This window comes from Mus musculus, chromosome 14 (assembly GCF_000001635.26).
Source record: "Mus musculus strain C57BL/6J chromosome 14, GRCm38.p6 C57BL/6J".
In the NCBI taxonomy this organism is placed as follows: Eukaryota; Metazoa; Chordata; class Mammalia; order Rodentia; family Muridae; genus Mus; species Mus musculus.
Window position 1 is genome coordinate 26,869,972 of NC_000080.6, and position 144,179 is coordinate 27,014,150.

General features: G+C 41.0%; 4 protein-coding genes, 1 long non-coding RNA gene and 1 pseudogene across 16 annotated transcripts in view; 4 read left to right on the top strand and 2 right to left on the bottom strand.

Moving 5' to 3' along the window:
• The window catches only part of Dnah12 (dynein, axonemal, heavy chain 12), a 201,166-nt gene extending 178,418 nt beyond the window's left edge, over nucleotides 1–22,748 (top strand). Inside the window, exons 64-75 of one of the 2 annotated variants that reach the window (NM_001370884.1) lie at nucleotides 1,748–1,898; nucleotides 2,251–2,504; nucleotides 2,687–2,827; nucleotides 5,239–5,376; nucleotides 6,798–7,031; nucleotides 7,930–8,118; nucleotides 9,701–9,804; nucleotides 14,082–14,286; nucleotides 15,935–16,072; nucleotides 16,817–16,908; nucleotides 19,054–19,121; nucleotides 21,473–21,734. In NM_001370884.1, the coding sequence (NP_001357813.1) occupies nucleotides 1,748–1,898; nucleotides 2,251–2,504; nucleotides 2,687–2,827; nucleotides 5,239–5,376; nucleotides 6,798–7,031; nucleotides 7,930–8,118; nucleotides 9,701–9,804; nucleotides 14,082–14,286; nucleotides 15,935–16,072; nucleotides 16,817–16,908; nucleotides 19,054–19,121; nucleotides 21,473–21,663 (1,905 nt within the window). In that variant the 3' untranslated portion in view covers nucleotides 21,664–21,734. Of the gene's footprint in view, nucleotides 1–1,747; nucleotides 1,899–2,250; nucleotides 2,505–2,686; nucleotides 2,828–5,238; nucleotides 5,377–6,797; nucleotides 7,032–7,929; nucleotides 8,119–9,700; nucleotides 9,805–14,081; nucleotides 14,287–15,934; nucleotides 16,073–16,816; nucleotides 16,909–19,053; nucleotides 19,122–21,472 lie in introns of both variants that reach the window. The other variant, XM_017316243.2, reaches the window with a different exon arrangement.
• A 1,870-nt stretch (nucleotides 22,749–24,618) lies between these two features.
• Asb14 (ankyrin repeat and SOCS box-containing 14) lies at nucleotides 24,619–45,286 on the top strand. Of its 4 annotated transcripts, none has more exons than XM_006518555.4 (10): nucleotides 24,621–24,701; nucleotides 27,634–27,833; nucleotides 30,452–30,507; nucleotides 30,876–31,007; nucleotides 31,096–31,254; nucleotides 33,272–33,517; nucleotides 41,326–41,497; nucleotides 41,840–42,383; nucleotides 44,206–44,359; nucleotides 45,001–45,286. In XM_006518555.4, exons 1-10 carry the CDS (start codon nucleotides 24,693–24,695, stop codon nucleotides 45,177–45,179), a joined length of 1,851 nt encoding a protein of 616 aa, XP_006518618.1. In that variant the 5' UTR covers nucleotides 24,621–24,692; the 3' UTR covers nucleotides 45,180–45,286. The 4 variants fall into 4 exon arrangements, with proteins under 4 accessions (XP_011243257.1, XP_006518618.1, NP_001164219.2 ...); NM_001170748.2 differs by having other exon boundaries at nucleotides 24,643–24,701; nucleotides 27,637–27,833; nucleotides 45,001–45,216; XM_011244955.2 differs by lacking the exon at nucleotides 27,634–27,833 and having other exon boundaries at nucleotides 24,619–24,701; nucleotides 30,452–30,506.
• Nucleotides 45,287–49,014: 3,728 nt separating this feature from the next.
• Nucleotides 49,015–100,640, bottom strand: Appl1 (adaptor protein, phosphotyrosine interaction, PH domain and leucine zipper containing 1). 7 transcript variants are annotated; one of them, XM_017316214.2, is made up of 23 exons: nucleotides 100,430–100,615; nucleotides 94,888–94,986; nucleotides 93,676–93,735; nucleotides 92,835–92,906; nucleotides 92,139–92,194; nucleotides 90,980–91,067; nucleotides 89,454–89,495; nucleotides 88,482–88,540; nucleotides 83,007–83,153; nucleotides 81,464–81,546; nucleotides 80,581–80,739; nucleotides 79,471–79,659; nucleotides 77,150–77,192; nucleotides 75,574–75,630; nucleotides 73,941–74,032; nucleotides 72,677–72,859; nucleotides 70,273–70,325; nucleotides 58,588–58,762; nucleotides 58,469–58,505; nucleotides 57,758–57,904; nucleotides 55,988–56,038; nucleotides 55,446–55,535; nucleotides 49,015–53,900 (listed from the first exon to the last, which is right to left on the bottom strand). In XM_017316214.2, the coding sequence occupies exons 6-23, from the start codon at nucleotides 91,020–91,022 to the stop codon at nucleotides 53,757–53,759; spliced, it is 1,794 nt and encodes a 597-aa protein (XP_017171703.1). In that variant the 5' UTR covers nucleotides 91,023–91,067; nucleotides 92,139–92,194; nucleotides 92,835–92,906; nucleotides 93,676–93,735; nucleotides 94,888–94,986; nucleotides 100,430–100,615; the 3' UTR covers nucleotides 49,015–53,756. The 7 variants fall into 7 exon arrangements, 4 of the variants coding, with proteins under 4 accessions (XP_017171703.1, XP_006519671.1, XP_030103910.1 ...); NM_145221.2 differs by lacking the exon at nucleotides 92,139–92,194 and having other exon boundaries at nucleotides 49,017–53,900; nucleotides 100,430–100,580; XR_001781159.2 differs by lacking the exons at nucleotides 73,941–74,032; nucleotides 92,139–92,194 and having other exon boundaries at nucleotides 100,430–100,640.
• Gm41115 lies at nucleotides 55,666–56,882 on the top strand (annotated as a pseudogene).
• Gm41114 lies at nucleotides 96,263–98,837 on the bottom strand. The gene is made up of 2 exons (XR_874477.1): nucleotides 98,390–98,837; nucleotides 96,263–97,567 (listed from the first exon to the last, which is right to left on the bottom strand). It is a non-coding gene; the product is annotated as a predicted gene, 41114 (long non-coding RNA).
• A 23,807-nt stretch (nucleotides 100,641–124,447) lies between the features above and the next one.
• Hesx1 (homeobox gene expressed in ES cells) lies at nucleotides 124,448–132,358 on the top strand. 2 transcript variants are annotated; one of them, XM_006518570.4, is made up of 5 exons: nucleotides 124,448–124,551; nucleotides 130,623–130,905; nucleotides 131,401–131,600; nucleotides 131,848–131,949; nucleotides 132,035–132,358. In XM_006518570.4, exons 2-5 carry the CDS (start codon nucleotides 130,749–130,751, stop codon nucleotides 132,131–132,133), a joined length of 558 nt encoding a protein of 185 aa, XP_006518633.1. In that variant the 5' UTR covers nucleotides 124,448–124,551; nucleotides 130,623–130,748; the 3' UTR covers nucleotides 132,134–132,358. The 2 variants fall into 2 exon arrangements, with proteins under 2 accessions (XP_006518633.1, NP_034550.2); NM_010420.2 differs by lacking the exon at nucleotides 124,448–124,551 and having other exon boundaries at nucleotides 130,391–130,905; nucleotides 132,035–132,355.
• Nucleotides 132,359–144,179: the final 11,821 nt, after the last annotated feature.

A 144,179-nucleotide genomic window follows, 5' to 3' on the forward strand; every position in this document is an offset into this window, starting at 1 on the left:
CGCCTTGTTGTCCTATAAACTGTCCCACTGATTGAATGAGACCTACCCATGTTACATTATAGAGGGAACCGGCTTTTATTTAATCTGTGGATTTAAATATTAATCTTGCTAAAAAGTCTTAGCAACAAAGAGTAGACTACTATCTGACCAAATACTTGGGTATTATGGCCTTAAAAAAACCTTTTGCTTATTTGTGTAGCAGCATGAGAAGCAAAATAATAGATCTAAATATAGTTATACTTAGATCTAAGTATGGTTATAATTTATATTTTTCTTATAATAAATATTAGTATAAAATAACCCACTATAACAAAGACACCAAAAATATAACTGCTTAGAAATTAGCTTTTCTCTCTCCAGCTCAAAGACACGTGGTAAGGCACCTTAATATATTTGCTTATAAATTAGCTTCCTTTTTATTTCTTCCTTCCTTCTTTCCTTCGTTCCTTCCAAGATTTATTTATTTTATGCATGTAAGCGTGCTGCCTGCATGTATTGTTATGTACATTACACTATGTGCATGCCTGGTGCCCATGGAGGTCACAAAAGGGCATTGGATCCCTTGGAACTGGAGTTACAGGGAGTAGTGAGCTACCACATGGGTGCTGGAAACCAAATCCAGGTGCTCAGCAAGAGTTAGCCTCTTAACTGCTGGGCCAGCTCTCCAGCTCTTTGTGTTCTTATTTGAGACTGTTTTGCTTTGAAACCCAGCAGGTGTCAACTTCTGTCCCTGATCAGGGGCTACCCTGCGAGGCTCACTTTGTTTTTGAGATCACCTAGAAATTCAGGTTCTTTTGCTCATCTAGAAAAGTCCCTTAGCAAGATTGAAGCTTCCTCATGAGCACTACATCTGTTGAAAAGAAGGTATTGAAGAAAACATCCTTATAAAACTATGTTCTGGCAATGATATATGTAATTTTTACCTATGGGCTAGTGAGATGACTCAGTAATGTAAAGGCATTTGCTGCCAAATGCCAATGCTCTTGAAGTTGATTTCTAGGACTCACATGGTGGGAGAAAGGCAGTTCCCACAAGTTATCCTCTGACCTACACAACACATATACAAAAATAAGTAAATACATATAATAAAATAAATTAAACAATAATAATAATTTATACTTGTGTCTTTCTACCTAAAACAGTCACATGTGACATCAGCCAGAAAAAAATGCTGAGAAATCCATGGGGTACTATTACCTAAAGGACACAAAATTAGCTGAGAGTTTTCAGTTTTTGCCATATTAAGTGAAAAGATCTTATTTTCTAAGGATTTTTTTAAAAAATATTTTATGTATGTGTGTGAGAGAAAATGTGCTCTGTGTGTGTGCGCGCGTGTGCATAGAGACCAGAAGAGGCTGTTGGCTCCTTGGGAGCTAGAGTTACAGATAGCTGTGAATGTAAGATGTGGGTATTGGAAACAGAACTCTGGTCCTCTGGAAGAGAAGTGAGCACTCTTGACTGTGGGCTGTCTCTCCAGTCCTGAGACGTGTCTTCCTGTGTTTAAGATTTACTAGTGTCTCTTTCTCTGTAAACAGATACTCTCCCTTGTCCACTTTCCTTCCGACAGTCTTCCTTATCCTATCAGTCTTCAGATTATTTTTTTTTTAACATTAGGGAAATTACTGGTCTTATGGTGCATTGTATGCCTTTGGGAAATCATGCTCGAATTTTAACATTTTGTGTTTTTCAATAAATCTGTGCTATGCAGCAAAACATGCTCAAAAGACTGTGTCTTCTCTATTCCTAGATAACCCCAGCTATAACAAATTATGTAACTGACAAGCTAGGGAAAAAATTTGTAGAGCCTCCACCATTTGACTTGACAAAGAGTTACCTGGATTCAAATTGCACCATCCCTTTAGTTTTTGTGCTATCTCCTGGAGCAGATCCTATGGCCAGTAAGTATATCTACTGTAACACACACACACACACACACACACACACACACACACACATGCACACACACACACACACACACACACACACACACACAGGCAGAGTGCATTTTCTGTGTATGCTTTGCATATGTGTATATGAATGCACCATGTGTATGCAGCATATATTGTAAGCTTTTAACTTATAACTAAAACATTTTGTTCACTATACATTTGTTATGTGACTATAAATTCATTAACAAATCTGGCGTTTAGGCAAAGGTAGCCAGAACGTTTCAGGATAAAACACATATGCACAGGAACTGTAAGCTAGAATAGAGAAAGAAGTGGTGTCATCTATTTTTGCCCTTCGTAGGCCTGCTGAAATTTGCAAATGATAAATCTATGTCTGGAAATAAATTTCAAGCTATTTCACTGGGACAAGGGCAAGGACCAGTTGCATCAAAAATGATTACAGCAGCAATAGAAGAAGGAACTTGGGTTTGTCTACAAAATTGTCATCTTGCTGTCTCCTGGATGCCCACATTAGAAAAAATATGTGAAGATTTTTCGCCTGAAACCTGCAATCCAACGTTTAGGCTTTGGCTTACAAGCTATCCATCTCCAAAAGTATGTTTAATTCCTGTAATAGAACCCAGTACCTATATTTAGCTGTCTGCTATTCTGTGCTTCTTAATTGAGTTTTAAACTCTTAACCTTAGAGACTTTCCTATTTTTAATGTACTGGTGTTTGCAATTTTAGGGCTCAAGATTGTTGTCTTGCATAATACTTTACATTTGTTTCGTCTTAGTTCCCAGTAACAATTCTGCAGAATGGAGTAAAAATGACTAATGAGCCTCCCACTGGTCTCCGGCTAAATCTCCTTCAATCATATCTCTCTGATCCAATTTCTGATACTCAGTTTTTCAAGGGATGCCCCGGCAAAGAACTGGTAATGTTCAGCCTTCAGCACTCTCCAGTTTTGTTCTTACAGTAGTTAAATATGTTAGTATAAGGTTTTTATTTAGTATGTTTTCTAAACTGGGTGTATTTCCTAATGCGATAGAAATTGTTTCTACCTGATTCATCATTTTATCCCCCATGGTCTATATTCTGCTTATAACATAGTAAATACTGAAATAAATAGCTTTTTTGAATGAATGTAGTTTAGTTTGTATACTAAAGGCCAAAAGAGTTTTAGATTATACCAATCACTCTTTCAACCAATATGTGTGTGGCGCATTTCCAAAGTACTAGATATAAAGCAAGGAAAACTTAGATGCTGAGGAATGTGCCTTTGAAAACCTCACATACTGTGTTTTCCACCGTGTAACTAAAATCATTTCACAGCTAGACATCATGGTTCGTGGTTTGTCACACCAGCACTCAGGAGTCTGATGCAGGAGGATTGCTATGAGCCTGGCTTATGTAAGCAGCTCTAGGTTAGCCTGTGCTACAGAACGAGACTCTGTCCAGCAAGTGGTACTGAGAATATCATATTACGATGACAATAGAGTCCACCTCTCACACTGCATGAAAATCCACTCCAAGTAAGTCAAAGAGGAAAGGGAACAGTTAACTGAAGAGACAGCCTGGAGAGTTGGAGAAAATCTTTGCTAGCTATATGGCTGACAGAATGAATATCTAGAACATACAGACAACTTAAAAACCTCAACAAAAAATTAAACAACCCAGTCAATCAATGGACTAATGAATAGTGTCAAAGGATGAAATACAAACATTCAGTAAACATGAAAACAGGCACAGCCTCACTCGTTATCAGAGACACACAAATTAAAACTACATTAAGGCCATCTCTGACCCAAGGAAGAATGGCCGCCATTTAGGCTGGGGAACAGTGAGTTACCCCCCTGGCGTGTCTCACAACCATCTGTAACACCAGCTGCAGGGGATCCAATGTCCTCTTCTGATCGTCATGGGTACTACACATTCATGGAAGCAGACACACATATTATACATGAAATAAAAGTCTTTTTAAACATCACTTTTTAAAGAACTAAAAGTAAATCTACCATACAATACTTGTGGATCCTTCTTCAAAGGCCTCCAAGTCTGCACATTACAGAGACACCTGCACACAGATGTTTATTGCAGTACTACTCAGTATACTGCTAAGCTTGGAGCTATGGTACATAGACACAGTGGGCTTTTTCAGCCATAAAGAAGAGTGGGGTTATGTCATTTGCAGAAAAATTAATATACAATATATAGATATACTAAGTGAATTAAGCCAAGTCGAAATATTTTCTCCAATTTGTTTTTCTCTATTTTATATAATAAATCATGTATATGTATGACATCAAAGTAGAAGCAAAGATATCTAGGGAAATAAAGAGGAATAGAACAAGCTGGGGAGAGGCATGAGAAAGAAAATGTGGGGTCTGAAGGAAATATGCTCAATGTACAATATACTGTCCATTTGAATCCTATTTATACCCTCCAAACACCACGTGCCCTCCACGGGTCTTGCCTCAGTATGGATCTTTTCTCAGCATGTGGGTCTGTCTCAGCTGACATCACTCTGCCAATCAGCCCAAGTCCTCGAAAGCAGCAAGAAACTGCAGCACACCATCAGAAAGATTTTTGATGCATTTCTCTCTGTGGAGTCCCAACAAATGCAACTCAACTATGCAATGTAAGGTGGACCAATACATGCATGTTGTTAGCATTTCACAGCTGTGTTCACCTTAACAAAATGTCCTTCATGTGTTTCCTCCAGCAAAACACCATCCAAAGGCCCCTTTCCAAACCCTTAAGTTTAAAGTTTCCACTTCAAAGACTTGCAATCTACTATGAAAGATCTAAAGAGATGGGTGACCATGCCCCAGAGCACCGATACAGGAGGCATCCATGGCATCCATATTAAATACTGGAAGACCTCATGAATAGATCAACTAAAAATGCTTTTACCAATGCTCTCGGAAAGAAAAGCAACAACACTGGGAATTATATATTGGAGTTTATTCATATTCTCTTTCTTAGTCATTCTTTTGTGCTTATAGTCTGAAGCACATGCCCACAAGTCTACAGGATAATACTGAGTGCTGAGATTAGAGATAATCTATGAACGACAAGTATCATTAACCAACACATTTATAAAATAGTAATAATCTGTATTTTAGTAGAGTTTAGTATTATGCTTTACTTAGTATTGGGCATTTGAATTAATCATAAGATGAATGTTTTTATATAAAGTATATCTTTAGATACATGCCGTTTTAAAATAGAAGTTTGAAATGACATCTGAAAATAGACCCTGGTAATGAAAAGATCATCAATTTTTCTAGTTTTACTGATGGAAATCTAATCAGATTTTCCTCTTGTACAATTTCTGCATTAAAGGCGTGGGAGAAGTTGCTTTTTGGAGTTTGCTTTTTTCATGCCCTTGTTCAAGAGAGAAAGAAATTTGGTCCCCTGGGTTGGAATATTCCGTATGGATTTAATGAGTCTGACCTACGCATCAGTGTCCGGCAGCTACAGGTAAGATAAAACAGAACCAGCATTTATGAAGATCACTGCCTAACAGCCGCTAGGCTACAATTAATGGTATTTATGTCAACCTTTATAACAAAGATAACAGATTATTTTTATAGAAATTATTGATATTTAGCTAGAGATGTAGCTCAGTAGTGGAGCACTTGCCTAATATACATGAGGCCCTAAGTTTGGTCCCCAGCACTGAAGGGGGAAAAAGGGTTGAAAATAAATTATTAGTATTTTATCAAATCTTGTAAAAATAATGAATGAGAAACCTTCCCTGAAATAAGTCCTGCATTCTGAGAATCCATATAGTTGCTGAAATCCATACTTAAAAATTGTAATGTGTGCTGAATGGCTTTGATTTGAACACTGATTTTGCAACTAGTAGTCAATACGGAAAATATTTCACTTAAAATATTTGCCACACAACTGTAAGCAACTAACTAAGAACTTGATGTCTGCCAGACCCCAGATGGTATTTTCTGAGGTCAACCTTCCCAGCACCAACACTGAAATCCACAGACATCAGCTAGATCCATCTTTCATACCTTTAGGGGGTGGAGACATGGGAGAGACTCATCTTTAACCATCCTCAGCTGGTCATGCTAGCAGGATACCTCTCTTCAAAGAGCCAAAACTCACAGCTAAGTGGGTAGTCAATAGGGAAGGTTGTCTCCATTTCTTGCATATAGTACAAATTTAACATTCTGTTCTCTTGGGGGCTCCTCCAGTTTTGGGGAGACCCAGATGAACATGCATATACCTTCCCCTAAAGAAAAGGAAGGGGTAATGTTTTCATATATCACAAAATTCTTTCCCTCAAAGAATAACCTTCTTCCATCTTTCTCAGTCCTCTCTCAAATCTCTTGACAATTCTCTTCCCCTGCAAACATGGGAGTCTCAAACAAGACTTATTTTAACTGGGCTCTGGAGAGCTTAAAAAATATTTTCTTAACCATGTACCATTTATTCTATAATTCAGAGACAGGTAAAACTCTATCAGTCAGTAACATAGCACTGCAACACACACACTAGTGCACACAGGTGCATAGACACGGCCACACATGCACATACATCAGCATATGAGCCAGGAATGGTGGCTCACTCTTGCCAACTCAGCACTGGAAAGTCTGAGGCAGGTCTATTGGCATGAGTCTGAGACCAGCCTGGACAATAAAGTACACGTAAATAATTAAATAGCAATAGATTTACATATCAGAAAAATGGGGAATGGGACAAAGTAATTCCAAATCAAATACTGACTACCATACATTCCCTAGCCCCCATGATAATTCTTTCACACACACACACACACACCCTTTCTGCATAGGCAGGGGAAAGAAAAGAGACTGCCATTTTCAAATTGAAGTGAAGTGAAAGGATTTAATTTTTTTCTTTTCTCACTTTTATCTTTGCTTCAGTTGTTCATAAACGAATATGACACAATCCCATTCGAAGCTATCTCCTACCTGACTGGGGAGTGTAACTACGGAGGAAGAGTGACAGATGACTGGGACAGGCGCCTCCTGTTGACCATGCTAGCTGACTTTTACAACTCATTCATCATTGAAAACCCTCACTACAAGTTCTCGCCCAGTGGAAACTATTATGCGCCTCCCAAAGGCACTTATGATGACTACATTGAATTTATTAAGGTAAATTGTGTTCTGAAGCTAGGATAAGACAGGTGTAAATTTAAGTGAATGATGAGCAGCAGTATCCACTAATGTACAAATTTAGGCAAGCAAGATTTTTTTTTTTTTTTTTTGAGACAGTGCTTCTCTGTGTAGCCCTGGCTGTCCTGGAGCTCACTTTGTAGACCAGGCTGGCCTCGAACTCAAATCCGCCTGCCTCTGCCTCCCAAGTGCTGGGATTAAAGGTGTGCACCACCACGCCCGGATGGCAAGCAAGAGTTTAATGAACTCTCAGACTCGTTTTTGCTCAGGTAATTACTGGACTTAAGTTTTTGGTACTTGATGCTTAGTTGGTTCTTAACCCTTTGAGTATCTGCCTATGGATTAATGCTTCATAGTAGGAAAACAAAAAAGAACCCACTTTCATCTGCCCTTGTGGTATTATCTGGATGAAAGGCAGCTTAATGGGAGAAAAAGCATATAACTTGTATTAATTTAATATTTTATGTATCCAGGAGCTTTACCGAAAGATTGAAAACCTAAAGAAGCAGTTTCCTTTAGTGTTTATAAAGCCATTTAAATACATGATGACTATAGAGAACTGACTACACAAAGGGGAAACCTTGGACCCTAAGGGGTGATAAACAGTGATTGGGACACTTGCGGGGACTAAGGGAGGCTAACGTTACCTCGGTGAAGTCTGTAGACTCATGGTGGATAGCTAGCTTTCTGTCTCGAGTAAGAAGAAAATCTCACCTCTTCTTGGCACAGCACAAGGGGAAACTTATGCCCTGTTGTTAGGTAGATTAGGGTAGGATGAAAACTCTAAACCCATTCATATTAAATAACCTTGAGTTTAAAGTAACTGCTAAGGCAGTGTATTTCTGAGTGACGCATCCTGACCCACATCTTCTCCTAGAAACTTCCGTTTACTCAAGAGCCTGAAATATTCGGATTACACGAAAATGTTGACATCTCCAAAGATCTTCAACAAACGAAAGTCCTTTTTGAGTCCTTGCTCCTAACCCAGGGTGGCGCCAAACAGACAGGCTCCTCAGGAAGCACTGACCAGGTCCTGTTAGAAATTACTGAAGATATCCTCACACAGGTAACCGTTGACTTAAAGTGCAGCGCTCACGCTGTAATGGAAACGTGGCCTGTACTGGGAATGCAAGGAAGCGGCAGTGTAATGATTAGCAAGACACCTTACTTCTCAAACACTGGTTTCCAAATCTGCTAGGTGGTGAGGACAATTTCAGTTATTATAAGGATTTTTTTTGAGGACATTAATGAGAAATTAATTTAAAATAGTTTGTAAAATGCCTACTACATAGCCAAGTGCTTAGTAACTATAGTTGTGAATGAACTAATGTGCATAATGCTTATTTTTATTTCTAAATAAAAAATAAAAGACTTTTTTTAAATGCAGTGTTCTGAACTTGCTGGTCTGAGGAACACATGGACTTTTTTATCTATACCTCAGGAGGTGGAAAGCACAAGGAGGTGATGTCAGTACTCAGCCAGCAGCTGTACATCCCATGGTACAGCCCAGTGGACTCAGCCTGCTGGGTACTGCAGAGAGCAGCCCAGTGGACTCAGCCTGATGGGTACTGCAGAGAGCAGCCCAGTGGACTCAGCCTGCTGGGTACTGCAGAGAGCAGCCCAGTGGACTCAGCCTGCTGGGTTCTGCAGAGAGGTGTTGTGTTGTCACCTCTACTCTACGGTGAAGGTCAATAAAGAGTGACTAAGAGAAACTACAACAGATTATAATCCTCACCAGCAATCTTTATGGTTCCCTTGCAATGTAAATACTGGAAATAGGCCCATACATATCTGGCCCTACTCCACTTGCCTCCAGAGTCCGTGGGCTGTACCACCACAGGGTTCCCATGGTGACCCTGGCTGTGGTCATCAATGTAGGAAAGGGCGAGGCACTACTTGCCACCACAGTGGAAGCCAGTAGTCAGTCCGGGCTTCCAAGCTGCTGACTCTGCAGTCTGCTTCTTTGCACACCTGCCTCTGTGGTTTTCCTCTGTGGGGAAAGGCTGTTGACTTCACGAATGCTCTCTTCAGTAAGAGCCCTAACAAGGAGCTGGCAGGAGATTTATGACTTATCTGGGATAAGGGAAGTGTGCTGAGTTACAGTCACTGGGATGACAGCACTTAGGTTCTTTAGTACCAAGCATGGACTATGGCTCTGGGACAGGAAAGGCAACTTGACTCTCAGTTCAACCATTCCCCATTCAACCATTGGGAAACTCCCTTGTCACTCGAGGAGCATGAACTCCAATGTCTCAGGACTAGTCAGCAGTCCACAAGCTTTGTCATCTTGTCACCTCAGTGTCTGTGAATACTGCATAGAAATCACACTTTCTCTCTCCCTGGGCCCTAGACCATTTCTACACTTACAGGATTGGCTATTTGATAGGAGAGTAAGTTAACCAGCAACAATTGATTATAAATGAACATAAAACCATTATAAAATTGTAAATGCATTTTATTGCTGGAAAACAAAACTTAGTTTACAAAAAGAAACTGCACAGCTTTTTGGAAATATAATGTCCTTTTCTGTAAAGTGGAATTAATAATGCTTACCTATGTGTTAGCTATTATTGACCTTATAGCTGAATAAAACTTACTTACGGTCTGCTCCGAGAGCAACTTGTGATTTTCAGCATATGTTCTTTCAGCTCCCAAATGATTTTGACATTGAAGCAGCACTGAAGAATTATCCTGTGAGGTACGAAGAGAGCATGAACACTGTGTTAGTGCAGGAAATGGAACGGTTTAACAAGTAAGTCAGTCCCCGGGAGTTCAGAACACAGCCAGCCAAAGCTGACAAAATGACATGCTGGTATTGAATTTAAAAATGGTTAAAAAGTATTAAAATGTTCTCCTGTTGGTTGTGTTTCTGTTTTTGGTTTTGGTTTTTTTAAGCACCGTACCCTTTGGCCCCAGGAGAATGTTGTGTGTGGGGGGGGGGGGCAGTGGGGGAGTGGGGGGTTCAGGACAGCGTTTCTCTGTATAGCCCTGGCTGTCCTAGAGTTTGCTCTATAGACCAGGCTGGCCTCAAACTCAGAGAGATCTGCCTGCCTCAGACCCCCAAGTGCTGGGATTAAAGGTGTGCACCACCACTGCCAGGCAAGAAACTCTTTTATTATGTAAAAATGATGATGACAAAGAGATCCATTCTTATTGGCTGGGAATAGTTGTTAGCACATGACTTCTTTTCTGTTACTGTCCTCTCTTCACAAAGATGGGGCTGGAGAGATGGCTCAGAGGTTATGAGCACTTACTGCTTTTCCAGAGGACCTGAATTCCGTTCCTAGCAGTTTCATCAGACAGCTCACAACTACTTGTAACTCCAGCTCCACAGTTTCCAATTCTCCTCTGGCCTCCACCGGCAACTGCACCCAAACACTGATACCAAACATGCAAATATATAAAAAGAGAAATCTTAAAAAAACAAAAGCCAAGCAAACAAACAAACAAAAAATAAACCAAGACAGAGTGAGCCTGGACCGGTCTCTGTGTCTTCTCTGGCAGTGTCTGGCACTGGTATGGGCTTCCTTTCTCTTCTCCAAATGCTGTGGCCCAGGTTCGCCATCAGTTATCCGTTAGGCTTTGTTGATTTGTTGGTCGGTTGGTTTTTGAGACAGAGCATAGCCCAAGCTGACCTCAAACATGCTATGAAGCTTACACTAGCCTTGAACTCCTAAATCTTCTGCCTCCACCTCTGAAGGTGCTGAATTACAGGTGTGCAGCCCTATGCTTGGCTCCCATTTTTACTGAAGTTGCTTAGGTATACCATGCTAAATAAATTACTTGCTCTGACTTCTATTGAATTTTTTGTAATTCAATATTGGATCAAGAATTTTTTCATTACGAGTTTTCTGTAATATTTCCATGTTTATCTTGTTTTCTGGACTTGTCGATACATTAAAGTGTATTAAAATACCACGATGCTCTACTTAACTCTGGAATTTTTTAGGGGATGGAGTTTGCTTCCTTGCCTCTGTTTGGTGGGACTAAAGACTGGAACCTAAGGTCTCATGGATGCTAGCCAGATACACTCCCACTGAGCTACGTCTCCAAGCATAGTTTAGTATTTCTTATACAAATACAATAATTATATATACACAATCTCTCAGCTAGTCAGGTTTCTTTATCCACTAAGGGATACACATGGTGCTTTCAACTGTTGAACCTGAGTAGAAAGCAGTGCTGGAAATGTATAAGTCAGCACAGTTGATCATCAGTGCTTTATGCTTTGATACAGGGTTTCCATTCTCAGCCATTATATAATACATTGTTTTGTTTTGTTTTTGTGCAACAGAGCCTTGCTACAAAGCACAGACCGTCCTCGACCTCACTGTATAGCCCAAGGGGCCTCAAACACAAATTCTGTCTTATTCATTCACACACTGAGACCACATTCATTGTACGCCATCATATTCTGTTTGCATACCTTTCCCACCTTTTTCTATGTGTGCATGTTACCTGTAACAGTATTTACCCAATATTTTGTCCTTGGGTGATCCCTTGCTTGCATTCATTGGGTCCTCCCCAAAGGTCCATAAAGCCAAAGAAGCCCTTATGAGAATTCAGATGTGATGTCTCAGAGCTATAGGAAAAACGGTCCTAGAGTTCACACAACTCATGAAGAATCACAATATTTAACGTAGCTACAAGCAAAAAGAGCAAAGCTGGAGACATCACAGGACCTAAACTCAATGTACCCTATACAATGATTGTAACAGAAACAGCAGTAAGCAATGGAACAGAAGAGAGAGCTCAGAAAACAGAATCTGAACGTTTACAGTCGGCTGGTAGCCAGTGTATGCCAGTGACATACAGTGGAGGAGCTGTAGACTCATTGTCAGTGCTGCTGGGGAAACTGGGCGGGCACAGTGCAAACTAACCTAAAGCAGATAAAGACTCAACACAAGACTGAAAGTGAGCTGAAGACGTGGTCCGTGATAGGCTACATGCCTAACATGCATAAGGCCCTGAGCTAGTCACCAACACCATAAACAAACAACCAGACACTATAAAACTACTGAAAGAAAACACAGAAAAAAATTATAGAACTTTAGTCTGAACAGTCATGTGATTTTTTTTTCTTTCCGATCTGATGCTCCGGGGGGTGGGGTGGGGGGTAGGGCACAAAGATAGACAAATAGAATTACCTGAAAATACGAAGGCTCTCCCAATCAAAGGAGGCAACCATATGGTGGGAAATCTATAAACTATATAAAGAATATATACAACTTACAGAAATAAAACAAACCTTATGGGCCGGGTGTGGTGGCGCACGCCTTTTATCCCAGCACTCAGGAGGCAGAGGCAGGTGGATTTCTGAATTCGAGGCCAGCCTGGTCTACAAAGTGAGTTCCAGGACAGTCAGGGCTATACAGAGAAACTGTGTCTCGAAAACAAACAAACAAAATCAAAAAAAAAAAAAAAAAAAAAAAAACCCCAAACCTTATGGTTAATCAATGGGCAAGAGACTTGAACATTGTCACACAAGATATCTAAAGGCAAAGTATTAGAAGAAAGGCTATTAGCCACACCTAGAAGAGATGCACACGAGAGCCACAAAAGCCATCCCTCGCCCTCACTAATACAGCAACTCTGAGAAAATAGCATGGTGGGCCCTCGGGGGGGGGGGGGGGGGGGAGGAGAGAGAGAGAAAGAGAATATTACCAGACCACCCAGCGGTCTCGGTATTTTTTATTGGTTATTTTATTTACATTTCAAATGTTATGCCCCTTCCTGGTTTCCCCTCTACAAACCTCCTATTCCATCCCCCTACCCCCTGATTCTATGAGGGTGCTCCCCCACCCACCCACCTACTTGCCCTAGCTTTCCCCTATGTTGGGGCATCGAGCCTCCACAGGAACAAGGGGCTCCCCTCCCCTTGATGCCAGATAAGGCAATCCTTTGCTACATCTGCAGCTAGAGCCATGGGACCCTCCATGTGTACTCTGATTGGTGGTTTAGTCCCTGGGAGCTCAGGCATGTATTACCTAAAGGTTTTCAGTCACTGTGTCAAAGCGATGCCCTGACTCCTGTGCTCACGGAGGCACTCTTCACAACTACCATGTTATAGCATCAACCTGCACCCCACAGACTCACACAGCAGTGTTTATTCTAAAAAGGAAGGGATTCTCTCATCTGTGACACAGTGATAGAACTGAAGGATATTTGCTAAGTGAAACAAGCCAGACCCAGAAGGACGGTTACTGCACACTCTGATTTTTGTGGACAAGAACTAATCTTATATGAGTGAAGAGTACAATGGCAGTTATCCGAGGCTCGGGGATGGGAGGACCGACCGGGGGATGGGCTTCAAAGTCTCGGCTACACAAAAGGGAGAAGTGTGGGCTGTCACACCTGTCACACAGCATGCCTAATACATACTAACTCTGCACATGTAACATTTCAATACCATAAAACTGTAAGTTCCCAATGTTCTCATGGCAAATATGAAATTTGCAGTAACATGTTAGTGAGCTTAATATAATTTTCCAATTGTATTGAAAATTGTAACACCACCTTATAGTCCATAAACATATACAATTACAATTTATCAATATATAATTTTTAGAGTTTTAGGTCCTGGGAAATAATAGTCAGAAGATTATTTGATATTATTTTATACTATTATAAAACAATAATAAATAATGTGCGACTGGTATTATTGTAAATTTTAAAGTGGTTTGCCAGTTATGGTGGTGCACATCTTTAATCCCAGTACTCAAGAAACAAAGACAGGGGGATCTGAGTTCAAGGCCAGTCTGGTCTACACAGCCAATTCCAACTCATCCAGGATTACATAGTAAGATCCTGTCTCAAAAAAAAAAAAAAAGTATGTAATGGCTGAAATGAAAAAATACTTATTCAAATGGCACCTACAGTTACCTCACATACTACCAACCAGTACTCATGGCCGTGCTTTGGGAAACATGCCCATAAAGCTAGAACTGTCTCCTGCTGGCTCTTCTTTTGCAGATTGTACATTGATGCGTACTATCAACTATGTTGATGACACAGTTTCTTTCATTGCAGCTTAATTAGAACCATACGCAATACTCTACGGGACCTCAAGAAGGCTATTAAAGGCTTGGTTGTGATGGACTCTGCATTGGAAGCACTCTCTGGCAGTTTGCTTATTGGAAAAGTTCCCGAAATGTGGGCAAAACGATCGTACCCAAGTCTGAAGCCCCTTGGAAGTTACATCACAGATTTCCTGGCCCGGCTGAAGTTTTTAGAGGTAAAGTTTTAGGTAGATAAGTGATAGGTAGATAAGTAGAAGATAGATAGGTTGATAGATTAGGTAGATAAATTTATACTTCAAATATATATTTTTCAAGTGAAAATATTGCCCCAAATGACCACATAGTGCAGTATAGACTTATCATTGTTGAATAGGGAGATACTAGTAATGAACTGTGGTCATTTCAATGTCCCCAGGTTAAATGGAGAGTAATTAGTGGTTTCCTGGTTATCTAACCATATGTATGAATATTATAAGATACACACACTTAGAAACACCAAGTAGAAAATGGACATTTACTTTAGTCAAACTCAAGTGACATTTATATTTATGAAAGTTCTAAGTCTGTAGTTCCCAGACACTACTGTTTAATGTTACCTTGTGACTTTAATTCAAAGGAAGTCACAAAATGGCCCAAGGCTTTATCAACATTGTCTTAAAAATCAGAGTTTTTTTCTTTTACCTTATCTCAAAAATGGGAGGAAGTTCTTAGAATCTCTCTTTCCAGGCCTTTCCCAGCATCTGTCCATGCATATGCAGACACGTGTGTGCACATACACAGAGATGTGATATTCACACACGTGTGTGTGTGCGCACATACACAGAGATGCTCAGGGTACAGGAAAGTATAAGGTAAGAAACCGCTTTCTTCCTTGGCCCTCTGCTTCCTTATTTCATAGACTATGTTTAAGCAAAGTACAATGTGGGAAGAGTTACAGGCATTCTTTGAGAGTAGCGTGCTCCCCGAAAGTTGTACCGGGTGTTTCCATATCTTTGACTTACCCTGTGTCACTTGCCACCATGAGGTATGATTGGCCAGGCACCAATCACATGTCCCACCCCAGTTGATAGGCAGAGTTCTGCCACCAGAAAAGCTGGAGTGAGTCCTGCAGCAGGACCCAGGAAGGGCAGCAGTGTCTTCCCAGGGGCCGAGAAACACAGTGCTCAGTCACTCTGCACAGACGGGACCACCATGCCGTCCTGGGTAATTAGAGAAAAGAATTCCCGAGAGGAAAGGACACACTGAAAAATATTCTTTGGGGCCAGATTGGAGAGGATCGTGAATAGGAGAGCAGGGCATTTGGTTTTACTTTGATGGCCTGCTGAAGAATTATGCAAGACAACAAATCTGGTTCAAACCAGGCAGTCAGATGTGTCTCAGTGACGTCGCTCAGATGCCGAGTAAGACAGGAGCAAGAGGATTGCGCACACTGGTGCAGAAAGAAGACTGAGAGTCCTGGTCCTGAGGTGCAGTGCACTTGCAGACACAGGGACACCAGGGCCGCGATCTGGGATAGAATGCACGGGGTAAAGCTTCAGTCAGTGGGTACAAGTTCTAAAGATGGTGGCTCCTCACTGGGCTAAGCCATACAATGAATGCTCAAAATGACGTCTTCTCTTTTGCAGGAGATTCGACTCCTTCAAATTAACTTTACTCAAATCAATGCTGAGACCACTTTGAATTTCCAAGAAGAATAACTAGGGGAAAAGTGGGGGTGGGGGAGAACATCTGATGTCAGGGAAAATCTTGTAATGAAAGTAGGGGAGCCTAGACGAAAGCAGGAACTGTGTGTAGTGACGCGTGGACTGTGTACGTTACTGTGTGTGCTAAACAGAGACATAATGCACTTGTTCCCCTCTATAGGACTGGTTCTCCTCTGGGAAACCCAGCGTGTTTTGGATCTCTGGTTTCTTTTTCACCCAAGCCTTTTTAACTGGAGCTATGCAGAATTTTGCAAGAAAATACACCATCCCTATTGACTTACTAGGCTACGAATTTGAGGTACAAATACTCCTTTAACTAAACAGTGGGATAATAAACCAGTCATATATTTAAGCAAGAAGAATATGCAAAAGTTACATGTTAAGGCCAAATATAATCAAATTAAATTACCTTTTTTTCTTTGTGTTATATAAAGTATATAATTTTTGTCTTGCTGTATCTAGAACTTTCATACTCTCACTATTTGATACAACCAATCCAGCATTATTCTTATGTTAAAAAAAAATTAAAGCGGGGTACAGTAAAACCTGATAAAATGCTTCAAAATAACTCTACAACGCTGAGTAGACAGCTCAGTTAGTAAAACGCTCACCACAGAAGCATAGGCACATGGCATCTGCTACCAGAACCCATGTAAAAACGCTGGGCAGTGACGTGCATGTGTAATCTCAGTGCTACAGAGGTGTCCACCTCTGAATCCCTGAGGCTCACTGGCCAGCCAACCAAGGCAGATGGCTCCTGAAGAATGCCACCCAAGGATGAGCTCTGGCCTCCAGACACAGATGTACATCCATCCTCGTGCACACTAACACACACCCTTGTGTGCACACTGCACACGCACACACACACCAACAGCTATACAATGTTATATATTTTTATAGATTATGGCTGAAAAACTTTATAGTCTAGCAAGTTTTATTTTTATGTATCCTGGCTATCCACCAGAGTTTTCCTCATGAGATGAAGGTATGTGGTGAGCAATATTAATAGTGTGGTTACTGATAGTAGTATTAATCTCTTCAGGTGATTCCTTTCGATTACTCTGACACCCCACCAGAAGATGGCGTCTACATTCATGGATTGTATCTTGATGGAGCACGCTGGGACAGGTTCAGGTTAGAACTATGAATGAGAGGTCCTCTGCCACCATAGAAACCAAAGGATTTTCAGAATCCTTACACAAAATCATTATTCAGGTTGGGACAGTTGATGAGCAATTATTTTTAGGTCCTAACAGTTTTAGCTAATAGTCTAGTGGCCTCATTATTAGAAAAGTAAGTAGGTGAGATTGTTCTCCGGCTTCTGCTCACCATCTTGTAATGTGTAGGACTGAATAGATCTTAAACAACTGACAGCTTAATAAAGCTCCCAGTTACTGAACGGAAATCTGTTTACATTTGATTGTGTGAGAGAGAGATTTCCAGCTTTGTTTTGAGAAACATAAGAGGAAACTATTAAGCTTTTCTTGATTTCAAATAAGTAGAGATAAAAAGGCAGAACATTTTTCCCCTTGGAACCCTGGTCTTAACAATTCATTTATCCAAGCAATCTATTTTCAAAGGCAGGGTTGGACTTTGCTCCAGAGTGTGTGACAGATGGACTCAGGGACGATTGCTAATGAGGGAGCAATATGCTAATTCTACAGAGATAACTTCAAGACAGGGAACGAAGAGGCCCAGACCACTCCTGGGTCTCCATAGGCTGTAGCTGTATCATAATGCAAAATGCATCCAGTCCAACTTCCAAAGTCCCCATAGTCTGTCACACTCTAAACACTGTTTAAGAGTCCACAGTTCAAAGGCTCTTCTGAGACTCATAGCAATCTCTTTAACTCCCTGTAAAGTCAAAGAGCAGATCACAGACACCGCTACAGGACACACATTACTATTCCAAAGGCAGGGAAGGAGACATGATGATACATTACGGAACCAGTGCCAGGGCTAAAACCAGCTGGGCCAATTCCAAACTCTGCATCTCCAAATTCAAACCTCCATACCCGGATATACATCATTTCTCTCTGTCTCTTTTCTGAGGTCTCTGTTTCTTTGTGTCTGTCTGTGTCTGTGTCTGTGTCTGTGTCTGTGTCTGTGTCTGTGTCTGTGTCTGTGTCTGTGTCTGTGTCTGTGTCTGTCTGTGTCTGTGTCTATCTGTGTCTGTCTGTGTCTGTCTGTGTCTGTGTCTGTGTCTCTGTCTCTGTCTCTGTCTGTGTCTCTGTCTGTGTCTCTGTGTGTGTGTGTTCTGGGACTTAAACCCAGGATCTCACTCATGCTGGGCAAACACCACTACTGAGTTATATTCCCCACAGAAGTGTAGCCCAGGCTGGCCTGACCTTGAATTCAGTATTCCCCTGCCTCATCCTCTTAAGCACTGTCCTGTTGGAGTGCAGCCCCATGGCTGGTCTTACCTCCTCATCAATTTGTTGCAATCTTCTTTGCCTTCTCACTGTTTCGTTTTCCTTCCTTCCTAACAACAACAACAACAGATTCCACATGTTGAAAAGAAAACAAAATCTCTAGAGAGACAAACCTATTTTTTTAACTTTAATTTATTTTGTTTTGTATTTATCGTGTTTGTCTTACTCTATAGCCAAGAACTAACTTGAACTCAGTTGTCCTCCTGGCTCAGCCTCTCTAGTGCTGAGCTTATAAGGGTGAGTCACCATGCCCAGCTTACATTTGAATCTTGACCCTATCAGGAACTCTAAAAGATTATTCAGAGTCCTTGAAGCCCCACTCTGTGGACTGGGAATGGACACGGTCATGCTGAGGGTGGTCTACGTTAGCACAGTGTCCGCTTCACTGGCATAAACGCTTGCAGGCGTTGAGACTTCTCCACTAGTTGACTCTTTCCATCATCTTCAGAGCTTTTCTCAGCTCTTCATTTTGCTTCCTCCTCTCTTCCCTCACCCCCTTTCCCTCCTCCTCCTCCTCTTCCTCCTCCTCCTCTTCCTCCTCCTCCTCTTCTTCCTCTCTCTCTCTCTCTCTCTCTCTCTCTCTTTCTCTCCCTCCCTCTCCCTCCCCCCCTCTCTCTAAATCTAGTCTTCCCTCTGTATCTCTGGTCCTCTTATATTGAAAGCCAATGTCCCATTCTCTCTCTCTCTCTCTCTCTCTCTCTCTCTCTCTCTCTCTCTCTCTAAGTCTAATCTTTCCTCTGTATCTCTGGTCCTCTCTTATATTGAAGGCCAATGTCCTATTGGCAATCTTGCTCTAATGAGCAGATTTCAGAAGTAACTAATAATGTCCATCAATTTCTCTTTGCAGTGGATTGCTTGCTGAACAATATCCAAAACTATTGTTTGACCTGATGCCCATCATATGGATAAAGCCAAGTAAGTGTGTAACAAAGTGCCTTGGAGTTTTACAGGGAATAATGGCAGGTATTAATTGGTCCCCTTAATAAGTTTTTGCTCAAACCTTGTAGGATTTACTTCAGTTTTTATTTATAAAATATGGAATATTGGTGCTGTAAATATTTTGTGGCATTTATATTATTCTGGAACCATCGCTCTGTTTCTTTATGCTCTTAGCCTATAAAAGATATGCTTTTAGGGGCTGGGGAAATGGTTAAGCAGTTAAGAGTGCTTGCCGGCCGGGCGTGGTGGCACACGCCTTTAATCCCAGCACGTGGGAGGCAGAGGCAGGCGGATTTCTGAGTTTGAGGCCAGCCTGGTCTACAGAGTGAGTTCCAGGTCAGCCAGAGCTACACAGAGAAATCCTGTCCCGAAAACAAACAAACAAAAAAAAAGAGTGCTTGCCATTTTCCCAGAGGGTACAGTTCAGTTTCCTGTGCCCAGCTTGTAACTCTTAGCTCCAGGGGATCTGAGATTCTCTTCCGACCTGCTGATAGCTCTAGCTGAGGTGATCTAGCACCCTGTTCTGGTCTTAGTAGGCACAAGTACACACGGCAGCCATACACATAGACACACACACATAAGACATAAAGTAAGAACTAGCCATCGTCTTAAGATGTTGCCTTGCTTGCTCTGTTTGGTTTGGTTTTCCCCTCGAGGAGGCACTTGCTTTGTCTACCATGCTCATCTTTCTTTCCTTTTTTTTTTTTTTTATTTTTTTTTTAATTTAAATTTGTCTGTTTTGTTGGTTTGGTTTGGATTGGATTTTGCTCTGTAGACCAGGCTGGCCTCGAACTCAGAGATCTGCCTGACTCTGCCTCCCAAGTGCTGAGATTAAAGGCCTGTCACTGTTTTAGTAAAAGTGAATTAATAACAATAATAATGAGGAGCATTCATTTTTCTAACTTTTAAAAGTTATTTTTAGTGTTCCCCTTTTGAAATGCTATGGTCAGACCTAGTGCCTCGCACATAAGAGGCAAGAGCTCTACCACTACTCAGTTACACTCAACTTTCTTTTTTTTTTTTTTTTTTTTTTGGTTTTTTGAGACGGGGTGTCTCTGTATAGCCCTGGCTGTCCTGGAACTCACTCTGTAGACCAGGCTGGCCTCGAACTCAGAAATCCGCCTGCCTCTGCCTCCTGAGTGCTGGGATTAAAGGCCTGCGCCACCACACCTGGCTTATACTCAACTTTCTTATTCTTAAATAACAGTGGGTAAACATATTCACAAATTACCTATAGTCACCACCCAACCTATGAAACATTTTCCTATTAATGGGATTCAACCATGACAAGGGCGACTTTCACTTAGAAAAACTCCTAAAACCTTAGATCTGGCTTCTGGGAGTTGTACGTAGGGTATGTTGTGAGTTTGCAGGCGTTGGTATCGTTTCCTTATTAATAAGGTACTTCTTCTGGTTTACATGCTAAAGCTGGCTGGCAGGTAGTGCTGGCTTTACACCTGCATGGACACTGGACTTCTTGGTGTTTGCTTCATTTGTAATTCAAGATCTCCAGTGCAGCTCTAAAGACGCCTATTAGAGTTCTAAGTAGTTCCTCCCTAAATCTCTTCTATCACACTATACTTGACTTCTCCAATTTGTCCCCTTTCCCTTCCCTCCGTATCCTCTCCAGAGGTTTTTCATGCCTGCTAAGAGATCAAAACTGTGTTTTAAAGATTTATTTTTATGGGTCTGAAGCGATGGCTCAGCAGTTAAGAGTACTTGCTGTTCTTCCAGAGGACCCAAAATGTCTCCCTAACACCCATGTCGGGTGGCTTAGAACTGCCTGTAACTGCAGTTACAGGAGATCCAGTGTCCTTGTCTGGGCTCTGTGGGAGGCTGAGCTTATCTTCACACACACCCATCCCCACACAAAGATACTCATACACAGTTATCTTAAAGAGTTTTATTTTTTTAATTTGTGTGCTTGTCTTTGTGTGTTATACATTTGCAGTGCCCGTGGAAGTCAGAAAAGGGCAGTGTAGCTCCTGGAGCTAGAGTTATAGAAAGTTGTGAGGTGCCAGATATAGGTGCTGGAAAGTGAACTGGGATCTCTGGAATAGCAGGCAGTGTCTTAACCACTGAGCCATTTCTCCAGTCCCATAAGAGAACAGAACTTCACAGTCAACTCCTCATTTCTTAGCTAGACTCATGTACCATATGAAAGTGCTTGCCTTAATATACCAACTATTTATATTTATATTTAAATCTTCCAAATATCACACTCAAGATCTTAGCCATTCTGTTATAAGGTAAACAGTTGTTCTTTTAGAAACAGGCTGTTTCCTCTTTCTTTAATGATTGTGTTTCTCGTCTTTTCCTTTCTCAAGATCTGAAGATTGAGATTGTGAAAATAGAGGCCTATATCTGTCCCCTCTACAAGACGAGCGAGCGTAAAGGGACTCTTTCCACTACAGGACACTCTACCAACTTTGTCATTGCAATGTTGTTAAAGACAGACCAGCCTACTCAACACTGGATCAAGCGTGGGGTGGCTTTGCTCTGTCAGTTGGATAACTAAGTCGAACGAGTTTAGAAAATGTCTGATCATTTTATAACTTTTCACCTACTTAAAAAAATTCCCCAACTGAATATTGTGGTGTCATCTTTGACCTTGTCTTTGCTGCATTCGGTCTGATGCTCCCCCCCACCCCTGCAACCCTCCACCCGAGATTTAAAAAGTGCTATAACCAGATTTCTGTGTGAGTTTAGCTGGATACATTCAGCGAGAATGTAAAACAAAGTATTGCTCTGAAGCACATGAAAATCTTTTTAGATTTCATTTAGTTTCTTAAAGCTTGATAAAGCACATAGAAAGATTTGGACATTCGGTGGGTGTAATTAGGTTTATATTATATTATATTACCCTTCACTAGGGCAGTCCGTCTTCATCTCCACTTCCATACGTTCTTCTCAGCTACCTAAAGTTGCTATGCATGGACACGCAAACACTTAAAAACACGGAGAGGAAACTGCTAAGGCAAAGAGCACAGCCTATATCTTGTACTTCTAAGATATTATTTCAATTTCTCCAAGTACCCTTGTGACTATCAAGGAAGTGAAGTGACAGGCAAAGAGGGCTGGTGGTTAGTGCAGTCCCCATGGCTACAGCAGCATCGCTCCTCTTGGCATTTTGTTTTTCATTAGAAATGTCAAGTGTTCAAACTATTTTAAAATTTTCCATTTTGTTTTATTAATAGTAATATTATTTGTGTGTGTGTGTGTGTGTGTGTGTGTGTGTGTGTGTGTAGAAAGAGAGGGGAAGGGAGGGAGGAAAAAGGGAGGAAGAGAAGGAGAGACAAAGACAGAGATGTGGGTGGGTGTGCATACTACAGTGTGTGTGTGTGTGTGTGTGTGTGTGTGTGTGTGTGTGTGTGTCTATCAGAAAACAGTCTTCTGGAACTGACACTCCACTTCCTCCTGGGGACTGGAACTCAGGTCATCAAGTTTGCACACCAAGCCCCTTTACCCTCTAGCCATCTTGGTAACTCCATCTTTCCTTTGTTCTTGTTGATACTTGATGTTCTTATTACTTAGTGTGTACTGATAATATTAACATACACTGAGAATTTATAAATATTTCAGCAAAATAAAAATGTAGTCAAAACTGTATTATGTTGCCTGTTTACTCTGTTGGTAAAGCACTTGTCATTCAGGCACGAGAACCTGAACTCAGTCCCCAGAACCTTACACAAAAGCTATATTGGGAGCTGGAGAGACGACTCAGCAGTAAGATTTCACTGCTCCTGCAGAAGACCTGGGATCAATTCCCAGCACCCACCCCAGGTGGCACAGGACTGCCTGTATCTCCAGATCCAAGGAATCCAATTTCCTCCTCTTGCTTTTGTGGGCCGCTCACTCACGTGCAGAAGTCCACACAGAGATGAACAAATATACACATAATTTGAAACATTTTTTCAAGTTTTAAAAATCATGACTGTAGTGTGGCATGCACGTTGTAATTCCAGGGCTAGGGAAGGTGGAGATGCGCAGACCCTGAAAGTCTCTGGCCAGCCTGTGTAGCCAGCAAGCCCGAAGTCTCAGTGAAGAAGAAGGTGGCTGGAAATGAGGCTCAGTGGTTAACAGTGTTTTCTGTCTCGCAGAGGAACTGGGTTCAGTGCTCAGTGCTCACATCAGGTGGCTCACAACCACCAGGAACTCCAGCTCTAGGGCACCCACTGTGGGACCTTAAGGGCCCAGGATTAAAGGAGAAAGACTTGAGGGAGAGCTTCAACCCAGGACGCCTCAGATGAGCGTGGCAGTTATTGGCTTCCTTCCCTTTCCCAACCTGGCACCAGAAAGCTGGCTCCCCCATCACTAACCCTAGTAAGAATTTATCACCCTGACAGTTATCAGGACTAACTCTTTGTTTGACCTTATAAAGTTTTTACCCCTTAGCTCCCCTAACCTCTGCGTATGCAGATGAAGTAGCTTCCAACACCCCTGTCCTGGCCAATTGTACAGGGCCACAGAGACCCTGGCCACCTCCTCAGAGGCATAAATACCTCCCACCCCCCAATAAACAAACTACCCTCTGAAGCTGGTCCTGGGTATGTGTATTCTTTCCCAAGCACTCGCCTCCTACCAAGGCCCTACATTGCATCCACCCAGCCTGGCTAAGCTTTCTCCAGTCCAGCTGGCTACCCTAAGAGGGAGGAGTGGACGGGGCAGCAATCTATCACCCTCTTCTGGCACATGCACATGGTACACACATTTATGCAGGCACATACACATAAAATAGAAATCTTCTAAAAGGTGGGTGGCTTCCAAGGAATAACACTTTATGGTCGATGTCAGGCCTCCACAGGTTGTACATGCATGTGTGCAACACCTAGACACACAAACACACACATATTTAAAAGTAAGTTCTGTTATGTGTGGTTCCTTCCTTACAATTCCAAAGGTGCTTAAGCCTGAGCTCTGCAGCTCAGGGAATACGTAGGTGCGGCTACACTGTGAATCTGTGGGACAGTTCATTGTTTTAATGGTACTGGGGATTTAACCTTGGGTCTCATGCATGCTGGGCAAGCACTCTGCCACTGAGCAATATAGCTCCTGCCCACTTTTTATTTTGAGAAAGAGTCTCACTAAGTTACCCAGGCTAGCTATGAACTCACCCTTTATCCCAGACAGGTCTTAAACTAGGGTTCTTCCTGCCTCAGCCTTCCCAGTAGATGGGGCTACTAGGATTAGCCGTTAAGTCACTTTTGATAATGCCATCAGAGCAAAATTGTTGGTTCCTCTTAATTAAGAAATTCTGTTTTCCAATGGCTATGTCCCTAAGTCTAAAGGACATGAATTCTTTTTCATGGTCAACAATCAGCAAATACTTTCTATTTCCCAACGAAGACGAAATCTTTTAAATTTGATGAACCTAGCCATGAAGAAAAGAGGTCATATTTCCAAACCCACATGTGAAAAACAAGGAGAACATGCCAGACTGTCTTATGATCAAGTATTTATAGTAAAGCTATTTATAATGGTCACCGGAGGAGAGTGGAGAGCCAGATAACCCTGCAACATGGAAACTTCAGAGCAGCCCTAGAGGATATGAAAAAGGTAAAAATTAGTCTTTGGAGCCTATTCTATATCAAAACGGTAATGTACTTTATAAATCATTTAGATTTGCCTAATACACTGGCTGTTTTAACTGCTGCTGTCCCTATTCTGTGTAGTATAATTCACCCCATAGCATGGTCGTTGTCAGTGTTTACTAGATAAAACAGAATTTTAATCACCATTTACTGTGTACAGGAAAAATCATCTTTTGGGTGCTATAACCATTGATAAAAACTCACCAGCTGTGTCTAAAATAAATCAATAATAAACACTTTCAACATTGCAAAAATGACCTAGGTTGTTTTTTTTAAATCCCTTTAAAAGTTTCATTTAATTATTTATTTACAAATAGGGGGTTTTGTTTGTTTATTATTTTACATTACTTACATACATCTTTGCTTTACATTTTGAAGTTATCAGGCAAATGGATTTTAGTATGCCATTTTCATAGGTGTGTGTCATTATACTCTGTCCCCCACCTCTCTGGCCTAGCCCATTCCTTCCCTGTGTAGTTCCGCTTTTGACTTTCATCTATGTATCCCATCACTCTCTTCTCTCCCCTCCTTCCTCCTCTAAGACCATTTCTTCTGTGGTTCCCTTTCTACTTTTATGTATGTAGCCTGTGTGTGTGTGTGTGTGCATGCATGTGTGTGTACTCTCGAGCACCTGTGTAAAAGGAAGAGGCTGATGTGGGGAGTGTACACTCCTCTGTTGTGCTCCACCTTATTTTTAAATTTTCTTTATAATTGGCATTTTTATAGGTGCATATGATGAGAAATGGTTGTTTATTTCCCCCCAACATGTCCTCCTTCCAGCTTCATGCAAGATCCATGCCAAGTGCAGTTAGTGCTGTGTGTGTGTGTGTGTGTGTGTGTGTGTGTGTGTGTGTGTGGTGGAGGTGAGACCATCCACTGGAGCATAGGAATCCTATCAGTAGTCACATCTTTAAAAAAAAAAAAAAACAATTTCTACTCCCCTAGAAAATATCAGCTGCAATCTTTCTGCAGTGAGGGATGGGGCCTAGAAATCACCAGTTACACTATGACGGAATCTAGTGGGTTCGATCTTGTACAGTCTCTTGCGGGTGACTATGGCTGCTGGCACTATGAAGGCTAGCCAGCAAGGATGAACGTTACTAGTCGGTTTGAGATTGATTTTTCTGTTGGTTTTTTTTTTTTTGTTATTGTTTGTTTGTTTTGTGTTTTGTTTTGTTTTTTACTGCAGTGAGAGTCTTATCTTGGGTTGCCGTTGAGTGAACAAGCAATAGCCTGTGTTCTTTTGGAGATTCCAGAGATCTACCCCACCTTGTTTTTTGACACCAGGTCCCTCACTGAACCCTGTGCTCACCAATTTAGACTGGCTGACTCGGAAGTTCCAGGAATCTAGCTATCTCCGGCCCTGCCCCCCGGGTGCTATGGTTAGAGATGTATGCTGCTACACACGGCTACACATATGGGTACTGGGATGCAAACTCAGGTCCATGTTTGTGTGCTAACTCAGCCCCATCTCCACAAAGGAGTTTGAATTTGCATTTCCCTCACGGCTATGGAAGTTGATATCCACCAACCATTTTCATTTGGTTGGTTTTCGGTTTGTAATATTTTTACTTATTCTTTAAACTTTTCATATTTTTAGCGAAACATATTCAAATATTCTTTAAAATTTATGCAAGCTATCATGATATCCATCTGCCACTACTTCAGTCCCTCCTAGCACCTCCCCCTCTGTCGCCTTTCCCAGAGGTTTCATCTCCTCTAGTTTATTGCTATCAAAAACCACCTGAGCCCAATCAGTCCTATCCATCTATGTCTATGGTTGTGGGCCAGCCCCTGTAGCATGAACCACCTACCAGAAACAACATCCCTAAAAGAGAGTAACTTTCTCTTCCTCAGCTAGATGCAGGAGCTCACGGGGCCTCTCCTGCACCTATGCTGGCATTTAGACTGGTTTCATTTTATGTAGATCTTATGCTGATGTGCATTGACGTGTGCAACCACCATACTGTGTCCAAAAGTCACTTACAACCCTCCTCCTCCTCATCTGCCAGCTCTTACATCCTCTCTGCCCCTTCTTTCTTAGTGTTCCCTGAAAGGGGAATGTTGACATCTGACCCGCCCATAGCTGAGCACTCACAATTACTTATACTCCACCCTTCAATCATTTATGAGGCTCTGCATTAACCACCCACTCACTGCAAATAGGAGCTTCTGTAACCAAGATTAGAGCAGCAGAAATCTATGATTACAAACATAGTTAGAAAGCAGTTTGACAGCGTGTCAATTTAGTAAAACAGCAACAGTAGGTTCCCTCCAAGGACCTGTGACCTGGAGCCTCAAGCAGGATATCCAAAAACAACCATGAACAACCAAGCATGAACAACCAAGCATGAATTCCTTTCTGTGGCTCAGGCATCACTGCCAATCAGAGAGCGGTTAGTTCTCGAACTGCTGCGAGCATCTTCCTAAACATGCTGTCACTGTGATGTGCAGCGTCCAGTGCGGGACGAGGCTTTGATGCCTTCCTCCTCTGGAAGCTTGCATCGCACCTTTGCACTATGTAACCAGTGTACTGGCCATTTTAATTCTCCTTTTGAGGACTGTCTGTGCACTTCATTAGCCACTTATTAGATCATTTGAGGGATTGGGTATTTAATTTTTGTAGTTCTTTATATATTTTAGACATTAACCTCTGGAATATCATTGGCAACAATTTATAACCTAAATCTCATATGAAAGAAGATTTTCTGGAATAAGCTTTAAATAAGTGTCTATTTATAGAAACTTCTAATTTATGCTGACTCTATGGCAATCCAAAAACTCTTAAAAATCACGGGGAATTTTTAAATGTTTCTTTTGCTTTAAAATTTTGTATTTTCTTCATTCATCAGTCCTATCAAGTTTCCAGTCTTCTAAACGCCATCTGTATTTTTAAGCAGTTGAAAAAGCCTTTTCACAACTGGAAAAATATTTTAATTCCTTCTGACTTGGAAATCAACCTATCCAAGCTTCGTATGGATCCCTCCGGCAGTGACGAGGATGCAGATGCCGACTTTGACACCCAGGTCATCATCCAACAGAGTCTGCTGGATGTTTACAAGCCAGGGATAGCTCAGCACACGCCAGAAGCGGCGAGGTAATGTCTGTCTCGTTGGCAGTGAGCACTAAGACGTACGTATTCAGCAGCTGAGAGGAGTCGTGGCCCTCATGTCACAAGAACAGAAGGGAAGGCAGGCAGGAGGACGGGGAGTTGTCTTCCTTTTCTTTTTCAGTAGTGGTCGAAACTGAACCCAAGGTCACATAAATGCAAGGCATGCACTGTGCCACTGAGCTGCGTTTTCCAGAGGATAACTGTAACTGAAGTGTGTATAAGATATGATGCCCAAATGCACAGAAAAAAATTTAAAAACTTGGAGAGAATTAAGAATTTAGTAAGGGGGCTGGAAAGTGGGTTTAGCGGTTAAGAGGTCCTGAGTTCAGTTCCCAGCAACCACATGGTGGCTCACAACCATCTATACTGGGATGTGATTCCCTCTTCTGCACTGCAGGCATACATGCAGGCAGAATACTGTATAGATAAGAAATAAAATCAACCTTTAAAGAAGGAAAGAGTTGCTGGAGGGCAACGTCTGGGTGAGAAGACACTTGCTGAAACCAGAAGGAAAGAATGAACCCAGTCTCTGCAGGGCCAGAAATTGAGACAGTAGTCATTACATAAATTTCATTTATTAAACTTCAAGATTTACACGATACCTAGGAAAGATTGCTGGTTGGGTCAGACACTTGTTGGTGTTAGAAATCTAGAGTTGGGGAGCTGGAGAGATGGCTCACTGACTGCTCTTCCAGAGGTCCTGAGTTCAATTCCCAGCAACCACATGGTGGCTCTCAACCATCTGTAATGGGATCTGATGCCCTCTTCTGGTGTGTCTGAAGACAGCAATAGTGGGCTCATTTACATAAAATAAGTAAATCTTTTTTAAAAGAAAGAAAGAGAGAGAGAAAGGGAGAGAGAGAAAGAAAGAGAGAAAGAGAGAGAGAGAAAGAAAGAAAGAAAGAAAGAAAGAAAGAGGGAGAGAAAGAAAGAAAGAAAGAAAGAAAGAAAGAAAGAGAGAAAGAAAGGGAGAGAGAGAGAAAGAAAGAAAGAAAGAAAGAAAGAAAGAAAGAAAGGAAGAAAGAAAGGAAGGAAGGGATAGAGAAAGAAAGAAAGAAAGAAGGAAAGGGAAGGATAGAGAAAGAAAGAAAGAAAGAAAGAAAGAAAGAAAGAAAGGAAGAAAGAAAGGAAGGAAGGGATAGAGAAAGAAAGAAAGAAAGAAAGAAAGAAAGAAAGAAAGAAAGAAAGAAAGAAAGAAAGAAAGAAAGAAAGGGAGGGATAGAGAAAGAAAGAAAGAAAGAAAGAAAGGAAAGAAAGAAAGAAAGAAAGAAAGAAAGAAAGAAAGAAAGAAAGAAAGAAAGAAAGAGGGGCTGGGTAAAGTGTTTGCTGTTACAAACATGAGATCCTGAGTTCATATCCCCAGCACCCACAGAAATGCAAGACATGGTGGTGTATGTCTGTAACCTCGGTGTTTGGGGAAGGCAGAGACAGCTTGGTACCCAAGCTTATTGGCCAGCCAACACAATCCAACCGAACTGATGAGATCTCATAAAAACATGGAGAATCAGTGAAGGAGGTCACCAGATGCTGACCTCTGGTCTTCCTGCACAGAATATCCTTGCACACATGTGAACACACACACACACACAAAGGAGGATCCAGAACTAAAGAATTGTAAGGTAGAGGATTAGTGCTCTTGTAAGTCAGTAAGACTGCGGTAGTTTCTTATAGAATATATGGACACTAACACAGCACCAAGCCCATTAACACAGTCTTAAATGTTAAAGAGAATCTGCTGGCTACATTGTGAACAAGACAGTGTCTAAAAAAATTCATTCTCTGCAACCTAAACTCATTGAGTAATCAGAGAAAATAATCTAGGATTCATATATGGCAGGCACAGTGGTGCATGCCAACGGTCCCTGCAGAGACAGAAATGAGGCAGGGAAATGAAGCAGCCCTGGGCTACACAGTGAGAGCCCTCCCCTTCTCGACATTTAAATTTTCATATACAAAGCTTTAATGTTTAGTTATTTTTATAAAAGTATAATTTAAACTGTCACTGTTTCCTGAGAGAGAATTCCAATTCTGGGAACATTTTAAACTTCACACTCTGGTGATGTATGTTTTCAGCAATAATTTTTTTGGAAATCATAGAGTAGCTATCAGTTTTTCCATGTTGTACAATGATATTTCAATTTCAGACGGGTTTGAGTCAGCTCTCCAACATTTATTGATGGCAAATACTGTGTTCTAGGCGCCCATGTAGACTTGTTTCCTTGCCTCCCAAAAGCTGTACCTAATAAAGCATGGCAGGTATGGAGAGGCAGTGTCCCTATAATGTGTTGGGGAACAACACTACATTTTACAAATGGGATCTCGCTCGCTTGCTCGCTCCCTCGCTCTTTCACCCCAAGCGCGTGTGTGTACGCGGGCAGGTGAGTGTGTGCATGAGTGTGTGCACTGGGGATCAAATCCAAGGTGTTGTGCATGCTAGGCAAGAGCACTAACGCTAAGCTGCTTCCACCTTCGTAGCAAGTGACTTTATTAGGCCTCCCTGGTTGCCTGGCACTGGAGCTCACCCCTGAGTGCCTGCAGCTGCCTTGGATTTCGATCAGAAACATTAGATTTATAATTGCCTTTTTTTTTTTTTTTCTGTGCAGACTCCATTCCTTCCCAAGTGATGATTATAAGAAGATAGCTGAAGCCATCGAGACAGTTAAGTACTCTTCCTATTCCCTGGTACGGTATGGTGGGGAGGTACGAGACTGGTGGCATTTCCTTCCAAAAGCATGGAAACGGGTTCTACTGCAGGCTGAACGTTTGGGGGATCCAGAGTCTGAAGTGGTCTTTTCAGCATAACTTATCAAAGAATGCCAGAGTTCCTGTGTAGACAGAACTAGGGGTCCCCCCTGCACCTGAGTGGCGAGGAACGCCGGGTGCGAAGCCTTTGATGTTGAAGCTTGCCTTTGGTTGAGGACGGTGCTCGGATTCTGCTCTTACATTCGGACTTCGCTGGTAGACTTCAGGAGCAGTGTGGGCTCCTGTGCGCGCCAAATGTGAATCTCCTGTTTTCCTTGTTACCAGGTAAGGAAGATGCATTGGCAGGCTTTGCCAAGTACCATCCAGCCTTTGATGAAGCCAATGGGAATGGCTGGCTTCCTCTGCATAAGGCAGCAGTGCAGTTAAACAAGAACATCTTAGAAATAACCATGAACGGTAAACTCCTTTTCACGCCAATGGATGCTTCTGAGGAATAAGTTTATTTCTGTGTCTTAACCCGTGTGGTGTGATGAATTTATTTCAGCTTCCGAACCCAGTACGTGGGAACGAACCACTCACAACGGTGAAACAGCACTTTTTTTGGCTGTCAGCAGTAGCCTCCTGGAAAACGCCCACTTTCTCCTTCTCAAAGGCTGTAATCCAAACGCTAAAACTTCTGAAGGCAATTCTCCTCTTCTTACAGGTAAATGCACACTGTCTTTGACGAAGAGTCTCGGTCCCCTCCACGCCCACATTTTTTTGTTAGGACACTGACAATTTGGCCCCCACTGATCCGACACAGAATCCTGCTCTCTGGCTTGTAGATAGCTGGGTGTGGTGACTTTCATTTATAACCAAGCATTCTTGACTTTGAGGCCAATCTGGGTCACATAGTGAGTTAAAAGCTAGCATGGATTTTGAAAACCTGTCCCAAGGAAGAAAAATTTAAGACAGAAAAATCCTCTGAGTAAGAACAAAGATAGCTGGGAACGGTAGAGAATTCTAATATGGCCCTTTAACCCAGCACACATGCGGTTCTTATCAGCACAGACCTGCCTATTGTCCCACTGGGCTCTGAGTCTTTCCATTCATAGAAAACCAACACTGAGTCCAGAAGCCTCTTCTGAGGAGGCTGTGTTCAACTACAGAGCAGTACCCACAGGATGTGCAAGGACCTCGGGGCAGGTCGACCCTTGGGTATCTGTATACTAAGTGTGTGTAAAAGTCTCACAGTCAAAACAAGCACACATTAAACTCTGAAGACTCTCACAATGATAGCGGGAAGCCAGTTCCTCTCAGGAACTCTGCCTTCTTTTCATTCTCTCTGACTGTGGTGCTGCGCATGTCCAGGCCTGCACCCGTTTTGTTTCTTTTGGTGTTGCTAACTGTGGAGTCGTTTTCATCCCAAAGAACCTCGGGGAGTATTCTGTGCTGCACACTTTGGAAACCAGGTCCCAACCCTCACTTCCTGTGAGCTCGCCATTCCCCTACGCATATGTAATTCCATCGTGGTCACCCATCATTTGCTGAGATGGGCTCTGTTGCTGTTAGGATTCTCCTTCTCAGCAGCTTACCAGTGCCTTAAGACTCTTTAGACTTTCATTAAAATATATGTAATTCTCTTTCATAAAAGATGGTTTAGAGAAACAACTCCAAAAATAGAATTAACATGAAATAACCCTTGTCACCATGACTCCATGTCACAGGTGAAGGAGCAACTTGAATACACAGCAATGTCAAGTGTAGGCTGCCTTAGCAATGTCAAGTGTAGGCTTACCTTCTGAAGCATTTAAGATGATTCACATCCACTCCTTTTCCTTTTTATAATAGTTTTACATTTATTTACTCACTGTGTGTGTGTGTGTGTTGGGGGGTGTTACGTGTGCCGTGATACACACATGAAGGTCATATGACTACCTGCAGTAATTGGTTCCCTCCTCCCGCCATGCACAGCCCAGGGGTGGGATGCAGCAAGTACCCGGGCTGCCTCACTGGTCCTCTTTGCTTTCATTCTTCAAAATAATTTTAAAAGATTGTCATAGATTATTTACACATAACACTGGTTACCCCTGTAACATTCCTGCACAGTGAAAGGCTGTATACTACGTGTCTTTTCAGATACCCCCACTTCCTGTCTTTGTTTTTGATGATCCAATGAATTTAATTAGGGTTGCTTAAAGAAACATGGGAGAGAGGGTGTTTACTGGAGTGTGGACAACTTACTAGTGAAGAAACATCTCTCTATCCTCCAGTAACCATTAACTGCCTAAGGATCGTAGGGATGGGTGGAGCTTGTGAGCCTTTCCATAACCTCCTATTTTCCTGAGAAATAAAGATGATAACTTGAACTTTGTCTCAACCATGTAAACGCCCCGTAGACGGTTGTACTCACAGCTTACAGAAATCAAACACCCCACTGAGGTAAAACTGCTAACATCACTTTGCATACGCGTCGTTTAAAATGTGCCTCCTAAACAAAGAATGCTAGAGCATGGGGGAGAGGTAGAGAGTTCCTTAGGACAATGAGGGGCAGGCCAGGTAACTATGGCAGTGGAGCATGCCTTATACAAGAACTTGGGAGGCAGAGGTTGTAAGTTTGAGGCCAGCCTGGTCTAGAAATCAAGTCTCAAAACCCAAACCAAAAAGAAGAAGCTAAAGGACACCAACTAATATGATGTTTAACCTCATATTGTCATAACATCCACCTCACAATCCCCCAGCTGTTCTGAAAGACGCCTACGACATGGCCACCTTGCTGATCAGCCATGGAGCAGATGTCAATCTCCGATGTGCCAATGAGAGGACAGCTCTCCATGAAGCTGCCAAGCTGGGCAGACTGGACATGGTAAAACTGATGCTGGCTTCTGGAGCATACCCAGATGCACGGAGCTCCTACGGATTCACGCCCCTTGCCCTCGCTGCTCAAGGTGGACACACTGGGATCATGCAACTACTACTGCAGAAAGGCAAGGCTTACCTGATGGTTGATTACAGGGTTACTGAGATCCAAGGGGGCGACTCTAGGGGAATTCTTTTCTTTTCTTCTTCTTCTTTTTTTTTTTTTTGTAGAACATGATTTTAATATTTTCAACAGTTGGTATTCAACAAACAGAATAGTTATTTTAAGATATACTGCTGGGCGTGGTGGCGCACATCTTTAATCCTAGCACTTGGGAGACAGAGGCAGGCAGATTTCTGAGTTCGAGGCCAGCCTGGTCTTCAGAGTGAGTTACAGGACAGCCAGGGCTATACAGAGAAACCCTGTCTCGAAAAACCAAAACCAAAACAAAAATAAAGATAAAGATATACTTCATTGTTATGTCTTCCTTTTCATTTCTGATTTTCTTAATTTGGATACTGTCTCTATGCCCTCTGGTTAGTCTGGCTAAGGTTTATCTATCTTGTTGATTTTCTCAAAGAACCAACTCCTGGTTTGTTGATTCTTTGTATAGTTCTTGTTGTTTTTATTTGGTTTGATTATTTCATTCTGTCTACTCCTCTTGGGTATCTTGGCTTCTTTTTGTTCTACAGCTTTCAGGTGTGCTGTTAAGCACCTAGTGTAAGCTCTCTCCAGTTTCTTTTTAGAGGCACTTAGAGCTATGAATTTTCTTCCTACCACTGCTTTCATTGTGCCCCATAAGTTTTGGTATGATGTGTCTTCATTTTCATTAAATTATAAAAAGCCTTTAATTTCTTTATTTCTTCCTTGACCAAGTCATCATTGAGTAGAGCATTCAGCTTTCATGTGTATGTGTGCTTTCCGTAATTTTTGTTGGTATTTAAGACCAGCCTTGGTGATCTGATAGAGTGCATGGGATTATTTCAATATTCTTGTATCTCTTGAGGTCTGTTTTGAAACCAATTAAATGGTCAGTTTTGGAGAAGGTACTGTGAGATGCTGAGAAGAAGGTATATTCTTTTGCTTTAGGATGAAATGTTCTATAAATATCTGTTAGATCCACTTGGTTCATAACTTCTCTTAGTTTCATATGTCTCTGTTTAGTTTCTGTTTCCATGATCTGTTCATTGCTGAGAGTGGGCTGTTGAAGTCTCCCACTATTATTGTGTGTGGTGTGATGTGTGCTTTGAGCTTTAGTAAAGTTTCTTTATGAATGTGGGTGCCCTTGCATTTGGAGCATAGACGTTCAGAATTGAGAACTCATCTTGGTAGATTGTTCCTTTGACCAGTATGAAGTGTCCTTCCTTATCTTTTTTTTTTTTTTTTGATAACTTTTGGTTGAGAGTTGATTTTATTCGATATTAGAATGGCTATTCCAGCTTGTTTCTTGGGACCATGGGACCATTTGCTTGGAAAATTGTTTTCCAACCTCTTACTCTGAGGTAGTGTTTGTCTTTGTCACTGAGGTGCATTTCCTGTATGCAGCAAAATGCTGGGTCCTGTTTATATATCTAGTCTGTTAGTCTATGTCTTTTGGGGGAAATTGAGTCCATTGATGTTAAGAGATATTAAGGAAAAGTGATTGTTACTTTTTACTATTTTTGTTGTTAGAGCTGGAATTATGTTTGTGTGGCTATCTTCTTTTGGGTTTGTTGCAAGATTACTTTCTTACTTTTTCTAGGGTATAGTTTTCCTCCTTGTGTTGGTGTTTTCCATGTATTATCCTTTGTAGGGCTGGATTTACGGAAAGATATCTTGTAAATTTGGTTTTGTCATGGAATATCTTGGTTTCTCTGTCTGTGGTAATTGAGAGTTTTTTTGGGGTTTTTTGTTTGGTTGGGTGTTTGTTTGTTTGTTTGTTTTTTCCGAGACAGGGTTTCTCTGTATAGCCCTGGCTATCCTGGAACTCACTTTGTAGACCAGGCTGGCCTCAAACTCAGAAATCCGCCTGCCTCTGCCTCCCGAGTGCTGGGATCAAAGGTGTGCGCCACTATGTCTGGCTGGTAATTGAGAGTTTTGCTGGGTATAGTAGCCTGGGTTGGCATTTGTGTTCTCTTAGGGTCTGTATGACATCTGCCCAGGATCTTCTAGCTTTCATAGTCTCTGGTGAGAAGTCTGGTGTAATTCTGATAGGTCTGCCTTTATATGTTACTTGACCTTTTCCCCTTACAGCTTTTTTTTTAAATATTTTTTATTAGGTATTTTCCTCATTTACATTTCCAATGCTATCCCAAAAGTCCCCCATACCCTCCCTCACCCACTCCCCTACCCACCCACTCCCACTTTTTGGCCCTGGCGTTCCCCTCTACTGGGGCATATAAAGTTTGCAAGTCCAATGGGCCTCTCTTTCCAGTGATGGCCGACTAGGCCATCTTTTGATACATATGCAGCTAGAGTCAAGAGCTCCAGGGTACTGGTTAGCTCATAATGTTGTTCCACCTATAGGGTTGCAGATCCCTTTAGCTCCTTGGCTACTTTCTCTAGCTCCTCCATTGGGGGCCCTGTGATCCATCCAATAGCTGACTGTGAGCATCCACTTCTGTGTTTGCTAGGCCCCTGCATAGTCTCACAAGAGACACTATATCAGGGTCCTTTCAGCAAAATCTTGCTAGTGTATGCAATGGTGTCAGCGTTTGGAAGCTGATTATGGGATGGATCCCTGGATATGGCAGTCTCTAGATGGTTCATCCTTTCGTCACAGCTCCAAACTTTGTCTCTGTAACTCCTTCCATGGGTGTTTTGTTCCCAATTCCAAGAAGGGGCAAAGTGTCCACACTTTGGTCTTCGTTCTTCTTGAGTTTCATGCGTTTAGCAAATTGTATCTTATATCTTGGGTATCCTAAGTTTCTGGGCTAATATCCACTTATCAATGAGTACATATTGTGTGAGTTCCTTTGTGATTGAGTTACCTCACTCAGGATGATGCCCTCCAGGTCCATCCATTTGCCTAGGAATTTCATAAATTCATTCTTTTTAATAGCTGAGTAGTACTCCATTGTGTAAATGTACCACATTTTCTGTATCCATTCCTCTGTTGAGGGCCCCTTACAGCTTTTAACATTCTTTCTTTGTTTAGTGCATTTGTTGTTTTGATTATTATGTGACGGGAGGAATTTCTTTTCTGGTCCAGTCTATTTGGAGTTCTGTAGACTTCTTGTATGTTCATGGGCATCTCTTTCTTTAGGTTATGGAAGTTTTCTTTTATAATTTTGTTGAAGATATTTACTGGCCCTTTAAATTGGGAATCTTTGCTCTCTTCTATACCTCTTATCCTTAGGTTTGGTCTTCTCATTGTGTCCTGAATTTCCTGGATGTTTTAGGTTAGGAGCTTTTTGCTTTTTGCATTTTCTTTGACTGTTGTGCCAATGTTTTTAATGGTATCTTCTGCACCTGAGATTCTCTCTTCTATCTCTTGTATTCTTTTGGTGATGCTTCCATCTATGACTCCTTATTCTTTCCAAGGTTTTCTAACTCGAGGGCTATCTCCCTTTGTGATCTCTTTATTGTTTCTATTTCCATTTTTAGATCTTGGATGGTTTTGTTCATTTCCTTCACCTGTTTAATTGTGTTTTCCTCTAATTCTTTAAGGGATTTTTTGTGTTTCCTCTTTAGGGGTTTCTACTTGTTTACCTGTGTTCTGTATTTCTTTAAAGGAGTTATTTATGTCTCTCTTAAACTCCTCTATCATCATCATGAGAAGTGATTTTAGATTTGAATCTGCTTTTCTGGTGTGATGATGTATCCAGGACTTGCTATGGTGGAGAATTGAGTTCTGATGATGCCAAGTAACCTTGGTTTCTGTTGCTTATGTTCTTATACTTGCTTCTCACCATGTGATTATCTCTAGTGCTACCTGCCCTTACTATATCTAACTGGGGCCTGCCCTTCCTGTGATCCTGGTTGTGTCAGAACTCTTCAGAGTTCAGCTGTCTCTGTGATCCTGGGATTCTGGGATCCTGGGATCCTGAGATCCTGGGTGTGTCAGAACTCCTGGGAGTCAAGCTGCCACTGGGATTCCTGGGATCCTGGGATCCTGTGGACCTGGGCTATTAGAGCACCTGGAAACAGATCTTCCTCTGGGTGTTGTGGGACTGGCTTCAGAGTTCGTGCCCAAGGTCTACTCAGGGCACCTGCCAGACCAGAAGGAACCCATGCCACTGGTTGGGCAGAGTTCCTGGGTGCCCGGTCCAGCTGGTCCCAGTTCCTTCCGGTGTTGGGGCAGATCTAGTGTCCTCCTCACCTCTGATTCTATGATCCTGGGAGTGTTAGAACACCTGGGAGTCGAGCTTCCTCTGGGTGTTGTGGGACTGGCTATGGAGTTCAGGCCCAAGGTCTCTAGGGGGAATTCTTATTGTTGATTTTAAGAACTCTCTGTCTCTCTGTCTCTGTCTCTGTCTCTGTCTCTCTGTCTCTCTCTCTGTCTCTCTCTCTCCCCCCTCCCTCCTTCCCTCCCTCCCTCCCTTCCTCCCTCCCTCTCTTTTGGCAGAGCCTAGAGGAAATGTTAACATTCCTCAATTTTGGTTTAATTTTTTAAAAGTGCCAGCTGCAGCACTTCTTCCAATAGGCCCTCTCTCTTAACTGCAGCACTGTGTTATAACGGTTATATAATGACCGTTCTAGATTGTGGTTTAACTACTGTGGACACTTAGCTCCGAAAATGTACAGATCACTGAGTTCATCGTTAATGTGTCCAATGATACAGTATATCTACAGCTTCTTTTTTCAAATAAGCTTACCTTGTACCCAGATTTAATAAAAACCCAACAATGTAATTATCTTCTTTCTCCTTGTGACCTGAAGCTTTATTTTTATTTTTTTAGTAACACGTAGTCTAGGACTGCAATACCCGACAGAGCCTCTGATATTACAGAGCAGCCCTGTCCTTTGTACACTTTCTTCTTTTCTATACAGGAAGCAGATCTCCAACAAATGCTGTTGAATTTTAGCATGATGCCTGACACATGTGACCTAGGAGACGTCTAAAGTTACTGACTAGAAAATCAAAAAGTAAACAGGAGCTCTGTCGTCTTTGAGGAAAGCAGTCTCGTCTGTCTCTATGTCTGTGTCTCGCTCTTGTGTTTTGTTGGGGTTTAAGCAAACGTCTTCTGTATTCTAGGCAAGAATTCTAATAATAAACTGCATCCCTAGCCTAAGAGTCATCTTTGCTTAGGATCACTGATTTAAGCTCAGAGATGGAGGGAAAACAACAGATCTTAGATCTTTTACCCTTCAGGGGAACTAGCATTTGCTGGTTGAGCAGGTTGAGCCCTCATTTGCCAGTGAGCCAGGATTTGAAGTCATATCTGACTCTAAATCACATTGTTTTGCTACCCTGTGTGATCACAGCAGCTATGTGGTGTGGTGGCCCTCACCTTTAATTCCAGCACTTGGGAGGCAGAGGTAAGCAGATCTCTGTGAGTTCGAGGCCAGCCTTGTCTACAGAGCTAGTTCCAGGACAGCCACGGCTATTACGCAGAAAAACCATGTCTCTAGCCAGGCGTGGTGGCACACACCTGTAATCCCAGCACTCGGGAGGCAGAGGCAGGCGGATTTCTGAGTTCGAGGCCAGCCTGGTCTACAGAATGAGTTCTAGGACAGCCAGGGCTACACAGAGAAACTCTGTCTTGAAAAAAACCAAATTAAAAAAAAATGTCTCAAAAAACAAAAACCAAACAAACAAAAGTAAGCTTGGGTCTGGAGAGGTGCACACATGTCTTAATTGCCTTTATTGTCTATTAGCTGTGTGCCTTTGGGGGAGTTAACCCAGAAGACCTGAGTTGTGTCACCTTTAAGTGAGAACCTGCTTCTGAGGTTGGTGGTGAAGTTAGAAATTCTTTACTTTTGTTTATCTTTGATTTTGAGACAGAATCTCTTTATGTAGCTCTTGCTGTCCAGGAACTTGCCATATAGACCAGGTTGGCCCCAAATCCAGAGATCCACATGTCTCCACCACCCAATGCCTGGCTGAGAATTTCTTTTTAATTACATGTGTCTCTCTCTATGTGTGTATATGCCGTAAGTGTCAAAGAAGACTGGAAAGACAGCACTGGACCCCCACAACTAGAATTAAAAGTGGCTGTGAGCCACCCAACCTGGTACTGGAAACTGAATTCCAGTCTTCTGGAAGAGCAGCAAGCGCTTTAACCACTGCTCTCTCTCTAGTCCCAAGTTTAGAAATTTTTACACAGATAAAGGGACTGGGACATTGTTAACACTCAAAAACCATTTATTAGATTGCTTAGTGCATTCTAGGAACGCGGGTCTTGTGCAGCCCTTGTGATAAGGAGTCTGTTCTAAAGTAAAGGCACATCCTTCCATTGAGATATAAAGATGCTCAGATGTGCTCGGCTTCCCTGAGACATTGATGTAGACTTCTTTCTTTTCTTCACCTTCCCGCTCCCCTCCCAGTTGCTGCCCTAGATCTGGAGGGCACTTACCCTACAAACATGGGTACACTTATCCTTGTAGCTATCAAAGTTAGGGGCTGGACAGATGGTTCAGCAGTTACAAGCAATTATTGTTCTTGCAGAGGACCAGGATTTGGTCCCAGTCACAACCATCAGTAACTACAGTTTCAGGGGATTCGATGCCCTCTTCAGACCTCTGTGAGCACCATACATGCATGAGATGCACATGACATGCAGAACACTCATATGCATAAATAAATATAAAAACAAAACAATTAGCACCTGTGATAGTAAAGTACTAAGAATCAAAGGTGATATAAAATATGGCTCCCTTTTCTCGTGTTATCTACATCAACTAGTTGGGGAAGAAAACCACGGGATAAAAGTAGTTTCTAAATAACGGTTCGGTTGGCTTTCAGTGTAGTTTAGTATGTCATTTGGCACTTGGGACTCCAGTAAGAATACTTGGTAAAAGGCAGCTTTCTTTCTAGGCTGTCTTATATAAGCCACCCTAATCCATAACTCACTTGCATGGAGAGTGGCATTAAGAAGCAACTATATATTTACCATGTCTTTTAACAGTACTTTGATGAAAGGGGACATTTGTAATTTTTAAGTTATTAGAGACTGTGGGCCTAGGTACCAGAAGTTTTCCACGGAGACCTCTATCCAGGCCGGGTGGGAAAGCCCCAGTGAGGGAAATGAGTGCAGGCAGGGAGATAGACGAAGCCTCTGCTACGCCTTCCAGGTAACTCAGAGCCTGGATCAGTGAAAAGCCAACAATCCAGTGAGGAATGAGGCGGAACTTGGGCGCAGCTCTTCGGGAGAGAAGATCTCTTCCCAAGTGTTACACCTCTTGGAACAAAAGCGCCAGACAAAGGAATAGTTCTCGCATTCCTTTTACTCTCTGCATGGCTCTCCTATATACAGTCCTGGCAGTGATTTAGAGTTTGACAGCAAGCCCCTCTCATTGGCTTGGGCTGAGAGTTTGGGGGAAACCTTATTTGCATGTGAGAGGGCTTGGTCCTGTTCGTTAAGGGGCTGATAGCCACGCCTCTCCTGTGGGGGGCTGTGGGGGCGGTAGCTCGACAGGAGCCAGGGTCCAGAAGACATGAGAGAACTCCTTCCGTCCCATGTAAGTGATTTATCACTACCGGGGCCTGGGGTTCAAGATCTAGCCTCGACTGGAAACCAGGCTGTCTGTGCGTAGCCCATTGCCCCACAAGAGTCTGTTTATAGTAAAAGACCCTAATTCTTCCTAGGTAAAATTGAGGACAGGTTGAGTTACTGATGGTTGTGAACTACAATGTGGTTGCTGGGAATCAAACCCTGGTCCTTTGGAAGAGCAACAATTGCTCTTAACTGCTAAGCCCTCTCTCCAGCCCCTAACTGCTTTTCAGCAGACATTAAGATTGCTTAAGTGATATAGTGAAAAGAATCTTTGCCTAATGAGACTGCTTCTTTCCAGGAGCTGACGTTCACAGTCAGGCCTCTGACTCGTCCTCTGTGTTACTTGAAGCTGTTAGAGGAGGGAATCCGGAAGCTGTGAGTCTGTTGTTAGAGTATGGAGCTGATGCCAACATTCCTAAGAGTTCAGGCCACCTGCCCATCCACGTGGCAGCTGACAAAGGCCATTTCCTGTAAGTTAAATTCTGTAATTGTAAATAACAGGAAATTGTAGTAACCAGGTTTTTTTGTTGTTGTTGTTGTTGTTGTTTCGTTTTGTTTTTAAAGAACTGCTTTCGAAATATAGAAAGCCTTGGGTCTCAGATGACTGCCGCTAATTCAGAGTTTTTAACCTAAAAGAGTGGTTCTTCTAAATTTTACTTGACATCTGAGTTTCTTAACGAAGGAACTCTCACTTCCGTTAGGTCTTAAATACTGGCTGATTAACATAGCACTCAGTGTAGGGATAACAGTATCATAAGCAGGTTAACTCTGCACCGTAACAACCTAAAGTGCACTTTGAAATTCTTCCTCAGAGCTCTAAAGGTATTGGTCCCAGTCACAGACATCGCAGCCATCAAGAAGAGCGGGATCAGTCCGGTTCACTGCGCAGCAGCTGGGGCGCACCCCCACTGCCTGGAACTTCTCATTCAGGCTGGATTTGATGTGAATTTCATGCTGGATCAGAGAATCCGTAAACATTATGATGATCAACGGAAGTCAGCCTTGTATTTTGCTGTTTCAAACGGTGACCTCCCTTCAGTTAAGCTGCTTCTGAGTGCTGGAGCTCTACCCAATCAAGACCCAGTCAACTGCCTACAGATAGCTCTTAGGATGGGCAACTATGAGCTCATAAGTCTATTACTGAGGCACGGGGCCAACGTCAACTACTTCTGCCGCGTTAACCCTTTGCATTTCCCATCAGCGCTACAATACACATTGAAAGATGAAGTCATGCTCAGGATGCTGTTGAATTATGGCTATGACACTGAGCGATGTTTTGATTGTCCTCATGGAGAAAGGGTTCATCGGTTTTGTACTTTTGAAGGCTGGACATCTACAGTTATTAAAGATACTATGGTAAGCCTACAGTACTGGCATTATTCCCTAAGCATTTATTGTCTTGTAGCGTTAGAACTGTAACAATCGGCATGATGTGCCCTTGGAAAAGCTCTGATAGTCTTGCACTCTGGCTACTTTTTCTTTGTATGATTCATTTATCTAAAATGTGTCTAAGTTCTCCATACCAGTGATCACTGGGTTTCTTTTATTATGTTTTCTAGCTCTCAGATCTGATCAGCCCATTCCTCTGGCCATCCATCCTTCTGATGAGCAGAGACCGCCACACACACACACACACACACACACACACACACACACACACACAGACACACACACATCACACACACACACACACACACACAGACACACACACATCACACACACACACACACACACACACACACATGATGAGCAGAGACCGCCACACACACACACACAGACACACACACACACCACACACACACACACACACACACACACCACACACACACACACACATAATGAGCAGAGACCGCCACACACACACACACACACACACACAGCGCACCTCTTCACTTTGCCTTACCTCCTCTGCATCTCCCTCACCTTCAACGTTTTCCAGGGCTTTTTAATGGCTTCTCCTATTTTCCAGGTCTCCAAGTGTCCTCTCCCAGAGGCCCTTCCCTGGCCATCTTAAGGACATCCCTCTCTTAATCACTCTCTTATTGTGGAGATTGGCTCTTTTATAGCCTTCATCTAGAATTATCATTTTAACTCTTTTGCCTCCTTCAAAGATATATGAGCATCAATCAGCTCCTGGTCATTTGTTCATGGGCTTTTAGGTCTGTGCTTGGCACATAATAGATGTTTTATATATACCTGGATTTATATGATCAACATTTGAAAGCAGGATGATGAATGGGAGACTTTGAAACAGTTTGATTAAGTGGCAGGTTTTATTTTAGGTAATCGGGCTAGGAGTTACTTTGTGCACTGACTTGGCATTTAAACATACACTATCCGGTATTATTTTCTAAACAGTCCATAAAGTATGACTTCAATTCTCATTTGGGCATTTTTTTCTAAAGGCACATAAATTATTTAAAGGCAGAAATTGTCATTGTTCAAGCATCAGGATCAGATCTAGGTTATAAACAATAAAAAATGCAAAAAATAATAAAAGCTTTAATAAAGTGGCGTCTGGGCAGGAAGGCATACATGTAGCCCCAGCTACTCAGGAGCCATTACTTGAGGCCAGCCTGAGCAACACAGTAAGATTCTATCTCAAAAATCAAAAATAGGTGATGTCTCACCAAGGCGCTTGACACCAAGCCTAATGACCTGAGTTTGATCCCTGGAATCCACAATGGAAGGAGATAACCCTGTAACCATGCACACGCATGAACGCACACACGCACGAACATAAACAAACGTTTTTTTTAAAAGGTAAAGCACCTCATTGTCTTCTCCTATGGAACCAGAAGTAATCTTTCAGGCAGATGGTGTCACAGCTTCATACGTAACAGGAGAAACACGCTCCCACATTCCAGCTGCCCAGATGGCTGCCTGTGTCTTGCTTTTCTTTAAGGGTATCTGGGTAGCTACTCAGACTCCCACTCACATCTGATGGCTAGAGCTGCCAAAAGGTCACTAGCTAGTGGCAAGGCAATCTTGGTTGCAGCAAGCCAAAATGACAAACATACAGAACCATCTGCCACTCACTGCCTCGTGTGAGGCTCTGAGGCCACACTGAAATCAGGTGACAGAGCTTAGCTCATGGCACTTTACACTCTTCTCTACTCTGCTCAACCACAGTGCTCAGTGCTGATTTTCATTTGTTTTCTGCTTATTTTCCTCACAGTTTTGTGAAGTCATAACTTTGTCATGGCTACAGCATCTCTCTGGGAAAGTTGTTCGTGTGATGCTTGATTATGTTGATCAAGTTCAAATCTGTTCAAAATTGAAAGCTGTGCTGGAAAAACAAAGGCTCTGGCCAGAAATACATTTTATCTTGAGTGAGTATCGTTCTCATAGAAAATTCCTACCAAAACACTAAGTGTGTTTTTATTTTTTTTATAACACTTCTGATTAAAAGGTTGACCTAAAAGAGAATAGAAAAATATTATTCCTTTAAAATGGTGCTACTCATAATCACAATTAATGTGTGCTTATTATCACTTCCCCGCAAATGAAATCTAATGACTTTGTAGATAGGTAACACTTGTTTCCCCAACCCACTTAACCTATGGTTATGAAACAATTTACACCCAGGAACTGTAAGTTCTATAGAGCAAGAGCAAGAGGGGAGTGCTCAGTTCTACCCTGGTATCATATTAAAATGATACTCTTCCATATGGGTTTGTTCACTTAGATCAAGCTAAGATTTCCTTATATCTCGTCTCTCCTGGGTGATCTTTGAGCTTTTAACCAATCCCAGGAAACAGGATGGGGGAGCTACTATTTAAGCCAGACTCACAATTGATGCAGTTCTGAAGCTGTCTACATAGAAGGCCATGATGAAGACTGAAATGCTGTTTCCCTACAATAGGGATGCCAGATATAAACCTTGTGAACACAGATATCAAATACATTTGCCAACTAAACCCTCGGCTCACCAAAAAACAAAACCCAAAGCAATCCTTTGTTTCTGTCTTAGCCAACCCCCGTTCTCTACAACATTTGTGCCGCCTTAAGATCCGGAAGTGTATGGGACGGTTACGTTTGCGCTGCCCCGTCTTCATGTCGTTTCTTCCGCTGCCCAATCTCTTAAAAGCGTACGTCCTTTACAAAGAATATGACCTTTTTGGACAAGAACGTTCTACAGGAACATGGTAACTAAGCTCGTCTAGAGGGCAAGGTATAATCTGCAGCACTTTCTTAACAACTTGCTTGTTGTAAAGGATTTTTTCTTTACTTTACTCAGTAAATCTCAGTGCAAACTACATTGTTTAAAAAGCGTGTTCTGTGTGGGATACCTCCCTATGACCTGTTGTTCACAAGTTTCAGGAAACTTTCAAATAATACATTATTTGAATTATTATTGAATACAAATAATCATTGTTCTTGACTACACACCATAACTCAGTGAGACACTACTGCTGCAAACATCACACACTTTGGTCTCAGGACACAGAGATATCAAGAAACATCTCCTAGCTGGCTGGAAACATCTCCTAGCTGGCTAGCTTTTCTAGCAGTGCAAGTTGTTCGCAGACATCTGGTTGTGGGATGGGACTCATCACTGCCTTACCCAGCTGGAGACTGCATGCTACACAGTATCTCACTGCCAGGCAATGTGCCCCTGATGCAGTGGTGGCCAGACTGTGATGGGCTAGTCACCTATACCCTGACTGGATTTGGACTCACTCTACATGAAGGAATTCATGTCTGGTACAATGGCCCCCACCTGCTTGTGGGTGGGGAGCATTGCTGTTGTTTTCAAAGCCCCAGGCTGCAAAGGTCATGAGCCTTAGGAGGGAGCTTACTGGGATTTTGCTAAATGAACATGTCAGACTGCCTTTTAAATCTGTTATAAATGAGTTATCTCCGCCTTGGACAGAGATGTTTCTTTTTTTGTGGTGTCAATTAAGGCAGAGGCTCCTAACTGGGGAAATATGGGAATAAATGCATGGTGAGTGCTCGGCCTTAGGCAGAACATTCAGCCTCCCCGTGAGGCTGAGCACATGGCAGAAGGAGCAGAAAAACTGTTACGAGCCAGAGGATGAGGATGGGGCCATGAAACTGTACACAGCATGGTCATCAGGACCTCATGAACTATAGACACTGGGGAGCTGCACAAGACCGGGCCCACGAACATCCCATCACAGTGCCCGAGGGAGAGTGCCTGATGACCAGGATTTGAACCCCACTAACTAGCAAGAGGAAAACCAACTCCAACAAGTGTCCTCTAATCTCCACATGCATACCATGGCACGCATGCCCTTTCTCTAAATGAATAATTTTTAAAAATCCCATCATGGATCATAGTGAGATCATGAAGCCCCACTATTCCCAGAAGAGGAGCTACTGGTAATTGGCAGCTGCTAAGCAAGGAGAGTCACTTTCTTCAGTGGAGTAACCCTGGAAGCTGTTCAGGAGGGAGGGGAAAAAGAAAAAAAAAAGGAAAAAAGAAGAAGGGGGAAAAAAGGAGGAAAAGGAGAAGGGGGTAAAGAGAAAGGGAAAAGAGAAGAGGGGAAGAAGGGAAAAAAGGGGGAAAGAAGGGGAAAAAGGGAAAAAGGAAGGGGAAAAGAGGGAAAAAGGGGAAAGGGGAAAAAAGGAGAGAAAGGAAAAAAGGAGAGAAAGAAAAGAAAAAAGAAAGAAAGGGAAAAAGGGAAAAGGGGAAAGGGAAAGGGAAAAGGAAAGGGAAAGGAAAAGAAAGAAAAAGAGAGAGAGAGAGAGAGAGAGAAAGAAGAAAGAAAGAAAGGAAGGAAGGAAGGAAGGAAGGAAGGAAGGAAGGAAGGAAGAAAGAAAGAAAGAAAGAAAGAAAGAAAGAAAGAAAGAAAGAAAGAAAGAAAGAAAGAAAGAAAGAAAGAAAGAAAGAAAGAAAATAAATTAATTTTAAAGTAGCTCTGAAGCCAGGTATGGTGGTATATGCCTATAATGCCAGCTCTTGGGAAAGAGAGGCAGAAGGGTCAGAATTCAAGGTCATCCATGGCTACACAGTAAATCCAAGGAAACTTTGGCTGTTTGAGACGGTCTCAAAAAAAAAATATATATATATATACATATATATATACGTTACTTTGAACAGAGCTTCTCAACATGCCTGAAACAATAAGGCAATTAAAATTCAAAACCTCATCCAAGTACAGTGGTACATGCCTAGAATCCAAACTATTCAGGAGGTGAGGTGGGAGGACCTCAAACCAAGGCCATCCTAGGCTACAGGGCAAGACCTTGAGTGCGAATACAAATTTCAAGTTAACTGAAATACACACAGTCCTAATAGTGTGCTCATCTTATAGAAAGTGTAAATGCAATTTCTTTGTGCTTAAAACAACAAATGTCACTTCTGGCCACTGTCTTTTAAGTAGCTCTGCTGGCCTGGAACTCAGCTCGGCCTGCATCTGACTCCTGAATGCCAGAATTAAGTGAGCACAACCATCCCAGGCCATGCTTCTTGGAATCTTACAGAAAATATGTCTTACTGATTCAAATGAATAGAATAATAGCTCCATCATATGACCTAGAAGTTAGCAGTCCATGTACCACAATCCCAGTGCCAACTTAGCTTCTGACACCATTTCTTCATAGTCAAGTACACAGGCCGGGCAATTTAGAAGTCTAAATTGAAATTTTATCACTGATGGGGAAAACACTAGCCATCTTTCTGGAAATTCCTGGTTATGGTTCACCACTTAACTGATTAATGTGAACACTGGCAGAAGAATTTAAAGTGTTTCCAAATCAATGAACTTTTTTTTTTTTTTTTGCACTCAACACAGGCTGGTACTGAACAGGGAGGTGCTTACTACCAACATAAGACACCAGATTTTAGTTTTTATTTTTATACTTTATTACATGTATAAAGTATTTAAATTGCTATTCTTTTACTAGTGCATATTAGTAAAAGATAAGTTTTTACTCATATATAGGCTTGTATGCAAAGTCGAGGAAGAATATAGATGTTGATTAGGCCATACTATGTCTCACACTGAAGCTCTCATATCAGTCTTAGTGTTTTTAGCATCATACATAGTCCATTTTAGTAGACTAATGGTCTTTGATTTCCAATACAGGGACCCATGGCTACACTAGCGCCTTGAGTAAACACAGACTGCTACACTACAATCTTTGCAATGCTAGTGAACTTGAAGACTTGTTTAATGTCATGCATGCACTTAGGTAAATTATAAAGTTCTAGCTAATCTCATCCACTCCCTTGACCTACAAGTATATACACATTTTTGTAAAACTCCAATTAGTATACAAATTCTAAGTTCTTGCTTAGTTCTGTAATAAACTACACAGAGCACATGGAATAAATCCATTAGTATTAAAACTACAGGTCCAAGCTCCTTAAACTAGAGCAAATAACCTGTCTTCTGGTTTTTTTGTTTTTGGTTTTGTTTTTTTTTTTTTTTTTTGAGACAGGGTTTCTCTGTGTAGCCCTGGCTGTCCTGGAACTCACTTTGTAGACCAGGCTGTCCTCGAACTCAGAAATCTGCCTGCCTCTGCCTCCCAAGCGCTGGGATTAAAGGCGTGCGCCACTACCGCCCGGCAATAACCTGTCTTCTTTAAAAGAATTTCTTCAAGTAGGATAACTGCATCAAGCGCATATCATAAATAACTCAGTGGAGTAATTATGAAAGTCTTTCCTTTGCTATAAAAAAAAGTCAACAAAGCTTTTCTTGATAAGTGACTCCCCTTTTGCCTGTTGTGGGATTGCCAAAGGGTCAAATGTGTTACAATAGAGTAAAAGAAACTTTAGTATTTGTCTTATTTTTAATTATATGTATGCATGTGTGTCTGCATCAGTGTTAGGAGGAAGTGTTGGGTACACTGAAGCTGAAGCTGCAGGCAAGTGTGAGCCATCTGATGTGGGTGCTGGAAGCTGAACTCGGGCTCTGGAAGAGGAGTATGTGGAGTATCTCTCCGGCCCCAGATTGAAAACATCTGAAATTACTTGGAGGAAAAAAAAATCAAAGTAACTAAATATTTCATACAAAAATACTGTATAAAAATCATGGACTTTATTATACATTTAAAAAATCCAACGACATATTTCTCGAAGCCTTGTCTGCAAATACCTATTTTGACAAATGAGAAAGTAAGTCCTCTGCTCCACAAGCCACACCATGATCACAAACCCAATTCTAAAGAGGGATACTGAATGTTTAATTGTACACTGCACAATTGGTTAATATCAGTGAAATAAAAGTTAATCAATTTACTTACATTACAAAACCACAAAACATACAAAGCAGTCTTACACATAAATTATCACTTAGTCCCCAGTATTCACGTAACTGAAGCTGGTTACTCACAAGTATAGCCAGAGACTCATTAAAAGTTCAGTATGGACAGTAGTCTCTCCTTGCTGCCTTTGACTTGGGAGACAGAGGCAAGCGGGTATGTGATCTAGGCCAACCTGGTCTAGAGTTCCAGAGCTCCCAGGACTACACAGAAAAACCCTATCTCAGAAAGAATGAGTCATCTTTCATGTCTCAGCTCACCAGTGACACACCACATCAGAAGGAGTACCATTCAATTCTGGAGCGAAACAGGGTTAACTGGATAGCAGAAATGCAAAAAGACCAAATGGAGCATCCAAGATTCAAAGTTAATACGAAAATCCCTCAGGGACCATCATCTCCTCCTGCACTTGTAATGCACTCTCCTCTTCAGAAGATGACTGTAAAGAAACAGCAGAAGTGGAAAATCCCTCCTTGTATTTCCAAGTGGAAGAACTCTAAGGGGTATACCATTCCATTAGATAAATGGCTAGCTGCTGATGGAAGAGGACTTCAGATGGTCCATATAAGTGAAAAATTTGCCAAACTGGCTGAAACACTATACATTGCTGATCAGAAGGCTTGAGCAGCAGTGGAAATGCAAGCCCAAGTAGAAAGTAAGATGACTCAAAAAGAAAAGAAGCATGAAGAGAAACTTAGAGCAGTGGCCCAGGAAGCCAGAGACAGGAATGCTGGGCTCACAACCCATGTGGAAAGAGAGGATGGAGAGGCCCGTGAAAGGGATGAAATCCATCATGACAGATGAAAAGAGGCAGGCAGCATGACCGGATCCTTTCCAGGGCAGCTCCTGATAAGAGGTGGAAACCACAGAGAAATGAGAATCAAACGGTGAAGCCACTGCTCTAGGTGTGCCTAATCCTTCAACTTCCATTTAGTCTTAATAAGCTTATGCTATTAAGAATAATATTCCTGGAAAAGAAATACATAGGAATTAGCCCGATGGAGATTTTTAAAGTACTTTAAAAATACTTAGAAGTATTTTGATTAACATTAGTATTTTATGCTATTGAGGCTTATTAACAAAGTTTTAAATAATTTTTCCTTTAAAGTCCATTTCATCTTATCATTAAAAAAGTTCAGTATGGTTCTAGTTTAAAATCTTTATGTTATTAATGTAGAATGACAATTTCAAAGAGAAATAAACTTGCTAAAAATAAAATTAAAAGTTTGCTTGCCATATACAATGGTGTGTTTAAATACTTAAAAGTATGATCTAAATGCTCAGACTGTTATTAGAAGCAAATATTTCCTTTCATTCGTGTGTCAGAAGACTCTGCTTTAAGGGTCTGCCAGCACTGTCAGTTCAAACTGTGAAGAGTGCAGCTCCTGTAGTTACTTGTGTGTTCACTGCACAAAACCATGCTACCTACAATGTTATGCACATCTTACGATCCTTTTCTCAAAAATAACGGCAACATCCTCATCCCAACACTGTGGAGCTTGGAACACTTTTGAAATTGAACACCAATCAATCATTAAGTAATGGAAAAAAACAAGATTAGCTATAGGTAACAGAATGCAGAGTATAATTAGGTAGGCTAAATTTCATTTTTTAAAAAGCAACTTTGTTAATTTCTAAAAAGCTGGGAGACATGTAGCCAGGCAGTGGCCCTCACTCATGCTTGGTGTCCATCTCATTTCCTGATCAAAGCCACTTTAATGAGAAATAGGTACCAGTCCTCAGCAGGGGCCAGGATCCCTCAGGGGAGAGGGCAGAAGATGCCTGGGATCCAGCCCACACTACAGAGGCTAGGCAGAAGGAAGGAGGCAGCCACCTACTAGCACCCCAGCCCTGCAGGGTCATCTCAGCACCCAGGCCTCTCCCCGTGGCTGGGGCAGCCCTCCCCCCCCTCCCCCCAGGTGCATCTGCCCTCAGTTCTTTCTGTGTGATCTATTTTTTAAGAAGAGTTTGTGTTATTTTTTCATAATGGCTGTAGCAGCAGCTGCTGGTTTTGTTTTAGGTGGATGGGGCTGGGAGGGCCATTTCTTCGCTCTGCTTCAGTTGAACATCTAGGACGTATTAAAACAGTGAAGCTTTTCCAGGGCATTTTGAATATGGAAGAGAATCTGAGCAGACGCCCGCAGGACTAAGACTGAAGAGGCAAGGTCTACTTGCCTTGGCTCAGTGACCGTGACAGGAATGAACCCAAACTCAGAACAAGAAAATCAATTCTGTGCCTCCCCCAAAATAAAAAAGTTGTGGGAGATCTTGGCGGATAGTATAACAGAATGACATCTGTACTAACATTTAGGAAGAAGCTGACAGGAGCCTTCTTCAAGCAGAGAGCTGACTACAGCTGATGTGCAGAATTGCATACAGTTTAATAGTGATACAAGTTAAATCACTGAAACGGACTGATCCACTCAGAATGCGTCCTAGGCACTGGAACACATTTTGGTCTGACCCATGGACATGAACACAACTGGGGGAGTTCCTATGAAACATGACTTAAAAAGAATTAGAAAATTCTTACCTCTGGCCTAAATTTTTATCCAAATATCACTATTTTGTTACCATGCAAAGCACCAACCAAATAAAAGTGCCTCCTGATGACTACTCTTACTATAAAACACAGTTCATCTGAAGCAAGCATGACGTCTTCCATCAAGAAAAGATTCATGAAACTGAAAACCTGGGGTGGGGGTGTGGCTCTGTGGTAGTTTAGTAACTGATCACTGCGAAAATCAACAAACAAAAACAAAATAAAATCAATAGCAACAACAACAACAAAACAAGAAGCCTTACCAATATCAAAAAAAGTTTTAAAAGCAAGACTTGTCACCACTAATCACGGTCTAACCACAGCAGTTCACAGTTTTAACAGAGGAAACACTACTTACTATGAAGGCATTCCCTTTAGTAAGCCCAAAACAGACTTTTAGCCAAATGCACTCCATAAATTGATAATTATTAACTGTATGTTTGGGTAACAGAAGACTTTGAAGAGTAGTAAATAACCATTAGTCTCATTTGGCAAATGGAGAAAAAGAATATGATCCTATATATATCGTTATCTTGTTCCTACAGAAAACAGTGTACTTACAGAGTGTGAAACGGAGCTATAAGCTGAAAACTAAAACTTCTAATTCAGAACAAAGAGAAACTACTTGTGAAATTAGTGGTTAACCTTTTGAAAATCTCTAAATGTATGACTATGTAAAATACTAATCAATATATTTAACCTGTATACATATGTGTGTGTATATATACACACACACACACACACACCTTTTCATGTAGAATGAATGAAAATAAAATCTGTAAACACAGTTTAAAGTCCTAGTAAAGAAAGTTTTGACAGAATCACCCTCAGTACACGCTAACTCTGTCCTGCACTATATGAGGTGTTCAGTTCCTTTTCAGTCTTTCATGGAATTAGACCTTTTACTCATTTGAAAAGTAAAAGTATTTACAATTATTAGTGCAAATTATTCTACACTCAAATTAGTTATTTGCCTTTATGGATAAAAAGTGGCAATTCAATACATTATCAAAATGTGGGATTATGAAAATACTGGGGTTATCAGTCTGAAATTCAAAAGATTGTTTTCTAAACTAAACTGCACATTTTTATTTAAGCAATAAACATAATTGTTATAGAACATCTTTTGAAATGTCACTCATTGTCATTTAAAAATTATTTCACAATACAGAAAATACAATGTATCAGTCTACAACACTCCCTTTACATGTCAATTCTAATATAAAATGTTTGAACAACAACAATCTCAATAAATTCTGAAGTCTTACTCTCTAACCTTTCCTGTTCTGCAGCAATAAGTAAAGTCCCAACCTGAGAACTGAGAAGATGGTAACAAAATACCAAGTGCCACACAAACACCAACAGACACTTGAGGTCTCCCACTGCCATGATCTAGTACATCAGAGAAATGGAGCAAGCCACAAAACATCCTGAAGTCAACAGCACCACCTGCCCCGTCCTTGTGATTTTGTGCAAATTCTATTGCACACTCAATATTGTTACAACACTTGCACACTTATAGAATTCTCCACATAAAGGATGTTAAGCTCACTCAATTGAGCCCTCCCTCACTACCAATAAAACATTCCTAATGAAAGGGAGAGTATACACAGGAATGTCAGAATCCAAGAATAAATCATTCCTTATGGAGACAGCCAATTACAGTGCAAGATAAAATGTTCACAATTTAAAGGAAAAATATCTTGAAGACCTGTAATTCCTCAGCAATCTACTACAGAAAAGTAAGCAGGTCTTGTTTAGGAAAGCAGAGTTGGATGACAATGCATAGTATTTTATTTTTACGGGGAAATGTTCGCTATAACCGGTTATCAAGTTCAGTCTTTTTAAATGAAGCTGAAGCACACTACTGTAAAGCTTATCTCTTCCATGATCTTCAGCATGGATACGCTGTGCCACATCCCAGGGAAATGAGAACTCAAAAAGCAGCAACAAGTTTATGCTTCCGACTCTCTTTTTTTCCCTTCTTCTCCCAAATCACTCTCCTCTGATTGGCTACTGCTAAGAACAAGCTGGCCCTCACTACCAGCCTGGTTTGGTCTACTGGAGGCAGCTATCAACCGACTCTGTTCTTCCAAGTCCTGGTGGAAAGATAAAGAAAGAAACTAAATTTAACTGTCAGCAGTCAGATAAAAAACTATGCAGTTTCCGATGGAGCTCTACTATACATGAGAGCTGTTCCAATCTTGTCACATGCACTCATTCTGATAACCTAATGAAAAGAAAGGCTAGATGCAACAAATGAAAACACCAGCATGAATTTTGGCACCATTTGAATAATCCCAAAAAGCAAACATGCAAAAAAAATAATTAAGAAAGAGCAAAGCCCCCCTCCTTTTGTGGCTAATAACTGAGTTCTGACTGTCTTCTCTCATACACCACTCTGCACCCACTATACACTCTTCAGGTCTTCTCTACTCCTGCCCTGTTTATCTTGCTAAATCAAGTGTCACTTCCCCTCTCCTAAGCTGCCCTTCTTTCTGTGCTGTCTTTGCCATTTTCTCTTCTCAGCCCTGTACCCAGCTCACTTCCAGTTCCTGTGTTCTCTTCACATCCATGTTCCCCAGTTACCTTCTCTCTTCTTTCTTACCATCGATGCCACGCCCTTGAATGACTCTTTCATAGGTTTGATCCTTAGGACCAAAACCTCCTTTAAAAGTGTGTTATACATTTGGTCTCTAATACTTTGTATAATCTCATAATCACAGTTCTATGTCATGTGAGTATTTTATATTTTAGACTTTTTACAGGTTTATGTATCTACATCTCATAATACATATATTAAATTTATCTCTAATAAGCATAAAAAAAAAGTGTGTTATAGAAGAATGGAGGAAGGCCTGAGTGACTGCACTGTTGACATGAGCACAGCCTTGTCAAAGACTACAGTGTCTCAAGCCCACAGGAAGTAACAAAGCCTTCCTCTGGTCTGTGTGCAGATGTTCAGAGTGCAAAAACTAGCAAGCACAGCGTCCTCTTCCTTCCTCCTACTACAGGAATGACACTAACCTGAAACTGTTCTCTACAGACACCTACACAGAGACTACCTATCCCACACCTCCAATGCTGTGCACATAAGAAAATCTGAGTTTGGGGGTTGTTGTGTAGTAGTTGGCTCTACTCCATCAGAAAGAGAACCTATCCCAGCTTTTCTGGGAATGTGTCTGTCTTTTCTTCAGTATCCATTCTTTCTTCATTTCCTGTCACCCCAGTCAGGTTTCCAGAACCAACTTGTGCTGAACACTGTGAGCATGCACGTTTATAGGTCTGTATGTATACATATGCATGTGTATGTGTATACATATATGAATATCACACTCTTGCCAATACCCAAAATAACGATTTCTCCTTCCCACAGTCAATGTGGCTTTCAACAATACAACTATGTCTACTTAAAATCTCTCAAAAGAATTTTTGCAGAGAGACCCCTACTTGGTATATGAAAATTCTGGTTTGTTGCTTTAAGAGCAAGTGATACGTCACAGCAGCTTCCACACAATTCGGATGCCAGCTCTTTCTTGCTATGCAATGAATCAACAAGCAGAAATGGACTTCCATTTGGAAGTTAATCTCAAAGTCACAGTGCTCAATCAGTCCTCATCAATTCCACGTAAAGGACTACATACCTTCTCAATCTGTTTCTGTTTGCTGAGCTCTTTCTGCTGTTTCTCTTTTACTCTCTCTATTTCTTTTTGTTTTTCTGATGCCCTACGATCCTAAAAAGGGGAAGGGTAAATAAAACAGATATGTTAAATAGGAAGTAACTTTAAATTTTACATTATTTCTATTAATATGAGCTTTGTAACTTTTCAGTACATTTACATTAGGCATACAAATAGTTTTCATTCTACAACACACACTAGTCCAGAGTCTTTTCTTTTTTATTTGGTTGGGACTTCTTTGCTTTTTTAGAGACAGGGTTTCTCTGTGTATCTCTGGCTGTCCTGGAACTCACTCTGTAGACCAGGCTGGCCTTGAACTCAGAGATCCACCTGTTTCTGCCTCTCAAGTGCTAGGCCTGGCTCCAGATTCCCAATGCTATACAAGAAACAGCACCTACCATTGATCTTGTTTAGCATATAACTTTATTTACTGCTAGTATGAAAGAGCTTTTATTACACTGCTTTAGCTTAGACAGCCTTGGAAATTAAGTGGCTCTGATTCTTACCAGTTCAGCATGCAAAGCTATCTGTTTTGCCAGTCCAACAGAATCACAAATCTAAAAGGAAAAAAAAAGTAAAACCTTTATATTAAACTAGAGAGTTTTATACTACACTAAAAATTTCAAATACCCAAATGGATGACAGAACTAGTTTCATAATAATATAATATACTTCTTCAAATAAGAATTAATTTAATTATTTCAACCCCAAAGAATCTCAGCGTGTTCCTTCAGAATTGATGACCTTGTACTGCTGGCTTTTCTTTCCACCATGTGTCCATGCTACTTCTCGTTATATCAGATCACCATAAAGCTACTGGTCAAAATGCAGACAAGTAACTGTAGCATGCCCAGGCCCAAGTGATACAACTGATGTATCTACAGCACAATCCCTACACATTTAAGGCTAAGGAAAAATCATATAAGAGAGTTGACCCTCTTTCTGCAGGACCCCCAAACCATAATGGTCCTGCAACATAATAACCCACAGGCTAAGACTTGGGTGACTCTGAGCCTGGACCCCAGGGAACGCTTGCACAAGCAATGCCTAAGTGCACTTAACATAGCCACCCACATCTCCCAAGTCAGCCTACATAATGATCACCCCTCCCTACTGCAATCTCCCTCACCCCCATGACTTTCCCTCAAGCCCTACCACCACTCAGGAGCCTTTCCCAGAGTTGCTTCTCTGGTGTTATCCTGGAAGCCTTAATCCTGAGGCCCTCAAGGCTGCTGAGGCTGGGGCGGGGTGGGGATTCACCCAGTCCCTATTACCCTACATCTCCAACTGGGAACATCATGGAGGTCTGAGTGCTGATGGCCAGTGTCCCTCCCCACTTTGTTCCTGACAACAAAGACCATCAACCCCCAGAGGACAAGGTCCTTCTACAAACTAGGTACCTAGCCACCAGGACCTTCCTCTGACAGAGGATACTAAGCTCATTAGAACCCTCAATGGAAGGAACAGCTGGGAAAAGGGAAAGTATAACCCCATTAGTGAATAAAGATTTGTGAGTGGTTTTAAGAAAAGAGAAAGAGTTGAAAAGGTTGTACCAGAACACCTGCTGTAGACAGTGTCTTCTAGACATAAGAACGCTGTAGCTACGAAATTTCAACAATATGATTGCCAAAACAAGACCTAAAAATTGATAACTGACATGCCAATGGAAATCTCACAAGGCCCAACCCATGGATGAAGAAGAGCTACAGGAAAAAGACTGTTATGTCCAGAGACGAGCCTCAATAGGTTATCCAATGCTAATGGTCAGACCTAAACATATGAACATAAGAACAACACTAAATGGACCAGGTAAGTTTTACACACACACACATCAATAATAATAAAGTTATGAACTTGAAGGACAGACATAGGAGGAGTTGGGAAGGAAGAGAGGAGAGGAAATGATGCTAATACAGTATTCATTTATGAAGTTAGCAAAACCACAAAAACTTAAAAAACATCATTACTGAAATAGTAAGTCATGCAGAGAATGAAGGAGTTAGGTAATGATACTGGTATGAATTACTGACACCTAAAAATGACTGTAGGAATATACTCCATCCCGAAGGTAAGTTAATGATTCAAGACTGAACCAGCTATCAATAATCCACAGAACCTGACAGGCTGCACCATCAGCCAGCTCTCCCCAGAGAAGCACGCTCTCATCAAGCAGCTCAACTGGACTAGGCGTAATCGGAGAGCTTTTCCCAGAAATTTAAGGTGAAAATGGACTCTGATGAGTACTTTATAAAATGAACATTTTGAAAGGCAGGTACCTTTTCTCCCTCATTGTTTGATTCAAATATATAGCAGACTGATGACAAATTACTCTCACTTCTTCCGCCTGATGTCCGGAGAACAAATCCAAAAAGTCGTTTATTTTCCTGGTGCGTAGCATACAGAACTACACACGGCAATGGAAACTGCCACAGAAATACCATAAATATGAGATCTCCCAAATCAGTACAGCAACATTCAGATGATAAACTCTCATGATAAATTCTAAAATATCACAGGTAAGAATTTTAAAGACACATTTTCAATAGAAAAATAATCTAGGTACAAATAATGCCATATTTGGAATATTCCAAAAAAAGGTTATTAAATACGGAGTTATTTTTCAACATATTCACCAATATATGTTTAGCTACAAAAAAATAACCTACTCAAAAATGATTAAGTCATACAATTGTACCCACAAAAAAATATAGAATTATAAAATAAACACAATTATGTTCATGTTTTGATTACTTCTGCTAATTCCTTTGGTGCATAAACTCTCTAGGGATTAAAAACTATCATCAAAACACGTTGACTCTTTACAAGTGCTCAGTAACTTTCTGGAGCTGGCTGCATATATAACTACAACCTAAGGAACAATCTTATTGATACTGTCGTACCAGGATACATAGGACCAGGTTATCATCAAACTATAAAATGTATATATGAACAAATGATTCTTAAAGCTTTAATCATATAGAACTCACTGTGAGCCTTGTAACTTGGGTCTGCGGATCAATTAACCTATAATTAAAATTTTGAAAAACTTTTTAATTAGGCAAAACTAAAAAATTACTTAAGTTTTTTAGAGAGGGTTGCTACTTACTTCAAGCAGTCACAAGTGACTAATAAATGTGATTCTGTCATACGAAAGATGTTGTGGATGGCCCGAGCAGCTAAGATCTGGCGCATTGTTTCATAGACAACATCTGGATGGTCATCTGACTTTACCTCCATAGAACCAAGGAATCGGACAATAAATAACTGATGAAGAATAGAGTCTGTAACACAACATGGTACATTATGAGAGATGTACTTTTCTATTTTTGCAGCACAGGTTGGCCTTAACTCACAATACATGCATATGTATATAAAACATATAAATACTGCTTCAGTATTTATGTATTTTTCAATCCTACAGTTGTTTCCCAAAAGAATATACTGAATGATTTTGGGTTTTCCTATGAAGAATAAAACCTAAAAAATAAATTTAGAAATAACCCTAACACTTCAGTGTTCAAATTATAAGAAAATTAAGGTCTCAGTGACATGGTTTTGGGGGGTTTGAATGAACATGGCCCCTGCAGGCTTAGAGCGGCACTGTTGGAGGTATGGCCTTGTTGGAGGAAGTAGGGGTATAGACGTGTCAGAAGCTCAAGCCAGGTCCAGTGGCTCATTTTTTCTTCCTGCTGCTTGACAATCCAGATGTAGAACTCTGAGCTTTCTCCAGCACTATGTCTGCCTGTATGTCACCATGCCTCTGACCATAATGGACTAAACCTCTAAACTTTAAGCTAGTCCCAATTAAATGTTTTCATGGAAGAGCAGATGAGATAGTAGGTGTCTGTAACCCGGGGCTTAGGGGCACAAGGGAGGCACACAGAGAGGAACTGCTGGCCAGCAAACTCCAGATTCACTGAGGGGCTATGTTTCAAAAAGCAGATGAAGGATAGAGGAAGACACCCAATGTGTGTGTGTATACACACACACATGAGTATATGCACACCTCACATACATGCACAAATACACAATACACACAAAAGCAACAAGAAAAACAGCTACTGGCTGGGTATGGTGGCGCATGCCTGTAATCCTAGTACTTGGGAAGGGGCAAAAGAATTAGAATTCAAAGTCATCCTTGGTTACATAGTGAATTTGAAGGCAGCCTAGTAACTTATTTGAGAACTACCTTTAAAAAAAAGAAAGGAAGGAAAGAAGGAAGAAAAAGAAATAGAAAACTGTACATACCCTTCCACATACCCTCCCCACACCCAACCCACCTGGGTCCCATTGTCAAGTGCTTCTTGACATAGGCACCCCTGTGAGCGCCTCTACCAACCTCTAGGATTCTGCTAAGACCTGTCCTGTTTATTCCCAACCTAGAAGCCCCTCCTCCCACACGCTATCTAACCTCTCGACCTAGCCACAGCTACCTCACACTCCAGGCTTGGACTACAACACGTCATCTGTGCACCAGTCCAGTCCACTGTACCTACCTGACTTCCTTCTACCTAAGACATTTCTTACCTCTAGGGCTAACCCGCCTATACATCCCTTCTTGTGTCCCAACATGCTCTGTCCACACTAGACATAAAACTAAGATAGGAAATCCATATGCCCAGATCTTATGGCAAAAATTCAAACAATATGAAAAAAAAAATCAAGCTAGTATTTCCTCTCCAAAACCTACCAGTGCTGTACAAATGTCTGCCAAGGCAAACCCCAAGACACAGAATTTAAAAGAACAATCAAAAACTTCAAATAATTTAAACACTTTAAGACAGGAAGGAACAACTCAATGAAATTAAGGAGAACTTGAGAAGAACCAGCACTTGAGTGATACCTAAGAGAACATAAACATAAAGTTGGTGGAAATTATGAAGAAAATCCAGGACTTGAGAAGAGAATTCAATAAAGAGATAGAATCACTAGGTCTCTGATGAAAGGAGGGTAGATCTGAAAAGCCCAGTAAACCAACTAGAAGACTCAAGAGAAAGCCTGGCAAGTAAAATGCAAAAGGCAGAATATTAGGTTTTGAAGATATAATAGAGAATTTAGACCAAATAATCAAAAAATATGGAAAAAAACTTAAAAACACAATAAAGGAACTTAGGAAAATGTGGGCATACAGAATATCAACTAGACAAGACCAGAAAAGAAAATCCCCATAGTATATTGTCTTGGTGTTTCTACTGCTGCAACAAACACCATAACCAAAAACTTTCCCCCTATCCCTTTGGGGAGGAAAGGGTTTATTTAGCTTACACTTCCAAATTGCTGTTCATCACCAAAAGAATTCAGGACAGGAACTCCAAAGGTAGGATCCTGGATACAGGAGCTGATGCAGAGATCATGGGGGATGCTGCTTACTGGTTGCTTCACATGGCTTGCTCAGCCTGCTTTCTTAATAGAATCCAGGACCATCAGCCCAAGGAGGGAACCATCCACAATGGGCTGGCCCTCAACCATCAATAACTAATTAAGAGAACGCCTTACAGCTGAATTTTAGGGAGGCATTATCTCAATTAAGGTTCCTTCTTTCAGACACCTCTAGTTTGTGTGTCAAGTCAACATAAGACTAGCCAACACATTATCATAGTATGTATACCAAGGACATGTAAGTGTCAACTGCAACTGAATCTTCACCTTCACCTGTGGCCTTCCATGGCCTCGAAGTGTCAAGCCTCAGCTGTTCTTCATGATCCCTTCATGCCTTCAAAACCAGTACCACCTAGGAGACTCTTACACATTACCAAATCTAGCCGCAGCATGAGGTAGAGTCTTGGCTATCTCTTGGACACAGCCTCTTTGTGCTCTCAGAAAACACTTCCCAGGAGATTTCACCTCGGTGATGCTGGTCTCTTCTTAATCACTACTAATTTCTTAGCTCCAGCTAACCAGCATCAATAGTCCCAGTAATGCAAAGGTTTCACTTTAGTAGTTCTGGTATCTTGTTAATCACAGCTGATTCTTCAGCCCCAGCAGCTAACCAAAACCACAGACTCTTCACAATCAAAGCAGCAATGGCCCTGAAGAGAATCTTTAACCTTCCCTCTGAAATTTCATAAGTCAGGCTTCCATCTTCTGCACTGTTCTCAACATTTTCTTCCAAGCTCCTACAGAACATCCCACAGAGCTCTTAACATCCCAATGGCTCTTCTAGCCCCAAGTTCCAAAGTCCTTCCACAGTCCTCCCCAAAACATGGTCAGGTTGTCACAGGGATATCCCACTATGCTGGTACCAATTTGTCTTAGTCAGGGTTTCTATTCCTGCACAAACATCATGGCTAATAAGCAACAGTGTCAACCAGCCAGACCTCCCCCAAGAGGGACCCATGGAGGAACCCAGGGCTCCGGCTGCACATGTGGCAGAGGATGGCCTTGTTGGACATCAGTGGGAGGAGCAGCCCTTGGGCCTGAGGGTCTTTGATGTCCTAGTGTATGGAAATGCTAGGACTGAAAGGCAGGAGTGGGTGGGTGGGTAGAGGATCACCCTCATAGAGGCAGGGGGTTGGGGGAAGGGCTAGGGGTTTTCAGAGGGGAGACCTGGAAAGAGGATAACATGTGAAATGTAGATAAAGAAAATATCCAATTTAAAAATAAATAAGTAAAAAGAAGCAAGATGGAGAGGAAAGGCTTACACATTCACTTTGTGGTTCAGGCAGGACTGGAACTCACACAGGGTAGGAAGCAGGAGCTGATGCAAAGGCCATGGAGAGTTACCTACTGGCTTGCTTCCCCTGGCTTGCTCAACCTGTTTTCTTTTTCTTTCTTTCTTTCTTTTTTTTTTTTTTTTGGTTTTTCAAGACAGGGTTTCTCTGTGTAGCCTTGGCTGGCCTCGAACTCAGAAATCCGACTGCCTCTGCCTCCCAAGTGCTGGGATTAAAGGCGTGGGCCACCACGCCCAGCTTCAGCTTGCTTTCTTGTAGAACCCAAGACTAACAGCCCAGGGATGGCACCACCCACAGTGGGCACTCCCCCCCTGATCACTAGTTGAGAAAATGCCTCACAGCTGAGTCTAATGGAGGCATTCCCTCAACTGAAGCTCCTTTCTCTGTGATAACTTCAGCTTGTGTCAAACTGACACATAAAACCTGACCGTACTAAAAGCAGTCCTTTGAAGGAAATTTAGTGTTCCAAGTACCTACATTAAAATCAAAAAAGCACAAATACATAATGTAATTTTACAACTCAAAAATTTTTGGAAAAAGTGCCAGACAATGGTAACAAACACGCCTAATTCCAGCACTAAGGCAGCAGGTGGATCTGAATTTGAGGCCAGAAGGGTCTACAGAGTGAGTTCCAAGATAGCCAGAGAGAAACACACACAGAGAAACCCTGACTCAGGAGAGGAAAAAAAAAAAAAAGGAAAACCAAGAACAAACCATATCTAAACTCAGTTGGCAGCAAGAAATAATAAGAAATAAGTCAAAGTGTAACCATGAAATAGAAAAAAAAAAAAAAAAAAAAACAAAGAATCAATGAATCTAAGAACTAGTTTTTAGATTGTTAAGGAAATATTCTAAAAACCTGTTCTTTATTAAGCTGGAAAACCTAAAGAAATATATTTCTACACTCAGGCAAACCATCTAAATTGTGCACAACAGATGTAAGAAAGAACTTTCTTTTTTTTTTTTTTAAGATTTATTTATTTATTATATGTAAGTACACTGTAGCTGTCTTCAGACACTCCAGAAGACGGAGTCAGATCTCATTACGGATGGTTGTGAGCCACCATGTGGTTGCTGGGATTTGAACTCCGGACCTTTGGAAGAGCAGTCAGGTGCTCTTACCCACTGAGCCATCTCACCAGCCCCAAGAAAGAACTTTCTAAATAGACATCATTTGACCAAGAATTAAGGTAACTATTGAAAAATGGGACTTTATTAAACTAGAAAGTTTCTGCACAAGAAATAAATTGTTAAGGAGCAAGCCCACAGATTGGGAAAGAGTCGTTGACAACTATGCATCTACAGAGAATTAATATTCAAAATATATAAAGAACTCAAAAAAAAAAAACCCAAAGGTTTAAAAAAAGAAACAAATGACTCATTCAAAAAATGGGCATGGGATCTGAACAGAAAGTTCTCAGAAGAAGAAAAATGACTAAGAAACATCTTAAAACATATCCCTTGCACTAGGGAAATGCACAACCCTAAGGTCTCACCTCACCCCAGTCAGGATGGCAAAGATCGACAATTGACAATCAGCGAGCAACAGATGCTGCAGGGTGTATGTGGGGGAAAATCACTCATTTACTGTTGGAGGGAACGGTCCAGGCACTCCCAGTTAGACCACTACTTTGACATATGCCCAGAAGACTCCTACTCCACAGATACCTCTTCAGCCATGTCCACTGATGCCCCATTCACAATAAGCTAAATGTCCTTAAACTGCTGAGTGCAAAAAGGAAACACGGTCCATTACACTGTAAAAGACTATTCAATAATAAAAGACAATGAGGAAATTTGCAGGCAATTGGACAGAATTAGAAAACATCATATTGAGTGGTGGGGAACTTTTGGGGGGCAGTTTCTAGACACTTGGCGGGAATTTGACATCAGACCAGGACAAAAGAAGCAAACTCAAGGCAGGAGTCTGACTTTGGGCCTGGCCTCAGGAAACAGCCCAGATTGAGAACATCCACATCTGAGTTAGGGCAGAGCTCAGAGCAGGCTCAGCTGAAGTCCTTTTGTCTTGGTCATCCAGGGGAGCCCCTAGAAAGGTGTTTTCGAGATTTTGTTTATTCCCTTGCTTGTTCCTCAACACAGAACTGATCTCATCATTTTGCATGTACTTAAGTATATTCACTTAAGTGGTATAAAAGCAAACTGGAAAAAAATAAACCCCCTTCAGCCTCAGAACTGGTTGGGGTCAAGCTACAGTGTGGTCTAATTGTCTTTTTTCTTTTTAATCCTTGCTCTTGCCCTGGAGAGCCTGCTGACTGACTGGACTGGCTGGTCTGATGGCTCCAGTAAGCAGAGTACAGTGAAGGACACTGCGGGAGGAAGCTTGCAAAGGAAAGTGAAGAAGATCTGGGCCAGCGGTGAATAAACCTTGCAAAAAGGGACAAAGTAATGGTAAAATGCTTTCTGTATGTATGTGTTTAGAGTTAAGCTAAAATCTAGAGAAGCGAAGATAATTCTCATAGATAAGTGTTTGGACCCTGATTAGAGGATTTATACACTAGACATGAGAAAGAGAATGGGCTTGAAAAAAGCAATCCTCCCCACATATCAGGGGGTGCTTTGGCCAAAGAAAAGGAAAATAAATATAAGCTGTTCCAGAGCTCCCCTAGGGACAGGAGGAGGTCGGGAGACATCCTGCCTTCTCTCTGGCTCCTACTGGAGGAATGGTTCTGGTTCTGGGTCCCTTAAGTAGGATATCTGGGTTCCTTTGGTGGGGCATAATCTAGTAGTCTTCCCTCTCTATTGTCAGTCCTTGGTGCGCCAATCTGTCCATGTCCGTCAAAACTATTTTATGTTAAGTCTGTGTTTTTGTTTTGTTGTTTGTTGCTCTGTGTTTCATGATCAAGAGAAAAACTGGTTAAACTTTATCTACTGGTCATTCAACTAGATTTAGTTTTAACTCAAAAATCAGTCTCAATTGGCCTTTGGAGCCCTGCATCTGTAGCTAGGAGTCAAACTCAGCTGGAGAAGCTTTGCCGGAAGCTGCTGTCTGCATAAGCTGCTCTTAAAGGGGCCAGTGGCTTTTTGGCTTCTATGGTAAGGGAGCTGATGGCAATTTTTCCTAGAAAAATCTCTATGATTGTGATTATTGGGCTTAGCAGGTGACAAGGTGCTCCTCCCTTGATATTACAGCTAGAAAAAGTAAGAATTTTGTTTGGTCTAAATAAGTAAATATGTACAGCTATTTCATTTTGGTTTCTAACTGGGTTTAAATGTATAAATATGTTCTGCATGTCTTGGTTATAGATTACTGGCTTATAAGTTATTGAAGATGATTAAAAATTTGTAACATTGGTTAACACTGTCGTCATTCAGAACAACACATGGCATGAGATTACCCAGGGAAACAGGTCTCTAAAGATATCTCTAAATTAGGATAGCATTTTATCTAATTCTTATCCTAGAAACTAGACTTATAAAAGATATTCAGGGAAGTGTTTCTTTTGAGATATTGGAGGCTGCACCGTTGTGCCTTCATGTGCAGGAACCGGCAGCCAAATTTTGTAGCATGGGAGTTGAAGCACTTGGTGCTGATTTTGGAGAGACTGGATTGTTTGTTAAGAGATTGAGTTTTGCTTTCCCCAAAGTTGTGGTTGTGCTATGGTGTTGCAAGGGAAACTCAAAGATTGTGGTTGAACTGCCAGCGTTACATCAGCTGCAGTTTGTGGAGAGATCTAACCGAACTCTAAACAAGATACTTAACAGGCAAAAAGGAGCAACAAAAATCCCCAAAGATAGATTACATAGTGCTTTATTAACCTTAAATTTTTTAAATGCTAGTGAACAAAACACCACAGCTGCTGAAAGACACTGGATTGTGGGAAAAACTACTGAACTAAACCAGCCTGTTTATATTAAGGATATTCTGACATCAGAATGGAAAATGGGAAATGTGTTACTCTGGGAGAGGGGCTATGCCTTTGTTTCCACAGGAAAAGAAGAGCTATGGGTTCCTTCCTTGTTAATAAAAATCAGACATGACAGAGGGAGACCTCCTGAAGACCTTGGTGACAGAGAAGAAAAGGGAGACTAATCAACAAAATAGGTGATATATATGTTTATGTCTATGTGTATGGAGATAGCTCTGGAACCAGCTGAGATTAAAATGTCTATATACAGCCAATAACACTTATTAGGTACAACTTTCTCATGACTTGTTATTACATACCATCCTTTATGATGGCATGTATACAAAGTTATAGTGCAGTTTGATTATGTGATAAAACTAACCTGAAGAAAGGCAGTCGTCTTTCTTTATTGATTTTCATTAACCAATCTGTGCACCCTGCATGCTCCATGTGAATATCTTTATAGAACTATATGTTACTTGTCAAGTTTTGTATACTGCAGGATGAAAGAAGAGAAAGACATCCCTGAAAAGATTCATATTCCAGGATGCTGAGATTCTGGGACCTTCCATTCCACCTTCACATTTGATTCTACCTCAACTACATAGAAGCTGCTTCTTTTTAAGACTTGCTTCCAGAACTTTTCCAGAACAGCTAGTTTGCCTATCCAGCCTTTCAGACTGTCATAGTCAATATGTTGGCTAAGCAATGAACGTTCTCAGCACATAGTAACTAGAAGGCAAATGATGCCAGGTAGCCCTCCTTTGACAAAGCCAATTTTATTTCTTCACCCCAATTCAGCTGGAAGCAGACAAAGAAGATCATTGTCCCAGTCCCTTATGTTGGGATGGCTGGTTCTGGTTATTTTAGGAATTATAGATATATTGTCATTTAAGAGATATTTTACAAATGTGTCGTTGGCCAGGGACAGAACTAGAGAGCTTAAACTCAGGGATTTCTACCTTTCTTTCTCTCTTCTCTATCTTTCCTTCTTAGGTAAAGGGGAAGGGGATGGAAAAGAAAGGGGGGGGATATAGTAATATCACAGAAGTTATAGAAATAGACAAATAGGGATAGGTTAGCAAATTTACTCTTATGCAAAACATTACATAGCTATATCTTATACTGGTAGAAATCTTTATATTGATACAAAGTTGATGTTATAATCTCTTACATTGGTACAGAATTTGTTTGATACAAATTTAAAGTTTTAATTGGTATGAATTTCTTACTGATATAAAACTGGGATTAATATTATTACTCTCATATAGGCATTGTGCCTATGTAACACATTTAAGAATACAGGGCTTATGGTCTTTCTAATTTGGTAATGGGAGAAATAGGTCCAATATTGTACAACCCATATACACTTTCTGCTTGTTTGTATGTGACAGGATCTTGCTATATGTCAATAATGATCTTGAAATCATGCTTCTCCTATCTCAGCCTCTCTATCAGTAGGATTGTTTATTTGATGTTTTTATACTATACTATGGTTTTCAGAACAGCTTACATATTTCAAAATTATTTATACAGCCAAAAGAACTATAGACAATTATTTTGGGAGGCAGATTGTAAGAGAACAGCAAAGAGTGAGACTGAAGGCTTTGCTTGATATTTTTTATCAATTTTGAAGAAGAGGACTTTATAAGTTACTCTTATTCCGAGATGAATGCTTTTCAAAATCATCACAGCCAATGTACCAGAATCTTACCCTCACCTAACGTCTGTGCCACACTCCAAGCAGAACCATTGCTCATTGAAACAGTTGATGAATGATTTCATGGATAGACCATCTTAATACACACACCATTTCTTAAATGAATGTAACCTGTTCCCTGCGGGCTAAGAATGACAACAACCACTCAAGTCAAATAGCTTTGACCAAAGCAGGAAATCTGTATCCAAAAATTGTGCCTACAATCCATTCCTTGGCACAGCAGAACTGTCAACTCTTAGCTTATCTACTATGGAGGTAAAATCCTTTGGTGATGTGAGGGACATTCAAATACAGCCTTATTACAATGAACTCCAATGTGCAAAAACTGTTCTTATTTTGTGTTTGTACCAGAGTAAGAGCCAAGATTTTAAGCTCTACTAAAAACAAAACACACAAACTTTATCTATTTTTGTTCATTAAAAAAACTAATAGTAATATATTATTTTAAAATATCATACAGTTAATATATTTGGAATTATTTAAAATTTATATTGAGAAAAATTATAAATTTTCAGTATTGCTGTAGACAAGCATCTACATAAGACTGTTCAATTGGTTGCTGTTTTATATCAAACAAATTTATAATACCCATTTTTATTGTTACAATATTTTATAAATTTTAAAGAATATGATAAAAAATGAAAGGTATTGCAGGTTTTGAAGGGGGTCTCTGGGAAGAGCTGGGGTACAAAAGGGAAAGAAGAATGTGATGTAAGTCTATTTACTCAAAATTTTTTAAATTTAACAAATTCAGATAAATTGAAATTATGTATCTTTTCTCATCATAATGCAATAAAACTTAAATCAAAAAAAAAAAAAAAAGACTACAGGGCTTAGACCCAGTCCTTCCATAACTGCTTTTATAAACTGTTTTTAGATAATTAAGCAATATGAGTTAAAAACCAGATATCAAACTTATGGTTCTTAATTTTTTCCTTTTTTTTAAGTACTTTTTATTAGATATTTTATTTAAATTTCAAATGTTATCCCCTTTCCTGGTTCCCCCTCCGGAAACCCCCATCCCATCCCTGCTCCCACTGCTTCTATGAGGGTTTTCCCCCACCTACCCACCCCTGCTTCCCCATCCTGGCATTCCCCTACACTGCGGCATTCAGCCTTCACAGAACCAAGGGCCTCTCCTCCAACTGATGTCCAACAAGGCCAACCTCTGCTACATATGCAGCTGGAGCCATGGATCCCCCCATGTGTACTCTTTGGCTGGTGGTTTAGTCCCTGGGAGCTCTGGAAGGTCTGGTTGGTTGATATTGTTGTTCTTCCTATGGGGTTGCAGACCTCTTCAACTCCTTCAGTCCCTTCTCTAACTCCTCCTGGTTCTGAGTACATTAAGAGGGTGTTTCTGAGATATTTTAGTTAGAAATGGCTGAGAGTAGTCAAGGCTTAACAGTTCAGAAATGGCCAGGTGTGGTGGCATACGCCTTTAATCCCAGCACTTGGGAGGCAGAGGCAGGCAGATTTCTGAGTTCGTGGCCAGCCTGGTCTACAAAGTGAGTTCTAGGACAGCCAGAGCTACACAGAGAAACCCTGTCTTGAAAAACCAAAAAAAAAGAAAAAGAAAAAGAAAGGAAGGAAGGAAGGAAGAGAGAGAGAGAGAGAGAGAGAGAGAGAAAGAAAGAAAGAAAGAAAGAAAGAAAGAAAGAAAGAAAGAAAGAAAGAAAAGCAAGCAAGCAAGCAGCTCAGAAATGCTTTGGGTAGATAGTCTTCAAAAGCATCAGAAGTCCACAGAATATGACATAAACATAAATGTTTGGCCCAGAGACCCCTGAGCTGAACTGCCTCTTCCCTGAGAATTAGCTTTCACGGTACCAAAAGACACCACACAACCTTCCAAAAGAGGGAGGAACCAACAGTTCTTCCCGGCTATGATGCCTATGAACCACAAACACTACCAGCAAGGCACGATAATCCTCAGGTACAATAGTATACAGATATCTGGGTGGTAACAGTTCTCTAATTGGACTTAAAACCCACTCAACCAAAGGGAAAGCATTCCAAAGTTAAGTCAAGGATCCTGGAGTTGGAGGATTAAAAAATGCAGACCTTTTTTTTCATAAAAGCTTAAGAGATAGTTTAGGTACTAAGAATTTGACAATGAGGCCAAATGTCTATGACATTCTATAATCTTGTATGAGTTACGTCTCAAGTCAGATTAGGTTCTGGTTGCTTTAAGAATATTATGAGAGGGCTGGAGAGATGGCTCAGCAGTTAAGAGCACTGACTGTTCTTCCAGAAGTCCTGAGTTCAATTCCAGGAACCACATGGTGGCTCACAACCATCTGTAACGGGATCTGATGCCCTCTTCTGGTGTGTCTGAAGAGAGCAACAGTCTACTTAAACATATAAGATAGATAGATAGATAGATAGATAGATAGATAGATATTTTTAAAAAAAGAATACTATGAGTAAAGATTCTGAAGTAACATCAAAATTGAGGACAGCAGCAGAACAAATGCAAATGACACATTTCAAAGTTTACTACTGGATCACTCTAGAATGAATACTGCAGTCTGCTCTACCTTCTGTTTCTGATTTTGTGCTTCCTCCAGATTCTCCAAATGGATTTGTACGCCTAAAGTTCAGGAAAAAATATAAATAAATGTCACCAAAAGCCACATGGGAGAGAACAGAATTAAAGACTGAGTCATAAAACTTCACATGTTTACAAAGAAAAGCTCTAGAATGTCTCACTCTGCTAATGACTAATAAGAAATATTCACTCTCACACTGAGAAACAGGCCAAACCCAGTGTTTGCACTAATATATCTATCATAGCCCTTTGTTGCTGTGTTTTATTCAGTAGGTATAAATTTAACTACACACAACAATCCTCACATTAAACTATTTTCTAAAGGTTTTCTAATTTAAACAAACCAACACAGAGGAAGACCCAATGTGATGACAATATTGGAGTCTTGAGACAATGCCAGGAATTTCCAAGAACTGTAAAATCCCAAATCTGGATTCTTTAAATACAATCTGCAAGTTAACTATAAAGATCTGAACATTGTTTAGTTCAAAACATGTATTTCTTTTCTTCATGAACTGTATTTCCTGGGTCTATGTGTAAGTATTAAATGTACAGATATACATAAGTACTAAGAGGGCTTGCCTAGGACGCACACAAAGCCTGGGTTTGATCCCCAGCACCTGCACAGAATGAGAGAAAACTATTTCTCAAGATTTAAGTACCAATGCAAGAAGAAAAGTAAATCAAAGATAAAAGCTACTTCCCCCATTCCTGTTCTTAGCTTCTGGCACAATCACAATGATGGGAGAAGAAAGTTCAATTCAAAGGCATTAAGAAAACAGGGCAGGGGTTAAGGACATGGCTCAGTCAACCTGAGTTCAACCCCCAAACCCTATGTAAAAAAGCCAAGCAACCAAAAATAGTGATATGTGGCTTTATTCCCAGCACTGGAAGGCAGAGTCAGGTGGATCTCTGAGTTAGAGGCCAGGCTGGACTACAGAGTGATGGGTAGGACTACACAGAGAAACACTGTCATAAAATCCCCCCAACACACACACACACACAGCCAAGCAAGGTTGCACACACTTGCAATCCCAGCTCTGGGGAGGCAGAAATGGAGAGATACCTGGAGTTCACTGGATATCCAGCCTACTTGGTAAGCTCCAGGGCAGTGGGAGATTCTTTATCAAAAAGGTGGCTAGCTAATAACACCACCTGAATTGTCTTCTGACCTCCACAAACATGCACATAGATGTATGTGTGCATCTGTAGACATATAAACATATTGACACAAAAATAGATATTGATCTTCTAAGAAAAAAAAAGATGTATTTAATCTTACTGTATGTGTATAGGTGAGTACCCATGTGTATGAATATGCATTATTATGTGTCCAGTGCCTATAGAGAAAAAGGGCCTCAGATCCCCTAGAGTTGGAATTATGGATGGTTGTGAGCTACCATGTGGGTACTGGGAAGTGAACCTGAATCCTCTGCAAGAATAGCAAGTGTTTTTAATTGGCAATCTATTTCTCCAGCCCAATACTGATTTCTTTCATATCAGCTTGGCATATTGTATCAAATGTTGTGCATACGTAATATATTTACACAAGTTTTCATAATTCTATGTCATATCCAAATTTAATGTATTAAGTACCCAACCTCCTTAATGATTTTGCCATAATTTCATTTCTTTATGTTTATGTGTGTTTGTCTATATAAGTTACTGTGCACCACATACATCCAGGAACTTATGGAGGCCAGATGACGGTTAGATTCCCCTGGAAACAAGTTAGAAGTAGTTGTGACCTACCATAGATGGGTACTATGAACTGAACCTGACACTCTGCAGGAACAGTAAGCACTCTCAACTTCTGAGCCATTTCTCTACCCAGTCCCCCTAAAAGGAAATTAAGTACTCTGACATGACTTCATCATCATCATCAATAGCAGCAGCAGCAAGAAAGGATCTCATATAGTCCAAACCAGACTTGAATTTGCTATATAGGCAAGAAAATCTTGAGTTTTTGACTCTCCTACTCTCAAGGCGCAAGTAACTACAGGTGCAGGCGTGAGCTAACCCTGCCCAGGTGTTATGTGGTGCTAGAGATTGAATCCAAGGCTTCATATGCACGCTAGGCAAGCACTCTACCAACTGAACTACATATCCAGCCCCTTATTCTGACATAGAATTTTTAAAATAGTGTCACAACCTAAAGATAGAACTACCACTTCTGCAACTGAAGGGCAAATACCTAAGAATTAATTTTTTTGACATTTGATTGTCCTAACACCTTTAACAGATACAGAAGACCAACAGAAAAACCTGTATGTTTCTACCCTAACTATGAAATTGTCGTTAGGCAATTACAGAAAAGACAGAACAGCTGATAGAGAAACGTATCATAAATCTTATAAACCACAGCACACTGGCTTTCTGACGTCATTACTCACCTGCCTCCTTGACCAAAGGCTTTTGCCTGGCCAGGCTGATCTTCACACACAGGAGAAATTATATCAAACTGTATTGGTGTATCCGGAGCAACAAGAGAATCTAGAGAGAGGGCAGCCAAATTTGTAGACTCTGATCCCAAGGATCCTGAACTGCTGGTTCGAGCTGTTGGTGGCCGAGATTGTCTAACCACGAAGGAAAACAAGGCACTGAATTTAGTTTTTTCTTTCAAAAGCTCAATGCTTAGCAGACTACAAGAAAGCAATATTTTAAATGAATGAGAGTATAAATCAAACTCCAATGAAAAGCATTACCTTTCTGTAATCCTAACACCCAGGAAGTGGAGGCAGTGGATCACAAGTTCTGAGTTGGCCAAAACAAGACCCTGACTCAAAGAGTAAAAACTTAACCCCAAATCAGCTAGCTATTTATTTAGTAAAAGATTCCTTTCTTTCCAATTAAAAAACTTAAACTGGGACTAGAGAGATGACTTAGCTGGTAAAGTGTCTGTTGTCTAAGCAGGAAAACCTGTTTTCATTCTTTTTTATTTTGGTTTTTCAACACAGTATTACTGTGTAGCCCTTGATGTCTTACAATTCACTCTGTAGACCAGGCTGGCCTCAAACTCACAGAGATCCACTTGCCTCAGCCTCCCAAGCACTGGGATTAAAAGCATATGACACCAATGCCCAGTGAGAACCTGGGTTTTCACCTTCAATACTGATAATTAATTAATAATAGTAATAAAGGAAAAGGAAAATAAAGCTGCCCATGGCAGCATGTATCTGAAAACGCTGGGATGCAGAGACAGCAAGATTCAAGGAACTCACTGGCCAGTCAGCCTACCAAATCAGTGAGCTCCAGGTTTGTAATTCTGTCTTAAAAATAAAATTCTCCACCTCTGGCCTGTGCCCTTATTAGGAAATGTATTATTTTGAAAATATGCTTCTGTTATTCAGAGATGATTTGCTACTCATCTAAGTAGTACTGTTTGGTTTTTGGGTTTTTTGTGGGTTTGTTTTTTTGGGTTTTTTTTTTGGTTTTTTTTGTTTTGTTTTGTTTTTTCTGAGACAGCATATCTCTGTGTAGCCCTGGCTGCACTCTGGAACTCACTCTGTAGACCAGGCTGGCCTCGAACTCAGAAATCCTCCTGCCTCTGCCTCCCAAGTGCTAGGATTAAAGGCATGCGCCACCACTGCCTGGCAGTAGTACTGTTAAAATCAGAGCGTTAGCTCACACTTTAAATAAACCCATACACTAACTCACCCTCCTGGACGCAGGCTCTCGTGTCTCTGCTGGAAAGATGGGGAAGGAGTGACAGCTTCTAGAGCAGACTGATTCACTCGTGCAGCAGTTTCCTATTTTGGTTTATTTTTTTTAAAAAAAGTTAGTATTAATAATGTAAGAAACTAAATATTTGATGTAACTCTCAAAACTGTTAGTAAGCTCTTGAGCTGTGCTTAAAATATAAACTGAAGTTACTGAGGTATTTCCACTCTCTGACCTATTAGTACCATACATTAATCTCAAACATTGTGAACTTTCTATAATTCAAGATAATTCTAATTGCTATAATTCTAATTTCTTTCTCCTAACATTCATAACAGAAGTATATTCTTTTTCTATTAATTTTTAAATACCAGTTATTTTGGATTAAGGTTTGTACTGCTATCACCTAGCACACTGCCAAGTCATTTAAAATATTTTATAGAACAAAAATAGGAGTAGCCCACTCACTTAAATATAAAGAATTCTTCTCGAACATAACTATTAATGTGTAGCACTATTATGAATATATTTGATGGTATCACATTTTAACAAAAACAAAATTCTTTTTTTCCTAAATGAAAGTCTCTGAAAACCTGGAAATCATCTTTATCATTTTCTTCTTTACCTTTTACTAACTAGTCTAGACCTTCCTATCAAATCTTAGTAACTTAAGCTAGGATGGTGGCACATGCCATTAATCTGGGCTGGGAGGAGTAAAGACAGGCAGATCCAAGAAACCCTGTCTTGGGGGTGTGGGGGGAATCCATGTCTTAACAGGAGTCTAGACAGCTCCTGTCTAGGACCAAGTCCTTTCCCAACTAAGATACAAAATAGACTCCCTCCAATCTCTCACTCCATTCTTTCAGCTACTGGCACCCTTGGATTCTACCTGCATGCTTGAACTGTAACTATGGCTAAGTTTACAAGCTGAGGTTTACCAGGTTTGAAACCCTCGCTACTAAAAAGAATAATTTGCAAACTGAGAGTTCAGGCTGCATCATTAAAAATGTACCAAAATCATAAGGTGTATTTGAAAAGATTTCCACATGATCTGAGTGCACACTTCAATCTTCTATTTTACACCAAAAACTTACATTTACACTGCTATATCTTCTGTAACTTCTGTATCTGGGCTTTAGTTTTTATTGTACTATCTGCAGTGTCTCCTGTTTTCCTTAAACAAATCTTAGCACAGGATTCCATCATGTCTACAGAATTTTCTCTAAAACAAAGTCCTCACTAATCCTAGCATTGTGTAAGTAATCACCATGTATGTTTTTTTAACCGTGTGCTTCTAATCACAACATGTTATACAAAAACTGTCACGCAGCTTCCACTTTGACTTTCCATAGTAACTCCTAGGAGGCCAAGGAGTTCTTCCTACATTTTACCTACTCCACGACACTCAACATGAAGTTAATTGTCAATACCAGATGATTTTAGTACATTTTGCAATAACAGCTTGGTAACAAACAATACATCATGGTACACTGTAGCTACCCAAACAGAATCATATGGATTCTTATACTTGAGGTTACAGAACTTGAGAAATGAGTCAATTAATACAAGCCATATAAATCACAAAATTATTTCATTCTGGTAGTTCTGGATAACAAAATAAAAATATTACCTCTGGATTTTCACTCAAATATATTTGTTTAGATATGTTGTTTATTGTACAGATCCACTGAAAAGAAAAAAAAATTAGGTATTATTCCTAATGTTTTTTTTCAATAGAGCCTTACTACTAAGGAAGGCAATTATATATTAAACTGAGACGGAATTTTCATTAGAAGCAGCACAAAGTTTTCATAAGAAAACATCTTGGCAGTGGGGCTGTAACTCAGTGATAGAGCACATACTTTATTTAACAAAATATGTGAACCCGTGGATCCAATGCCCAGCACCACAAACAAAGCAAAAGCAAGAGGCCCGCTACAAACGTGTGCATGGAAGAGATCCTCAGACTGAGCTATTTCTAAATACATGTTATCTATGCAATGAGATAAATAGTAAGCATGTTAAATCATAACTTAATAGCATACATTTATCTTTTTATATTACTACCTCCCTCAGTTCCCACCAAACATGGTAGTCTGAGCTCAGTTACCATAAAACCTATGTAAAAATTAAAATACAAACTCTTTCTGGAGAATGTACCTTATGTATCTTCCTTTTTCAAAATAGAAAACAATATTCCACATCTTTTCTTTTTTTTTTTTTTTTTGGTTTTTTGAGACAGGGTTTCTCTTTATAGCTCTGGCTGTCTTGGAGCTCACTTTGTAGACCAGGTTGGCCTCAAACTCAGAAATCTGCCTGCCTCTGTATTCCACATCTTCTACTTCACTCTTGAGTGCCTGACAGGCCTCACAAACTAATACTCTGTTACTCTGGAAAACCATGCAGAAAGCAGAAATATCTCTGTCCTCAAAACCAAAACTATTCTTTCCCATGAGAAATATACATTTAAGTCTCTAAGACTTTCCAACTCTTTCTTTTACTAATAAAACTATAAATGTAAATAAAATGAAGATTATTTCTAAAAACCATTTTGAAAGTATCAGCCTTCCAGCACCTTACCCTCCATATGTAGTCTATTAGGAGTAACACTAGAGCCAAAAATGAAAGGCTTGTGAGGAAGGACAGAGACTCCCAAATCCTTGTTTTTCTGTGTTTCATTTTCCCACTATTCTCAGCCTGCGCTGCTTCCTCGGGTACCACCTCTGCTGCCACCATGTTCCAGCGGCACTAAGTAGCTCCCAAAGGTTGGTGAGAATGGAGAATAAACAAACTGCCAGCTCACAATACTATGCCTGCCAGAAGGTGACACTAAGGTCAGGGCCACATATAACACTTTAAGACGTACTGAAATGGTGTCTAAGATCTCTCCAGCTACAAAAATCTGTTAGAAAACTAAGAATGCTACTTGGGAACAGATTAGCTAGGGTTTCCCCAAACTTTCTATTATAAATACATTGTGTATTTATAATAGAAAAATAAAACAAAACCATAGAAAAGAAACAAAATAAGACTAATTTTAAATGTTGCTGAAGAAATTTATTACTAGCACTCAGGAGGCAGAGGCAGGAAGATTTCCAGCCTGGTCTACAGAGTGAGTTCCACAACAATCAAGGATACACAAAGAGACCCTGTCTTAAAACAAACAAACAAACAAACAAACAAAACTTTATAAAAAAAATGTCTACCTCTTCATGGTCTTTTTTACTCTCTGCTTGCAATATTGAAGATCTAGGAAGAAAACAAATGAGAAGTTTTAGCCTCAACTTTAAAATTAAATAACAAACACAAGTGCAAGTGATGTAAGGACTTCAGGGAAAGAAGGCCAGCAGCAGCAGCAGGACTTCAGGCTTACGCTCCATGTGGCTATCTACAACCCAACATGCAAAGCGAATGGCAACGCCAGCTCTCAAAAGACAGAACGCAAAAGAAGAAAATGCACTTCAACTTACTAGCATTTCTATTGGTGATCTAACCAGAAAATATTAACTTCATTATTGACAGTTTCTCCCTTAAAAAGTTTAAATAAAAATTCTAACATGTGAACCATCACGGAAGTGTGGTATTTTAGGAGAAATTTTTAATTTTACTAACTTTCTATCTTATCAGGAAAAATGGGAAACCATGCCAAGTATTAGCAAAAACTAAAAATACAAGAATGTAAATACTAGTAGTAACATGTTAGCAGTCTGCTAATTGTGCTAACAGAAAACAGGAACTTTAATTAGTATACAGCACTGACATTCATTGTATGTTTGTAGAAGGACTAGGGAAACAATCATGTGGCTAAGGTAAGTCAGCAAAACTATCTTTTATGAAGAAAGATACATATATATGATGGAAGAAAAAAATGACTTTCAGAGAACCCAGGAGTTTCTTCTTCTAAACAATAAATAAGAAAGTTCGGGGGGGGGGGGGGGGGGAGGGTGTGGGGGACTTTTGGGATAGCATTGGAAATGTAATAGAAGAAAATACGTAATAAAAAAAAAAGAAAGTTCAAAGGTCAAAATCAATCTCGGCTAACTTAAATAGCTATCATTAGGAAAATGTTTAAACTATGTTGTATGGTTTTTAAAAGATTAGAATGGCTTTTTAAAAAAATATTTATTTGACTTTATGTATGTGAGTTTTTGTGTACCACACAGTGTACAGGAGCCCTTGGAGACCAGAAAATGGTGTCAGACTGCCTGGAGCTGGAGCTACAGGGAGTTTTGACCCACTGCAGGTGGGTGTTCAGAACCAAAGCCGGATCCTCTGTAAGAGTAGCAACTGTTCTGAACTGCTGAACTATTTCTCCAGTCCTATAAAATAGTTTTGTTTTTTTTTTAAATGGATACAGATCTATTTTATGTATGTAAAATATCCTTCAGTAATTAAAAAAAAAAAAAAGTACTTAGACCAGGAATGGTAACACACAGTGCTAAATGACGTTGGAGGCTAAGGTAAAAAAATGGCACATGGAAGGCCAGATGAGACAACTTCCAAAACTATGTCACAAAAAGTCCATGGCTGTAGCTCAATGACAGACCTGCCTAGATTGCTCAAGGCCATGGGTTCAAGGGGAAGAAGAAAGGAATGGAGATGAGAATGGGGAGGGGAAAGGAACGAAAATGTGCTCAGGATAAAAACTAGAAGGAATCCCAGCACTTGGGAGGCAGAGGCAGGCAAATTTCTGAGTTCGAGGCCAGCCTGGTCTACAGAGTGAGTTCCAGAACAGAGAAACTCTATCTTGGGGGGGAAAAAATGCTAGAAGGAAACAAATTGCTATAAATAATTTAACACAAAGGTAATAGAACTTTTTAAAGGGCATGATAAAAAATAATGGATAAAAAATAACCTAATCAGACATAACGGATTAACATTTCAAAAAAAGACTACTGTTAGAATCTACACATCACATATGGGCACATTGTCTATGTTAGATTTCTATTCCTCACAATAATTGACAGTACAACTCCTCTGCCTACATGTGATATATAGAAAAATGGAGCTCAGAGGGTTTGTAAGTAGCCTGTCCAAGAACACAGAGTAAGTAACAGCCCACTCTGGCATCTAACTCCACTGTCTTCCCGGCACTATGCAGGGCTTTTCAGTGACGACTCTCAAACATCAAGTCTCAGGCTTGCACCATTTATTGTTTTGTTAACTTCAAAGTCTTAAAAAAAAATCATTAAAGCAGGCTGGAAAGATGGCTCAGTGGTTAGGAGCACTGGCTGCTCTTCTGGAAGATGTAGGTTTAATTCCCAGAACCCACATGGCAGCTTACAACTGTCCATAACTCTAGTTCCAGAGGACCCAACACCCTCACACAGACACATGTGAAGGCAATACAAATAAATATAATTTTTAAAGTTATATAAGTCAGAAAAAATTTGAACTCATGTCTATTAAATTAGAAAGCAAATTACCTTAATTCATAGTAATTATAAATGTCTATATGAAATAAAAAGAATTGTTCAGCATTTTATTTTAAAATGTATGTCTTATTTAGCAGCAGAAAAATACTAACTTTTTTCCATCAAAAGAAGTGATCTGAAAACAGTATCGTCTGTCTTCACAGTCCACAGCCATCACTGAACAGTTGTCTATGTCCATGGCTAGGCCTCCTGCCACATCTCCACGGGCTTGACTCATTAAGTTTCCACCCTGCGTGAAGTAAAACTGTCTATCCCAGGTAGATGACACCAAGCCTGTTTTACTAAAGAAAGTACATTGATAATTTCAATAATGACACCTAAACAATAATTTGTCATTAGCAGATACAAGAAACAGCATGTGAAAACAAAACGACTTGCAGAAAGGCACCAAGATGTCAAGAAGACGTATTACGTTTTCAGACTCTAAGTGATTTTGTGCATGCTGACTCACTGGTGTGAATGTTTGTAGTTTCAAAAACAAGGCTAGAAAATAAGTTTCAATTGTTACAATGATACATCAAAAATCCAAGTTACACTCAGTATTCAAGGAAGGAATTCCATTTCATTTCTAGGGTTAATTCACTTCACCATCACATCATCAAGTGAAGGCCAGGGATTTAACTCAATGGGTTAGTGTGTGCCTAGCATGATCAAGGGTCTGAGTTCCAACCCAGCACTGAAAATTGATGAGAATAAAAAGAGGGCAAGGGGAAGCATGGCACATTTTCAAATGAAAACTCAATGTTTACTTGATATAAGCATATATTTAAGTATTAATATTTAGTAACACGATAGGCTTAGACTCGAATCAGTTTTATCCCTTTTATAAATTCAAATAATTCAATAAACATGAAGGTAGGATCTTTAAAGTTCTCATGTACCTCCATGTGTCAACAGCTTATATAAACACACCACTAAAATGTTGACTTGGGCTGCCAGGGTGTCATAATGCTTAAAGGCACTTCCTGCCAAGCCTAGTGATTTCAAGTCTATCCCAAACACCCACATAGGTGTCCACTCACCTCCACTGCTAAACTATGCTATTATATGTATACACACAAATAAATACATACATAAAGTGGATGTTTCAAAAAGTGTCAACCTTTAGTAAAACCAAAACAATCCAGCAAACAGTATTAATTATAAATTATATTCATTTGCTATTACAAGGTGTAATATGAAAATAACAATAGATCTCTTACTTCCTAGCATTTAGGTATCCAGCCTTTCGGGTTAAATTTCGATTGATGGGAAACTTGGTGGGATCCGGGTCAGGCAGATATAAAGGGTCACTGGCTACCTCCAAGTCTTCTATTGTCTGCTGCATGGTCTCTACATCACCATCCATTTCTCTTCGAACACTAATACAGAGAACAGATCAGTTACTACTAGTCACAACTAACAAATAATGTCTTATCAATCCTATTTGCCCAAATATTTAATTTTTTAAAGAAGCAACTACAGGATGGTAAAAGTAACAAAATCATTTTAAACAATTTTTAAAACTTAAGATATTTTGGGAACAATAACAAATTTGAACACTAATAAAGTTACCAGATACCCAACTATAGATTAATTTTCAAACTTCGCTGTGGTATAGCACTGACCTGTGTTCAAGCACTGCAAAAAATAAAATGAAAAATCCTAAATTTCATCTTTCTCCTTGCCTCAGATTAGCAGCACTGCTACTCACACATCAAAGGTGATTGGAACTGCTTTCTCTCTCTAAACACTAGAGCGTAGAAAAGAGGATTTGCTTAGTAATTTTCCAAGCAATGTTTACAAATGAAATTTTAAAGAAAAGTTTACTTATGGGTAATTACTGTTACATATTTATATCATTCAGACACAAAAGCTAGCTTTCTGTCATTAAAACTGTCATCAAATTTCACAGTGTTATGAAAGCCAGAGCCTACATTCTAGAGAAAAGATAGTAGGAATTTCCCAATTTAGCAATAAAGCTGAGAAATACACTCTATGACAGGAAAACTAACCCTTAGGAAACTAAGTTCTAAATATTTAAATTATGGTAGTTCGCTATTAACTTACTGACATAATTTATTTTAGTGAAAACAAAATACTTACTTCTGTACACTTGTTCCAATGTTAGCTAAGAATTCTTCCAGTTGTCCATTGAGATTTTCAGAACCCATCTTAAAGAAACTTATCTAAAGTGGGAGAAGAGCAAAAGGTTGTACAACACAAATATACCCACAAAAAATATTTAGAGAAAATCACATCAACCATTTCTAGGATAGAATTACATACAGATGATAGTGGGTTGTTGAATTTGTGCAACAGCAGGTTGAGGTTTATGATATCTACCAGACACAGAGCCACTAAGGAAAGGAGAATTCAATTCCACTATACATCCTTTCACATATTTTAGGCCCTCTGCTGCTGTTATTTGATACAAAATCTTACTTGTAATCCAAAGTGACCTCAAATATTTCCCTGACCTCAGGCTACCACGTCTAGTTAATAAATAAGTACTCTTACGCATATTTGAAAGGATATTCATATTTCTTGGTTTTTAAGGAACTAATATATTTCCCAAAACTCAATTTTCTAGCCTCTTTCTTAATGTGTACCATTTGGGGTATCTGAATACTCTATTTTATGCACATGGGTGTTCCTCACGTATGTGCCCTTAGAGGTCAGATTCCCCACCATAGAGATGCTAGAACTGAACTTAGCCATTGACACATCTCTCCAGACCCCTCATCTAGTATTTTTCACTTAGGAAGTATGCAAGGAACATAGGACAAATGCAAACCTGCTCATTCTTTTTCCTTTGTTTATTTGTTTTTCAAAACGGTTTTCTGTGTAGCACTGGCTGTCCTAGAACTAACTCTCTTTGCAGACCAGACTGGCCTTAAACTCACAATATCTACCTGCCTCTGCCTCCCAAGTGCTGAGATTAAAGCTGTCCACCACCATGTCTGGTTCAAACTTGCCCATTCTTTCTCAGGCTTAAAATGAAAAGAAGCTCCAGCAATTAAAGTCACCCAGCTTTCTGCTCCCTGTCTCCAACTGTGGTGGAAAAAGGCTTTTTTTTTTTTTTTTAAAGGTTTATTGCCAGGCAGTGGTGGTGCACACCTTTAATCCCAGCACTTGAGAGGCAGAGGCAGGCGGATTTCTGAGTTCGAGGCCAGCCTGGTCTACAGAGTGAGTTCCAGGACAACCAGAGCTACACAAAGAAACCCTGTCTCGAAAAACAAAACAAAAAGATTTATTTATTATATAAGTACACTGTCTTCAGACACACCAGGAAGAGGGTGTCAGATCTCATTACAGGTGGTTGTGAGCCACCATGTGGTTGCTGGGATTTGAACTCAGGACCTTCGAAAGAGCAGTCAGTGCTCTTATCTGCTGAGCCATCTCACCAGCCCCGGGAAAGTCTTAATTCAATGCATTTCCATTTATTTAAAACATTTTAGATCTTCATTTGCAAGAAAAATCATTTGCCCAATCTTCTTAAAATAAGACACTCATGAGAGTCTTTAAAATTACTTTTAAAACCACAATACAAATCTACTGACAACAGTTTGTTATATCCTTGTAGTTAACACAAAAATCAAGCTTAATACAAGGCTTTTAAGGCAGATATAATCCAAAACATATTTACCTGAGCCTGCATGTATCCCAGTAGAGGTTCTAACAAAGCTATTTTCTTCTTGTACTGAAGAGTATTTAGTGCACAAAAATAATGCATCATGGTCTGGTGTTGTTTTTTCCTGGAAGTATATACATCCTCTGTAACTTCATATTTTACCTTTGAATGAAAAGAGTAAAGTATTATTTAATTTTGAATTAGACAGTAGAAGCTGTGGAGAAGAATCTTCCAAGGAAAATGGACTATCAATAATTACTGAACACAGCCTTCCTGTTTTCTACTCTAGTGGAAGCCCATTAACATACAAGGTAAACTCATTGTTCTGTATACCAACCAAAACACATATCTGCATGCAACTGTAAATGTAAACATGTGCACTAAGCAGGGTAGAGAGTCCACCATATGGATTATTATTTAGCCAGCAATGTCTGATCTGAATCAGCTCATACCACAAACTTTCCCCTCTTGGTTTTCTCCTTACCACTCTTTTTTTCTATCTGTTTATTTTTCTGGATTCACACTTAAAATACATATGCTCTCCTGAGTTATTTCACTCAAACAAATTTTCTTTGAGCATTTATAGAGGCCTAATATGTATTAGGCTCTTTGCCTTCTTTCCTTGAAATACCTATCAAGTTTTGACACTATCCAATGCACCAGTGACTTGGTGATGTAAATTTTTATTTCCTCCCCGGCACTCCCTGTCCCAACCAGTGGAAGGATGGGTTTTTTTTTTTACATATAAGTACAAGCATTTATATGCACTGGAAATGCACAAAATTGAAAATGGCGTCTTGGGCTGGTGAGATGGCTCAGTGGGTAAGAGCACCCGACTGCTCTTCCGAAGGTCTGAAGTTCAAATCCCAGCAACCACATGGTGGCTCACAACCATCTGTAACAAGATCTGACGCCCTCTTCTGGAGTGTCTGAAGACAGCTACAGTGTACTTACATATAATAAATAAATAAATCTTTTAAAAAAAAAAAAAAGAAAATGGCGTCTTGCTTACAACAGCTGTCCTCCCTTATTGTCTCTTCTCTCTAGGAAATGTCAATTTGAATTTCACTTCCTATTATAGGATTTCTCTCTTTCAAAGCAGGGCTAGGAAGTGAGTCTCAGTGCTTGCCTACCATTAATAAGGTCTTAGAGATGAAGAAAAATTCACCAAACTATTCTTTCTTGACCTCTTTTAATAACAATCTTCATCATGACTATGCAAATAAGTCTCTTCTTTTCTACTGGAATCTCTTTAGTACTATCCCTTTCACATTTTCATTACTGCTTTTGTTATACAACATAACTGTATGACATTATTTACTCATCTGGAATCCTTTGATGACTATTCACTTTCTCTAACAAAAATTTCAAGGCCGGAAATACAGCAATTTGGCTCCAAACTATTCCTTGTTAGACAAAGGGATTGTTGGTCTATTTTAAAACAGTATCTCATTCTGTAGCCCAGGTTAGCCTTTGAACTCCAGCGTGGCCTCAAAGTTTCAGTGATCCTCCTTCTTTTGCCCCCCAAGTGCTAGGATCACACATGAGAGCCACACCATCCAGCCCCCAGCTACTTTCTTATTTCTGCCACCTATTTCAAACCCACCCACAGAGAGGGAATCATTTCCTCCCATCATATAGTGATTGAATTTAGTGAAACTTGCTTAAACTGCTGCTCTACATTCACTAATTTCATTGTCACAACTATTGCTTTGTGGGTTCATGTTTTGCACAGAGAATAAAGGCATGAAACCAAGAAACTAGTACATCACTTCAAATAAAGAAAGAGCGAGCCTCAGATATGTCCCCAAATCTTACTGCAAAGCCAGTGCTCTAACCCTTCATAGTCTCCAAACTCCAGAAGCATGCCTCTACAGAGAGACTGTTTTGGTTTGGGGAATTTTTGTTGTTCAGTTTGAGGCTTTTTTTTTTGTTGTTGTTGTTTTTTGTTTTTTAGGAAAGTCCTTTTCAATCCCCAAAGTGTTGTCTACTTATCGTCAATACATGGGTCACCTCCTAAAGTACAAACTTGTCCAACTCACCAATAAGACTCTATCTGTACTCTTTTTAGCAAAATCTCTATTAGTGCATTTAACTCATGCTACTGCAGTCTCCTCCTCCTTGTACACTGGAACACATTCACACTAAACCTGCAATGAACACGAGAGCAGGAGTGATACCTAGTCACACTGTCCCCTAAGGCATCCAACATACTGCTTAATAAATAGATGCTCAATAATTTTTCTATTCAAAAGAAAGATGGGGGCTGGCGAGATGGCTCAGTGGTTAAGAGCGCCGACTGCTCTTCTGAAGTTCAAATCCCAGCAACCACATGGTGGCTCACAACCATCCGTAACGAAATCTGACACCCTCTTCTGGAGTATCTGAGGACAGCTACAGTGTACTTACATATAATAAATAAATAAATCTTTAAAAAAAAGATGAATGCTTTTTAAAATACTTGGAATAGCCAAAAAGCAATATAAAATATGCCAAATTTTATAACCTAGACCCTTAAGTACCTCTCCAAGGCAAAATGACTAATATAAATCTCAAACTGTGTATGTTTATTGGTTACTTGTGAACTAAAATTAGAAATGGAAAGCAGTCTAAAAGAATGATCACTGTGTGAGAATCATTTCCTTTGTTGCCATGGTGGCTGCTGCACAGCAAATCCTACTCAGTTGTTAATTTCGCAAGTAGTCACTGTGTCTCTACCAGCAGCTATGACCATGGCTGCAAATACCAAGTCCTACACAGAGATCACCTCATTTGCAAGCATTGGTATAAGCTGTATATCAAGACTTGAACCTCCCAGAACTTATAAATATTCTCTTTTTTAATCTTTAAACACATTCATCCTCAAACATTATGTAGTATTTCTGGGTTCATTCTTTGAAGAAATATCAAGATATAAATGTTCCCTTTAAATAGAGAAAGCCTTACACCAGAATTTCATTGAGTTCCATGTATGACATTAACTGAAGTATGTATGTGCTATGCACACTCCAGTGAAGTTTGCTTGGTAGGCCAAGAGGCCTGGGAGCACTCACGAGGCAAAGAGTTTCACGGAAACTCACCTCCCGGAACTTTGGCGTTCTCATAACCTGTATACTCATACCCTATCCCCGCATTAGTCTGGTGTATGGATCCACGTGCTCTCTTTTAGTATTATTTATTATAAGTGCCTTTTAAGATTGAATTCTGACATAGCTAAGCCTCCACCAGTGTTCCAATGTCCTAGAAAATGCTTGAAGCTGAGGAGCTTGGAAGAGACAGTGAAACAAATTAGGCATTACAAAGAACGGAACTAGAATAGCTCAGGGCGAAAGTCTGCAGAGTGATTACTTAGGGCAGTAGTCAGTCTCACCCATATACAATGGCCTAGCTAATAGGCCATTAACTTTTACCAAGTAAAAGTTAGGGAATCCCACTGAGACAGGAATCTTCACTACAGCCAGGTATAGCAGGCTACATTGCATATTAGAAGCAAGTTGGTGAATTCTTCTGACAAATGGAGATTCTCCACAGATACTTAAAAGTTACACTCATACAAGAATTTATCAGGGCCCAGGAAGTAGAGGGGTTGTGGTATTGCATTATTCATGAGAAGGTCTGCTAGAGCAGAACCCCCTGGTGCTAGCTTTCAAAAGGCTCAAAGAAGTAGCACAAATTATGACTAGGGTGTGAAATCCTTAGCTGTCATTAAGCTGCCCCTAAGAAGAGCTGCTTGATCTTTACTGTAAACCTTTACCTGGTTCCTGTAAGTCCTCTTGAAGTCATTCCTTTGTTTTGTGTCAGGCAACTTCAATGTACTGCTGTGACATCCTACCCCCTTTATTTTCTGTATTATATAAGACTGGTGTTCACTTTGTGACAATACATTCAGATTCTACACAATCTCCTGTGTGCATCTGTCTGTCATTCACCGACTCCTTGCCCATCTGCACCGAGAGACTCGTCCTACGCAGACAAAGGGACTGAGAGGGTCTGCAGCATGTATGTGACTTAGTTTTACCTTAACCATGATTCTTAATGTTTCCAACACAGTGTTACAGAATTAAGGTTCTCTTTTCCTTACTCAAACTATCATGAACACCTATTGTACTGGCTAGTTTTGTGTCAACTTGACACAGCTGGAGTTATCACAGAGAAAGGAGCTTCAGTTGGGGAAATGCCTCCATGAGATCCAACTGTAAGGCATTTTCTCAATTAGTGATCAAGGGGAAAGCCCCCTTGTGGGTGGGACCATCTCTGGGCTGGTAGTCTTGGTTCTATAAGAGAGCAGGCTGAGCAAACCAGGGGAAGCAAGCCAGTAAAGAACATCCCTTCATGGCCTCTGCATCAGCTCCTGCTTCCTGACCTGTTTGAGTTCCAGTCCTGACTTCCTTTGGTGATGAACAGCAAGAGTAAGCTGAATAAACCCTTTCCTCCCCAAGTGCTTCTTGGTCATGATGTTTGTGCAGGAATAGAAACCCTGACTAAGACACCTATTTAAACACCCATATTCATACTTTCTTTTTTTTAAGTGTGGTTTTTTTTATTTTTATTGTTTTTTTTAAGATTTATTTATTTATTTTATATATAAGTACACTGTAGCTGTCTTCAGACACACCAAAAGAGGGCATCAGATCTCATTACTGATGGTTGTTAGCCACCATGTGGTTGCTGGGATTTGAACTCAGGACCTCTGGAAGAGAGGCCAGTGCTCTTAACTGCTGAGCCACCTCTCCAGCACCTATTCATACATTCATATAACTAAATACAAATCTGAATTATTTCTCTTTTGTGTTTTTTTTCTATTTGAGATTAATATAATTGCAGCATTTCTCCTTCTCCTCCCCCTAAGCCTTCCAATATACCGCTCCTGCTCTCTTTGCAGTTCATGTCCTCTTTTTTCATTCATTGTTACTACATATTATTACATATTAATTGTATTGCACATAATATTTCTGAACATACATGTGGTCGGATGAAAACAGAACATAAGCAGTATTATCAAAATACAAAGCAAAAACAGTCTTATATACTGGGAATCAGGATACTTTTAAAAGTTATGTTTAATTATACTATCAACTACTGGAAAAAGAAAAGCAATTATCAGAAATTATTTGAACATGAAAAAAACATGAGAGTAATACCACAACAATGATTTGTTGGCTCTATTTTTAAATAGGAAAAACTAAATCACCTAATGAAATGGTCATTAACTTTGCTATTGAAAGAATGTGTAGAGGCAATGTGTAGGGCAATAATGGCTCAGCAGTTAAGAGCACTCACAGCTCTTTCAGAGGATTCAGGTTCAACTCCTAGCACCTACATAATAAGTTGGCTCACAGTCATCTCTAACTCCAGTTCCAGGGGATCTGACTCCCTCTTCTTGCCTCTCCTGATACTTAACATACACAGTACACAGATACACATCCAGGCAAAACATCTATCCATATTAAAAATACTTTAAAAATGTTTTTAAGAGTGTATACAACATACCTTGTCATTTTCTCTCTTTTTTGACAACCGACTGTACCTATTAATTGCGGCATCATGATCTGGAAATCAGAAATGAGTATTATTAACAGTACACCAGTACTTGACAAGACTACATCTACCCGAGAGCTAGGTAAGAATTCTCTACTACATCATCACTATGTTCAAATTCTCCCCATAGCCTAGTTTCCCTTAATTCTGTAACTATGTACAAATTGATAGAAAATACTAACTTACAAAGAAACTATAATCTTTTAAAAGTGCCTGCTCATCTCTGGAGGGAAATGGAGGAGTGACAGATCTGGGAAAGAGGGGTGGTAGTGGAAGAACTGGGAGGCAGGGAGAGGGAAGGGTACAGTAAGGATATATTGTATGAGAGAAAAATAAAAAGAGAAGTGGAAAGTAATTTCTTTTTGGTTTTTTAAGACAGGGTTTCTCTGTCCTGGAACTCGCCCTGTAGACCAGGTTGGCTTTGAACTCTTAGAGAGATGTACTTGCCTCTGCCTTCCATGTTCTGGGATTAAAGGAAAAAAAATTTTAATTCAAAATTGGAAAACTCTTTTAGAAAAATAAGAGAAGGAGAAAAAAAAAGGCTGAGGCTAAGGATATATCTCAGTGGTAGAGTATTTGCCTAGCATGCACAAGGCGCTGGTTTCAAGACCTGGCACAGAAGAAGAAAAGATGAAAGGAAAAGAAAAAGGAAAAAAGAACACTGGAATATTTAGAAAATAAATAAAATATTTTTAACTTCTCTAGGCATTATGAAGATAGTAAAATATAAAACTAATTTAACATTTAATATAATAAAACAATTTTTTAAAACTATATGAAAAGCATTACCATTGATTTACATACTGTTATCTTAACCATTTAATTAAACTAATTTTTAAAAATTATTACACAAAAACCAGCCATGATGTATACTGATAAGTAGATCAGTGAAAGAAATTCATGTAGAACATAACCAGGGCTTACCATTACTAGCAATTTGAAATACCTCCTTTAGTGTCAATATTTCTGAAAAAGTTCAAAAATAATTTCAGTTTAGCATATTTATGAAATATTTTAATCTATTTATAAGGCAAATTGTATCACTTAAATCACAACTAAAACTCAAGCAAAAGTTCATATTATTGTATTTGAGGTGAAAAGTTACTGTTTCAGCTAGTCTGCATTCAAAATAATTAGCAATACACTACCAGAAAATCTACTTATAACAATTATGAGGCAAAACAAATATTAAAATGCACTTTAAATGTTAAGATATGCAAATACTGACAATACTAGAATCTAACATATTAATCCATTTTTATATATGAGTAATGATATCAAATACTCTGTGAAAAGAGTATGCATTCAGTCTCCTTAGATTGAGAATTCCTGTTCTACCTTGAAACTAGCCATTCTTAAAGACTCAGTTATTAGCTCCACCTCTAAAAGACATTTGTCTTTAATTTGCTTGACTTTTTTCTACTTTGAGTTTATTAATTATAAAAAGAACCAGATCTATAAAACAGTCATTTGCTCACCTACTGACCTTAAGAGACAAAAGTATCTAACAACTAACACATCAACTAACGACTACAGGTATTGTGGGTGTTACAGGTGTTAGATGTGCCCACCCAGCTTCCCCAGCCTATCTGGATATGAACCTCTACTCTATGCCACTATCATCTTTCAGCCTTCTTTATTCCCTTTCTTCTTTATTCTCACAACTTCTTAGTGTTCTAGGTACCAAATCCATTCTAGTCCAACCTCTGAAAACAAAAGGGCTGAGTCTCTCTATCCTCAGAATCCACCGGCTTCTTCTACTCATATACTCACGTCCAACCTCTTTACCATGCTTTAGTTCCATCTTATCTACTTTTAAATTCATCTCTTGCCTTGCTTCAGCACATCCAGCACTGGATTTTTTTTTTAAGATTAATGTATTTTATGTATGTGAGTACACCATCACTGTCCTCAGGCACATCAGAAGAGGGATCTTCATTACAGATGGTTGTGAGCCACCATGTGGTTGCTGGGTATTGAACGCAGGACCTCTGGAAGAGCAGTCACTGTTCTTAACCACTGAGCCATCTCTCCAGCTTAGATTTTGTATTATTCTCAAAACAAGTGATATTTTTCTACAGCTTATACCTTTATGCATTCTATCCTCCCTAACAGAACAACTGCTTTCTCTTAACTTATTTCTCTGCATTGTTCAATCCTCATGTCATGTCTTTGGTGAAGCCATTCTGACCACTTCCTTTGAGCTCCCATAGCATTTCAATCTGTAATTATGAAACACTGTCATAGTGTGAACCCATATCCGTTTAGAGGAAAGGACATCATTATTTGTTAGGAACTAGTTCAGTATCTATCAAGCTCTTCCATAAGTGTTTAGTACCTGCTTAAAGTCAAAGTGGTATGTTGTGGTCAGAACTGGTTTAAATATGAAATAAAATGGACTACACCAGCACTGATAGCTGATAAAATAAACATAAGGTTGGCTTCAATACCTTTCAGATCTCTTTCTTTAAACTGGGAAATGGGGAACATCATGGCATCAGCAAGTTGAGTTGAAAGTACTGCATGACAAGAACTAAGCTAGTAAAAAAAGAAAGACCAAAAAGACCAAATAACTAAAAGATGACATAACTGATAAATGTCTATACATAGCTATTTACCAATGTTATAGAAATCAGAATCTAATCTTTTAAAAGGCTAAATTTATATAGCCTGATCTATCTTATATATGGAAACTCAAAACTGTAGTATAATACAAAATATTATATGGTTAAAATTTTGTTTTGTTTTTGTTTTGTTTTGTTTTGTAATACAGTCTTTCTACATAGTCCTAATAGTCCCAGGACTCACTATGTAGACCAGGCTGGCCTCTGCCTCCAGAGTGCTGGGATTAAAGGTGTGTACCACCATGCCCAGACTAAAACTTTTAAAAGAAAATTTAGAATGATCCTTTATTTGACAACAATTTCTCAGACATAACACCAAAAGCACAAACAACAAAATAATATGTCAAATGACCTCTATTAAAATAAAATTGTGCATAAAAAGATACTATAAAGATGACAAACAGAATGAGAAAGCATTGCCAACATCTCAGAAGAAACCTGCATCTAGGTAACAAACTCGTACAATTTAATAATAAAAAACAAATAGCTCAACTTAAAAATGGGCAAAGAATCTGAACAGATACTTCCTCAAAGATTACAAAATGGCTGATGATCACATGAAAAAAAAAGCTCAGTATCATATTAGGTATCCAAAAGCTGCAAGTCAAAATGATAATGAGATAACACTTCACTCCCATTAAGTAGTTATCATTTTAAAAATGAAATACTTGCTAGCAAAGATAAAGAAAAAGACAAAACTCTCCTATACTGCTCACAGACCACACACAAAAAAATCTGGTGATTCCACAAAAAGTTAAACATAAAATTATTATAAAACCAAGCAATCCCACTCCTGAATATATACCAGGAAAGAACTAAAAGCCAGTGTTTAAAAGATTAAACTTTTATGTTGATGTATATGTATATGAATGATAACTAAAAGGTAAAACTCCCACAAGTGAATAAGCAAAATGAATACAATGAAACTTTATTCAACAACAAAACTGTCACTATAAACTTATATTCAAAATGAAAGAAGACACACCTCAAAGTCCACAAATTACATAGATTAATTTATATGAAATATCCAAAGAGGCAAATCTATAGAGACAGAAAGCAAAATGCAATCATTGGCAACAATTTGGAAAAATTCCAGGGAAAGTGATAGATAAAAGGGAAAAAGACTTCTTCTAAGATGATAAAAATGTTCTTGACCTAAATAACTATGATGGTTGTACAACACTGTGAATGTTTAATCCATTTAAAAAGTAGCAAATACTCCATTTCTATAAGCATTTTGTTTTGTTTACTTGAAGTGATAGGGGTCAGATCCCTTATTCACACAGGCTAGTCAAGTACTCTACCACTAAGCTACAACCCTAACCCAGTATCATTACTTACACTGATAGCCTATGATAATATTCTGCTATAATGAGTTATTAAGATATTAGAAAAAGTGAGGCTAGGTTATAGCTCAGTGGTAGAGGACTTATCTAGTACATGTAAGGCCCTGGGTTGGATCCCATGTATGACAAAGGTATGTATAATGAGAATAAACTCACACATGCACATGCACACACATACATACACTCTCACATACATGCATAACACATTCACATAAACATAGACACACACACAGTAAATAAAATGTAATAAACAGTTTTATAGTTTGCAGTAGAAAGCTGAGTAACTTGCATAACTTAGTTATAAAGCCACCTATTCAAGCAAGATCCAAACTTACCTCATCTATGACCTTGGAAAACTGCTGCAAAGTAGAGCTCATAACTTCATCATCACCCCCCAAAGGAAAACGCTAACAAGTGAGAAATACAGATGAGATAAATGTTCAATGCTGTATTTTTTTCTGAGTAACACAATTTATGCTTCCAAATAACTTTAGAAACTTATTGTTTAACATTCTCAAAAATATCCTTTTAATAAAATAATCTTCTTGATTAATAAACACTGTTTGAAATATCTATAATCAACTAACATGATATACTGGAATGTTCTTAATAAAAGAAGTTCAAATATTTGGCTTTATAAGCTCAGGTTCCAACAACAACTAACAGTGTTAGTTGAACAAAGCTAAGAGTCTTTGTTAGTAAAAAAGGAGAAATCTGCCAGGTGGTAGTGGTGCCCGCCTTTAATCCCGGCACTCAGGAGTCAGAGGCAGGCAGGATTTCTGAATTTGAGCCCAGCCTGGTTGGTCTACAGAGTGAGTTCCAGAACACCCAGGGCTACACAGAGAAACCTTGTCTCAAAACATATTTTTTTTTTAAAGGAGAAATCTGGAAAAGCAGACGGCAACCTTTGTTCTAACATTAAGTCACTAACAACAAGGACTTAGTGAGATTTCAGTGGCATACTTTGTAACCTTAGGAAGTGCTAGGAGGCCTTGCGTGGTGGTGAGTGCCTGGAGCACCAGCACTCTCCTGAGCATGAGAACAACCTAAGCTCCATGCTGAGATCCATGCTCTAAAACACTAAGATAAAAGAATCTGGATGAAAGTTTATCTACACATACACTGCGTGGTTACATATGTTAAATCAATCGTGCTTTAAAACCCTGGTATCTGTACCTGTTTTTCATATTCTTTCAAAAGTTTCGAAGTCAGGTGTGTTGCTGCACTCAATTCATTCTAAGGAAAAAGATCAGGATTCAAATTAGCACAATATTATAGATTGAGAAAATACTTTATTTGACAATATCTAGGCCACCTTCGTTTATTATACCACCATACCCAGCTTCAGATATGTGCTTTTTACCTGATTTTTGTTTTCTTTTGAGAGTCTCTGCTAATGAAAACTAAATATTAAATATATTTAAAGCTAGAAGTAAATTGTACTTTTTTGTCAACAAAATTTGCAGAGTCTATATGAATGAATGAATATTCTTCAATCTAGAGAACATGGGCATTCAATAACATCACAATGTGTTTAACAGAGAACATAAGCAACAAAGTCAGATGAAAGGTATTTTGATTAATTTAGGTTTTTAGCAGTCATAATATAATAAAATAATGCTTCACTTATTAACTGAATATCTTGGCTAGAATAAAGTCTTATAAAAACCTATCACAACTATCATAGCAATAGGTAGGATTAGAAGAAAAACAAAATTGATACACTTAACTAATTCCAAATAAAGCACATCAATAGAACACAGACTGCTGCTAAAGCTGATCAATTATACAAACACAGGCTCAAATTTTGTGTCTATTCTGCAAGAAAAATTAATCATAGCCTTCTACTCACTAGAGGTTTGCTACTTTCAAATCCTTTACTCAATCAAACAACAACAAAAACAGGGGTTCCTTAAAGTTAAAAGCACGATTAAGGAAAATACAATAGTATGGGGTCTTCAGTCAACTCACTATCAGTGAGTTCCAATAAGTAATCTCTTGGGCTGGAGAGATGGCTCAGCGGTTAAGAGCAATGACTCTTCTTCCAGAGGTCCTGAGTTCAGTTCTCACAACCATCTGTAATGGGATCTGACTTCTTCTGGTGTGTTTAAAAACAGCTACAGTGTACTCATATACATTAAAAATAATAATAATAAAGCTCTTACTATGTTTGCAGAGATGAGACAGATGCTTTAATCTTGTCATTTTTTAGTACAAATCTAACAGAAAAGCTCCATAATATACTTAGTGTTCATTCATCCTTTCAACAGATACTACTCTGAGCCTAAGAGGAAGTAAGGTGTGTAGCAATAAATCAAGAAGACACTACCTCTGTCTTCAAGTGCTGAGAGATTCTCTTTTAAATATTGTTAGCCTTTAGTTCTTTACCTGTGCATCATAAATCCGATGCATAGCTTGATACAATTGGTTCATATAATTTGAAATAGCAGTAGCATCTTCTTCAAATACACCAAGTAAAGACCTTGTCTGTTAAAAAAAAACAAAAAAACATAAATCAGTATATAAATCATCTGGTGAAAGCAGTAAAATACTTGAACTCTAGTAATTCTGACTTTTCATCTATTTAAACTCTTTTTATAGCAATGTCAAGAACTCAAAGAGTTTATTCTGTTTCATTTCATTAAAGAAAGAGAGTAGCACACACCCTTCATCCCAGCTCTTGGGTGGCAGAGGCAGGAGGATCTCTGTGAGTTTGGGGCCAGCCTGGTCTACAAATGAGTTCTAGAACAGCCAGGGCTACACAGAAACACTGCCTAGAGGAAAAAAACCAACAAAGTAGTAGTATAAGCACGAATAGCAAAGGTGTGTTGTGGATAGTCATGGTACTGTTTGTATTTTGATGCTAATTCTGCTTTGGAGGGGGCGGGAGGGGGCTGCAGGCAAGGAGTGAATCACACAGGTGACTTGCGAACCTTCTCCCCACCTTAACTTGTAAAGTAAAGGTTAGAGCTGGTGATTGGGCAGTGGAAGGGAAGATGAAGCTGAAAAGTTTGGGGGAGAAGGAGGAGAGGGGAAAGAGAGGACAGAGGAGGAGGAGGAGGAGAAGGAAGAAGAAAAAGAGGAGGAAGAAGAGGAGAAAGAGGAGGAGGAAGAAGAGAAAGAGGAGGAGGAGGAGGAGGAGGAGGAAGGAAGATAGAACAGAAGGTGGAGGAGGAAGGAAGATGGAGCAGAAGCACATGGCCTGGAGAAACCACAAGTTATATGGGTTCTCATAGCTAGGGAATAGAGTTGTGTAGTGGTAGATCTGCCCAGTCTAGGCACGCAGTTTATATTCATATTAATTGAGTTGTGTTTTCTTTGCCTGGGCTTATTTAGGTTGGAGATTTACTGCAACAAATGTATGCTGCAATTCCTCCAATTAAACCTAAAAATAGGAGCAATGCATGAAGGCCATATTTAAAAAAAAAAAAAAAAGCAGAGAACAATTAAAGCTCAAAATCCAAAAGATGACACTATCTCCCCCAACCCCAACCCCCAACCCCAATACACACATATAGTTTGTTCATTTTAAGATTTAAGATAGGGTCCCTGGGCGGTGGTGGCACACACCTTTGATTCCAGCACTTGGGAGGCAGAGTTCAAGGCCAGCCTGGTCTACAGAGTGAGTTCCAGGACAGCCAGGGCTATACAGAGAAACCCTGTCTCAAAAAAAAAACAAACAAAACAAAACAAAACAAAAAACAAAAACAAACCCCAGACAAGGCATGTCCTAGTAGAAGCTTAATTTTTTTTCTCCTTCAGATATTTTGCCAAACTGATGTATTTGGAGTATATAACTTTAAATACCCTTATGTTAGATTAGTTAGGTTTGGACTGTGCAAACATTGTGGGGGGAGGGGAGAAACTTAAAAAAAAAAAGGTGACTCCTGAGACTCCTAGCAGCTGGGGATATGGAGACTGTAGCCAGGTGAGACTTGCAGTAGAGGCAGGGGATAACAACTCACCCACAAAATCTCTGACCCAAAATATACAAAAAAAAATATCCAGGAATATATATGGAGCCCAGAATGAGGGAATAGCCAACCAACGACTGACCTAATTTGATACCCATCCCTTGAGGGTGATACAACCCGACACTATTAATGATACTCTGCTATGTTTGCAGACAGGAGCTTAGCATAACTGTCTCTTGACCAACACTGGGCAGAGTTCAGGGAGTGTTGTAGAAGAGTGGGGATTAGGATCAAGGGAGCCAAAGAGGTCAAGGACTCCACAAAATAACACAGAAGATCTACAGAGTCAACTAACCTGGCCCTATAGGGGCTCACAGAGACTGAAGCACCAACCAAAGAGCATTCAGGGACTAGACCTAGGTCCCCTACACCTGTAGCAGATGTGCAGCTTGGTCTTCATGTGGGTCCCCTAACAACTGAAAGGAGGGCTGTCTCTTACTCTGTTGCCTGCCTTTGGAGCCCCTTCCCCTAGCTGGACTGCTTTGTCAGGCCTCAGAAAGAGAGGATGTGCTTAGTCCTGCTGAGACTTGATGTGCCAGGGCAGGTTAGTACCCATGGGAACTTCCCCTTCTCTGAGAAGAAGAGGAGGGGGTATTGGGAGGAGGGGGTCTGTGAAGGAGAGACTAGAAGGAGAAGGGGGGACTGCAACCAGGACGTTAAGTGAATAAATAAATTAATGAACAACAACAACAAAAGAACCAGAGAGCCAGGCAGTGGTAGTGCATGCCTTTAATCCCAGCATTCATTCGAGGTAGGGAGATCTCCAAGTTCTAAGCCACACTGGTCTACAGAAAGAGTTCCAGGATAGCCAGGGACACACAGAGAAACCCTGTCTCCAACAAACAAGCCAGTGATATAGCTGAATTCAAGCCCCAACAATAACAAAGGAATCTTAAAAAGGTAAGTACAATTCAGGACCTTCCATGTCTTCCAAGCTCTAACTTCTTTCCTCTCCAAGTAGTAAGCCACTGTGTTGGGACTGGAGAAGCTACAGTCCTAGCAATCCCGTCTACTTAACTGTTAGGCCAGGGTTCTACCACTGACCTACAGCCTCAGTCCAATGGATTACCTTTGATTAGTTAGGACTGAAAGATCTAATTGAAAACAAAACAAAAAACAAAAACAGCACATTAGGAGCTTCAGAGTTTTTCATATTCTTGGTTATTCTTATTCAATTATTTTCTTGATAAACTGAGATAAAAATATATACACAGAAGCCTTAATTGCAGCCCTATTTATTGGGGAACACTCTACGAGTACAACAATGGGAGCTGGAGATGCTGGATAAGGAGAAGTTGCAACTATTCTGGAGGCTGAGGCAGGGGGATCTCTCAAACTATCGTGAGCAACACAAGATTTTCCTCTCAAAACAAAACAAAGATCTTTTTTAAAGACATGAAAGGAAGAGGACTAGCTGGAAAGAGGAAGAGAGAAAAAGGAAGAGAGGCAAATATACTAAGTATGAAAATATCATAATAAAATTCATTGTTATTAATATGTGCTAGTAAAACCATTTTTAAAAGATAAGTCTGTTAAATCACTTAAGGAAATATGCAGTCTAGGAATTTTAAATTAAGAACACTGAAGACACTTAAGCACTAAGCATCCATGTAAAAAGCTGGGTATAGTAGCAGGTGCATGCAATCACAATGCCGGGAAGGCAAACAGATCCTTGGGGCTTACAGCCCAGCCAGCCTAGCCGACAAGATCCCATGAGAGACCCAGGTCTCAAAGGGAGATACTATCTCAAACAAAAAACAAAAAAACACAAAACAACCAAAAAACTAAGCTAGGCTGAGGCTGAGGAGGAACTACACCTGAGGTCACCCTCTAGCCTCTACATGTAGAGTGCTTGCACATACATAATCACATACTAATAGGGCTGGGAAGGTGGCTCAGTAGATTAAAGCCCTTACCCTACAAGCTTGAGGACCAGAGTCCAGGTTCCCTAGAACCCTCGTAAAGACTGGCAAGTGTGGAGGTCACAAGTACTCTCAGTACTTTTAAGAAAGACAGGATACCTGGAGCAAGCTTCTTCAAACCCAGGGCTCTGAGTAAGACCGTGTGACAGTAAATAGATGAAAAGCAATCAAGGAAGATTATTCAATTTTGAGTCTCCATGCACATGAGCACATATACACAGAGATGCAAACACATACATACATGCGCAACACATATACACACAAAAAATAAATAAATAAAAACAAAATTGAGGATTTATCTTAGTAGTACAGCTTTGCCTAGCAACTGCAAGGTCCTGGATCCAGCCCCCAGTACCAAAGAAATCAGTTTAAATTTAAAAATGGGCTGGAGAGATAAATCAGTAATTAAGACATTGACTGCTCTTCTAGAGAATCCAGGTTCAATTTCCAACACATCATGGCTCACAACCATCAGTAACTCCAGTTCCAGGGGATTCAACACCCTCTTCTAATCTCTGTTAAACACAAATGGAACACCCTTACACCTAAAAACAAATTTTAAATTAAAAGACAACAACAATAACAACCGAAAATACTTATGGTTCAAGCTTTGCAGTAAGTACTCAGCAGACAGAGGCAGGAGGAAGCTCATGTTTGAGGCTAGTCTGAGCTACAGAATGAGTCTGACTCAAGTTGTAAACTACTTATACTGAAAATGCAGGACTATCTCTACATGGAAAATCATAGATAGGGCACTGTGTGACCCATTCTCTTTATAGTCTTTATTGGGCTATAAAAAGTCAGCTGGGTAAAAGAAGTTCAGACAGTATACTGAGTCTTAACTTAAAAAAAAGAAAAATGATAAAATTCTTCTGACTAACACAACCACAAAATTGTAGCAAATCATCTGAAATAAATATATCTTAAGGCTTTACACTGAAAAAATCATTACGCACAATTTAAACTACGAGATAAACAAATATGTGGCTTTCTCTTTCTCACATTATCTGATAAGAGTACATTACCTCCTAGCAACTGGCCTATAAAGATTGCCTTCAGAGAAAAGAATAAATCAATTCTACAATCAGAGCACAATTCTAACTTTGAAATAAAAATTGGCACAAAATCCATGACAAAAGTGCCATCCAGGAAAACAAGCGCTAGCTCTTCTCTTTTCCTCTTTTTGGTTGGAGGGCCACTTATTAAACTACAAATGCCTATGAAGTATGTACTTCTCAGCAAGCAATATTTTTAAAAATCTACCTGCAACACTGTTTTATATCCCTTACTATACATAAAGGCTGGCGTAAAGATGAAGTTTACACAAGTTAGAGGCTCCAACACCTTTTAAAACACAATTGATGTCATTAAGTACTGAAAAAGAAATCCAACGAATCGTTTTATTTTTCCCAAACTGTCTTCAGCCAGAGCAACCACACCAGCATCATCCCTAACGCACAAAAACAGGGCTTTCATTTTGATGAGTTTATTCGGGCCAATCTGCTACCCAAAGCTCAGCCTCCTCGAAGCAGCGTAGGCGCCTTCCGTCACCCGCAGTGCACAGCTCAAGTGACAGCCACCAGCCTGAGACTCGGGCACCGACACAGCACGGGGAGCAAGGCACGCACTCCTGCTTCCACCGGCGTTGCACACTCCGCCTCGCAGACCCTTCCTAAGAAAACTAGCCACTGCCGTCCCCCCGAATGCCGGGCCTCCTCCGAAAACGCCACGAACAGGACTTATCTCACATCCTATCATCGCGATAAAAACAGCACCTCCCGTGAAATGCAAAGGCGACTCGGCGCGGACTCAAACGCCAGGCCCCACGGGAGACAGTGACGGCCGCTCGGTCTCCGGGCCGCCCGTGGCCCAGCCGCGCGAGTACGCGCGGGCCTCCAGCCCGGCCCGGGAGTGTAGGGCGCGGCCCCGGCAGACAGCGACCCCGGGCGGCGGCGCCCACCTGGGCCACGGGCACCTGAGGCTCCAGGCCCGCGCTAGGCCGCGCGCTCTCCTCAGCCGCCGCTCGCGCCTCACCTGCGGACTGTCCTCCAGGGTCTCTTCAATGGGCAGCTTGTCGATCCCCGGCATCGTGGCGAAGGCTGGGCGGCGGCAGGACACTCGGCAGCCGCCCACAGCTCCGCGCGTGGCCCCGCCTGCTGCAGCTGACCCGGCCCGCCCTCTCGCAGGCGCCGCCGCCCCAGCCCAGAGCTCAGCGGCCGCCGCGCGGGAAATCCCGCCCCCCCTAGGCCCACTAGCCCCGCCTCCAGCTCACCCATTGGCTCGCCGCGACGTCTGTCACCGCTACGGGGCTGACCGGGAATTCCTCCCCGACCGCGGGTTCTCTACCAGAGCAGTGGCCGTGCGGGCCGAGCAGTGTGGGGATGTCGACCTCCGTCGTCGGGCGCGCGTAGTTGAATACGTAGGGGGCTGTCTGAGTCACGCTAGCGCACAGCTAACCTGAGCCCGGAGTGAAGACCGCCGGAGGGGACCTGAGGCAGTTTTACTTCTGCACCATATTTCGTCAGCAACCAAAGAAAAAAAATCCCTACACCTAGCGTCATAACCTTCCCAACCCTGCTCCAAGTTTTCAATCTTATCTCCTGCAAAGAGCGTTAACTCACAAATCTGTGGAATCCGAAATTGTGTCATTAACGGGGTTTACAGTTAATTTGGAGTAGTAGACCCTAAACTTTTTTTTTTCTCCTGGACACCTGCCTATCGGCATCAGTTTAAAACCCTTGATTTTGTTGACAAATCATTAGTTCTTACCTCGTCTTCAAGTTTGTCATTGCTGAAAATACGACCACTATATTTCTTGTATATCACAAAGGAAAACTTTTTTTTAATAAAAAAATTTAAAGATACATTTATCGGAGGACTTCCTTCCGTCATTAAAGGGCTTCTCTCGCAAACCGATTGTCAGGTTTGGCAGGACTCAAAGAACTTCTCTGGTCTCCTTGACTGTAGAGTGAAGCTCACACAGTTGGAGATTTGACATGTAAGGACTAGGCTAACACTGTTTTGTTGTGTTGTGTTTTATGGATTCAGCCTTGATGCACCCTTTTCTCCAGCTTCACACGTTATTTCTCTGAAGTGTTGTACAGTGAGTTTACCGATATGCAAAAAAATTGGCAAAATCATTAATATCTCCCAAAAAAATCTACCCATTAGTCCACTAGTCCATTCCACTGTCATTCAAAGAGTACGATAAGCTGGGAGAAGAGTATTAGCTTCCTGCTTCTCCAGCTGCTTCGACCCAAATCCAGACACTGGAGCAAATCCAAATATGGTAATGAAGAGGAAGCTGTGAGTTTACCAGATTTTCCCCATGGTCTCTTGAAAGATAAAAACTTTGTTTCAGAAGTTTTTTTTTTTTTTTTAAGATTTATTTACTTATTATATGTAAGTACACTGTAGCAGCCTTCAGACACTCCAGAAGAGGGAGTCAGATCTTGATTCGGATGGTTTTGAGCCACCATGTGGTTGCTGGGATTTGAACTCCAGACCTTTGGAAGAGCTCTTACCCACTGAGCCATCTCACCAGCCCCATTTCAGACGTTTTATGGTAGACTTGAATTATAGTTCCACGGAATTACCTTCAGTGGTATAGCCATTTTATGCGAATCCATTCCTTAAATTCTCTATCAAATAGTCACCCTCCTGAAGAGATCTTTAGTTTTGAAGAAAGATGGTTTGGAGCCAATTCTTCTGTTGTATGAAAGGTTCCCACTTGTATTATGGGTATTTTCTTTCTTTCTTTCTTTCTTTCTTCCTTCCTTCCTTCCTTCCTTCCTTCCTTCCTTTCTTCTTCTTCTTTGTTGTTGTTGTTGTTTGGTTTTTTTGGTTTTTTTCAAGACAGGGTTTCTCTGCATAGCCCTGGCTGTCCTAGAACAAACTCTGTAGACCAGGCTGGCCTTGAAATCAGAAATCTGCCTGCCTCTGCCTCCCAAGTGCTGGGATTAAAGGCATGCACCACCACTCCCTGGCAGGTATTTTATTCTTGATATTTCTTTCTTACTCAGCTACTACGAGCACAATGCACCTGGCTGTAAAGAGGCAAAACTTTCAAGTAAGGTGTGTTGACACATGTCCATATTCCCAGCATTCAGGAGGCAGAGGTTCAAGGATCCTTGCAAGCTGAAAGCCACCTAGTCTAGAAGACCAGCCAGGACTACACAGTGAGACAGACCAGGGTTACTCAGGGAGACAGACCAGGACTGCACAAAGAGACAGACCAGAACTACTCAGGGAGACAGACCAGGGTTACTCAGTGAGACAGACCAGGACTACACAGTGAGAGAGAGAGACCAGGACTACACAGTGAGAGTCTGTGCCAGAGAGAGATGGGGAGAGGGGGATAGAGAAGGAAGAAGAGAAAGCTTTCAAGATAGTGACCTTCTTGATTAACCTGTAATTTGTAAAAGGAAAGAAAAAGAGGATAAGGATAATTAACAATAATTAGGAATGATAATTAGCAAAGAATGAGAAACACACTGGTGGTGGTGTAACAAGAGGAATTAACCAGCAGCTTGGTCAACCCAAAAGGGAGGAAGAGGGAGAGGGAGAGGGAGAGGGAGAGGGAGAGGGAGAGGGAGAGGGAGAGGGAGAGGGAGAAGGAGAGACTCTATTTATCATCAAATTAAATAATTCTCTTTGTTGTCTTTCTGAACTGTTCTGTAGAGTGCTCTCAAGATGCTCTTATCTTAAAGGGGCAAGAAATCCTCGCCAAGCCTAGCTGGTTATAAAATAAAAGCAGACTGTTGATGAGTTACATTAGGAATTAGTGTAGAGCTGGAGAAATAGCTCAGAAGTTAAGAGCACTGGCTGCTCTTCCAGAGGTCCTGAGTCCAATTCCCAGCAACCACATGGTGGCTCACACCCATCTATACTGCTATCTGATGCCCTCTTCTGGCACACAGGTATACGTACAGCACTCATACATAAAATAATTTAAAAAAAAAAAAAAAAGTAGTTTAGTCAGATCATAAAAATAGAAAAGCAAAGTGCCCATAACTTTGGCTGACTGAATACCCTGGTCATCCAAATGTATATTTTCACTTATTATTTTAAAACAGCTCTAAAGCTGAAGAATTCATATTTTCTTTTGATAAAAAGTTAGTGGGGTTTTGCTTTGTTTAGTTTTGGGGGGAGGAAGGAGTTTGTTTGTTTTTTTTTTTAAGACAGTCTCTTATAGCCCAAGCTGGCTTTAAATATGTAACAAAGGATGAACTTGAACTCCTGATGTCCTACCTTCATCTCCTGAATACTGAGACATTGCGATCTGCCAGCATGCCTGACTTTAGGTGGTGCTGGAGAGGAAGGTCAGGACTTCATGCACACTAGGAAACTTGAGGCCGTTGGTTATTTTTATGGAAAGCAAATCAGGATTAAGCAGCACCCATCAAAGAATTCTTAGAGATATTTTACACATATACTTTATTGAGATGTTTCACACATGCAATTTTACAACAAAAAGACATACAATCTCATTAATAGACTTGTTAATTACTAGCCTGAAATTATATTTGGTCTTCTTATAATTAGGTTTTTACATGACATTCCTTGAAGTGCTGGTCTGTAGTTTATAAGAGGGAAGAATTTAACAACTCAAAAGACTCTGGGACTTTAAAATACTATCCCTCTATGGGCTGAAGAGATGTCTCAGGAGTTAGGATCACTGGCTGCTCTTCCAGAGGACCTGGGTTCAATTCCCAGCACCCACATGATGGCTCACAACAGTCTGTAACTCTCTTTCCAGAGGATCTAACAACCTCTTCTTGCCTCCATGAATGCTGCAAACACATGACACACAGATGTGCACTCAGGCACACATATGTGCGCTCAGGCACACACATTCACATAAAATAAAATAATAAAAAACAGCTATTTAATCTGGGCGGTGGTGGCGCATGCCTTTAATCCCAGCACTTGGGAGGCAAAGGGAGGTGGATTTCTGAGTTCGAGGCCAGCCTGGTCTACAGAGTGAGTTCCAGGACAGCCAGGGCTATACAGAGAAACCCTGTCTCGAAAAACCAAAAATAAATAAATAAATAAAAAATAAAAATAAAACAGTTATTTAAACCAGGTATGGTAGCCCACACCTTTAATCCCAACACTCAGGAGACAGAGGCAGGTAGATGACTGTGTTCAAGGACAGTCTGGCCTACAAGGCAAATTCCAGGACAGAAAAGCCCTGTCTCAAAAAACAAATAATAACAACAACAAAATATGTCCCTCTAGGCTGATGGTTTCCAAATGTAAGCACAGCACATATAAAAACCATGTGAAAGATTGTTAGTATACAATCTCCTAACCCTGATAGGAACTCCTGCTGCAGTGCAGAGTGGACCTGAGAACCTAAGTCAGAAAACCTCTGTCAAGGACAAGACGGAGAATGATCTGCTCTTCCCCAAATAACCTTGTACTTTAGAAGTTATCCAGTTAGCACTAGGGTTATAACTCCGTGGCAGAGTGTGTCTCTAGCATGTGCAAAGCAAAGCCGTGGGTTCAGTCCCCAGCACAACATTTAAAAAACAGTAATACAAACAGATCAGTAATTCCCAGTGGCCAGAATGGTGAAAGGAGCCTAATTCTGGAGTCTTCTTGAAAGCCAGGAAACTGTCTATATACAAATAGCCTCTCAAAGACTCCACCCATCTGAAATTTGGAGGGATTAATGAGCCTTTTAGAAATAATATATAAGCTAGGGATAGTGGCGCACACCTGTAATTCCAGTGCTCAAAACAAAACAAAACAAAAAAACCAGACATGCGCACACACACACACTCACAAAATACTTTTGAGTGTCACGTAGTGGTGGTTAGCTGTACAAAAGGCTGAAGTTGTAGTTCAGTGGGTAGAATGCTTGTTTAGCATGCATGAAGTCCTGAGCTTCATTTCTAGCACCACATAAAATAAGGCACTGTGCTCCCCGACCCACTCGCCCTTTCTGCCCAGAGGCCACCAACCTAAGGGGAGAAATGAAGCAGAGATGGAGACCAGGGTTTTTCCGGATGATCGTGAATATGTACAGAATGACTCCAGAGATGAGTCTACTTTATTATTTCAGGGATAGGGTAGGCAAGGGCTTTTTTAGGGGTACGATAGAAAGGACTAATTGGTCACATCATGCCATGCCATCAAGCAAGCAGGAAGAGCTAATTGGTTATACTACAGCACCTAATAATGATGCAGGCCAGAAGCCAGAGTGGAATGTGTGTGGTAAGTAATGTAGCTTTGAAGAGAGATCTGTACAAGGTCACTTTTCAGACAAGGCCAGCCAAGGCCAGCCACCTCTATTCAGGGACACTCTCCAGACAAAAACAGGCAGGGACAGGGAAGCTCCGCTGTGAAACAAAGTCCCCCATCTTGTGCCAAGTTCAGAAAGCCATCCAGACATGGGGAACTGCTACCTTAATAGCAAGGTTCCCCGGCAAGGCATGGTGGCAGTCTTTAACATACAGCTGAGATGAACCAAATTCAAGAAACGGATATATGAATTAGTAATTTGGAAGCTCAAATCATGTGGCCTAGTTTGAAAGAAACACCTGCCTTTTAAGAAGAGTATTAATTCGTTTCTTTGCTCAGACCAAGAACTTTGATGTGGATTTCTCTTAGGGAGGGTGGGAAAGAGCTTAGATTATGAACTCTTGGTTAGGTGTGATGGAGTCCACCTATCTCTTTTGGAATCCTGTCCCCAGCACATAATAAAATAAAAATTAAAAATTAAAAGTTGCATCATATAGTGGAATGTTTCATTAGAGTTAGGAACTCGAATAATGTTAGAACAGTGGCATAGCAAGAAGAGGAAATATGAAGCATTTGATTAATGGAAACTGAATTTAGGTAAGGAGATAACAGATTGTATCTGTGAAACTTTTTTCTAGCTGCTGTCTTAGCTGTCAATGTAGTCAGAAGTCTAGGGAATAAACAATAATTTAGCAGTTATATTACTTTTAAAAAATGACAGAGTCTACCAGCCAACAGTTTTCTGTGGTCTCCATGGTCTCCATGGCAACCTGGGCAGAATCTGTGTGGCTTCAAGCACAGAAGACGCAGCAGGGCGTCTTCTCTGTGGAATGGATACATGTGACATGAGAAATGGCTTATCTTTATTTTAGCTAAGTCATTTGACTCAGAGTATCTGGTTTTGTCCACTGCGTATTTCAGTGATTATCACATCACAGTCCCGGCAGCGTCCTGTAGCGGTGTCCACATCTTCTGAGACTTCGTGGGAGAAACTGATAAAGGGAATTCTGTCTGTCATAAACTTAAAAATTAACAAACTTCTGACAGGATTGAGCACTATATATTGGTTATAACGGAATAGAATTTAATGGCAGCAGTAAAAAATCATATTAAAACAGGATAGGAATGAAAACCTTAGGTAACTTGGACAGGTTGTGAAGATAGAGAAAAGTATATTTTTATATTAGCAAAGAAGTGTTAGGCTAGAACTGAAATAAGAAAGCTGACAGCAGTGGCATAAAATCGTGGTGACAGAGTTTGTCCTATGACACAAACTGAGCAAGCAGGCCGTGAGAACAGGCCAAGGGTGAGGGAGCACGGATAGGTAAGCGCTTGCCGCTTGCGCTGTAGCTGCACAGCGCAGCCAGCTGACTTGTGGCCCCCAGGGGCAGTGTGTCAGGGCAGAACAGTGCTATATGGGCCAGCCTCGGGCACGAAGGTCTGCACCGCTGCAGGGCGAGACTTCCTACCAGCAGTCAGAAGCGGAGGCCCAGAGTCCTCTGTGGGCAGGGAAAAGTAAGGACCCAAAGTAGCATGTTTTGTATCCTAACAATGCTCTTGGTGGCAGGTAAAGAGAGCTTCGGGTTGAGGGAGTCAAGCATGAGGGGGAGGAGGGCAGCAGAATCCAGGCCTGAAATTCTCGGCCTCGAGAAAGAAACTGTCTCTGAGACGAGGCAGATGGTCACTTTGACCAGTGGGAATGGGGACTTGCCAGATCTCTGGACTAGCAAGCATGGTTGTGGCTGAGATGGGATACAAACCTGCAGAGTTTCTAGATCTGAGTCACAGTGCACCAATGCTGTGATCCTAAAAGATAAAGGAATATTAAGATATGTTCTATGGGGATGGGGGCGGTGGAGGAAGGGAGTGCCTCCGTGGGCCATGCCAAAACATCCGTTCCCCCTGAGGAAACAGCCACATGATGGTATAGTATAGAATACAGTTTATTCAGGGCATGGGGAGGGGAGTTAAGAGAGTAATAGAGCCAGAGAAAGGCAGAGAGAAGGAGAAAGTAGAGAAGTAGAAGCTGGCCATGAACACGTAGAGGGGGGAGGGGAAGGGAATGGGGAAAGGGGAAGCAAGGGGCAAGAGGCAAGAGTATGAGAGTAAGAGAGGCAAGAGAAGCAAGAGGGAGGAAGGGGCAAGCAGTCCCTTTTATAGTGGGCCAGGCCTCCCTGGCTGTTGCCAGGTAACTGTTGGGGGTGGAGTCCAGACAGAATACCAACATTAGCCAAGTTACTTCTCTGGGTTTTTGCTCTGTCATCTGAGAAGTGAGGCTTAATAAAGGAAAGCTACATTGTAGAATTGCTAAAATAACCAATGAATTTTAAGTAGTACCTAGCACAATAAACAATCAGTAAAAAAAGATACCTGTCCTTTTCAATGTCGACTGTTAAGTTTTGAAATGCTTCGTTTTTACTAAAGCTTGCATTTTCTACACCTTTCCTTTATCATATCCAAAGAAACCACGAGCTCTGAATCTGAAGACTGTACTATAATGGAATTCCAAAACCATTTTAAACAAAACAACTATTGTTTTTGCTGTTAACTTTTGTTCAGGCTCCACCCCACAGTTACCTGGCAACAGCCAGGTGTGCCTGATTCAGTATAAAAGGGGCTGCTTGCCCTTCCTCTCTCTCTTGCTCTTGCTCTCTTACCCTCTTCCCACTCTGCCCCCCAGCCCTCTCCTCATGGTCATGGCCAGTCAATACTAATCTCTCTCTCTCTCTCTGTCTCTGTCTCTGTCTCTGTCTCTGTCTCTCTCTCTCTCTCTCTCTCTCTCTCCCCTTCTCTGTCTCTACTACTCACTCAACTCCCCTCCCCATACCCTAAATAAACACCTTTGTGTGGTCCCTCAGGGGGAAGGGATGCCTCAGCATGGGCCCACAGAGGCACCCCCCCCCAATACTGTGCCTCTACCAAACATATCCCTGACTTCATTTTCTTTTTATAAAACACGACATTCACTAATGTTTTATTGCTTTGATTTAGGAGCATCTGTGGCCAAAACTAAGATTTAAAAATAAATAGGGTATTTAGCCTGTTTCTTTTCTTTGGTTGTTTTGGGGTCTTTCTTTTGGGGAGGTTGGTTTTTTCGAGACAGGGTTTCTCTGTGTAGCCCTGACTGTCCTGGAACTCACTTTGTAGACCAGCCTGGCCTCAAACTCAGAAATTCACCTGCCTGCTGCCTCCCAAGTGCTGGGATTAAAGGCGTGCGCCACTACGCCTGGCTTCTTTCTCCTTTTTATTTATTTATTTTTCTTTTCTTTCTTTTTTTCCCCCCTGACAGGGGCTCACACAGCCCAGGTTGACCTCAAGTTTCCTTTGTAGCTCAGGTTAACCTTAACTTCTGATCCTTTTACCTCTATGTGCACAGAGATGAGATTACAGAAGTATACCACCACCCTTGGTTTTCTTAAGTCCACCTTAGACCATTTTCTCCTGGTAAAACTCGGTGCCATGGGTTAATCTGTAAAGAAGAAAGATCGGTTTGGTTCATAGAAGACTAAGACGCTCAACACTGCCCAGCCACGTCCCAGAGGTCCTTCTTGCCACTTGAGGCTCTGCATAGAGTGCCATGGCAGCCCAGGACTCATAGTGAGGCAGGACATTCTAGCTCATGTCTCTGTTCCCCATTTTATAAAGCCAGAGTCCCACTGACTTTGTGCCTCACCTTTATGGCCTCGTTTACTATATCAGGATCTCATCATCAAATACCGTAGTTAAATAATTTTCTTTCTCTCCTCCCCTTTCCCTTGTCCTCCTCCTTCTCTTCTTCCCTGCTTCCAATCTATGTGCATATGTTATGTGCATGTGTATGCATTGGAGTGGAATGGCTACCCTTGCTCATGATGCCCATATAGAAGCCAAAGGTCCAATCAGTATCTGTCTCCTGTTCTCCACCTTACTTTTTGAGATGAAGTCTCTCACTGAATCCAAAGCTTGCTGTTTTGGCTAGTCTAGCTGGCCTGTTTCTTCCCCCACCCCACCAGTATGGTTACAAATGTAAAATACCAATCCTATCTTTTGTGCGGGTGCTGGGTATCCAAAGTCAGGTCCTCTTGCTTGCAGAGCAAGAACTTTACCTGCTGAGCTGACTCCCCAGCCCTTCCCTTTCTTAATACCTCACAGTGGGGATTAAATTTCAACAGGAGTTTTGGTTAGAGCATTCAAACCACAGCATTTGTATTTTGATATTCTAGAGGAAGGGTGCACCAACAAGCAAAACTGCCACGGTAATGACTAGCTGGTGTTTTATTTGTCTATGGGAAAGGTTTGGAATTACCTCTGAGTTTAAAAAGATGCATGGCAGAGAATGGGAGAACTCATCAGCTGCAACACTTAGGAGATCAGACCCTGCACCTCCCCTGGGCAACAGGGTAGAGCTGGCCCTGGTTGCCTGGGTTTCGGTAAGCCAATCCCAAGAGCATGAAAGCAGGCGATCCAGGCACTTGCCCCTTGCTGGCTTCAGCATTGGATAGGCTGGCCACAGCAGGGCAGAAGAGCTTGCCTAGGAGGTGTGGGTGCAGGAGAGCTGTCAAGCTGCCAGCTCAGATACCTCTCAGGCCCAGATCTAGGACTTTGGATTGACCCACCCCAGCATCTACCTCACTGGTGAACTGCTGGAGTGCATGAAGGGGCCAAGCCAGACTCAAAACTACAGGCTCTCCATGACACAGGAGACTACCTGTATTGGTAGTGTAGCAGAAGCCAGAGGCCTCCGAAACAGAGGAATGACTCACTGCAATGAACACTTACAAGCAAACTGGACAAAAGGGTACATTGTGGGACATACTGTGACACACTGCAGCTTCCGTGAAGAGATTTTTCCCCTCTGTTGGCGGGGAGGTTGCAAGAGTGGCAGGGAGGGCTGGTATGAGGGGAGGAGGAGATGAGTGGGATGCAGGGAGGGCTGGTACGAGGGGAGGAGGAGATGAGTGGGATGCAGGGAGGGCTGGTACGAGGGGAGGAGATGAGTGGGATGCAGGGAGGGCTGGTACGAGGGGAGGAGGAGATGAGTGGGATGCAGGGAGGGCTGGTACAAGGGGAGGAGGAGATGAGTGGGATTGGGGTACATGATGAGAAATTCACAAAGAATCAATGAAAAGTTTTTTTAAAAAAATTCATGGCCTTTGTGATACCTTTTATGATACTTTTTATACCTTTTATGATACTTTTTATGATATGTTTACCAGCATCAGAGCTCTGGAAGACTGGGAGAAAGGGGAAAAGGTTACTGTCAGAGAAGTCAGTATATCCTGTGAGTGTTTCGGGGCTGTAGACCTCTTAACTTTTACAGAACACTAAGCAAGGCTTAAAAACAAAACAGGGTAACTGAGAATTGACTAAGCCACAACTTTTACCGCGCAATTAGTGCAAGTCTGTGGGGCTCCTCTCGCATGGATGGTGCAACCATCCTCTGCTACCAGTTGTCGGGAATCAGGGAAGTGGGGAAGATAATAAAGGGGGTGGGAAAGAACCTAGGTCCCGCCAGAGTTCCCGTGCTCTGGGCGGGCAGTCATGAGGGACTGCCGCATGCTGTCTACGCTGCCTGGGTGGGCATCTAGCTGTGGGAAGCCACAGAACCCCAGTCCATGGGGGTAGAGATGGAGCAATCTAGGGTGTCTGGGCCTCACAGAGGAGAGGCAGCTCTGGCAGCCCCAGGGCCAAAGGGAGAAGAGGGCAGGGGAAGAGAAAGGGAGCAGTAGGTGGTTCCCACACAGGTGAAAGCCCTTGGTCTGTTCCATGGCTAGAGCACAGGAAGGCCTTCCGGCAGGAGGTTAGACGGTTAGACTCAGCTCTTTAGAGGAAAGCCCGCTCTGTTGCCTCAACACAGCGAGTCTCGATGAGCAGAGATGGTCCATGGCTTTAGAGTTTTATTGTAGACAGGCAGAGAGAAAGAAAGAGAGAAGGTAGAAAAGGAAAGGGTGGCCATGGCCATGTGGAGAGAGGGGGAAGGGAGGGGGAGAAGGAGAACTAGAGATGAGAATAAGAAAGGTGAGAGCTTGAGAGAGAGAGGAGGGGGCCAAGCATCTCCTTTTATAGTGGGCTGGGCTACCTTGTTGCCAGGTAACTGTGGGGCGGGGCATACCTGGCTATTGTTAGGTAACTGAGGGTGGAGTCTAGCCAGAATGCCAGGAGTTTGGGACTATATCTGCGTGACTGATAGTCACAGGATTATGGAGTTGGGGGCTCCGTGGTGTCAGGCTGGGAGTCTGTCTGTCTGGGAGCATGGCTCACTGTTCTGTCCATTGTAGAGTTTCTACTGGGTCTCCGGAGTAAGTCTCGCTCTACCAGAAAACAGGCTGCCTTTCACAGTCCCACACAAGTCAGTCTCAGAGTTAATGAACACATCCTTGCCTGAGCACTAGGTGGTGGTGTTTAGTTTGGGAACCCAAACTACCTCAGGGAATGGCTGTCTTCATTCAACAAATATTTATTCCATAATGAGCAAACCATTAACAATCTCTGCCCTTGTGGAACTATTCAGAAGGTTATAAGGTATGGTGACAAGAAAGACTGTTAAATAACAAACAAAAAAAAGATACTTAGAATCTATTACGTTAGAAACTGCAATGAAGACTGAGCAGGGAAATGAAACGGGAGGCACTGGCAATTTTGAATAGGATTGTTAAAGTACCCTGCACTGAGAAGGTGACATCACACCAGAAACTTGAAATCACACGAGTGAGTCATGGGGACAGCTGAGAAAAGAACATTCCAGTTGGAGACTGTGAGCACAGAAGCCAAAGCTGGGAGGCTGGAGTGGCTTGGCCTGACTCAGGAATAGCACACAGGTCAAGGTAACTGGAAAAGTCAAGGCAGACAGGCTGAGAAACAGGTAGGGAGAGGGAAGAGTCCTCATCTTGTAAATCCCGACGCTCTGTGATTTCAAAACAAACCTGATTTCAAAACAAACCCACTTTGGTAGACGTTGTAACTTGAAATAAATCAAATTGGGTTCATTGATATTGTTTTCAATAAACATAATAGTTTATGATTTATACTTATTTACAGGAAATTTTCATTTCACTGGCTTAGCCAAAAAGACTAAATGGGTGGCTTAACAGTCTAAAGCCAATACACAGGGCCCAGGTAAAGTAAGAGGCTTTGTAGAATTAAGCAACTCTCTTGTCTCATAGCAGGATATTTGAGTCCAATCATGATGAGGAGGGTATTCCCATATAACAAGAACAGTGGAGACTGCACTTGGGTGGGGAGATGTCCTGGGGCACAATATTAGTGCCAAAGTGGGACAAGGGAAGACTGTGTAGGAGAAAGCAATTTTCGAGTCCATACACAAAGAGAAGGGCTTTTGTGGGAGCAGGTACCTGACACAGAATGTCAAAACCCAAGGTGGAATGAGAATATCCACAAAGAAAGTAGCCCTGCACCGGATGTCTGAGCCCTGTGCCTCAGCATTGAGATAAGAGAGCTCCCACAGAGACAGTGGCTGTGAGTCCACGGGCTTGTACCTGCTCGAGTACCTAGTGCTAACACAGCCTATTGGTGTTCAAGTGAGCTGAGGAGAGCTTCCATTCAGCAGGGCTACCCAGGACAGAGGATCAGAACTCAAGTGAGGGAGGAAGGTATCTCACACGGGGGTGGGGGGGGGGTCAGGTTGGGGGGTTATATGCATAGAAAAGATGAACAAGTGCACATTTTGAATAAATGCATTGGGGATAATGAATGCCAGGATTCTTACTGTCAGAGAAGACTGTGACAACAGTGAAAAAGGAGAGAAGTTAGAACAAACCTTGTGAGAAGTTGTCAGAACAAACCTTATGGTGCTGGATTCAAACTAGAATATGCATGTAAGTATATAGGTCCCAATAAGTGTATAGAAATTAATATAGGTGTTCCCATGTATATATCTCACACATAGTATGGTTCCTGCCTCTTTATTGAAAGTGCCTGGGAACACAGACAATCAATCCATTATCTATGAACAGGCATACAGCCCAAATCTTGATTTTCAAATACCATTGCCCAATATAAAGCACCAGGATTCATTGTGGGAAACAGCTGGTTGTAGGACTGGAAGCAAGAGCAAAGAGACATGTGACATTTTGTATTGCTAGAAAATACAAAATGCCATCTAAAAAGTTATATGGAATTGGCTGGAGAGCTGGCTCAGCACTTAGGAGCTCATACTGATCTTACAAAGAAGGACCCCAACTCCAGCTCCAGGAAGATCTGATGCCTTTGGTCCCCTTGGACAGTTGTACTCGTATGCAAAACACCCACCCACATAGGTTGGAAAGATGGCTTTGTGGTTAAGAACACTTGATGCTCTCAGAGGGCTTGGGTTCAGTTCCCAGTATCCACATGGCATTTTATAACTACCCTTAACTCCAGTTCCAAGGGATCCAACACCTTCTTCTGACCTTCAAAGAAGCCAGGCATACCTATGGCACACATTACACACAAAGAGGCAAAACACTCACACATGGGCTGGAGAGATGACTCAGAGGTTAAGAGCACTGTCTGCTCTTCCAGAGGTCCTGGGTTCAATTCTCAGCACCCACATGGTGGTTCACAACCATCTGTAATAAAATCTGGTGCCCTCTTCCAGCCTGAAGTATGCATGCAGGCAGAACTCTGTATACATAACATATAAATCTTTTTAAAAATCACATTTAAAAAAAACCACTCACATACATGAAATTAATTTTTTAAAAAATTTGACAGGATATAGGTTATTTAAAGCATCTCCCTCACCTGGAATGATGAAGCATGATGAGAGTTCAGTCCTCTATTCCTAGCAACCAAGAGGCTGAGTCAGAAGTACTGGGGATTGGTTCTAATGCTTTGATTTAATTGGGAATTTGCGTGTCCAAACACTGAAGGTCCTTGTCCCACAGTTGGTTTTTAACCAATCAATAAAGATGTCAGTGGCCAACGGCTAGGCAAAGTGGGATGGTGTGGGACCCTTAGATTTATGCAGGCTAGGATGAAGGAGAGAGGAAGAGAGAAGAATCGCCAGGTTTCAGAGGGAGACGGATCAGATTTAAACTGAAGAAGGAAAATCATCCCAAATGTAGGTGGGAAGGAATGCAGCCCCTGGAAGGGCTACTTAGAAGTGTCTTGGGCAGCAAAGACTAGGGGGCCATCCAGGAGGAACGGGGCAGCAGACAGATCATAGATTTAGAGAATGTTCAGTCAGTAGTACCGGGGGGAAATCTATGATAGCTGAAGGAAGGATTTGAACTGCCCAAACTTTGAGCTGGCCATGGCATTCCAGAAATAAGCTAATGTGTGTGTGTGTGTGTGTTTCATTCTCGAATCCAAAGAGTTCTTGAGAGGGTGGCTAGAAGTGCCCAACCCATTGGGAGCACAAAGTGGTGTAGCTAATCTTACTGCTACACAGGAGGATGACTAAGCTAAGGGCTGCCTGGGCTACGTAGTGAGTCTGCCTCAAAAGCAGCTCAGCGGTGGAGCCTACTAGTATAGAGCCCTGGGTTCAATCTCTAGTTCAAAAAATAAAACATCTCCCCCACAAAACACTCTCTTATTAAAAAGATAAACGGTAACTCTATAGAGAAGAAGCCTAGAGCACACCATTTGTTTTCTTTTTTAATTCTTTGAGAACTTAATATAGTCTATTTCAATCATATTTTTCCTGTCTCCCAACTCCTCCAAGATCTAGCCCCTCCCCTTCCCCACCAACTTCATGTCTAACTCCTTTTTTAAAAGCCTGTTAAGCCCAATCTGTACTGCCAATATACTCTTGGATGTGTGACCCTCTACTTGAGTGTGGTCAACCCGCCAGAGACCACATCCTTTTTTTTTTTTTTTTTTTTTTTTTTAGATTTATTTATTTATTTATTTATCCATTTATTATATGTAAGTACACTGTAGCTGTCTTCAGATGCACCAGAAGAGGGCATCAGATCTCATTACGGGTGGTTGTGAGCCACCATGTGGTTGCTGGGATTTGAACTTCGGACCTTCGGAAGAGCAGTCGGGTGCTCTTACCCACTGAGCCATCTCACCAGCCCCCAGAGACCACATCCTTAAAGAAAACTGGCTTTCCCTCTCCCAGCAGCTGTGAGCCAATAGCTCCTCAGCTAGGAATGGATCTTCATGCCCCTCTTCCCTCTCCATGCTGGGATTTCGGCAGATACCATCTTAAACCCTCGGGGTTTAATGTCCCAACTAATAGGACAAATCACAATTATATGCTACCTGATAGGATTTATGAAAAGAACATGTTATTGCTTCTGTGTTGGTCCTACCAAGTGTCCAACCTAGACCTAATCACAAGAAAACATCAGATGAGCTTAACAAGAGGGTATCCTAGAAAGTAACTTTACTTTCTAGAGAGAGATGGAGAGATGGCTCAGTGGTTCAGAGCACTAACTGCTCTTCTGGAAGGTTCTGAGTTCAATTCCCAGCAACCACATGGTGGCTCACAACCATCTGTAATGGGATTCGGTGCTGTCTTCTGGTGTGTCTGAAGACAGCTACAGTGCACTCACATACATAAAATAATCTAGGGGCTGGAGAGATGGCTCAGCGGTTAAGAGCACTGACAGCTCTTCCGGAGGTCCTGAGTTCAAATCCCAGAAACCACATGGTGGCTCACAACCATCTGTAATGAGATTGGATGCCCTCTTCTGGTGTGTCTGAAGACAGCTACAGTGTACCAACATATAATAAATAAATAAATCTTTAAAAAAAATCTAAAACAAAAATGCTTTAAAAAGACAATAACTTTAATTTCCTATGAGCTAAAAATCAAGGAATTGTGAGGCTCTTGCTGATCAAATAAGATTGCAATACCCAGTCGAAGGCAATGCCTCACTCTGACCAGATCTATGATCTGTGAATGGCAGTTGATGAAACCTACATGGGATTTGATAAATACACGACAGTGGTGTAGCAGTGTTGACTTCCTGCCTTTGATGTTTGTGTTGAAGAAGAAGAGGAAAGTCTTTGCAGGAAAAACACTGAACTGCTTAGGAGTGATCATGGTAGCAACTGTTCTCACGTGGTTAAGGAGGAAAAGGGGCTTTTTGAAACTTTTTCTTAAGTTTTAAATTGCTTCAAAAATTAATTGAGCTGGGCATGGTGGCACACACCTTTAATCACAGCACTTGGGAGGCAGAGGCAGGTGGATTTCTGAGTTCGAGGCCAGCCTGGTCTACAGAGTGAGTTCCAGGACAGCCAGGGCTATACAGAGAAACCCTGTCTCGAAAAAAAACAAAAAACAACAACAACAACAACAAAAAATTAATTGAAAACACGCATAGCTATGATCATAAATAAAATGATGGACATTTTAAAAGATTTATTTATTTATTTATTTATTTATTTATTTCATGTATGTGGGTACACTGTAGCTGTCTTTAGACACACCAGAAGAGGGCATCAGATCCCATTACAGATGGTTGTGAGCCATCATGTGGTTGCTGGGAATTGAACTCAGGACCTCTGAAAAAGCACAGTGCTCGTAACCACTGAGCCATCTCTCCAGGCCCCCCAATAAATGCATTTTAATCAGTTGTTTTTTCTTAAGATACTTCTGCCTCTTAAAGATACTAGTCATAAACAGGGGTTCTGACTCTAGAAAAGAAGACTTTGCAAGTCCTGGAAAGGGTGAGTCCTCTGGACACAAAGTAAAATATTCCTAAGATTATTTCTGCTCTTTTCTTTCTACACTCTGAATGTAATCTGTTTTTCATCTTATTTATTTATTTATTTATTTATTTATGGAGATTTTATTTGTTTTGAGCGTGTGTATGTGAGCGTCTTGCCTGAACTACCACATGCAGTCAGTGCCAATGGAGGTCAGAAGAGGACATAGGATTCTCTGGACCTGGCTGCAGATGGCTGTTAGCCACTACAACAACCACTATTTCTCTGTAAAAGCAGCCAGTGCTCTTTACCTCTACGTCATGCCTCCAGCCCCTCAAACAGAATCTGTTTTGAATGGAGATCTATATACCACTCAAAATTCAGGTAGCAGACAGGTGAGATGGGTCCAGGAGTGAAGGTGCTGGCTGCCACACCTGATAACCCAAGTTGCATCCTGGGAGCCAAGAGTTAATGGAAAGAACTGTATCCCACAACCTGTTCTCCCATCTGACATCCACACACATACCGTGGCAGACATGCAAGCACATATCTAGAATATAATTTTCAGGTAGTAATCCCTCCCTTTATCTGAATTCCCTTATTGATAATACTATCACCCACCTGGCCTCCTAAGAGAGAAATGTGGAAATCACATTAACTTACTTCTTCTCACCCCTTCATACACAACACACTCATCACACATGTGCACACACAAGCACATGCACTCACACGTGCACACACGCACACACGCACACACGTGCACCCACACACACGTGCACCCACACACACACACACACACACACACACACACACACACACGTGTTGTGGATAGCGCTGGAGCTAATTATATTTGATGTTAATTCTGTTCTCCTGGGAGTGGTTGTGAGCAAGGAATGAGTCAGCACTCAGGTGATTTCCTGTAAACCTGCTTCCCACCTTAATTTGTAAATTAAAGAAGAGCTAATGATTTGGGCAGATAAAAGGGAAGGTGGAGCAAAAGGTGGAGGGAGAGAAGGAGAAAATGGAAGAAAGAGAGGATGCAGAGGAAGAGGAAGAAAAGCAGAGCAGAAGCACATGACCTGGAGAAACCACAAGTTCTAAGGGGTCTTCTAGATGGGGAAGATGGTAGTGTAGCAGTAGATCTGCCCAATCTAGGCGCACAACATGTAATCATATTAACTGAGTTGTGTTGTCATTGCCGGGGCAACACACAAGCACATACAGAAGCATAGGTGCACAGGCACTCACACAGTCACATTCAATCACACACATGTGTGTGCATGCACACACAAGCACATACACACATACTCTATCCCTGCTTGAGCTTAGGTTTTGCTGCTTGTTTCTGATGTTTTCAGAAAACATCTCTGCCTCAAACAAACCTCTGAAAAAACTTTTAAACACCATCAGTAACAGTGACAAATACTACCAATTTTTTCCCATGTGCCAACTACTGTACCATGGGTTTTGCAGAGATTTTTTTTTTTTGCATTTAATTTTTATTTAAGTACACAATTATCTTTTCATTGTAGAAGAAAGTGGGAAGGTGCATATGCAAAATCAACAATGAAACTAGGTGAAGCTCAAGTTTGGAGCCGTTATCTAGCATCGGGCTTGAGCTTTTTAAAAATATTTATTTATTATGTATACAGCATTCTCCCTGCATGTACACCTGCAGGCCAGAAGAGGGCACCAGATCTCATTACAGGTGGTTGTAAGCCACCATGTGGGTGGTTGGGATTTGAACTCAGAATCTCTAGAAGAGCAGCCAGTGCTTTTAACCTCTCCAGCCCAGGGTTGGGCTCTGGACCTTCAATCCACCTTCAATCCTGTTCAATTTTACCCCAGTATACTGGATTCTTTTCTATTCCTATACCCTTATGTGTATATCTTTATTTCTTTATATTGTATTTACATATGTACTTGCTGGTACTCTTGGAAGGCTAAGAGAACTATTATATATACAAAAGCTGAGAGACCAATAATCCACATTAGTGCCTCTACTCAGAGGAAATGAGCCTACACAGGTGTCACTATAATCCGATGTGTACCAGCCTACACATGTGTCACTGTAATCCGATGCGTATCAGCACTTTGCAACATTTGCTTCAATTATTTCTTCCTTTGTTTTCTTTCTGTCTTTCTGAAGTATCCTGTTACTGTTATTGTTGTTGTTGCTGCTGCTGCTGCTGCTGCTATTGTTGTTGTTTTCAGACAAGGTCTCTTCCATGTACTCTTGACTGTCCTAGAACTTGCTGTGTAGACCAGGCTGGCCTGGAACTCACAGAGATCCTCCAGCCTTTGCCTCCCAAGTTCTAGGATTAAAGACATGTGCCACCACCATGCCTGGCCTTCCTGAAGTATCTTAAAGCTAAACTCAAATGCTCTAAAATGTCACCCATAAATACTTACTAGGATATATTTTAAAAGAGCATGTGTGCGTTATACATATATGTGCTGTTTTTATGCAGGGATGCCTGTGTGACAAGTATTTTAACCATTTGAGTCATCTCCCCACCCCCTAAAAGAGCTTTTAAATATATAACCATAAACATATTATCATTCCTAATGAAATCATTATGAATTACTATCCTCTTAATCATGACTTCCTTTTGAGACAAGATCTTTCTATATGACCCTGGCTGCCCTCAAATTTTTGATCCCCCTGCTTCCTCCTACCAAATTGCTGGAATTGCAGGCATGGGCCACCATAGCTGGCTTAATCGTGAGTTCCCTGAAAATAGACATAATTTCGTGTTTATACTCTGAGTACCTCGCTCGACCCCTAACATACGCTGGAGTTTAATGAATATTTGTTGTGATTCAGAGGTTTGCTTTTTAAGTCATTAGGGCCACATAACATAGATTAAGTAACATCAAAGTTTAGGCCTGTTCCCCTTGGAGCCAAAAATCCTAAACTGTTTTATCTTTAAATATTGAGTCTTAGGAAACCTGAGTCTAATTTCGTTGAGCCCCTAGATTTCTGCCCCCACTGTCAGTTAAGGTAGGCTATAGCAAGGTCTGCAATGGTCATTGGTAAAGATGTCACAAAAGGAGATACAGGAGCATCTACCAAAAAATAATCTCTTCTTGGAAGACCTGCTTCCATGGAAGCTGCCCTGCAGGTGTATTAAGATGTGTATACAGCCTCTATGTCTATTATCAAGTGTACAGCAGTAAGTACAGAGTCATCTACTCAATATGGTACCCCATGGCTACTGAAAAAACAGGCAGAGCCACATAGGCTTAAATGGGGGGGGGGGAGCAGCCATAGCACAGAAAGCTCATGTACAAAGTCAATGTGGATGAAAACACACGGATATGGGGACATCTTCCTATTTATATCAGGACATTTAAAAAGACAGGGGCTGGGGATTGCAAGTTGCAGAGCACTTGTGTAGTATTAGTGGCCGGTAGGAGTGGGGCAAAAATCAAGTGAAGAAAATGGTCCGATCTTACTCTCTACACCATAGTATAAAATGGATCTTTTTCAAAGTAAAGTCCATGTGGTTTGGATTATTTATGTATGGACTGTTTTTAAAATAAAAATCCATGTGATTTGGATTATTTTATGTCAGGTTTCTATAATCCAAGAGAAGAAAGGGGGAGAGGGTGGGAGGGAGAGAGAGAGAGAGAAAGAGAGAAATGAAAACTATCCACTCAGGCAAATTCTAGCACCTGGAAGGCAAGTAAATTACTACAAAAAAGAAGTTAGTCTCCACAGTGAGTTCAGGCCTCAGTACTGGGTTATACAATAAAACTATGTCAAAGAAAAAAAGTAAGAAAATTAAAAATATCGAACTTTCCTTTTGAGTCTTGAGAAAAGTAAAGTTGTGCAGGCGAGATGAAGCAAATAAAGATACCAACTGCCAGGCCTGCATGGTAAAGGAGAGAAACAACCTCTGCAGATCACCTTACCCCCACCCTCGGTGTGGCAGGCAAGTACATACACACACAATAAAGAGACATAAGTGTAGCAGAAGAAACCCAGAGGCTAAGATATTTTGTCAGGATTATAGGTAAGTTGAACTTATTCTAAAGATCATTTCATATCTTTTTGTGTGACAGGCACCATGCTGATTACATGGCGAAATAAAGCATGTAAGAAACAGCCCCCCAGTTTTCTGAAGATGATAATCATTAAAAAGGATAATGGCAGACCAGGACCCTGGCAATGGCAAGATGCTGAAGTCAGGAATTGCTCAATAGATACTGTAGATTAAGATCCCATTTTATATCTTATTAAGTTCTGGTTTCAGAGTGCTATTAAGAGCGCATTGTTAGCCGGGCGTGGTGGCGCACGCCCTTAATCCCAGCACTCAGGAGGCAGAGGGAGGTGGATTTCTGAGTTCAAGGCCAGCCTGGTCTACAAAGTGAGTTCCAGGACAGCCAGGACTACACAGAGAAACCCTGTCTCAAAAAAGCAACAAAAACAAACAAACAAACAAACAAAACAAAAACAAAAAAAGAGCGCATTGGTGTGTGTGTGTGTGTGTGTGTGCGCGCGCGCGCGCGCGCGCACCAGCCATGGTATGGGTGTGGAGATCTGGGAAATGTTTCTTCCTTCTTTACTGGGATCCCAGAGGTCACACAGGCTGCCAGGCTGGAGCGGTTAGCGCCTTTACTCGCCCCATAAAGCCCTTTCATGCTTGAGCTACCCTGGGTTAATACATGAATCTCGGAAGTTGATGAACAGGAAACGGAGACTGCCCTGCTGCTTGGAGCAGTTGTAAAAGTGCTCACCCACAGGGCTTAACTCGCCTGTGGACTTTACAAACGTTACCCTCTTGCTGGTCCCATAAATCTAACCATCCGTCTCTTTATTCACTGACTCAACTAAAATTTACTGAATGTATACTTCACATTGTTCTAGGAGACACTAGCCATAAAATCTAAACTTTTATTAATTAATTAATGTCACGAATTGAATCCACAACCTTGAACACTCTAAGCATGTATGTCCTACTAAGCTGTACCACCAGATCCAATAAACTTTTGTCTTAGAAATCACACTTTAACATTTAGAAATACTGAAGATAATCCCTATGAAGAAATAAGGAATAGGTAAGTATTATTAAAGCTTTGACTATTTTTTTATTTTATTTTCACAAAGCACCTGTATCATAATTATATGGCTAATTTATACAAATCTGTGCTTAAAGCTGAATACCTGACTGGAGAGGTGACTCAGAAATGAAGAATCCTTGTTTTTGCAAAGTGCTTGCTTGCATCCTGCTCCCGGTGTCCACATCAGGTTGTTAAGCCACCTATAACTTCAGTTCCAGGAAGCCAGCCTGGCCCATGAAGCAGGTCAAGGACAGACAGACACTGTCACACAGAGAAACCCTGGCTGGAAAACCCAAAGAACAAACAAACGAGCAAAAACCCAAACTAACACCTTGGATATATTTCCAGAGGTTAGAGATTTGCTTCTTCATTGAAATATCAAATTAGAAATAAGTTACCAAGGCCGATGCATTTCTGACCTAATGAAACAATATAAAATGTAACATCTTACAGTTTGCACTTCATCTTGTACGTTGGGATAAGTTAAAACAGGGCTGTGTGGTGGTTTGAATATGCTTAGCCCTTGGGAAATGGCACTATTAAAAGGTGTGTCCTTGTCGGAGTAGGTGTGGCCTTCTTGGAAGAAGTGTGTCACTGTTGGGGTGAGCCTTGTTAATTTTTATTCCCATTGATTCCCTACTTCTACCTCACCACTACCACCACCCACTTACTGGATAGTTAAAGAAACAGCAACAAGGGCTGGAGAGATGGCTCAGTGTTTAAGAGCACTTGCTGCTCTTCCAGAGGACATAAGTTCAGTTCTCAGCACCCATATACCAGTTCACAATTGTTTGTAACTCCAAGTTCCAAGCTCCCTTCTCTCTTTAAACTCTAATTCCAACAATTCACCATCTCCCACCACCTTTTCTATAGTGCGGACAGAGACAGAATAGAAACAGATCTAGCTTTTGATAGCTGGCCTTAAATTGTACAAACATTGCTTCTGTTCAAGATCACAAGATGGGGAGAAAGTCCCAAGACCACATGAATGTATAGTGTGATCTAGGAGATGGAGTTATTAACTCTTGAAGCTCCTGTTGCAGATGAGGATATACATGGCTATGGGCATAAGTAGTGGTCTCTGTAGAGGGTACAAGGCTCACTGTTTCTGCTGGTTATTTCTGCTGGTGGCTGACCTCAGGCATTTGATATGAGTTTATACTTTCTTGCTTTTTAATTTCTTATGTGTGGCAGGGGAGGGAGCGTTAGAGACAGGGTTTCTCTATGTAGCCTTGGCTGTCCTGGAGCTCACTCTGTGTACCAAAATGGTTTTGAACTCAGAGATCTGCCTCCTGTGTGCTGGAATTAAAAGCATGTGCCAACACCACCCGGCCCTAAAACTCTTATAAAGCTAAATTTAGAGTCACTTTCCTCCGGAAATGGTTTAATCTATTTTTGACAGGGATCAAGAGGTTGATGGCCCTGGCCTAAAGTAGCTGCCTTCAGTTCAACTCCCTTTCCTACTGCTAGACTAAGGGTTTTTACTTTCAGCCATGTTGAAGATATTTGCTCCTTGAAGGTAACCCCATGCTTACCAGCAATGCTCCCAGTTTGGATTTCAGTGCTCTCTGGTTGGAATTGGAATTTTGTTTTATTTAGTAAACAAAATAAAGTGTCCTTAGTTTTGAGATCTCACCAATGCACTTAATGTTTTACTCTAGACCTAGTTGTTTCTTAGAAAAGGAGATCTTTCACGGAATGTGGCCCAGATGTTAATAAATCAGATACATTCCATTCACTTTAAGTCTGGGTTCCAAGCTTGCCAAAGACACCAGTTAACTTTCTTATTAAGAAACTTAATGAACCCTTCTCTGTCTTCATCTTAACCCCTTACCCACCTTGACACAGCCATACAGCGTCGTGAATCCCAGGGATTAAAGAGAATAGACAAAAATCCTAAAATAAGGAGAGATGGGCAACAAACGGTACATATAAATGATCTGCTTTGGCTGTGAGTGCTGTGAACAGAAACTGGAGAGGGCAAGAGGCCTGCTCTGGGGGAAAGATCACGGCTCAAAGAGGAGGTGGGGGAGGGGCAGAAGCCACTCGCTGAACTGCTGAACTGATGACATCGGAGCAGGGCAGAAGGAGGAAGTGATTAGCGAGATTGCGCGGGAGCAACAAGCTTTTCAGATAGCAACAAAAACCGGTGTGGAGATCTAAAGCCGGGAGGTGCGGGAGGGTGTACATAGAGCATTCACGAAGAGGAGGAGGAGCCTGCTGTGGCTATAAGGTGATGGGAGAAGGCACTAGGAGATGAGGTCAGTACATAAGGGAAGTCTCTAGGCTACTGTAGAGATCTGAGGGATCTGAGGGAAAGCACTTCCTGCAGAGTAGCATTAACAAAGTTACTGACGCGTCTTCAACGATTCTTGTTGGAGAGAAACCCACAGGGGCTCCAGAACGGAAGCAGACTCCGCTAGGGGTGCCATTGCGCCCATCCTTTGCTTGGCAACTCTGTTCTCTCTCTTGTCTCTATTCGTTCTTAAAGAGTCTCTTTAAACATTTGCCATGTCTTAGGGCCGGGCGTGGTGGCGCACGCCTTTAATCCCAGCACTTGGGAGGCAGAGGCAGGCGGATTTCTGAGTTCGAGGCCAGCCTGGTCTACAAAGTGAGGTCCAGGACAGCCAGGGCTATACAGAGAAACCCTGTCTCGAAAAACCAAAAAAAAAAAACATTTGCCATGTCTTTATGTAGAGTTGCTTTGATTCAGTAGCATTATCTCTGATGAGGCTCAGATATACTTTTTTATTTTTTTTTTAATAATTCTTGTTTAGGAAAGCTTTCTTTTTTTTTAGATTTATTTATTTATTATATGTAAGTACACTGTAGCTGTCTTCAGACACTTCAGAAGAGGGAGTCAGATCTCATTACGGGTGGTTGTGAGCCACCATGTGGTTGCTGAGATTTGAAATTCGGACCTTCGGACCTTCAGAAAAGCAGTCGGGTGCTCTTACCCACTGAGCCATCTCACCAGCCCTCAGATATACTTTTTTTTTTTTTTAAGATTTATTTATTATTATATGTAAGTACACTGTAGCTGTCTTCAGACACACCAGAAGAGGGAGTCAGATCTTGTTACAGATGGTTGTGAGCCACCATGTGGTTGCTGGGATTTGAACTCTGGACCTTCGGAAGAGCAATCGGGTGCTCTTACCCACTGAGCCATCTCACCAGCCCTCAGATATACTTTTAATTCCAGCACTTGGAAAGCAGAGGCAGGCAAATCTCTGTGAGTCTGAGACCTGGCTGGTCTACATAGTGAGTTACAAGAGAGCCAGGTCTACATAGAGAGACGCTGTGGCAGTAGTAGCAGCAGCAGCAGCAATAGTAGTAGTAGAGTTAGTAGTAGTAGCTGTTGTTGTTAATAGTAGTAATAGTAGTAAATAATAACAATAATAATAATAATACATTCAGCTTGCAGCGCCTTGGCTTCATTTCTGTTCCCACATCTTTCTGGTTCTTATTCCTCATCTAGCACCACTTTCCCCCCTACCTCCTGATGGTGAGCAGCCTAGTCTCCAAGTCCTTGCTTGTATCTAGCTCAAGTCTCTGGGTGATCACAGATGACTCTATGGCTTTTGAGACAGCACCATTTCTGGTAATTACAAGCCTTGAGCTCCTGCCCTGTATCCAGTAACTACTTTGTATCCAAACTGGAGCTCTTTGTTTCTTCCTAATTCCCTCTTCCCCAGCCTATTCCTCCACCTCCAGTAATGGATGCTTTAAAAATCAATCAATCAATAAATCAGGCTAAAGAAAGGCTATTAAAAGCAACAAGAGAGAAAAGTCGAGTGAGTCTCTTATAAAGTCGGGCCATCAGAGTAAAACCAGTGATTATTTGACAGAAACCTTTATTTCTCTTTCTTTTCTTTTTCTTCTTCTTTCTCTTTTTCTTTTTCTTTTTCTTTTTCTTTGTTGTCACTGTTGTTGTTTGCCATTTTGGGGGGTTTATTGGGTTTTGTTGTTTGTTTGTTTGTTTGTTTGCTTTAAAACAAGGTTTCTCTGTGTATAGCCCTGGTTGTCCTAGAACTCAATCTATAGACCTGGATGTCCTGAAACTCAAAAACATCCACCTGACTCTACCTCCTGACTGCTAGGATCAAAGGTGTGCACCAACACCCACCTTGACAGAAACCTGACAAGGTGAATTTTAAATTCTGAAAGACAACAATTGTCAACTCAGCAAAAACTATATACTAAATTTGAAGAAGAAATCTTTTAAAATCCCATGATAAAAACAAATTTATTTAAAAAATGAATTTGTGACCACTAAGCCATCTTCACAGAAGACACTAGAAGGAATGCTTTGGTCAAAAGACAAGGATATATACATTAAAGATATCACAAGGAATAAATAATTCCAGGACAGTTCATCAAAGGAGGCCTAAGAAAACACCACAGATAGACAAAATGACTGGAATTATCACACATCGTTAACTAACAACTCTTAGTAATAGTGGTCTCAATTCTCCAATAAGGAGATGTGGACTAGCAGCTTAGATTATAAAACAGGCTCCATCTTTTGGCTACCTCTAAGAAAGACATCTCTTCATAAAATATAGGCACAACCTTAGAATAAAAGGAATTCCAAGCAAAAGGAACCAAGACAAAAGGAACTGTAGATATTCTAATATCCAACAAAATAAATAGATTCCAAGCCAAAACTAATCAGAAGAGATACAGGGGTCATTTTATACTCTTAAGGAATAGTTTACCCAGAGGATATTATAATTCTAAACGTATACACACCAAACAAAGAGTACTCAATTTCATAAAAGAAACACTGTTAGATCTAAAATCATAGATTAATCCCAACACAGTGATATTAGGTGAGTTCAGCACACCACTCTCAGCTATAGACAGGTGCTCTGAACAATACTAAACAAAGAAACATTGGCGTTAAATCAATTTTACCTAGTAAGCAACTACAGAACATTCATTCATAAATCACAGCATTATAAATCAAATGGGTGGCCGGGCGTGGTGGCGCACACCTTTAATCCCAGCACTCGGGAGGCAGAGGCAGGCGGACTTCTGAGTTCGAGGCCAGCCTGGTCTACAGAGTGAGTTCCAGGACAGCCAAGGCTACACAGAAAAACCCTGTCTCAAAAAACCAAAATAAATAAATAAATCAAATGGGCCTGACAAGCATTTGCAGAATATACTCCACCCACTAAAGAACACACATTCATCTCATCATCCCAAGGAACTTTCTCCAAAATTGACCATATATTAGGACACAAATCAAGTCTCAACAAATACAAGAAATTAAAGCAACATTGTGCATTTGTGCTGGCCAATTTCACATCAACTTGACACAAGCCAGAGTCATTTGGGAAGAGGGAACCACAATTGAGAAAATGTCCACATCAGATTGGCCTATGGATGGAGCCTCTCAGAGGACAGCCATGTTCGACTCCTGTCTGCAACAGAGATTCATTAATTGTGTCAGGGATTGATGCTTGCCCATAGGATGGGTCTCAAGTTGGCCCAGTTATTGAATGGCTACTCCCTCAGTATCCACTCCATCTCTCTTTTCTGCATTTCTTTAAAAAAAAAAAAAAAGATTTATTTATTTATTTATGTGAGTACACTGTAGCTGTACAGATAGTTGTGATCTTTCATGTGGTTGCTGGAAATTGAATTTTTAGGACCTCTGTTTCCTCTGGTCGGCCCCGCTCGCTCAGTCCCTGTTGCTCTGGCCCAAGATTTATTTATTATATATAAGTACATTGTAGCTGACTTCAGAAGCACCAGAAGAGGGCATCAGATCTCATTACCGGTGGTTGTGAGCCACCACATAGTTGCTGGGATTTGAACTCAGGACCTTCAGAAGAGCAGTCAGTGCTCTTACCTACTGAGCCATCTCGCCAGCCCTCTTTTCTGCATTTCTTGTAGACAGGACAAATTTTGGGTTAAAAGTTTTGTGGGTGGATTAGTGTCCCTATCATTCCACTGGGGTTCTATGCTACACTCCACAAACCCAAAGAAACAAGAAGGAAGGCACAAGCAAGGACGCTTGAATCTCGCTTACAAGGGGGAATAAAATAGTCATGAGAGGCAGATGGAGGGAGGGACCTGGGAGGGACAGGGGATGAAGAGGGGAATGGGGGTAGGTGTTCAGGATCAAGGTGGGACAGGAGAGACAGCCAGATGGCCATGAGAATGAATAGAAATCTGCAACTGATGGGGGTAGGGAGGCGGGGGGGGGGGCATCTCCAGGATGAACCAGAGACCTGGGATAAGAGAGGCTCCCAAGAATCAATGGAGGTGACCTTAGCTGTGGCTCACAGCATTGGGGACATGGAACCTGAAGAGGCCACCTCCTGTAGCCAGGCAGGAACGCCAGAAGCACTCTTAATGCCCCGTGTCCCCTCACTTTCACATCCGGCCAATGAGCCATTTTTTCCTAAATGCTGTTTAGACGGCTGTTCTCACTTGTGGTGGCTAGTGCACTAGTGAGGCCTTGAGTTTGTAGACATCCTGGGTTTCATACTAAGTTCAAGATCGGCCTCGGCTACATAGCAGGACCCTATCTATAAAGGAGTTGTGGGTCTCACTAGAGAGATGACTCAGCATAGAAAAACACTTACTGGTTTGCAGAGGATCAGGGTTAGCTTCCTACATGGCAGCCTACAACTACCTCTAAACCCAATTCTAGGGGATCCAATGCCCTCTTATGACCTCCATGGGCATCACACACACACATAATGCACATACATACATTCAGGCACACACACATACATATGAATAAATAAATCTATTTCTTAAATTGTTTAACAAAAAGGTAAAAAGATTGTACGTGTAAAAATTCCCACAAATGTCAGTGGTTTTAACTGGTTGGTTGTTTTTCCTGCTTAGAAAATATCAGGCCAAGGCTGGGCATGGTGGGCATGGTGGGTCACACCTTTAATCTCAGTACTAGGGAGGCAGAGGCATGTCAGGTCAGCCTGGTCTACAAAGGGAGTTCCTGGACAGCCAGGGCTGTTAAACAGAGAAACCTTGTCTCAAAAACAAACAAACAAACAAACAAACAAACAAAAACATGCAAACAAGCAAAAACAAGAATATGAGAGTGCAAGTGGGGGGGTGGGCGGGGGAAGAGAGAGAGAGAGAGAGAGAGAGAGAGAGAGAGAGAGAGTTCAGACCAGTTGGCATTTGACAAAGCTTTGCTGGATTCAGCTGACTTAACTACTTAACTATCTGTAAAATGGTTAGAGTCTGATTGACATGTCCATTCTAGGGCTTAGGCTGAAGGCTGAAGGCTGAAGGCTGAAGGCTGAAGGGTAGGAGCTACCACAGGGGTGATGTCACGGCGTTATCAGAAAGCAATGGGAGGCAGAGACAGGTGGATTTCTGAGTTCGAGGCCAGCCTGGTCTACAGAGTGAGTTCCAGGATAGCCAGGGCTACACAGAGAAACCCTGTCTCGAAAAACAAGACAAAACAAAAAAAGAAAGCAATGCAAACCAATCATACTAGTGCATTTTGAGCTTTTGCTCACATTCTTTCCTCTGACCAAAGCAAGTCACACAGACAAGCCCTAATTCAGCAAGCAGAGAGAGACAGATCTGTCAGTTCAAGGCCAGCCTGGTCTATAGAGTTAGTTCCATAACTGCATAATGAGACTTTGTCTCAAACTACGCTCTTTGAAATAACTGTTATAGAAATAAATTATTCTTTGTAGCATTTGAACCTCATGTAAACGTGTATCTCTCTCATTTAAAAGAAAGAATGAAAGAAAGGAATTAGCCCATTAATTACTTCAAATACGTGGTGCAACTGTTCCTATGAATTAAGCCAAGGCACTTGGAAGGCGATTGCACTCTGTGTTAATAACACTGGCAGGCTTTTCCAGTGTGCTGCACTCCAAAGAGTACTGCGTTTTCATTGACAACGTTCACCATTACATATGCATATGGAAAACAGGTATTTTCATCAGAATTACTGTAATAGCATTAAGAGATTATTATTTTTCCCAGTTTCCTTGGAAGAACATTCACTAAATCTGATTATTTATTACTTGACTGCTCTTCTATCCACCCTGTACATTTAGGTATCTAGAATCCTTAAAAATACAAACTTCAGAAGAAAACCACGATTTTATACATTAATGATCTCAAATAAAAGAGGAGTGCTATGTTCGTGCACCACTTCTTCTGAGAAAGTTAAGTCTGCGTTCTGCTTAGGAGAGATAACACTTTTTGTCCCTGTAGGTGGCCCCCTGGTGTAGCCATTAGTTGCTAATTACTTGCAAACAAATAAACAATTAACTCCTTAAGCCGCTGGCTGGGCAAGTGTTCATTGACTTGCTAAAACTTTCTAAAACAGGATTTTAATTAGTGACTTTGGAAACCCAGCCCCCTAGTCAGCAAAGCTACAAGGTGAACTGCTGGAAGATCCCAGCTCTGCACACGTGGGGCAGGAGCCCTCCGGCGCTGTACGACCCAGAAGAGAATGTCTCCCAGCCTTCGGGAAGGTGCTCAGCTCCGGGAAAGCAAGCCCGCGCCCTGCTCCTTCTCAATTGAGAGCATTTTAGGACTGGACCAGAAAAAAGATTGTACAACGTCAGTAAGACCCCACAGACCCTGGACAGACACCTGCGGTGACTCAGGTATGCTGCAACTCAACTTCTAAATTCATCTGCGTTTTTAGTTTGTCCTTTATTTCATGCAGTATAGGATTAGAAACCACGTTCTCATTCTGTTCTGTATCTATAAAAGGTCTCCAACAGGGTCGGAAGGGAATAGAGTGCCTGCCCTAGGTGGTTCACTCCCAGTGAGAAATAGTATTTGTTTCAGAAGACCCTCTGTGTACATGTGTCACGTCAGGCATTCTAAATCTCTCCTCACTGAAAAATGAATGGTAGAGTTCAAAATGTATGTTCTCTATCACCAAGGCTTCTCTCTCTCTCTCTCTCTCTCTCTCCCTCTCTCTCCCTTCCCCCATCCTCTTTTTTTTTGGGGGGGGGGGAATGGGGGAGACAATTCTTTTGTGAAACCTTGAAGAATTCCCTAGGAAAATTCAAAGCAAGTTACTGAAATGACTTTTTTCCAGAACTTTGTGGAACATAGGCAATATAAGATGGACCTTCTTCTTCTGATTTTAGAGAAAGGTGGCAACCCACCCCTACATGCCCCAGATCTTCCCAGTGAGACTTCATTTCCTTGTCCAGTGGATCATCCAAGGCCAGAAGAAAGGGCTCCGAAATATGAAAATTATTTTTCAGCCTCCGAAACACGCTCTTTGAAAAGAGAATTGAGTTGGTACCGAGGACGAAGGCCAAGAACCGCTTTCACCCAGAACCAGGTGAGAAGATTTTTCAGCCAATAGTGACAACACAAAGGTTGTGACAGAAGCCAGACACTCTGGGGTCCCAGTGTAGAAGTGGCATTAGTGAAAGGGTGGACTCATAGTTTAACAGTCTCTGGGCAACCAATTGTTTTAAAATGCTTTTGGATTAAAGGCCCAAATTTAAGTGCATTTTTCATTTGAAAGCCCAATTTTGGTGACATATAAAATACTGCCACTTTAAAGAATTCCTTCATTATTCTAGGTCGAAGTATTGGAAAATGTCTTTAGAGTGAACTGCTACCCTGGCATTGACATCAGAGAGGACCTAGCTCAAAAGCTGAACTTAGAGGAAGACAGAATCCAGGTAGGGTGCAAACACAGTTGTTACCCGTGATGATAAATAATGTGGTAATATGTCTGAGAACTGTTTTATTTTCCCTTGATTCTAGATTTGGTTCCAAAATCGCCGAGCAAAGATGAAAAGGTCCCGTAGAGAATCACAGTTTCTAATGGCGAAAAAACCCTTCAACCCAGATCTTCTGAAATAGGTAGAAAATTACACATGTTGGCTTCTCTTCCAGTTGTATAGTACAGAAGAAATCAATGGAAATTCCAAGTACTTAAAATGTTACAGTTCTCTCCTGTATCTAATCTAGATTTTGTCATTCTTTCTGAAAATACTGCAAATAATTATGGTTCTAGAACAGTACATTTTTAGTTATAATTAAAACATCTTTCCTATATATTTTTAATAAAAAAATTTTCAGAAATGACCGGTATTTTAATATACTTTCTTCTTTGAAACCTTCACAGGTGTATACAGTCTGTTTTAGTCATATTTATCCGTTCCTCCCCTAACACTTCCCAGACTCACCCCATTCTCCCTCCTAACCTCAACAATAGTTGTTTACAAGTGAGTAAAGTTGATCTAGTAAGTTACTATGTGTATTAAAAGCTCTAAGCTCAGCTGTGGTGGTGTGCACGCCTTTAATCCCAGCACTTGGGTGGCAGAGACAGGCAGATTTCTGAGTTCGAGGCCAGCCTGGTCTACAGAGTGAGTTCCAGGACAGCCAGGGCTACACAGAGAAACCCTGTCTCGGGAAAAAAAAAAAAAAAAAGAAATCACTAAGTTCATAACTGATTCCACAGGTTGGTTACAACTTACAAAGTATTTCAAAATATAGTAGTAGTAGTAGTAATAATAATAGGTTTAATTTATTTCCATTAGTTTTTTTCCAGGTTCCTTTTGAAATGCAATTATACACGCATATATTATACAATGAGTTATTTGTGAATCTTCTGCTGATTTCTGGCCATGTGTTCAAACAAATCTACAGCACACCAATTTCAAGTTGTTTTTCTTTTAAAGTTATTACAACAAAGTACAGACGTGAGACCATCAGCTCTCATATCCCCACCACTGCATTGCACTGCCAAAAAGACTTGAGCTGCAGGGCTGGTGTCATGGATCGAAGGTTAAGGTCTTGCTGCCAAGCCTGCTGACCCAGGTTCCATTAGTCCCCCAGAACCCACACGGCTGAGAGAGAGAATCAACACTGAAAAATTGTCCTCTGATCTCGACATATGTGTCATGAACATGCACGCACACATGCACACACACACACACGAATAAATAAGTGTATCTTTAACATTTTGTAAAAATGAATAAATTAGCAAATAAATACAATTCTTCAGATAGCTTTCAAATTCATTTAATATGGCATTTTTTGGTGTTTTATGTGATAGTGATCATCTAGTTTGTTTCTGTTTTCAGCTTAAGGATTCCAATCAACTATATACTTCAGTATCAGGCTACTAGTGTCTTTGCATTTGCTCAACTACATATATGTATGTATGTATACATATACATAGTGTATATATATATGCATGTATATATACATGCAAAACTTATATATATGTATATGCTTAGCTATACTTATATAATACTTACATATAAGTATTATATATGCCTACATAGACTAATTGTTAATATTAATACTTATTAATAAGTTTAAGTATTTTTATATATAAGTATATTATATGTCTATTATATATATAAGTTATATAATTTACATAGGTATATAAGTATAAATATTATATATGATTATATATAAGTATATTATATGTTATATAAGCATAAATCTTATGTACTTATATATGCAAAAACATATATGTGTATAGTTATGTCTATAACTATATATTTCAGTACCATGGTACTGTCTTTTCGCATGTGTTCTGACACAGCTACTAGAAATAATAAGGTATTTCCTGTGGGACAAACCATATCTGCTCCCTGAGAATAGAACAAGGAACTATGCGGCAGAAAGGGAGTCCTCTCCTCTGAAAAACAAAACAAACAACAGCCACAGAACCCCAGGTGTTCATTTTCTAGTTAATGAAAAAAATCTGAGTAGGGTTTGTTTGGTTTTGAAAGGTTGGTCTGAATGCTCTAATTCTGTGAGTGGCCGCCAGATTTCACTTTCCTCCGCCTGTATTGAGTTTTGCCTTCTCTTTTCTATCTCTCCCAATCCTTTGCCCATCCTATTTCCCTGTGAATACCAGAGTGACAGTTTTGACTGGATTATCAACTCTATTACCACTACACATTTTTTTCTGGGATATTTATTTGTATTGATTGATTGGAAGATAGTTTGACTCAGAACTTTATGAAATAATTTACTGTCAGTGCATTGTGTCAGAGCTCTGTTTTTCAGGAGTCAGTCAGCAATACACTCCTTTCTTTTGAGCTATTGCCAAGACAAGGAAGGAGGAGAAAGGGATAGGTGAGCAGAGCTGTCTGTCACTAGGAAGGCCAGGGGGTCAAAGTGCTTCTGAACAAGGTGGGCCACTCGTGCCAGCATAAGGAGTTACTGCCAGGAGTAAGTAGTTGGAGCAGTCCTTGTGATGCACATCAGCCAACATTGCTCCACTAGCAGCTTGCTTTGCTCCCCTGAAACCCCATGAAAATGTCGGGTTTGATGGTTGGAAGCTAACAGACCAGAAGGCAGGGGCAGCGTGTCATGGGATATGAGTAAGCTTTTCTTTTCTTTAGCAATACTGCTAAGGTAGAGGCCACCTCAAGTCTTATCCTTCAGAAAGAACCACAGTTAAATACTTTATAGATCTTAAATATCATAAAAGAGTTGGCTTTTTGTTGGTTGCAATATTGTTTATTCCGTTATGGCCATGATTTGCATTATCTTGCAGTGTCAGAGTTACTGCTCTCTATGCTTCATGTCGGCTTAGTTTACAGAATTTCAAGTCTTAAACAAAATAAGAAACCGCTTTTGAATATTCATATCTGAGCATTTGTGTAGTGTTTCTCATACATTTTGACTTCAAACCCAAACCCCAGTTTGTCGTTAAACCAAACTCATAGAGAGGGCAAGGGGTCTGTAAACAAATTTCACAATCTAAAAGGAAATGAAATAGTTTCACAAACATTAAACAACAATTAACAATCTTTAAAAAGCAAGCATAAAAGCTGACGTGTCTGCAAAGTCTGATGAGGCAAGAAGCAGCGTTGGTACTGGCTAACCTCTGCATGCCCTGGCACAGTGCCAGGTGACTTCTGTGTGTGTGTAAGTGACTTCTGGGCCCTACGTCTCAGGAAAGCTTATAACCAAAATAAGTTATGTATAACCGATGGCACTTTGTTTTTGAAGCTGAAGTAACAACACAGTGGCACAGTAATTACAAATGTATAATGATGTAATTAGCGCTGAGCTCAGTAGCAGAGCGCTCACCTAGCGCGTGTGAGTTCAATACCCAGCACTACAGGAAAGAGAGTTACACTGTGATTGAAATGATGTCAGAAAAAATTAAAATAGTTTGTAATGTTGAAAATACTGCTAGGTGTGGTGGTGGTGGTGCATGCCTTTAATCCCAGCACTCAGGATGTAGAGGAAGAAGGATCTCTGTGAGTTCGAGGCCAGCCTGGTCTACAGAAAGTTCCAGAACAGGCAGTATTATACACAGAAACAGTGTATCAAAAAGAAAGAAAGGAAGAAAGGGAGGAAGGAAGAAAGAAGGAAAGAAGGAAGAAGGAAGGAAGAAAAGAAGGAAGAAAGAAAGAAATGAAGAAAATGTATGTGATGCAAAACCATTTAATTTTAGATATTAGTAATAATATCTGTTTTATTATGATCCTTATGAGACCAATTTATATCATATGAAAATACTCAAGAAGCAGGATAAAACACCAAGATCGCCACCGTACTTCTGAATTTCTCAGAAACCTGAAAGGTAATGGCTGGTTTCGTTATAATGAGTCAGTAACACTTTTGAAATTAAAATTGCTAAAATCTGTAAAGAATGTAATAACATTCAGCGGGGAAACTGGAAGTTAACTTTGAGGGGGTTAAAACAAGCGAAATGCAAAGCTAGGGTAGAATTCTCTTTCCCTAGAGAGCCAGGCCTTAATCCACAGCTTATCTCTGTGGCTGGTAATTCCAGGCCTTTGTCTCCAGGAAAGCTCAGGACAAGGTGAACAGTAGTAGCCAATCAAGCTAATGCAGTCAGGCTAATACCTGCAGCGTCTCTATTATCTAACCTCCACCCAAATGAAGTTATTTGGTCTCCTGTAATGGTATTTGTCCCTCCTAAAGCCAGCTAGACAAAGCCTGTCGGGAAAGAGTTCTGGTGGGAACAATGGCTGTGTGTGCTGGTGGTCAGCGTCGGGGTTAATCAGTGTTAATAGCAGCTTTCTTCACTTGCATCTTATCACACATCACACAAATGGCATAAACCGCCCACTACCAAACCCGGTGCACAGTACCAACCAGGAACTCTGAAACAGGGAGGGTGAGCTAGTCTGTGATGTGAAATCCAACTCGTGGAGATAAGCAGTGACTTGCCAATTCCGTTCTCCCAGCCTCAAACTAGACAAAACTTGGCTTAGCCTAGTATTAATTTTCTGTCTCCTGTTGTACACTCACAGGGCAGTGTCAGCAACTCCTGGAGTCACAGAGACACCCAACTCAGTGAGGTTCACCCCCTTTTCAATTTCTTATTTTTTCAGTCCCTCCCTCCAATGCTAATGGGCCTTAGCAGACCCAACGAGCTTTACTAAATGAGTCCCACAAAAGAACTCTGCAAACTAAATTATTGTTATCATCTGTCTGTTGTAAAATCCCTAACACTCAGGAACCAAACCAGTCCCTCTGCTCTCTAGTCTCCTCGGATGGCTGAGGGGACCATCTGCTTTAATTGACATTTACAAGGTAACTTCAGCAGATTAAATAACAATACAGGGGCTGGAGAGATAGCTCAGTGGTTAAGAGCACCGACTGCTCTCCTGAAGGTCCCGAGATCATATCCTAGCAACCACATGGTGGCTCACAACCATCTGTAATGGGATCTGATGCCCTCTTCTGGGGTGTCTGAAGACAGCTACAGTATACTTACATATAATAAATAAATACATCTTTAAAATAAATAAATCAAAAAGAGAGAAAGAAAGAAAGAAAGAAAGAAAGAAAGAAAGAAAGAAAGAAAGGAAGAAAAGAAGAAAGAAAGGAAAAATGACAATTCAGGTTATGTTTTGTTTGCCACATCAGAAACTAACAAATAGGGATGAGGTGGGACCTGGAGAGGTAGCTCAGTTGATAAAGTGCCTGCCACAGCCAGTGCAGGAGCCAGTACAGAGGGGCCTGTCTATAAGCCTGTTGCTAGTTGGGGTTTGGATAGGGGCTGAAACCGGAGATCCCTGAAGCTCACTGGCCAGCCAGCCTAGCTGAATTGGTGACCTCCAGGTTTGGCAAGGTGAAAGGGCAGGCAGTTTGGCTCTCTGGATAGAGGTACCTACCACCAAACCAGACAACCTGAGTTTGATCCCTGACCTCCACACAAGCACCATGGAGTGAACATACTGGCAGCACATATGCACACTGGTGTATGTGTGTGTGTGTGTGTGTGAACACTCAGTAAAGAACAATTGAGAAATGGAATGATTGTGGCCTCCACAAACCCATGTACACACAACACTACACACACAGGTGTACACTAAGCTAGCAGATAGCCATGGCTATGAGCCTGGCTCCTTCTGCCAAACCCCTGCTCAGCCACAGACATGGAAGCAAATTTTCAGCCTCTTTTAGGAGCTCCATCAGCACTGCCGTGACTCTGTTGAATGGTGGGATCTCACGGCGATGTGGACCAGATTGCCTGTGGTAAACTTATGGGGACCACACTTTCCTCTTTACTTCTGAATGCTTGCTTGCCTTTTAATTTTATGGCCACCCCAATTCAAATGTGAAACCTAGTCAATCGCAGTGTGATGGCATTCAATGGTGGAGCCTTTGGGAGGTGGATAAACAGCGAGGAAAGCCTGATAAATAGAATCTTTGCCCACCCACATCCCCTCCCCCAACCTTTTCCCCATTCCCCTGCCCTTCTTACCAGGATACAGACCAAAACCCAACCTTAAAGAACAAACCAAACATATCTTTTGTATGTGTGTGTGTGTGTCCAAACATGTCTTTACAGAAGTAAATAGACGATGTTTAGCCAAATATCCTGACACCATAAACGATGTAGTCAAACTGACATGTGAAATTAGCTATCATAGTATACTAAAACTGCTATCTTGTATGCGTGTAAATACTGGGTTTGTGATATATAAGTTCTATCTCAATTTTTTTTTCAGCAATTTTGGGGATTGCACACAGGGCTTCAAGAAGACTAGACAAACATTCTGCTGCCGAGCTATATCCTTAGCTCTTTGCTTTTATTATTATTATTTTTTTTTTTTTTTGGTTTTTCGAGACAGGGTTTCTCTGTGTGTAGCACTGGCTGTCCTGGCACTCACTTTGTAGACCAAGCTGGCCTCGAACTCAGAAATCCGCCTGCCTCTGCCTCCCGAGTGCTGGGATTAAAGGCGTGCGCCACCACGCCCGGCTTATTATTATTTTTTTTAAGATTTATTTAGTAAGTACACTGTAGCTGTCTTCAGACACTCCAGAAGAGGGCATCAGATCTTATTATGGATGATTGTGAGCCACTATGTGGTTGCTGGGATTTGAACTCAGAACCTTCTGAAGAGCAGTCAGTGCTCTTAACCGCTGAGCCATCTCTCCAGCCCACTTTTATTATTTTTAACACAGTAAAAAAAAGTGGGGGGGGGCTTGGTATGCCAGGCTGCAGTGGTAATCCACTTTAATCCCAGCACTCGAGAGGTAGAGGCAGGCAGATCTCTGAGTTCAAAGCCAACATGGTCTGTAGCCTGAGTTCCAGGACAGCCAGGGCCACACAGAGAAACTCTGTCTTGAAAAACTAAACCAAACCAAAATGAAACAAAATGCTTGGAATATGGGAGCATGGATTACAGAGAAGAACTGGGCAGCATCTGGATGGGCAGTGCCTCTGAGAGAGAAAAGGGTGACAAGGTGCTCTTAGAGACTGAAGTAGGGAGAAAGGAACAAGGGCCAGACACAGAATTTGAATGGGAGTGGTCTTGGTTTTCTTGTTATCATGCCTGTACTGGGAGGATGTTTCAGAGGTGACTATGGCATTCACATTTTCAAATGAGTTAAGGAAAAGATATTATCCTCTTGGCTTGAATATGCTTGACCCATGGGAAGAGGCACTATTGAGAGGTGTGGCCTTGTTGATTAGGTGTGGTCTTGGAGGAAGTGCATCACTGATGGCACGGGTCCTTGAGGTCCTATGCAAGCTCCTCCAGTGGGGAGAGAGTCTCTCCCCTGGTTGCCTGAGGATCCAGATATAGAACTCTCAGCTCCTCCTGCACCATGTCTGCCTGCACACTACCATGATGATAATGGACTGAACCTCTGACACTGTAAAGCCAGCCCCAATTAAATGTTTACCTTTATAAGACTTGCCTTGGTCATGGTGTCTCTTCACAGCAATAAAAACCAAAATTAAGACAATTGTCCTCCAATATTTATTCTCAACAGCTGCAAAATGTGCTTGATTAAATATCACATACACAGATTAATGAGAAGTGCTTTGCAGGAAAAACTAAACGGCATGATGCCCATACCGTGTCCCAGCACAATATGGCAGGTGTCCAGCGATTTTGTAAGGTAGTCAAAGGGAACTGGAGCCAAGCATCCAAGAGAACCCAGGGTCCACCTCTAGTACTACAAAATCCCTCCCCCACCACAAAATTAGGTGGGAGGGAAATGGTAGGGAAAAAGGTAGAAAATGATCAAATAGCACTAGGCCATTGTGCACAAAGGAAACAAATCTTATATGTTCTATGTCCATGACATCTTGTTCTGTCTTGCTTATGAGAAATGTGAAATCAGTTTTTGCTACTTTTCCTCTGGTGGTTTCCCCACAATTTGTTAAGCTCAGTCATAATTGTTAGTTGAGGGTGGTTACGTCTACTTGCACCTTTTCTTGCAAATTACAACATAGTTTTAAAAGAAAAAGACTCTTTAACCCACATGCCCTCAATCTTCCTGTTGAAGGACTCCTAAGTGAAAAAAGAAAAGCAACACTTAGGTCCTGGGGCTCGAGCAAAGGACTTGCTGCTCCTACATGAGGACCTGAGTTCTCTGGCACACACACACAAATCCACTCTCATTCCCATGTCAACATCCCAGAGTCTGAGACAGGAAGCTCCCTGAAGCTCCATGGATAGCCAGTCTACTATCATAGCAAGCTCCAAGTTCAGTGAGTGAATCCGTTTCAAGATTAAAGTGGAGGGGCTGGCAAGTTGACTCAGCCAGTGAAGGCACTTGCCACCAAGCCAGACAAGCTGACTACTCCAGCAGGTTGGCCCCTGACCCTCACACGTATGTTATGGCAATTTTAAACATAAACACATATATATGTGTGTGTGTATAGTGTGTGTATACATATATACACATGTATATATGTGTATATATTGTATACATATGTATGTATACACACACACACATATATATACTGAAATGAGTTGAAAGTAATTGCCCCCTGACATACACACATACATAGATTATAATATATATAAGAGAAGGTAGAAGAATTTCTAGAACTTAGTGATGATATGAAATATGTACAAAAGGTTGTGAAATATACAAAGAATGATATAAGAAGAAAATGTATATTTATATATGCCACCAAAAAAAAAAAGATATGCAATTCAAACCCAAGAAGCTAAGAAAGAAAGAAAGTACAAGTAATAACTATGAACAAGAATAGACATGGTAAAGAGATTAAAAAGAGCATCTGTGAACTGGGTATTTCTAAACATGCCTATGAACCCAACACTTGGGAGGCAGAAGCAGGGGGGCACAAGTACAAGGCTAGCCTCAACTGCAAAACAAATTTGACAACACACTGGGCTCCATGAGACCCAGTCTCAAAACAAAACAACAACAAAGAGTGGATAGAAAGACTAGAACAGTAGGACTACTGACCAAGCCAGCTCAGTCAGTCAACTGGGTTTCAAGGGAAAGAGCTAGGATTGAAAAGAAAAAGACAATTAGACAAACAGTATAACAAGACTCTAGCCAGTGCTGTGGCTGAAGCAGGCTTATTTTTTTCCAGTCTGCATTTATACCATTCTAAGTATGTGCAAAGAATATGGTCAATCCTAAGGCATAAACAGTAGTTAGTAACAGACGAAGCATAAACAAAGGTCCCATGATTACTGAACTCAGGGTCTTAACAAGACCCATCAAGATACAGGGGGTTGGAGAGATGGCTCCGTGGTTAAGAGCACTGACTGCTCTTCCAAAGGTCCTGAGTTCAAATCCCAGCAACCACATGGTGGCTCACAACCATCTGTAATGGGATCTGATGCCCTCTTCTGGTGTGTCTGAAGACAGCTACAGTGTACATATATAATATAAATAAATAAATAAATATTCTTATCTTAAAAAAGAAAAAAGAAAAACAAAAAGCTACTGTTTTCCAGGCCTTTAAACAAATACATTTGAGGGCTGTAGAGATGGCTCAGCGGTTATGAGCACTGACTGCTCTTCCAAAGGTTGTGAGTTCAATTCTCAGCAATCACATGATGGCTCACATCCATGTTCAGCTACAGTGTACTCATATACATAAAATAAATAAATCTTTAAACAAAACAAAACAAATACATTTGAAAAATCTAGGGGGGAAATTGACTTTAAAAAACTTCCAATGGGGCTGGAGAGATGGCTCAGAGGTTAAGAACACTGGCTTCTCTTCCAGAAGTCCTGAGTTCAATCCCCAGCAATCACATGGTGGCTCGTGATCTCGTAATGAGATCTGACGCCCTCTACTGGGGTTTCTGAAGAGCTACAGTGTACTTACATATAATGAGTAAATAAACCTTTAAAAAAAAAAATCCAGGTTTACAGTTTGGAGATATGCCTCAGAGGTTAAGAGCACTGGCTGCTCTTCCAGAGGACACCAGTTTGGCTCGGTTCACAGCACCTACAGATTCACGACTCCAGTTCCAAGGGATCTGGCAGCCTCATACAGACATACAAGCAGGCAAAACACCAATACACATAAAGTAAAAATAAATAAATTATTTTTTAAAAATTCCATATTTACAAAGTTTGTTTTCTTTGGAGCTAGTTGTGTCTTGTTTTGTTTTATTTTGTTGTTATTGCTTGAGACTTGATCTTACTCTCTAATCCTGGCTGGACTAGAACTACACCTGGCCTAGAAATAGAAATTTTCAATACCTAATTTTTATACACGAAACAGAACTTTCTATTTCACTGAAAGCTCCAGCTCCAGGTGGGTCCCCTAAACCTCCAACTTTAAAGGTTTAACTCCTACCGGACACGCCATAAATTATTCCAGAGTGTTGAAAGAGAAAAGGCATACTTTTACATTATTTTATGCGGCAAGAAAAGCAAAGAAAATATTACTCATTATAACTAAAGAATATTGATGCAAAATGCCAAATAAAATATTAGCCAACAGCCGGGCGTGGTGGCGGCACACGCCTTTAATCCCAGCACTTGGGAGGCAGAGGCAGGTGAATTTCTGAGTTCAAGGCCAGGATGGTCTGCAAAGTGAGTTCCAGAATAGCCAGGGCTACAGAGAAACCCTGTCTCGAAAAAACAAAAAACAAAAAACAAAAAGTTTTATATATATATCTATATATATCTATCTATATATATATATATATATGCCAACAGAACCCAACACCATTATAATAAAATAACAGAATAGGTTTACTCTAGAAATGTAAGATTGGCTCAGTACTACGAAATGTATTAATTTATTATAGCTTCTTAATATACTTAAAGGGAGAACTTATGTGCTTATATCCATAGATCCTTGCCAATATAGAATAAAGTCAACCTAACTAAGAATAAAGCTGGGCTAGGCAGTTGTGGTACATTCCTTTAATCCCAGCACTCAGGAGGCAGAAGCAGGCGGATTTCTGAGTTTGAGGCCAGCCTGGTCTACAGAGTGAGTTTCAGGACAGCCAGGGCTACACAGAGAAACCCTGTCTTGAAAAAACCAAAAAAAAAAAAAGAAGAAGAAGAAGAAGAAAAGAGAGAGAGAGAGAGAGAGAGAGAGAGAGAGAGAGAGAGAGAGAAAGAAAGAAAGAAAGAAAGAAAGAAAGAAAGAAAGAAAGAAAGAAAGAAAGAAAAAGAAAGAAACCCTGTCTCAAAAAGCCAAAAAACAGGGCTGGTAAGATGGCTCAGCAGGTAAGAGAACCTTACTGCTCTTCTGAAGGTCCTGAGTTCAAACCCCTGCAACCACATGGTGGCTCACAACCATCCATAATGAGATCTGATGCCCTCTTCTGGTGTGTCAGCTACAGTATACTTACATATAATAAATAAATAAATATTTTTTAAAAGCCCAAAAAACCAAAACAAACTAAAAAATTATGCAGAATAGAACACCACCAAATATAGTTATCATGTCTACCATACAAGAGCAGAGTACACCTTCCCTTATGTGTGCTCAGGTACAGGGTTCTGGTATCAAACCCGAGGTCTCATGTAACTCAGGAAAATGCTTTCTACCGCTGAAACACAGCACCCCTTACATGTACGTTAAGTGCTTGTATTCTGGGTGGTAAAAACTAATAGGCCAATAAGAACTGAAGCACTACCAAATACGTTTTCTGCGCAGAATGGAACCAAACCTACATGTAAAGGTTAACTCAGCAAGTTTCAAGTACTCAAGCCAGCATGTTCCAAAGAAACTAGCCCTTGAAGGCCCTTGAAGGCTTGTTAGGCAATAGATAACTTCTGAGCCCTTACAGAATCCTGCCTGATAAAAGGACACTTGTATTCCCAGTGTTAGATTGGGCTAGATAAGATCGGTAAACTTTGTAATGTAGGGTGGTGGCTTAGACCGCACTGTAGCAGGGTCATCTGTAGAGGGGCTGAAACCTGAGAGACTAAGTTCACCACAGTGGGTAGTCCCTGCCCATGTGACCAACCCTAATGAAACCCTAGATTCCAGAACTCCAGTGAGCTTCCGGCTAACAGTTTATGTCTTGTCACCCTTGCTGGAAGACTCAGGCACCGTCTGTACAACTCTTGAAGCTTTTCTGATTTCTTTTAGATTCTGCCCTATATACTTTTAATCTTTGCTGATTTCTTTTCTTTTTAGATAAAATCTAACGCATTCCGGTCTGACTTTGAACTTGCTAAGTAGTCAAGGGTGACTTTGAACTTTGAA

Excerpts from the sequence above, each read along its gene's own strand:
- Asb14 (XM_006518555.4), top strand. Across the intron at positions 31,008-31,095 it reads CTTAGAAATAACCATGAACG|CTTCCGAACCCAGTACGTGG; the intron begins GTAAACTCCTTT and ends AATTTATTTCAG. Across the intron at positions 31,255-33,271 it reads CAATTCTCCTCTTCTTACAG|CTGTTCTGAAAGACGCCTAC; the intron begins GTAAATGCACAC and ends ACAATCCCCCAG.
- Appl1 (NM_145221.2), bottom strand. The coding sequence starts at position 100,483 with ATGCCGGGGATCGACAAGCTGCCCATTGAAGAGACCCTGGAGGACAGT. Across the intron at positions 58,763-70,272 it reads CACAAAATCAGAAACAGAAG|ACTCTATTCTTCATCAGTTA; the intron begins GTAGAGCAGACT and ends GTTGTGTTACAG. Across the intron at positions 55,536-55,987 it reads TAGCTTTGCATGCTGAACTG|GATCGTAGGGCATCAGAAAA; the intron begins GTAAGAATCAGA and ends TCCCCTTTTTAG.
- Hesx1 (XM_006518570.4), top strand. The coding sequence starts at position 130,749 with ATGTCTCCCAGCCTTCGGGAAGGTGCTCAGCTCCGGGAAAGCAAGCCC. Across the intron at positions 130,906-131,400 it reads AGACACCTGCGGTGACTCAG|AGAAAGGTGGCAACCCACCC; the intron begins GTATGCTGCAAC and ends TTCTGATTTTAG. Across the intron at positions 131,601-131,847 it reads CCGCTTTCACCCAGAACCAG|GTCGAAGTATTGGAAAATGT; the intron begins GTGAGAAGATTT and ends TCATTATTCTAG.